The sequence below is a fragment of the Medicago sativa genome, chromosome 2 (assembly GCF_051527215.1).
Source record: "Medicago sativa cultivar Bolivia chromosome 2, Bolivia_mono, whole genome shotgun sequence".
Taxonomy (NCBI): Eukaryota; Viridiplantae; Streptophyta; class Magnoliopsida; order Fabales; family Fabaceae; genus Medicago; species Medicago sativa.
In genome coordinates this window covers 7491954-7636132 of record NC_140750.1, presented here as the reverse complement: position 1 = coordinate 7636132, position 144179 = coordinate 7491954, and the positions used below count along the sequence as shown (strand labels likewise).

The following is a 144179-nucleotide window of genomic DNA, read 5'->3' as shown; positions in this document are numbered from 1 at the left end:
ACAAAAAAGGTAACAAGCCAAACAAACACTTTAACACGTTCCATGAAACAAAAAAACTGATTCAAGTAGTGGGAAACAAAAAAGTTTGAAACTTTTTTAGTGGGATCTTCAGTTCTAAGCTTTTGGAAAAGCTAATAAATGCAATCAAGAAAACCCTTTTGATAAATCTAGCTTCTTGCCTTGAAAGAAGTGAGGTTGAAAAAGATAAAAGAAAATATTTATAAAAATTAAAAAAGGAAAATAATCATTTTTTTTTTATCGAGTTTCAACGAAGTGTCAAATATAACAATATCGACATTTATCAATTGAGTTAGATGCTACGGACAATGGGATAAAGAAAATGTATTAATAAGAAGATGGTGACTCGTGATATGGGAACATGGCAGTGTTGGTCTCATGGTTATGATCACGTGATTGTTATGTTGTGGAAGTGTCGTGTATGAGAGAGTTAAAACTGTTGGATTTAAGGTGGTGATTGGAAATGGACGGTGGAGAGATTTTTTTTTTTTCCTGACCCGGTTCCCAAAAAAATTTCCAAATCTGACCCCCTTTGACATTTAAATACAGAAATGACCCCCTTTCTGGTTTTTTTTTGTTTTTGTTTTGTCGTTTTCCTCATTACCGCAGTTTCAAATTGCGGTAATGAGCCGCTTTTCTGACACACGACCAGGTGAGAGCAGGTTTTGTCTTTTTTTTTTAAATTTTTTTATTCATTACCGCAGTTTGGAATTGCGGTAATGAATTTTTATTTATTTTTCGTTTTTTCTATTTTTGGCACAATAAAAGCAATATAAAATTCATCCAAATTCACAATCATTTTTTCATACATTTCTACCTCTTTTGCATAGTGAAAATAGACGTTAAAATCACAAAACTGCCTAATGTTTTTAAATGACGAAATTTAATTAAAGGTAAAAAAAAAGGTCATAAATAATTATAAAAGATTGGTTGAACACTGTGAAGCCCGGATACGAGATACGATACGGATACGATACTGCACCGATACGCCGATACGGAAAAATTTCAAAAATCATGATACGATACGGCTGGGATACGTTAATAAAAAAAATTATATAATTAAATGTACAATATAATTATAACCACTTTTTTAATATGCAAATATATTAAAAAACAAAAGAAATCACTCATAGGCTTGTAGCACATCAACATAAATATAAATAGGGAAATGTTAACGAGTGCCCCTGGGACACTCTTTAAGCACTTTAAATGGTAAGTTTTATATGAAAAGTTATGTAATGAATGCATTGAAAATTGTAATAGTTGACTTTTTAAAAGAATAATTTTCAAATTTGGGATGCTTAAAGAGTGCCCCGAGGGCACTCGTTAACAAGACCCATATAAATAATATTGACAATTAAGAGAGTGATGATTAGTCAATTACATACATAATATATCCCAAAAAGAGCACCATCAGTGCTATACTATATCTGTTAGTTTTATACCTTATCGATCCAATAAAGAAGCACCATATTCAAAAAAGAACACATCAGTACTCAACAGTTAAGTTATTTTAGTTAACGTTAATTGGGAAATATTGGGGCAGGTATCGGTGCATGATAATTATCGGATACTCTATCATATATAGTATAGCACTGATGGTGCTCTTTTTGGGATATATTATGTATGTAATTGACTAATCATCACTCTCTTAATTGTCAATATTATTTATATTTATGTTGATGTGCTACAAGCCTAGGAGTGATTTCTTTTGTTTGTTAATATATTTGCATATTAAAAAAAATGGTTATAATTATATTGTACATTTAATTATATAATTTTTTTATTAGCGTATCCCAGCCGTATCGTATCTTGATTTTTGAAATTTTTCCGTATCGGCGTATCGGTGCAGTATCGTATCCGTATCGTATCTCGTATCCGGGCTTCACAGTGTTCAACCAATCTTTTATAATTATTTATGACCTTTTTTTTACCTTTAATTAAATTTCGTCATTTAAAAACATTAAGCAGTTTTGTGATTTTAATGTCTATTTTTACTATGCAAAAGAGGTAGAAATGTATGAAAAAATGATTGTGAATTTGGATGAATTTTATATTGCTTTTATTGTGCCAAAAATAGAAAAAACGAAAAATAAATGAAAATTCATTACCGCAATTCCAAACTGCGGTAATGAATAAAAAAATTTAAAAAAAAAAAGACAAAACCTGCTCTCACCTGTTCGTGTGTCAGAAAAGCGGCTCATTACCGCAATTTGAAACTGCGGTAATGAGGAAAACGACAAAACAAAAACAAAAAAAAACCAGAAAGGGGTCATTTCTGTATTTAAATGTCAAAGGGGGTCAGATTTGGAAATTTTTTTGGGAACAGGGTCAGAAAAAAAAAAAATTCGTGATTGATATGGTTGTTGTAGTAAAACGAGGTGTGAGCGAGTTTGCGTATGGTAACGGACAGTCATGGCGCGAAAAATATAGTATTTTTATAGTTTTGTGATGTTTGGACATTTTGGGAATTGCATGTCTCGGAGCTCGAGGTTCTCTTGGTTTGTTTGACTGTGGAATGCCAGCATTATTACTAGGACTAATTTTCCCATTAATTTGCATAATGTTTTTTATTACTACGTTTGCACAAGGTGGTGCTGGAGTATTATGATTTGTTACACTACCAGTACTAGTGACATACACCCTCCGGTCACTATTATAAGCAAAAATCAACATTCTAGGTTCATTCATTAAATGATGTATGTAGTCTAATAAAGACTACATACATCATTTAATGAATGAACCTAGAATGTTGATTTTTGCTTATAATAGTGACCGGAGGGTGCACAGAAAAGAGCAACACCGAAAGGGAATTGACATTAATTTTCAATCTCTTCTATTTTTTCTTGGTAAATAGTTACAGAAGACTAGATAGCAATATTTTTGGTAATAAGATTCACTTTAAATCGTTATCCTTTCGTAATAGTATTATTGTACGTGTAATTGGAACTTGGAGGAAAAACAATCCTCTCTCATGTCTCAATTATTGGCAAAAGTTTAATTTCATTCAATAATTAATGCATTTGCTCTAATTACATACCAAACACATTAGTTTTTTTTAGGGTTAAATATGTTTTTGGTCCCTATATTTTACACGACTTTGAATAATAGTCCTTGCATTTCAATAAATGTTTTTAAAATCCCTACATTTTACTTCCGTTAGTACAATTGGTCCTTGCCGTTTATTTTTGCATAATAAGCTAACAGAATGCTGACGTGGCAAATTTTTTTATTTTATTTTATTTTTCTTATCAAAATTAAAACTGGGTTTGGACAAAACGGTTCTATTTGACCCAGTTCATATGAATTTAACCCATGTTCATCATTTTTCCACCATGCTCATTGTTGCTGCAAGTTCCATTCCAGAACCCATAACCCTAAAATCATTTTCCAGATGCTCTCTTCAGCTCTCTCACTGATATCTCTCTCTTGTAACCACCCATCCTCTCACACGACCCTTGTCCCTCCACCATCTAGCCACTGCACTATAACCATCTTCGTCACTCTCGCCGCCGTAAGCGTCGCCTTATCACAAATCGAAACTCCCATCCTCTTCGCGCTCCACCGTCTCACCACCACGCCTCCACGCTGTCCCCATTGCAGCCATCACGATCTTACCATACCCATACCACCACCATTGTTGTCGATGCTCAGATCTCAGAGGGAAGAAATTCGCTGAGATCTCAGATGGGTTACTGCAATATTTTTGTTGTTGGGGTATACAAGAGATGAAGAAATCCACTGAGATTAATGTTGTTGATGGATCAAAGATCATGAAACTATCAAGCAACGATGTTGTCTTTAGTATCCCGTTACCGAGGCTTAGGTTCTGTTTCTCTATTTTGATTATGTTTCATGAATTGCAAATGTTCAAGTTGCCTTTGATTCTGGATTTTGTTTGGTGAGTTTCAGGAAGAGAAAAAAAAATACTTTGGCCTAGTTTATTAACGTAGCTTTTGATATATTATTTATTATAGGATTAAAAAAAAAATATCCACCATTATGCCACGTCAGCATTCCGTTTGGTGATTGGGAAGAAATTGACGGCAGGGACTATTAATGATAACGGAGTAAAAATGTAAGGATTTTAAAAACATTTATTGAAATGTAGGGACTATTATTCAAAGTCGCGCAAAATGTAGGGACCAATAACATATTTAACCCTTTTTTTTAAGGGCTCAAATAAAAAGTAAACTCTTGTTTATGATAGAGCTCCGAGGGAGCAACATTTTAAATTAAATACTTCCACCGTCTATGTAAGCACCCTTTGCATCTAATAAAAAGATGCTTACATATAGGGACGAAGGGAGTATATACTAGAGCATTCTGTTATATTCAAGTCATTACCAATGGATGTTCTCGTGAGCTTAGCTCGGTTGATATAGACAATGCATGAAATATGCAAGGTCCAAAGTTCAAACCCCGGCCATACAAAAAAAAAAGGTCATTAACAATGGATACTTCTGTGTATAACTATTTTTTTGTGGGGGGTAAGGGGTACGAGTAAACTATTATTCTGAAGGACTTATGGAAATAACAATTTATGGACATATGTGGCTATACAGACCATTGCTATGACCAGGGTTTCCACTCCAAATTATCATGTGAAAACTCATTTTCATTCCAATTACACGTACAATATCTAAAAATCTTACCCAAAATTAGCTAATTTTAAGATTGTCAAGACCACATCATTCACACCCTTCACTTAGAAGTCTATCCATTTTAGAAAAATCAAAATGTTACGTTCAATATCTACTGGTTAGGCTTAAATCTTAAGATATGAAGTTTTGCACATCTTCAATGTATAGATAATGAAAGGCCAAAATAACATCCATAAAACCTGGCCAAAACGGATGTTTTATACAATCAATATGGAACAAAAACATAATATTGAGCTAACAGCTCGAATTTAAATAATTAGAACCTATTTGGATGAACAGTTTTATTTGCAACTTATAGCATAAGGGATTATGCACGAGTCATTTCTAAAACATGGAATAAAACACCATCAAACTGTTTTTGTATAATCTATAAGTTGTTTTCATAAACTATTATGAAGAACTTAGAAATAAGCCAAAAACAACTTGTGAATAAGTTCACACAATTAGTATCACAGGTGCTTATGCTAGTAAATAAGTTCCAACAAGTCAATTAAAACAAACATTTAACAAATAGTAAAAACAAATGTGAAACACTAGAAGGTAGCATATTTAAAAGGAACAGATATCATATTACATTTGATAAGGAAGGTAGCTCGTCTGGCAACATTGCAAAGAAATCAAGCACATATTAACATGATAAGAGTTAAGAAAACCAAACCCAACAACCAACATCAATACCATCATCAAAACTCCAAAGACCCATCTTGTTTATATGGGACCCACCATCCAGCTAAGGGTTTGGTTTTCCCCTCACAAAAGCATTTTCTGACCAATTTAGGCCAACTATACCATGACATCATGTAGACATTTTACAACAACATTGAAGGGAAAAAGCTATTCTTTTGGGGAAAAATATAGATTCCCCTGAAGCAAGATAGAGTCAAAAGGTATACACATATATTGAGGGATCAACTGCAGCCATCCAGTAACCTGTGTTTCGGTCCGGGTTCAGCGTGAAACTACACTGGCCAGGCCACAGAACATGATAACTTAGACAAAAATAATGGTGCCACTTTTGTTTTAACTTATCGACTAGTATACACTGTCCCTCCTATTGCTTATCATCATGATCCGACTGATTGGACAAATTGTAGCCCTATTTGCCGCTTTATGTGATCAGGTATCAACTTATTAACAAGCTCTGGAGATGCCCCTGATAACTGTAAATTAGAAGAGTTACATTATAGTTTACCATCATTTTTGTTTAAGTAGGGATGCTATTGCGATCACAAAATGATTAACAGTGCGTATCTTTTATTATCTCGATGCATAGTTGTGTAAGAAAAACCAAGATGAATCTTGTGTATACACATTGTCCAGAGAAAATTTCAGAACTTTGTAAAATAGTTACTATCAATTTTATTCTTGGTTTTGAAACTGTGCACATAAAGTTTACTTCTACAGAAAAAATCTGACCAAGAAAGTATTTTAAGGACTTACTTCCTGTTTGAAGTTGAAAAGAGGGGGAAAAGGACGGCCATTTGGCAGGCGAGCATTGGGTTCTCGAAGTTCATCAAAGAAAGGATGTGCACAAGCTTCAAGCTGCATAACAAAATAGTTTGATAAGCTAATTTTTCTAATAAAAAATTATCCACTGATTAATCGAATTCAGAAGAAACATAAACTAATGTAAGCAATGTGTTCTTGAATACAGGAAGAGAGAAAGGGCAGTCAACCACTCACCGCAGTGCAACGAAGACTTGGGGAGTACTGCAAAAGCCGGGAAGCAAGATCAATAGCTTCTGGAGGCATCTTTTTGTGGAAGATCTGCATAATTTAGGAAGAAATATTAGAATATGCAAGAATATTTTCAAAGCAACTCAAATTTTGATCATCTAAAAAATCAGCAGTCAGAAGAGAAAGATGCAGACCTTGTGCCATGGGTGTGCTTTTATTTGCGGAAACCTGAAGTCATTGTAATTGGGATTCATGCAGCGTACTTCCTCCCGGGTGGGTGTTCCAAGCACCTTTATAATATGTACGAGCTGGTCCACTGCATTTTCACCAGGGAATAACGGCTACAGAAGATAGTATTGTATTAGATGACACGTAGGTGGCAGATGCTAATAGAAATACATCATTTTGCAGTAGATGATGATGGTGACGACTGTGAGTATGAAAACAAAATAATGGCACAAACCTGGCCCAAAAGCAGTTCAGCAAGGACACATCCAGCTGACCAGATATCAATTGAAGTAGTATACTCTGTGGCGCCAAATATAAGTTCTGGAGCTCGATAGAAACGAGAACATATGTATGATATATTAGCTTCACCCTTGACCTGACCAAAAAATAAATAAATCCAAAGTCAGTACCACAAGAATTCCAATATACAATCTTGGATATAGTATGAAAAGACTTTGATAAGTTGGATACATAAAGAGCATGAAAAGACCGTCCTAAAAAACAATATATGCTGGTTTCCACAAAAGGTGAAAACCATATGAAAGTACTATGAATTCTTTGAAATAAAAAAAATAAATAAATAAAATCGAGTGTAAGGAGGCTCCAAAGCTTGTTGTTGAGCAGCGAAAGACGTCACCCAAAGAATGTAATAATTATACACACTTCATCTACAAGTGTCAAAACTTTAAGAAAATTTATTGATTATCGGTTGACATTCTAAGTTACTGAATACTCAAAATGAGAAAAGAAAATACAGGTACACACCGAAGAAAGAAAACTATGCATATTAAAATATGATGAGCAGGTCAACATACCAGCATTTTAGCACTTCCAAAATCACATAGCTTAACTTGATGTGAGAGAGGATCAACCTGGAGAACAAACATAATAAAATCAGGGCCAGAAGTAACTACTACATTTATGAAAGAGTTCTGACTTCCAATGTATATCCAGCAACAGAATATTAACATACCAATATATTTTGAGGTTTCAAATCCCTGTGGCAAACTCCGGGAACAGTGTGGATATAAGCCAACCCCCTGAAGATCTGCACGCCCACCACAAGTTTATATCAGCCAATGAATGAATGAATTAGAGAAGTTTTTGTTCACCAGAAAGTTAAAGGCATACCTGGTACATATAAAGTTTTACATAGATGATCGGTATTCTTTGATTAGCATTGTTATAGTGCTTTAAGACTCGGTACATGGATTCTGGAACATATTCCATCACCAAATTCAGAAAAAGTTCGTCCGTACTTGTAGTTGAAAAGAAACAATGCTTCAGAGTGACCACATTTGGATGGTCCATCACACGCATCAATTGTAGTTCACGGTTCTTATATCTTCGGTCTTGCAAAACCTTCTTGATGGCTACTGCCTCTCCAGTTTCCAAGCATTTTGCCTAAGAGGAAGAAAAAACTCAGCATGCGACAAAAAAAAATGGTGGAGACAACAACAATTAGGAATCTAGCTTTAGCATACCTGGAAAACAATTCCAAATGATCCAGTTCCTACGACACGCTCTGCCATGTAACTAATAGTCTACAAGAACCATTGAAGAAGATGTCAAACTTACAATCCAGGAAAAATTATCAAATGGAACTGTTAACAACTCAGCAAATCACTCAATCTCAAAATTGAAACATTATCAGCAAAAACTGGATTTACAGAATACAATACCTGTTTTGGTTCTCCATTTTTGCCTCCAATTGTTGTAGATATAATGTGACCAGTGAGGGAATCATTCCCATTGATAACAGAAGTAGACATCTCCTGTTGAAATTGATGGAACATAAGAATTTGGAATTGCTCACAAAATACTTATAAATGGTTTGATTTCAAAGTGAGGTTAAAAATAGAAAAAATATGATTAACTAATTGATAAACACATCAAAAATAGTAAGTAAAGACTATCATGAAGAACAAGATACACAATTAATTAAACCATCACATATCAACAACATACTCAATAACACAAAAGGTAAGTTTCTAAAAGATATAACATGAAGAAACAAATCTGGTACGCAACATATGATGATACCACACAAAGACGATGAAGGAAATAAGATGCTAAAAACTAAACACCAAGCAACCAAGAACTATAGCAGCACTCAATCCAGAGAACAAACAAACTTAGTTTTTGACAAACTTTTATTGAAAAAATTGATGTAAGAAACAAAAAAGCAACACAACAGAATATTTTGCTAAAATATCTTAAAATTTTAAAACAATACAACAGATAGCAACAGATAACAACAAATAGAACCAAAACATGTTCATCAGAATCGCAAATCAAAATAATAAACTACACATAAAGCAAAACTAACAACCAATCACAGATTCATGACAGACAAACAAAACCTTGAGAGTCCAACACCAACATAAGAACCATGATCTGATTATAACATAACTGTCGGCAACAAACAAATCTTAAAAAAAAAAAAAAAAAAAACACGCAAAACCCAGTTCAATAAAGAAAAAAAAATTAAAACTTCATAGAAACCCATAGATCAACTTCAAAATAAGCAAAATGAGTTTTATCTATTAACCTCAAACACCAAATTTTTAGCAACAAATCAAATTTCCCCCAAAATAACAAACCCTAACAATCCCTTCATAAACTAACAAAAAAAATAAACAAAAATCACACAACCCAGATGAATTTACACCTTCATAATCCAACAAAAACAATAAAAATCACAGCTTTTTCAATTTTAGCATTCATGGATCACAGCTTTTTCACCAACCAATCCAAAAAGCTAAAAAAAAAGGGGATTTTTATGCTACAAAAAAAGTACCTTATCCTCAGACATGGTTGAAGGAGGAGGGGGAGAAGAAAGAAGAGAAGAGAAGAATGAATCTAAGAAAGAGAGAAGAAGAGAATGGAAGAGAAAGTAAGAAGAAGAGAATGGAGGACCCAGCAAGGGAAAGACAAGTCCATGTGATTCCAGCTCTTCTTTTTCTTCTCTCTCTCTCTCCCCTTTCTTTTCTGTCTACCTTTTCTTTTTCTTTATTGTTATTATTTTTTTCCTAATTTTCTTTTTTGGACTTTTGCTATTTTCATTGACCAGCTTTGTTGATTATCAACAATTTGCTGTTAATACAATCATTAGACGTGCTTAATTTAATCTGTCGGTCAAAAAAATATGTCTTTTCTTTTTATTTAATACTATACTACTAGTACTTGATTGAAAGTTGAGTTCATATGAATATGTCATCATCTCTCGATAGATAATAACGTCAAAATTGTCAAGTTAAATGCGTGATCGAAGTTTGAACTTCAATTTTTCTATTTTTATGCATGAGTTTTTAAAACTATTGTTGTTTCGTTTATCAAAAAAAAATTGTATTCGTAGTATTCGTACTTAGTTGAGTTTTAATCGATAATACTACAAGTATGGATTGGATGTAACTTTTGTTGATTTTTTTTTTAATAAAGCTAGCGTATGTTTGGTTTTGCGATTACATAAAGTGATTTTGAATTAGTTGAGTTTGTAAAATATATTTTAGTTATAAGTAAGTTATGTTGGAGATTAGTGGTGATGTAGTTACACATAGAAGTTAGTTAGATTTGTGTATAACTTCATGCTTTTCAAAATAGAAATATTATTTGTACAATCATTTTTTGACAACTTTTGTAATAATTTTCTCTCTCGTATTTATATTATGTTTTTAATTTCTCTCTCTACTGTTTTGGTTTTTCTGTCAATACCTTTTTTTCTTTATAAATGTATAATTGTCTCAAAAGTTGTCATAGAAATAATTCTTCAAATAATACCACTCTTTCCAAAATGAGGTTTAGAACTGGTATAAATACATGTGTATTGGTATATTTTCTATAACAACAATCACCACAACCAATTTAATAATACAAAACTTATCTCTTCTATTTATTAAAAATACTCTAAGGCTTTGTTTGCGAGTTCGGAGGGGAGGGGAAAAGAAGGTTTTGAGGGGTGGAAAATATGAGGGAAAATGGATAAATCTTTTAAAAAATTTAAAAGAGTAGTTTTTTAGAGAATGATAAATTAATGCATATGATTACTATATTTTTAATTTTTAAAATAAGATAACAACATAGATTAAATTTGAAGAATTCATATAAACCCTCCAAAACCCCCCAAAACCCTCCTCCAATGCAATTTTTTAGTTCCCCCAAATGAGGAGGGTTTAGTATTATGAAGAAAAGTTAACCCCCCAAAGTCCTCCCCTCCCATTTTCCTCTATTTCTTCCACTTGCTCATTCCTTTTCCAAGCCTTCCCCTCCCTTCCCCTCCCTACCCCTCCAAACTCGCAAACAAAGCCTAAGGGTCTGTTTGGTTCACCGGGGAGGAGGAGAGATTTTAATGAAGGAAAAGGAGTAGAGATATATGTTTGGTTCAAAAGAGAGGAGATGATAGATTTAATTAAAAATGTGTTTGGTTCCTAACAACAAAGTGATACTCAACCATTCAAACTCATAGCTAAACGACACCATAAGATCTCATCCCATATCTAAGTCTAACTACTAACTACATGTGAACTTTTTATCTATGATTTTAACCACACAACTCTGAGCATCTTATTGTTGAAATGGTATAGTCAACCGGAGTTGATCATGACCATATATTTGCAAGTGCAACTCTGGTAACATAGCTTCCTTCTCCTTCTTATGTTAAAACTGTTGTTAGTATTTGTTATAGAACATTGTTCATAATCTAATGCAACATTTTCTCTTTAAAAAATAGAAGTTTAGAATAGAAGTAATATAGAGAAAAATATTCCCAGAAGAAGCAAAGAAGAATGCATCAAATGTAAGTTAAAGAAATAGTAGAAACTCATTAGTGATAATCATATGTAAGGGACATTTCATACAACTCAGAATAGTAGTAATTGTTAAAACTTACCTATTTCTCCGTTAATATAGTAGTACAAAGAAGAGGGAAAAAAATTGTGTGCAATATATGGTTGCCTTTGTGTAGGGGTGGAAATGGGCTAGGTCGGGCCGGGCTTTGTAAGGCCTAAGTCTGGCCTACTTCAAAAATTATAGGCCTGAGTCTGACCTATTACTCGTCATAGGCTCATTTTCGAGGCCTGACCTGGCCTTTTTAAAGGCCTGATGAAGCCTGAAAGCCTATTTTATGCTAAGGTCTGGCAACACATGTAAGCCTACTCCTAAATATGCCAAAACTTATTAAGGCCTAAAGCACACAAATATGTTTGCTACTAAATAATGAATTCTTACGAAGGTCTAATCACATCAATATATCAGCTACTAAATAACCAATCATATGAAGGCTTGTGTTTATGAAAAAAAAAACTTCAAAAATAACAATAATGGAAGATATATTATATATGAAAAGCTTAATAGGCCGGTCTGATGGGTTTAATAGGATTTTTTGCAAGCCTTAGCTTGACCTGTTTAATTAAATAGGTCTTATAAAAAGCTTGAGCCTGACCTTATTGATAAACGAGCTGGGCCGAGTTAAGCTTTAAATAGGTTAGGTCGTAGGCCCCTGTCGGACGGCCTGACCTGTTCCCACCCCTGCCGTTGTGAAATAGTTACACAGTTGGAACATATACACAATATGGTTGCCTTTGTGAAATAGTTACAGAGTTGGAACATAATTATAGATTAGATTCATTTAAAATTACATATAATTCATACATAATTATATCAATTAATGCACACAACTCTGTGTTTCATAACTTTATGTTTTCCTTAATCAATTGCTCAAATATAAAATGTGATAAAAAAATATAGGCTTAAATATGTGATTAGTCCCTGCACTTTCACCATATTTTGGTATTGGTCCCTGCATGTTTTTTTGTTTGGTTTTAGTCCCTGCATTTTGTAAATAAATTGCAATTGATCCCTACCGTGAATGAGCCGTTAAAAAAAGAGAGGAAGGTAACAGAGCCGTTAAATTAATTAATTAATTTAAAAAAAAAACATATTATTCATCTTGGAATCGTAGCTCCCTTTTCTTCCATTCCACTGTCCACTCTCCCTCTTCCTCCACAACAAGTTCACACACACCCCTATTACTTACCATCCTTACATCTCTGCTCCGATCTTTGAATTCGACGATGCCTTCATTAATTTCGTTGTCTCGGCGCTGCCTCTATAATTTTTGTCCAGCTCTTTGACATTCTTTTTCAGATTCCCTTATTCTCACAACCCAAATTTGTTGTTTGATTTTGATTCGTTTTTTCTTTTTGTCATCCCTGAACATTCAAATCCCTTTCGTGATTTCTTTTTTTATGAAAATTTTGGGGTTTTTTGTTGTTGTTTTTGTGCTATTGGTTTGTTGGAGGATTTTAAATGATGATTGGTTCATTGTTGTTGAACTTCTGAGTTTATTATTGTTTTTGTTTGTGTTTTTGGGTTGTTGAATTTCTAAAGAGATGAAGAAGATGGGTTGGATGGTGATGAAGCAAAACATGATGAAGGAGATGAGGTTGGATGGTGATGGTGGATTCACGCTATGAAAGAGAATAAGTTGGGTAGTAGTAATTTCTTAATTAATAAAATAATATTAAAACAAATTTAGAAAGCTTTTTTTATTTAATTTTTAATGAATTATCTTTCAAAAAAAATGAATTATGTAAAACTCCATTTGTCAAAAAAAAAATGTAAAGCTCCACGTGGGCCAATAATTACATGCCATGTGGCACTCTGTTAACCCTCATTCTTTTTTTAACGGCAGACTCACTAGGGACCAATTGCAATTTATTTTCAAAGTATAGGGACTAAAGTCAAACAAAAAAAAGTGCAGGGATCAATACTAAAATAGGGTGAAAGTGCAGGGACTAATCACATATTTAAGTCAAAAATATAAGTTATCCTCTTATAGACCTTTTTGAAAGAATCTTATAAGTGGTAATAAAAAAGATCGAACAAAATTGACATATAGCTTATATTAAAAGTGGATTGAGTTTTGTTTTTTAGACCAAGTTTTTTTATCTCAAATCTATCACCACTTAAGAAGAATTTTAATATGTTACGAAATGGTGTCATCATGATAGACATTGTATTAAGATACTCCGATCATATTTATAAGCAAAAATCAACTTTTTAGATACATTGAATAATTAATGTATTCGGTCATATTTAAGATCAGATACATTAATTATTCAATATACCTAAAAAACTGTTTTTTGCTTATAAATGTGGCCGGAAGGAGAAATTTCTTTTTGCTGTTGATTTCTCATAGCATGTTTTTGCAAGTCTTTCAAAAATAAAACAGTAAACGATATAATACCACGGGGACCAAAAGTAGAAAATGTTAGGTTATTGATCAATTATAGGGATTTCCTAAGCTTTTTATACTATGGGGTCAAAAAGTTTCTAGCACAGGGCAACCAATAGATCAAATGTTACTTGTACATGGTTGGGCCAAGACGGATGGAAATCCAACATTTACAAACACGTTTGATATAAACTACTCCCTCCGTTCTATTTTATATGTCATTCTAACAACAGGAATGATAACTAAACACAAAAAAAAAAACAAACACAATACAGACACCATGGGCAAAACAATAATTTTGGTGTGAACTAGAGGGGTAGTTTGGTAACTCCATTCCCTTATTCTCATTTTCCATGCCTTTCTCTTTCTTCTCTTCCCGTTAACCTCTTCTTCTCTCCCAGCAACAACATTTCACCACCACCACAACCACCACCAACACCGTCCTTGTCAGTCACAACCACCGCCGTCCCACCGCACCCACCATCCTTCTCATCTTTTCTTCCGTCCCATCCTCCTAAACACTAGCCACCATCAACCATCGACCCCTTCTTTTTCACCTCTTTTCTTCCACCATCCTCCTCTCCTCCGTCCAACACCAACAACCATTACTCTCTTCCCTCTCGGATCTAGAACTCACACAGCCAACGCATCCTTATCTCCCACTCGTCAACGGAGATCCGTTCACCGCCGTCTGAGACCCATCGTGGACCTCCAGCGCCGGCGACATTAACACCACCACCTCCTGCTTTCTTTCATTCATTCTAGATCTACTATTCATATGTGTTTCTTTGATTCCCTTTTTTTTAATCGGAGTTGTGTTCGATTTTGACGACGGTGAGTTTGGTGGAGACTGAGAAACGAGAGGGAGAGACTGAGTGAGAATGGGAGGCCACCGAGTTGCAGAGACGGTGATGGTGGTGCGAAAGAGATAAGCAGAGGAGTCACAGGGAAATGAAAAAGAAAACAAAACAAAAAAAATAGAAAAAAATGAAGTATAAAGTAACAGTGTCAAAAAGGAAAATACAGTATAATTATACTGTGGTGTCTGTATTGTGTCACAAAAAATGTGTCAAGTTATCATTTATGTTCTAACAAATACACATGGATTAAGAAATGTAATTAAAGTGTCAATATTATTTTTTTTTCATTTCAAAAGTACCTTTATTTAATCTTTTACTTCAAATTGCCATTACAAACGTCCATAAAATACTTATTAAAACACTTATGACTTAACCCACTTTCTCTTTCCATCCACCATATGCATTCCAAACTTATTTAAGATACTTCTCTATGTTCTGTCCCTTTTTATAGGAGTAGTTTATAACAAAGTTTTGTATCTAAATATAAGATCATATACAAATTTTATATGCATTTATTACTCTTTTTTCTAAATATACCCCTTATTAATACTAACAATTTATCTTGATATATGAACAGTTAACATTAAATATTTAATTAAGGGTAATCCAGTAACAATCAAACATATTTGAGACTACTTTATTACTCCAATAACTTTTCTTAATACCTGCGATTTTTGTAAACTACTCCTATAAAAAGGACGGAGGGAGTACATAAAAAAACTGGTTTTAAGGAAATATACATTGCATTCTAAAATCTTGCAGTGTAGCATTGTACTTATTCTTTAGATGCCATCTAAGATTTTTTCTTCCTATTTCATACATATGAAAACCGCTTTGTTTGTTCCACGACAATATTTCAATTTACATGACATATTCATACATTTCCTCAATACAGAAACTGTTAAGAGTCCCACATCGGTTAGGAGTTGGCCTGACAACTTGTTTATAAGTGGGGGCAATCCTCACCTCACAAGCCGGTTTTGTGGGGTTGTGTTAGGCCCAACCACGATTTCTAATATGGTATCAGAGCCTCTTCACGATTCTTTGGGCCACCTGTTATCAGGTTTCCGTTATCGGGCCACCCGTCATTTATCAGGTTTCCGTTATCGGGCCACCCGTCATTTATGTTCACGCTTCAGATGTCTAATCCTGAGCGCGAGGGGGTGTGTTAACAGTCCCACATCGGTTAGGAGTTGACCTAACAATTTGTTTATAAGTGGGGGCAATCCTCACCTCACAAGCCGGTTTTGTGAGGTTGTGTTAGGCCCAACCACAATTTCTAATAGAAACTATTAGATTACTGCTCTCCACCCAGCACTATTTGCTCGCACCCTGCAAGCGTACCAAAAATGCCCTTGCGCAAGTTAAGTCACGTAGCGTGACTTAACTAACGTACGTTGTATTTATGCGTGACTTAAGTCACGCATTACGCGAGTTAAGTCGCGCAAATAAGGTTGATTTTTTTACTTTTTTTTTAATGCCCTCTTGAGGTCAAAACTTATTTGATACCCTCTTCGGTATATGCCAAATAGCTCCTAGGGAAAATAGTGATCAGCCCTGGGGAAAACGACGTCAAGATGCCCTTTTTCCGACCGGACCGACCACTACTTCCCCCAGAAGCCACTGGTATATACCTAAAGCGGTATAACCACCCTAGAAACTAATAAGAAACAAAGAAGAAGAGCAAGAAGAAGAGAAAGAGTGGGATGAGAAAATGTGAGGAAAAGAGGAAGTATGTGAGGGTTTTTATAGGGGGTATTAGGTATATAGCAATTAATGAGTCAAAAATGTGGTCAAATGTGAAGGAAAACGTGCAAAAACCATTGAAGACTATTGACTACCGTCCAAGAAACATTTGTGTCTCAGTTTTTAGAACCAGCCAACTTACGCAAGTTAACTTGCGCAGAGATTATAACGTGCGTGACTTAAGTCACGCACATATTATATGGTGCGTTAGTTAAGTCACGCAGTGTGACTTAATTAACGCAATATATTTTTTAGGCTTAAATATGAATTTCGTCCCTGTAATATAGGCGTGTTTTGATTTTCGTCCCTGTAAAAAAAAAAGTTTGAATTACGTCCCTGTAAAATTTTTTTTGTTTGAAAATGGTCCCTGGGCCCACTGTAGCGCTGATGTGGCATGGCATTCGCCACGTGGCAGTTGCTGACTGTGCAACTTTTGCCACGTGGCACTGACGTGGCGTGCCACATAATATTAAATTTTAAAAAATATTTTAAAAATTCTGAAAATTGTTTTTAAAATTAAAAAATATGAAAATAATTTTAAAAGTCATAAAAAATTACCGAAAAAATTCTGAAAATTATAAAAAATTTCCGAAAAATATGAAAATAAATTTAAAAATCATAAAAAATTTCCGAAAAAATCTGAAAATAAATTTAAAAATCATAAAAAATTTCAAAAATTTTAAAATTTATAATTTTTAATTTCGAAAACTTAAAAATTTTAAAAAAATTAAAAAAATTTCGAAAATTTATAATTTTTAAAAAAAAATTGAAAATTTTCGGGATTTTTCAGATTTTTAAATTTTTGAAAATTTCGAAAATTAATTTTCGAAGAATGTGAAAAAAAAATTCCGAAAAATTTAAAAAAATGTGAAAATTTTCGAAGAATGTTGTAGCTAAGAATTAATTTTTTTCCGAAAAATTATTAAAAATTAAATATTCCGAAAAAAATAAATTATAAATTTTAGAAATTTTTTTAAATTTTCAAAAAAAAAATTAAAAATTATAATTTTTTTTCCTAAATATTAAAATAAATTTTTTCTAACATATTAAAATAAATTTTTTCATAAATTTTTATTTTCTGAAATATTAAAATAAATTTTTTCTAAAATTATGAAATATATTTTCTGATTTTTTTCTGTAATTAATATATATATTCTGAAATTTTTCGAAAAAACTGAATATAATATATTAATTTCAGAATATATATTATATTTTTCAGAAATTATGTTTTTCGAAAAAAATTTAAATATAATTTTCAAATTAAAAAATCTATTTTTCGAAATTTTTTTATGATTTTTAAATTTATTTTCAGATTTTTCGGAAATTTTTTATAATTTTCAGATTTTTTTCAAATTTTTTTATGATTTTTAAATTTATTTTGGGATTTTTCGGAATTTTTTTTTTATTATTTTTAGATTTTTTATGATTTTTAAATTTATTTTCGGATTTTTTTAAATTTAAATAAATTATTTTCAGAATTTTATTTTTATTTTTTATTTTTTAATTATGTGGCACGCCACGTCAGCGCCACGTGGCAAAAGTTGCACAGTCAGCAACTGCCACGTGGCCAAACCCTTGCCAACTCAGCTGAACAGTGGGCCCAGGGACCATTTTCAAACAAAAAAAATTTTACAGGGACGTAATTCAAACTTTTTTTTTTACAGGGACGAAAATCAAAACGCGCCTATATTACAGGGACGAAAATCATATTTAAGCCTATTTTTTATAATAAAGTCAAATAGCGTGAATTCAATAAAATAAATTAGAAGAATAAAGTCAATAAAATAAATTTGAATAAAATTCGAACAAATATTGCGACAGCTTGAATTCAAATAAATATTGCGATAGCGTGAATTCGAATAAATATTTGCGTTGGCGTTTTGAATAAATAAATTCGATAAGTACACAACATTAATTCTTAGACAATTTTATTTAGATATAATTTCATCTACGTTACATTACTTTGTGATATCATTACATTACATTACGTAAAAGACATGTACGTCAACTATCATTACATTAATTCGGAAATGTACCTTCCAACTACAACAATTATCTTACCACTGAATGAGGTCAATTCAAACTAGCTAAAAAGCAGGACTCCGACATTCGTCCAGAAGTGCTTCTGTTCCATTCCAAATGTTAATTTCTTGTTGGTCTTGGTTTTAAATGATAGTATCTAAGTGCCAACGGAATGAGGTCCAGACCTTGACACTTCGATACCATCATTTAAACGAAGCCAACAAGAAATTAACATTTAGAATGGAACAAAAACACTCCCGGGCGAATGCCGGTGTCCTGCCATTTAACTAGATTGAATTACCCCATCCAGTGGAAGACAATTGTTGTAGTTGGAAGGTGCATTTCAACTACAACAAATGTCTTACCTCTGAAATGGGGCAAATTCAAACTTGCCAAACAACAGGACTCAAGCATTTCGCCTCGCGTTCATGCTTTCCTTTGAAAAGAATAAATTTTTGTCAGGCTTGCTTTAGATGATGGTATTCAAGTGCCAATGAAATGAGGTCCATTCTTTGACACCTAATACCATCATCTAAATCAGTCTAACAAGAATTTAATCTTTTCAAAGGAAAAACATCAACGCGAGGCGAAATGCTTGAGTCCTGGCCGTTTGGCAAGTTTGAATCACCCCATTTCAGAGGTAAGACAAATGTTGTAGTTGAAATGCACATTACCCTAACTAATGACAATCTTCTGGCGGAATCAAGCTGTTGATGATATCTTCAGTTGATCTCAGCAACGTCACCCGCATATCGATCCACTGGAACTTGGTGTGCTCCCAAAACATACTCGTCACGTTTTCATCGTTCTTTAACTCCACCCAAGTGAATGATACGCTCCCCTCATCGAGCTTTGGACGTTTATACCGAACATTTTGCACCCTCCTTGTGTCTCTTGGGTTGACTCCTTGGTTGAATTCATTCAGTTGATCCTTGAGATCTCTTAACGATACATCAAGGCACCGAACCTTCAACCTCTGAGGTTCTCCGTCGTTGAATGTTGCATGAACGTCGATCCACCCGGCCATTGTTTCAAATCTACACACATAGAAATTAAAAATAATCAATGAAAAACTCATTCAAACATTTAATCAAACACTTGGTGTGCATATTATACATAAACCCTAAAAATGATAACTACAACATAAACATGCAAACATCTAAATAATTAAGCAATATTACTCATTTGCATGTAACATTGTATCATATTTTGCAAAAAAAATAAAAATTTAAACAAACCCTAATTCTAAAAAAATTTCTAAAAAAATCAACATAAACATGCAAACATCTAAACATTTTAAGCAACACAAGTCATTTACATCCTAACATTGTATGATTTCCTTCCAAAAATACCAAAATTTAAACAAACTCTAAATCTAAAAAATTTCTAATTTAAGAGAAAAAATCTAACATGCAAACATAAAAGGTCAATGGTGTTTGATCATGAGAACTTACTTGTTATTGGAGTGTTGTTTGATTTGAACTTGAAGGAATTTTGGAGTTGGGTGGTTTGAGATAGATTTTTGGGATTTTTTGAGATTTTAGATGAGAAATGAGGAAATGAGGTGCTCTGCCTTGTTTAAGAAAGCACGCAGCGTTAGTTAACTCACGCTGCGCATGTTAACTCACGCAGCGTTAGTTAACTTGCGCAACAATTAACACTTGCGCAAGGGTATTTTTGGTAGGCTTGCAGGGTGCGAGCAAAACGTGCTGGGTGGAGAGCAAAATTCAAACTATTAAGGCTTCTACCTTTTTTGCTCCTCAAGGAGTTTTTTTGGCAAAAATGATCTTGACCATTTTCTCTCTCGGTTTACCGAAAGTCAATTGAATAACTCTCTAAAAATAAAACACAAATCAATTACTCTCTCATTTTAATGAATTGCTCTTTTCACTATGCATTCTAAAAGGATTTGGCTGAAAATAATTGCCACCAAAATTTAAACGATATCACAAATACAATATACCCGTAATAATTATAGGGTGATGTTTTATCTTGGTTTTTGGGTGTCAAACATTGATTACGTTTGAACCTTTTAAACCGGTGATATCTTATTTTTTCTTGGGAAGGGAAAAAGTAAGCAAAACCCTTGAGAATCGAGGTCCGGGAGTTGTTTTCGCTATGGGAAGGTGTTAGGCACCCGTAACGACTATAGTAACCTATAGGAACCGTCTTTAATTTCTACGCGCGCGCTTTATTTTTAAATGCTATTTTGAAAGATGTTATTTAACCTAAGAATGTTCTAAGTGAAGAATTGGAGGGAGAAGGATGTTTTTGGATTTTTATTTTAGTTGAATTGAAGGAATTTTGTTCCTTGCCTACGTACCCGTTTAAGGGATCAAATCCACCGTAGTTCTTTCTCAAAAAATGCTTTTGTTTTTGTTGGTTGATTTTAAGTTTGAAAATGAAATTTTGAAGAATAGAAAGAGGCCTCAAGGGCATGAGATTGGAAAATAGTGAGGTTGAATTAGTGAATTGCAAAATATGGTCAAAGTAGGATTAGAGTTCATTGAAATTTGATTAAAAAAATGGAAAAGAAAAGACAATGGGATGTTGGATCCCAAGGTTTATTTGGAAAAGCTTTGAGTGAAGTTGTTCACATTTGTTTGGAAAATTGGTTTTTTCTAAGTAGAAGTCCTAGGCATTCATCTAAACATACAATCCTAAACATACATCTAAACATGCATATTCTAGCTATATAGTGATGTGTGTGCGTGTGTCGGTGCTTGTGTCGGTGTACATTATTAGAGTCCATTGTCCATTACATCATACCCTAGATACATTCTATGGCCTCTTTGCCAAGAAATTAAAAGTGCATAAAGGAAAATATTACAAAAAACTCCTAAATGTTTACATTCTAACTTTGGTACAAATTAAGTTGCAAGAAAGAAATAGAGATGAATATGGGATGAAATGAAGATGCTTATGAAATGATGAAACATGAAATGAAAGGAGTTAGTAGCACAAGATATAATATGGTAAAGATAAAGCAAGTAAGATACCATAACAAGTGCAATAGAAATCAACACAAGACAAAACCAAAACAATGCAAAATATAGCCAAAGTTCAAACAAACAAAATACAAGAATCATATGGCTTATAATTCTCACAATTCAACATATTTTCCAAAGGCACAAATTCAGGTTTTAGAAGGAGAATCGAAGCAATATGATAAGCTTTGCATTTTGAGGTGAATTTAGGCATATTTACACTATTTATTTACAAACATGACTTGTAAACCAAGCAATTAAGAAAAATTCCCACACATGCAGTCAAAACCAAATACTAACAGTAGCAATAAATGCATAAAAATTCAAGTGACATGTATCACCAACAATTATCAAGAACTTGAAGTAGAACTAAACAATTTTCCATGAATTTTGCATAAAAAAACAAGAAATGAAGCAAGAATATACACTAACATTTTTCATCAAGATTTTAAGTAAACAAAATGCATAAAAACATCACAAAAATTAACAAAAACATGTACAAAAACTTGTAGAATTTTTCAAGTAATTTGAGCATATACAGAGGTGCAGGGAGTGAAAAAAGGTATAGGAAATAGCAAAGATAAAAGAAAAAAACGAACTCTGCAAGGATACTAAGCCCAAGCCCAAACCCATGGATGTGTCTGGATCATCCAAGAGCCTCAGAGGCGTTGGATTGATCCAGGGTTTCCAAAACCTAGATCTAACGGTTAAAATGAAAAGGAACCAAACCAGAAACAAACCGGACCGGTTCAACGCCTTTATATAAGGTATGAGACCGGTCCAGTCTCATTTCCAACACACCTCTCTCTCTCTAAACTAATCCTAGTGAGAGAAACTCTCTCCTCTCTCTTCTCTCTTCTTCGTCTTCCTCCGCCGGCTTCTGGAATGAAACGGCTGGAGACGATGAAGATTCATCGGAATCTTCATAGTCACCGCCGTGAATTCCAGATTCCGGCAACACTCAAATCTTTCCGATCTATTTGAATCTAAACCCTAACTTATGTTATTTTTCATGCTGATCACGAATCTGGACTTAATCTTTCGAAATAAACGGTGAATCATCCTAGATCTATGCGTTAGGATTTCGACTTTGAAAATTTTTCAAATCTTTTGGACTTTTTCGAACAAACAAGTCTTAAAACTTGTCGATCTGTTCAGATTCACCGTTTATTTTCTACTTTGAACCTTCGATGATGATTAAAACTTGAAAACGAGAGGGTTCTTGAGTATACCTGTTGAAAATTGGAGATACGAACCAAAAGAAAGAGGAGAAAAGGCACTGAAGCTTCTTCTTCGTCTCTGAGGTATGTTTTGAACGAAACTTCGAAAATAAATCGAAGCTTCTCTGTCTTCTCACCCTTCGTCTCTGTGATTTCACTGGTTTTTTTTTGATTCCCTCTCTTCTCTTCTCAGACCTTCGTCTTGTGATCGCCTACGGGCTTGAATTGCAAGAGGAAGAAGAAAACGTTCGATGATGAGGTTTTTCGCAGAAAAACCACTGAGAACTAGATACGAAAAAAAACTTGAAAGAATCTTCGAATTGAATGGTTTTGATTATGTTCTTGTAATATTCATGCTGAATTTGTGTAATTGTTGATGAATCTGGCAAGAATCAGTGATGAATTTGTGGATTTGTGTGTGTTTTTGATGAATTGGAAACGGTTACGGTGGTTTTAGCGACGGAGAGAGTTTGTTAGGACTCTGGTATGGTGGCGCGTGAAAAGAGAATGGTGACTGTGTTTTTTGGATGAGTTGGCTTCGATTGTGTGGTGTATTCTGACACATTGCAGTAAATGCTCCTTTTATAGGGAGCCATGTGGCTTCTGGTCCAATAGAAAACTGCCATCTGGACTTGGACTATGGTTCGAACAAAATGACTGCATTTGGACTTGGGACCCTTTCTGCAATTTTTGAAAGTTGGAGGACTATTCTGCAAATTAAAAAAAACTAAAGGGACAAAACTGCAAAATGGAAAAGAGGACTTAATTGCAATTTAAAAACTTAAAGAAGAAAATTGAGGTAAAAAGGACCATTTATGCAAAAATGCGAAATTAAGGCCTAAAAAGAAAACTAAAAGGGACTTGAATGCAATTTTGGACACTTTGGACTTTAGAAAAAAAAACTAAAAATAAAATTGAAAATAAAAAATGATAATTTGACTAAACGTAAAGTGCAACGTCTAAAATTTGACAAAACGGACTAAAATGAACCAATGGCCTAAATGAGGTACTTTAAAGTACCTCTCTGCCGAAATTTCGTGTGAAATGACCAAAATGCCCCTGGGGCTAAAAATGACTCAGATGCGAATTTAAAATGAATTTTTAACAGGAAAATGAAGCAAGAGCCTATACAAACAAAGTTAAAAGACTCAGAGACAATCTTAGAATTAAAACAGTGATTTGACATTTGAAATGACTAAAATGCCCCTGGGGGCAAGACTGACTCAAAATGACTTCGAATGCAAATTTTGAACTGGATTTTGACATAGAATGAAACAGAGACTTATTCAAACTACTTGAAAGGACTTAAACAAATTTTTAAAAGATTGAAAGAAATTTTGACAAAGGAAATGACTAAAATGCCCTTCCAAGTGAATTCTGCAACTAACATTGAAATAAAATGCAGAGAGAGATGTAATTGATCAGAGACAGTTCAAATGACTTATAATGCAAGAAAAGAAAAATTGACTGGTATTTTTAGGTCCAAAATTAGGGTATAACAGCTGCCCCTATTTAAGTTTCTTTGTCCGGAGAGTCAAGAGACGAAGTCTTAGAGTTGACGGGACGAAGATACTTAAATATTAACATTTGCACTGCTTTTGGACATAAAAATACGCTTTCAGAGTTTCAAAGATATGAATGTTATGCAATACTTTGATTATGAATGCAAGACAAACAACTGGAGTCTATGGAACCTATCATGTCACTGGGGATTCAGGTGGACATTGACAGGGTAGACAAACCAGGGAGTAGAAAATAGGGTACAAGTTGTTCTTTGGGTCGAACTAGCCACTTGACCAAGGAATATAAAACAAGAGATAGGTGCAAGCTGTTCTTGGGATTGAACTCGTCACTTGACCGGAAACATGGACACATAGGCAGATACGAGTTGTTCTTTGGATCGAACTTGACACTTGGTTGAAGACACAAACAGATAGGCAGACACAAACTGTTCTTTTGGATTGAACTGGCTGTTTGGCTGGAGACATAGACAAGAGGGTTGATACAAGCTGTTTCTTTGGCTCGAACTTGCTTGTTGGATTATCACCATATCATGTGGGAGAGTGCAGACTGTTCTCTTAGAACGAACTTGTCGTTTGACCGATAACAAAGCATAAGCTGGGTACAAACTGTTCTTCAGATTGAACTTGTCGTCTGACTGATAACAAAGCATGAGCTGGGTACAAACTGTTCTTCAAATCGAACTTGCCGTTTGACCGGTAACAAAGCATAAGCTGGGTACAAACTGTTCTTTTAGATCGAACTTGCCGTTTGTCCGGAGGTATAGGTATATAAGCAGGTACAAGTGGTTCTTTTTTGGATCGAACCTGGCACTTGACCAGTAACAAGATACAAATTGAAAGTCTGGTTTAACAAGATACCAATTGAGGGTAAATTGTCATTGACCTGATTTGCAAATAGACATGACCATTTTTGTTGGCCCAAGAGTAAATTGAGAGTGAATTGACATTGGTTTGAATTGAAGATTGACATTGGAAGAGGGATTGAAAGTTGAGGTTGAACGGAGACATAGACATAGACATTGGATTGGAAAGTTGCAATTGACATTGGAATTGAATTGAAAATTGACATTGACATTGACACTGACATTTGACATTGACATTGGAGATTGTCATTGGAGATTGACCTTGAAATTGGAATTGAAATTGGAGATTGACATTGACATTGACATTGGAGATTGTCATTGAAATTGGAATTGAAATTGGAGATTGGAAATTTGGCATTGTCATTGGATACTGACATTGGAATTGGAAATGAGATTGCTTCGAATTTGACAGTTGAAATTGGAATTGAGATTGGAAATTGCTTCGAATTTGACAGTTTGACATTGAAATTGGAAATTGCTTCGAATTTGACAGGTTGAAATTGAATTGAATTTGGAATTGGAATTGAAATTGAAATTGAAATTGAATTTGACAGTTGGAATTTGGATTGAATTTGACAGTTGACAGTTGAAAGTTGGATATGCAACATGTATGTATGGTATAGCAAGATTATTGGATGTGTGAGCACATAGAATGTATGATTATGCATGTATGAATGCTTGAAATGCATGATTGGCTGGCAGTTGGACAGAGAAAGTTTCACAGAGATGGACAAGACATTGGAAGATTGGGCACGTAGTGGCTCGTGCTGCAACATATTCACAGGGGAAAACCTCTTTGGAGAGACCGTCATTGAGAGACGTATCAAAACCATGGCTGAGGGCAATAAAACTTGTAGAGGAGGGACCCTGGGAAAGTCCTTGGATACAGGTCGCCGCTGCTAGGCGTGTCAGTGCTGGGTAAACATTGGATGTTCGCATCTGTGGTCAATGCTTTTTCAATATTTCATTCTTTCATTTTTCATTTTCAAACCCATTTTTGCCTGAACCGCCTTTTCAGGTTTTCGATTCACCGGGGAATAAAATTCTTTTCATTGCCCCATTTTTGCCTGAATTGCCTTCATAGGTTGTCAATCAGCGGGGTGCTCATTTTTGCCTAAGCCGCCCTTTCGGGTTTTCAACTTAGCGAGCTTTTCATTTTCATTTTTTTCAATTTTCATCTTCATTCTGTTTTTTCATTCTTGCCATTGACCACAGATCATCCTGGGGAGTAACCTGCTTGTAACATGTATTGAAATAGACATTGACATTCATTCATTCATGCATGTTTCATTGAAATGTACCCTGTTGCTCAGGTTTGCTTTCAAAATAGACAGGAAAAGATTTTTCAATTTTCAAAAAATGTTTGTTTCAGTTATTGACATTATCAAATAGAAAGAAAAATGTTTTGTATATAGCTTTGAAAGTAGAAAGAAAAATAGAATTTCAAACAATAGAAAGGCTCGAATTGATGTAGAAGAGTGAGAGTCAGCCAAAGGCATGGCTTCACGGATTTACAAAGCTTGGAAAATGGTAATTTTATTGGTTGGTGATACATTGAACACGATGACCGCTACATTTCATAGAAATTTTGAATCCACAAGTACAGAAGCCTCCGATGAAGACGGTCATTGACAGTTGCAGATGCCCCAAGGGGTGATGGTGATTTGCCAGATATAGTTACTTGTCTTTTATTGACCTCATTTTTGCATGAACCGCCCTTTCGGGTTTTCGGCTCATCGAGGCGCTCATTCTTGCCTGAGTTGCGTACAATCTCAGCGAGCTTTTTCATATTCATTTTTTTTGTCCCTAACTTTTGCCTGGATCGCCCTTTCGGGTTTTCGATCCACCGGGAAGCGCATTTTTGCCTAGGCCGCCCTTTCGGGTTTTCGACCTACCACGCTGTTCTTTTCTTTTTAGACAAAGTATTTCTTGACTATATCGGCATTAACAGGATTCGGAAGTTCAACACCATCCATGTGGGTAAGAATCAAAGCACCACCAGAGAAAGCCTTCTTGACAACATAAGGACCCTCATAGTTAGGTGTCCACTTGCCCCTTGGGTCGGGTTGCTGACTTATCCTCCTTTTCAATACAAGTTCGCCTTCCTTGAATTCTCTAGGTCGGACTTTCTTGTCAAAAGCATTCTTCATTCGCACTTGATACAACTGTCCATGAGTGATGGCATCCATACGTTTCTCTTCAATCAGATTCAATTGATCATAACGACTTTGACACCATTCAGCCTCAGTCAATTTTGCTTCCATGATTACTCGAAGAGATGGAATCTCCACTTCCAGAGGGAGAACTGCTTCTATGCCATACACAAGAGAGAAGGGGGTTGCCCCGGTTGAACTGCGCACTGTAGTACGGTAACCATGCAAGGCAAACGGTAGCATTTCATGCCAGTCTTTGTAAGTAGTGACCATCTTCTGAACAATCTTCTTGATGTTCTTGTTAGCGGCCTCAACTGCACCATTCATCTGAGGTCTGTAAGGAGAAGAGTTGTGATGTTCAATCTTGAATTCTTCACATAAATCTTGCATCATGCTATTGTTCAGATTAGAACCATTGTCAGTGATAATTTTGTTGGGAACACCATATCGACAGATGATGTTATTCTTGATAAACTTGACAACCACTTGCTTGGTCACATTTGCATAGGAAGCAGCTTCAACCCACTTGGTGAAGTAGTCAATTGCCACTAGAATGAAACGATGTCCATTGGAAGCCTTTGGTTCAATTCTTCCGATTATGTCAATGCCCCACATAGAGAAAGGCCATGGGGAAGATATAACATTGAGAGCGTGTGGAGGCACATGAATCTTGTCAGCATAAATTTGACACTTGTGGCATCTTTTGGCATGTCTGTTGCAGTCACGTTCCATAGTTATCCAGTAATAGCCGGCTCTTAGCAGTTTTCTTGACATGGTGTGGCCCGAAGCATGGGTCCCGAAAGTACCATCATGTACATCATGCATCAATCTCTCAGCTTCTTGTTTGTCAACACATCTCAACAAGACCATGTCATAGTTCCTCTTGTATAGGATTTCTCCGTCCAGAAGGAATCTACTAGCCCATCGTCTCAAAGTCTTTTTATCCCTGTTGGAAGCACCGGATGGATATTCACGCTTTTTCAAGAATTGCTTGATGTTGTAGTACCAAGGCTTTTTGTCATTCACATCTTCATTAGCTTGATCTGGCATATTTTCAATAGTAAACACATGAGCGGGTCTATCAAGACGCTGCACTTTGATTACAGGCACATCATTCCAATGGTTCACCCGAAACATGGAAGACAGAGTAGCAAGAGCGTCAGCCATCTGGTTTTCATCCCGAGGGATGTGGTGCAGCTCAACCTTTGTAAAGTATGTCAACAGACGTCTTGCATAGTCACGGTAAGGGATCAGCTTCTCATGATGAGTCTCCCATTCACCCTTTATCTGATTAATAACAAGTGCAGAATCTCCATAGATGTCAAGGTGTTTGATTCTCAGGTCAAGGGCTTCTTCAATGCCCAAGATGCATGCTTCATATTCAGCTATGTTGTTCGTGCATTCAAAAGTTATTCGAGCAGTGAAAGGAATGTGGTGCCCCTGCGGAGTCACAATGATGGCTCCAATTCCTTTACCATAAGCATTAACAGCACCATCAAACACCAATCCCCACTTGCTATTGGGATCTGGCCCTTCATTGATCAGTGGCTCTTCACAGTCTTTTGCTTTCAGATACATAATCTCTTCATCAGGGAAATCAAACTTAATCGGCTGGTAATCATCAAGAGGTTGGCAAGCAAGATGCTCAGCAAGGACACTTCGTTTGATTGCTTTCTGAGCTTTGTATACAATGTCATATTCAGACAACAACATCTGCCAACGTGCGATCTTTCCAGTAACAGCAGGCTTTTCAAAGATGTACTTGATTGGATCCATTCGGGATATCAACCAAGTTGTATGATTCACCATATAATGACGCAGGCGTTTGGCAGCCCATGCTAGAGCACAACAAGTCTTTTCAAGCATTGTATACCGAGTCTCACAGTCGGTGAACTTCTTGCTCAGATAGTAGATAGCATGCTCTTTCTTACCAGTCTCATCTTGTTGACCGAGAACACAGCCCACTGAATCGTCTAACACTGACAGATACATAATCAAAGGCCTCCCTTCCACTGGCGGGACAAGGATAGGTGGTTCCAACAGGTATTCTTTAATGCTATCAAAAGCTTCCTGACATTCATCATTCCATACAACAGGCTGATTCTTTCTGAGCAATTTGAAAATTGGACCGCAAGTAGTAGTCATGTGAGATATGAATCTTGAAATATAATTCAGACGTCCGAGGAAACCTCTGACTTGCTTTTCAGTTTGAGGGGCCGGCATTTCTCTGATGGCTCGGACTTTGTCAGGATCAACTTCAATGCCTCTCTGGCTGACAATGAAGCCTAGCAACTTTCCGGATCGTACACCGAATGTGCACTTGTTAGGATTCAACCGCAGCTTGTACTTTCTCAGTCTTTCAAACATCTTTTTCAAATACACAACATGCTGCTCTTCATCACTGGACTTCACAATCATATCATCAACATATACTTCAATCTCTTTGTGAATCATATCATGAAACAGAGTGGTCATGCCTCTTTGATAGGTAGCGCCAGCATTTATCAAGCCGAATGGCATCACTTTATAACAGAATGTTCCCCACGGAGTAATGAAGGACGTCTTTTCTCTATCTTCAGGTGACATTCATATCTGATTATAACCAGAGAAACCATCCATGAAAGAGAACACTTTGGATTGAGCAGTACTGTCAACAAGCACATCAATATGAGGCAATGGGAAGTTATCTTTTGGACTGGCTTTATTCAGATCTCTGTAATCAACACACATTCGAACTTTCCCATCTTTCTTTGGTACTGGTACAATGTTGGCAATCCACTCAGGATATTCAGCTGTCATGAGGAAACCTGCATCAATTTGCTTCTGCACCTCAGCCTTGATCTTAAGAGCCATGTCTGGACGAGACCTTCTCAATTTCTGTTTGACAGGAGGACATTCAGGCCTTGTCGGTATCCGATGTTCTACGATCTGGGGATCTAGACCCGGCATATCTTCATAAGACCATGCAAAGACATCTGGATAATCATGAAGAAGCTGAATAATCTTCCTTTTCACTTCTGGCTCAAGTGCAGCACCAACCTTGATCTCTCGCTTGTTTTCTTCAGTACCCAGGTTGATGAGTTCAATCTCTTCCTGGTGAGGCTGAATGGCTCTTCTTTCCTGCTCAAGCAGTCGAGTGATCTCATACGGTATCTCTTCATCATCATCCTCATCTTCAGCTTCATATACAGGGAATTCAAAATTTGGAGGAACCATAGGGTCACTGTGTTCAACGGGTTTATTATGGTTCAATCTGCATAATATGATTGGGATGATTTTTAGAAAAAGTTTTTTCATGCAGATTTTTGAAATTAATAAGAAAATACAGATGTTTTGGTTTTTTCTAGCATTACCATTATTTCCAAGAAAAAGGCACTAAAAAAGTAAAAAACAAAGAGTCGCGGAAAAGACGACAACTTTTATTGATAACGGCAATGCCGAAACAAACACGCCCTTACAATGATATCACTTTCGCCTTGGGCAGAGCGAAAGGATTGTTATTTTGAAAACAAAAAACATGAGCAACAAAACACATTACATGGAAGCATGCATGACTAAAGGAATATCAATGGCTTCCCAATTTCTCACGGTGCCTCCTGGTATAACAAATGTAGGCACATGGCTTCTTTCAGCAGCATCTTCAGCAATAGCGTTGATGAACCCAGCACTGTAGAAAGTTCCCTTTGAAACAGCAGATGTTGGAGAGAATCCAAGGCCCTCTTTACGCTTGTTTTCCAAGATCTGAATCACTTTGCCCCAGCCAGCAGCTTGCCCTTCTTGAACAGCCTTCTGGGCGTCCTTCAGTGAAGCCATGCTAGTACCAGCCCTCCGGGGCTCTGCGCCCTCGACAGTCAAGCCTTGAAACGATGTCCCTTCAGCGGACCCTGCTTCAACACAAGAGAACGATGATACCTGGCTAACCAGATATGCTTCCTCACCATGCACAGTGACAATCTTACCATTCCTCATGAACTTGAGCTTCTGATGCAAAGTGGAAGTTACCGCTCCAGCGTCGTGGATCCACGGTCTTCCGAGGAGACAGCTGTAAGAGGCATTGATATCCATGACTTGGAAAGTTATTTGAAATGTCTCAGGACCAACGGTAATTGGCAGGTCCACTTCCCCGAGAACATCCTTGCGGGATCCATCAAAAGCTTTAACCAGATAGCTGCTACCCCTGAGAGAAATTCCATGATGGCTCAATTGCCTTAGTGTGGATTCAGGCATTACATTCAGAGACGATCCAGTGTCTACCAATACGTTGGATATCAGGTCAGATCCACAATGTACTGAGATATGTAGAGCCAAGTTGTGGCGTTTCCCTGCTTCGGGGAGCTCATCGTCACCGAACCCCAAGTTGTTGCAGGCAGTAATATTACTCACTATCCCATCAAACTGATCCACAGAGACCTCGTGGTCAACATAAGCTTGCTCGAGTATCTTCATTAACACTTTCCTATGAGCCTCAGAGCTCATGAGCAGAGACAGGATGGATATCTTTAAAGGAGTCTGTAGCAGCTGGTCAACAATCTTATAGTCACTTTTCTTGATAAGTCTCAGGATTTCGTCCAGATTGGACTCTTCAATAGATTGGCCTGCTGGGCCGGTGTTCTTGTCAACAGGGGGAGCAACTGGTGGAGTTACCGTGGCAATAGGTGTCACCAACTTCTTTTGAAAGAAGGGTGGACGGACTTTTCCACTTCTCAGAGTTGTAACTTCACTAGCAACATTATCAACTGTAGCTGGGGATACGAGAGGCACCTCCACTCCGTTCTCAATCATGGTTGCATTGTATTTGTAGGGAATTGCTTTGGTAGAGGTATATGATACCGGACCAGGTAGCCTGATCACCAAAGGCTCAACATTCTTTACCTGAGATACACTTTCAACAGGAGAGTCATGGAACACTGGCACAATCACACATACATCACTGGCAATCAGGTACTTGTCATCCATCAGGCTCTGGATATCATTTTGCACAACACAACAGCCCATAGGATTCTGCAGACATTCTGAACAAGAATCATGATCATGTTTGAACAGAGAAGCCTGGCAAAGCTTGACATGTAATGGCACCAAGGGAGTAACGACATTGCGGACATCCAACATGGGATCCTCTTGAGGAACGGGAACCCTTTCAAAGGCCTCAATCATATTGACAGCAGCATGGTTTGGAAGCGGGTTGTCAAGGACGTGAGGAACGCTATTCTCAAAAGTCAACCGTCCCTTTTCTATCAGATCTTTCACAATATATTTCAGAGCAAAGCAACCTTCGACATCATGGCCTTGAGCACCCTGATGGAATTCACATGTTAGGTCCTGACGGAACCTGGGAGGCAATGGATTAGGCGGAGGTTTGCCTGGTCTGGTGACGCAGTGTCCCTTGGCCAGTAGAGTTGGGAGCAGCTCACCATACCGCATTGGTATTGGTGGAAAGGAAGGTTTGGGTCGGGGACCCCGTTGTTGCTGCTGTTGAGCAGGAGGCTGTTGTTGCACTTGCTGAGCGATGGCATTGACGGGCACTGGTGGTTGGCCCGGTGGCAGAGGATATTGCTGGTAGAATGGCGGGAAGAAAGGATGCTGAGAGTACTGCATGTAATGATAAGGCATAGGTAATTGTGTAGCAGCTGCAGATGGGTTACCAGACACCATTCCTACGTCAGATTCTTTCCTCTTGTGGTGACCATTACCATACTTCTTTGGTGCACTGTTTGAAGATTCACCCTTCTCAAGGACAATAATACCATCTCGGACAGCCTATTCTAGACGGGTTCCCATTGTAACCATATCAGAGAAGTTGTTAGGAGCAGAGACTATCATTCTCTCCTTATATTCCTTCTTCAGAGTCTTCAGGAATGTCTGTGTTAACTCTTCCTCATCAAGTCGAGGAGAAACACGGGCAGCTGCCCCTCTCCACCTTTGAGCATATTCACGGAAGGTCTCATCTGATTTCTGAGATAGGGCTTTAAGAGAGTCCCTATTTGGCCTTAGACGGGTATTGAACTCATATTGACCTTCGAAAGCAGCAGCGAGTTCCTCAAAAGTATGGATGTTATCTTTGCTCAGACTAGTGTACCAATCTGCTGCATCATCTGTCAAGCTACTCTGAAAGCAGTGGATCATCAGTGCATCATTGTCGGCATAGTTAGCCATCTTTCGGACATACCAGATAACATGGTTATGTCGGCAAGAAGTCCCATTGTACTTGTCGAATTCTGGCTCTTTGAATTTCTTTGGAACCTCAAATCGGGATACCAAGCATAGATCACGAGCTTTAGCAGGAGCACTATTGTTTCCCCGGCTAGCCTTGACCTCACGGAGTTCTCCAGCCAACTCCCTCAACTGTCTCTTCATAGCTTCCATTGCGGGATCTTGTCCACGCGGAGTGTCAATATCAATCACCTGTTGCACAGTGTGTACAATAGGATCGGTAACAACAGTAGTTACTTGAGGCATAGCAGTAGACACAGGAATCTGTCCTTGACCAGCAAAACCAGAGACACCAGCAGCAGTATTAGGAGAGTAGTAAGCTGAGAGGCCATAAGGACGGCCGTTGGGCATAACAAAACGAGCATCAGTAGCCACAGTAGATAGTGGGATAGAGGGAATCACCTCAGCAGCGACTGGAATAGAAGTGGCTGGCTGTTCTTGTGAAGCCATCATAGCGGACATAGCGTCATGAGCCTTGGCCAAGTCTTCTTTCATAGCGGCCAATTCGGCACGGAGCTGAGCATTTTCTTCTTCAAAGTTAGCCATTATCCTTCTCTTGTGAAATCTTGTCTGATGAATTCTATCTGGTTGGTAGACTTTGCGAACACGAGCCACTTTTCAGACTGCGGCGGACAAAACCAGGAGGCAATGAGCACGAGAGAAGTTTTTTTGTGGTCAATGAATGCATATGATGCATGAAATGTGTTAATGTATATGCAAAAAAGACTCTTTTTAGGTTATCGAAGGGTTTTAGACAAATTATAAACTCGTAAACATTACTAAACAACAATTAACATAAGCGGGAAACAAACACCAACATGTAGTTTTACAAGACAATCTTAACATAAACAAAAGGAAATAACAACAGGAAATGGAAATCCTCAAGCATAGGAAGTGGAAGCGTCGTCCTCAGAGTCGGACTCATAGTCGCAGTATCGTGCGTAGAAGTCACGGGCACCCCTAGCTCTCTTGGAGTCCCTCATAAGCAGCCTATCTTTCTCCTCAATCTCTCTCTTAGCCTTAGCTAACTCTTTCGTCAGTGTCAAGACCTCATGAGTCTGCTGCTCATCTTTTCCATCCAAAGTCATGATCAAGTTCTCAGCCTCATAGTATCTAGCTCTCCACTGATGCTTCTCCCGACTCTCCATAGCTAGATGCTCCTGATACATCTCCTGGGTAGGTGGGAGTAGAGGCAAAGGCATGGTAGGAATAGAAGCAGACACATATCTCATAGAAGGGTAAGGCATACCAATCTCCTCAGCTTGGTTTATCACCCACTGTGTATAGGCCTCATGAGCAATACCAGACCTTACACCCATATGTTTCACCTCTTTCTTCCGAAGCTTAGTCCAAGCTTGCATGAAATCTTCTCTAATTCCGGTGGGAGCATTGGAGTAGTGAAAGAAGTAGGGAGCTGTAGCGAGATTGATGGGCTTATCTTTCATCGGAAAACCAAATTGTCGCAAAGCAAGCTCCGGGTTATAGTTGATTCCACCCCGAGTACCAAGAAGAGGTACATTAAGAAACTTTCCACCACCAAAGATAATTTCCTTAACCCTAGAAGCGGGAGTGAGCCAAACCACTTCATTAGGAGTGAGAGCCATAATCCTCTGTGAAATAGACCAATTCTCCGGATTGGCGTGGAAAGACTCCGGAAGGTGCGAAATAAACCACCTATAGAGGAGAGGCACGCAACAAAGAATGTATCCACGACCTTTGTTGGAACGATCGTGAATAGCATGGTATGTGTCAGCTAGCAAGGTAGGAACCGGATTCTTGGAGTGGAAGATCATAATAGCATTTATGTCCACGAAGCCATCAAGATTCGGAAAGAGAATAAGCCCATAGATGAGAAGTGCAAGAATAGCCTCGAGAGTGTCCTGACAAGTGGTGTTGAGGTTGGCTTTCCCAAGAAGATACTCTGAAGTGAACCCTCGGATGCGTGCCTTAGTGATAAGATTCTTGGAGACATCGGTGGTCTTGAGATAGAGATCCTTAGCAATAACCAATGGAAGAGGAGGGTTTTCAGGTCCTGAGAAGGGTATCCCCTTAGCAATAGATAAACCCATCAAGGAAGAATAAGCCTCTAGAGTAGGCACCAACTGAAAGTCTGGGAAAGTGAAGCACCGATACCCCGGATCATAGAATTGCACTAGAGTGTGCACAAGCTTCTCGTCCACATTAGTATGGAGAATAGGAAGTAAAGCCCCGTAACGGTGTCGGAAACCAGTCGGATCCTCAATCTTGAGTGCCAAATCTCTCAAACTAGCCAAATCCACTTCCTTGAACTTGTAGGACTTAGTCATCTTCATCCCTACAATGTTTACAAATTCAATTTGTCTAAGCCCTTCGGTAACAATGCATGGAAAAAGTTTATGCATGTATGCATGTATGCATGAATGCATGATTATGTTCAAGTTCGGAGAAAACATGGTGGGTTTGAAGTTGAGGAGTCATGGGTGGACACGGTGTCCGGTGAAACTAAGGCTTTAGGATAATAGCAACCGGGTTCTAAAAAGGTTCCCAAGTTGCAACCTCTCCGACGTATATCGTGGTGTCACGAGACAACACTCGCTCCATGATTATACGTGGAAGGTCTAACTTGAGTGTAGTATCGCGTGACGACTAAAACTCGAGACAACACTCGGTTTAGCCTCCGCACTACATCCTAGAAAATGGCCATGGATGGGTTCGGTTATCTACGGTTCATAGCGTCATAGAACAATTAGAAGTAAAGTGCCTAAACGCGACAACACGCGCCGACAACATCACCCCCAAAATGCCTCAGCTATGTGGGATTGATCGTATAATCCAAAACACGAGGCAACCCCCGGAATGAATTGTCGATTATATCCCTCCTAAATCCTAAGTTCACTCAGCCCGGGTGCAGGACTTTTGATATTCTCACCCCACACGTTTGCAAGAAATTAAACATTTATTCACATAAGAAAGCAAGTAAAAGAAGCAAGTAAAAATACAAGCGCAAGCGTGGAAATAAAAGACTAGGCGTAACTCTCGAATCTCCCCAGTGAAGTCGCCAGCTGTTTTATCTTGGTTTTTGGGTGTCAAACATTGATTACGTTTGAACCTTTTAAACCGGTGATATCTTATTTTTTCTTGGGAAGGGAAAAAGTAAGCAAAACCCTTGAGAATCGAGGTCCGGGAGTTGTTTTCGCTATGGGAAGGTGTTAGGCACCCGTAACGACTATAGTAACCTATAGGAACCGTCTTTAATTTCTACGCGCGCGCTTTATTTTTAAATGCTATTTTGAAAGATGTTATTTAACCTAAGAATGTTCTAAGTGAAGAATTGGAGGGAGAAGGATGTTTTTGGATTTTTATTTTAGTTGAATTGAAGGAATTTTGTTCCTTGCCTACGTACCCGTTTAAGGGATCAAATCCACCGTAGTTCTTTCTCAAAAAATGCTTTTGTTTTTGTTGGTTGATTTTAAGTTTGAAAATGAAATTTTGAAGAATAGAAAGAGGCCTCAAGGGCATGAGATTGGAAAATAGTGAGGTTGAATTAGTGAATTGCAAAATATGGTCAAAGTAGGATTAGAGTTCATTGAAATTTGATTAAGAAAATGGAAAAGAAAAGACAATGGGATGTTGGATCCCAAGGTTTATTTGGAAAAGCTTTGAGTGAAGTTGTTCACATTTGTTTGGAAAATTGGTTTTTTCTAAGTAGAAGTCCTAGGCATTCATCTAAACATACAATCCTAAACATACATCTAAACATGCATATTCTAGCTATATAGTGATGTGTGTGCGTGTGTCGGTGCTTGTGTCGGTGTACATTATTAGAGTCCATTGTCCATTACATCATACCCTAGATACATTCTATGGCCTCTTTGCCAAGAAATTAAAAGTGCATAAAGGAAAATATTACAAAAAACTCCTAAATGTTTACATTCTAACTTTGGTACAAATTAAGTTGCAAGAAAGAAATAGAGATGAATATGGGATGAAATGAAGATGCTTATGAAATGATGAAACATGAAATGAAAGGAGTTAGTAGCACAAGATATAATATGGTAAAGATAAAGCAAGTAAGATACCATAACAAGTGCAATAGAAATCAACACAAGACAAAACCAAAACAATGCAAAATATAGCCAAAGTTCAAACAAACAAAATACAAGAATCATATGGCTTATAATTCTCACAATTCAACATATTTTCCAAAGGCACAAATTCAGGTTTTAGAAGGAGAATCAAAGCAATATGATAAGCTTTGCATTTTGAGGTGAATTTAGGCATATTTACACTATTTATTTACAAACATGACTTGTAAACCAAGCAATTAAGAAAAATTCCCACACATGCAGTCAAAACCAAATACTAACAGTAGCAATAAATGCATAAAAATTCAAGTGACATGTATCACCAACAATTATCAAGAACTTGAAGTAGAACTAAACAATTTTCCATGAATTTTGCATAAAAAAACAAGAAATGAAGCAAGAATATACACTAACATTTTTCATCAAGATTTTAAGTAAACAAAATGCATAAAAACATCACAAAAATTAACAAAAACATGTACAAAAACTTGTAGAATTTTTCAAGTAATTTGAGCATATACAGAGGTGCAGGGAGTGAAAAAAGGTATAGGAAATAGCAAAGATAAAAGAAAAAAACGAACTCTGCAAGGATACTAAGCCCAAGCCCAAACCCATGGATGTGTCTGGATCATCCAAGAGCCTCAGAGGCGTTGGATTGATCCAGGGTTTCCAAAACCTAGATCTAACGGTTAAAATGAAAAGGAACCAAACCAGAAACAAACCGGACCGGTTCAACGCCTTTATATAAGGTATGAGACCGGTCCAGTCTCATTTCCAACACACCTCTCTCTCTCTAAACTAATCCTAGTGAGAGAAACTCTCTCCTCTCTCTTCTCTCTTCTTCGTCTTCCTCCGCCGGCTTCTGGAATGAAACGGCTGGAGACGATGAAGATTCATCGGAATCTTCATAGTCACCGCCGTGAATTCCAGATTCCGGCAACACTCAAATCTTTCCGATCTATTTGAATCTAAACCCTAACTTATGTTATTTTTCATGCTGATCACGAATCTGGACTTAATCTTTCGAAATAAACGGTGAATCATCCTAGATCTATGCGTTAGGATTTCGACTTTGAAAATTTTTCAAATCTTTTGGACTTTTTCGAACAAACAAGTCTTAAAACTTGTCGATCTGTTCAGATTCACCGTTTATTTTCTACTTTGAACCTTCGATGATGATTAAAACTTGAAAACGAGAGGGTTCTTGAGTATACCTGTTGAAAATTGGAGATACGAACCAAAAGAAAGAGGAGAAAAGGCACTGAAGCTTCTTCTTCGTCTCTGAGGTATGTTTTGAACGAAACTTCGAAAATAAATCGAAGCTTCTCTGTCTTCTCACCCTTCGTCTCTGTGATTTCACTGGTTTTTTTTTTTGATTCCCTCTCTTCTCTTCTCAGACCTTCGTCTTGTGATCGCCTACGGGCTTGAATTGCAAGAGGAAGAAGAAAGCGTTCGATGATGAGGTTTTTCGCAGAAAAACCACTGAGAACTAGATACGAAAAAAAACTTGAAAGAATCTTCGAATTGAATGGTTTTGATTATGTTCTTGTAATATTCATGCTGAATTTGTGTAATTGTTGATGAATCTGGCAAGAATCAGTGATGAATTTGTGGATTTGTGTGTGTTTTTGATGAATTGGAAACGGTTACGGTGGTTTTAGCGACGGAGAGAGTTTGTTAGGACTCTGGTATGGTGGCGCGTGAAAAGAGAATGGTGACTGTGTTTTTTGGATGAGTTGGCTTCGATTGTGTGGTGTATTCTGACACATTGCAGTAAATGCTCCTTTTATAGGGAGCCATGTGGCTTCTGGTCCAATAGAAAACTGCCATCTGGACTTGGACTATGGTTCGAACAAAATGATTGCATTTGGACTTGGGACCCTTTCTGCAATTTTTGAAAGTTGGAGGACTATTCTGCAAATTAAAAAAAACTAAAGGGACAAAACTGCAAAATGGAAAAGAGGACTTAATTGCAATTTAAAAACTTAAAGAAGAAAATTGAGGTAAAAAGGACCATTTATGCAAAAATGCGAAATTAAGGCCTAAAAAGAAAACTAAAAGGGACTTGAATGCAATTTTGGACACTTTGGACTTTAGAAAAAAAACTAAAAATAAAATTGAAAATAAAAAATGATAATTTGACTAAACGTAAAGTGCAACGTCTAAAATTTGACAAAACGGACTAAAATGAACCAATGGCCTAAATGAGGTACTTTAAAGTACCTCTCTGCCGAAATTTCGTGTGAAATGACCAAAATGCCCCTGGGGCTAAAAATGACTCAGATGCGAATTTAAAATGAATTTTTAACAGGAAAATGAAGCAAGAGCCTATACAAACAAAGTTAAAAGACTCAGAGACAATCTTAGAATTAAAACAGTGATTTGACATTTGAAATGACTAAAATGCCCCTGGGGGCAAAACTGACTCAAAATGACTTCGAATGCAAATTTTGAACTGGATTTTGACATAGAATGAAACAGAGACTTATTCAAACTACTTGAAAGGACTTAAACAAATTTTTAAAAGATTGAAAGAAATTTTGACAAAGGAAATGACTAAAATGCCCTTCCAAGTGAATTCTGCAACTAACATTGAAATAAAATGCAGAGAGAGATGTAATTGATCAGAGACAGTTCAAATGACTTATAATGCAAGAAAAGAAAAATTGACTGGTATTTTTAGGTCCAAAATTAGGGTATAACAGGTGATAACATTGGTCAAACAAAGAATATGTAGTAATAATTATGGAGGGATAAAATTGAAAAAATAGTACAGTTAAAACTCTATAAATTAATAATATCAGGACCAGAGAAATTTATTAATTTAGAGAGTTATTAATTTATCGATAAATTAATAATTATTAATTTAAAGAGTTTTTAAGTAATTATACTATACATACCAAACAAAAAGGCAAATTAGTTCATGCCTCTTAGAATTACGTTGCAGCGAACCTTGGGACTCAACGTAAATTAATAACTAATGTGTTCATATGCATTGGAAATCAATAATGACTTTTGAAGTACCGTAAATGTAAACAAGAGGAACAAATTTGTTCAATGTATTCTTAATATATTTTTTTCAGTTTCTATGAATTATTAATTTATGATTTTCTTGGGACCGAAAATTATAAAGGGATCTCCAAAAAAATTATTATCTTATTATTTTATCGCGTTTTTCAATTTTTTACATTGACCCAAGTCGGGACCGGACAAATTTATTATTTTAGAGAGTTTATTAATTTACCGAGTATTAAATTAAAGAGTTTCTACTGTATACAAAATTTTATTGATATCACAAAACCACATATGATTTGAAATAATTATTTTTGCTAGAATGACATATAAAGTGGAATGGAGGGAGTATCATCATATATTAATAGATGTTACACATAACCTTATAAAGCACGAATATGACACACACTAACACCTTTGATAGCGATAATAATTTTTAAAAAAGACATATTTTATTTATAGTAATAATTTGGAAATAATAACATGATAAATGTTTTTTTTTGTCAAGTAGCCTAGCAGCTAGAGAGATTCAAGTTAAAGATGAATCAGTGGGGTGTATAAGCTTTGAACGCAGACCCTTGCATATATTATGCATTTGTCTCTATCATGTGAGTCGAACTCACTGGAACATTTTGTCAAAAAAAAAAAAACTCACGGGAACATAACATGAGAAATGTTAAAAGGGCCCTAAAAGACACTTTGCCTTGTTAAAAGGTTTAAAATGAAAATGTTATCTTGAAAATTTAGCATTAAACACATTGAAATAATAAAAACTAACTCTTTCTACATAATTACTCCCTCTCCAACAAGCCGGCCCTAATTTTCTCTCTCTAGGTTTTGGTTTTGGGTCAATTTTTGACCTGAAATCACCCCCTCTTCATCATTTTCTAGTCCATTTCAATCCAAATAAGTGATTTTCACATAGATCTAGGTTTTTTTCTTCGTGATTTCGTCATCCGAGTGTGGTGGAGTGTTGTCCGTCGTCTTGTGCGGCGTTGTTTGATTTCTCGTCTTGGTGCAGTGTTCATTTGATTCATATTGAAAGATCGATATTCGATCAAAGATTTGGACGTCAACGTTGCAGATCCGGAAGTATGGGTATGTTATACCCTAATTTTGGACCTAAAAATACTAGCCAAATCCCTTTTTCTTGCATTATAAGTCATCTGATATGTCTCTGATCAATTGCATCTTTCTCTGCATTTTATTTCAATGTTATTTGCAAAATTTACATGCAAGGGCATTTTAGTCATTTCCTATGTCAAAATTTCTTTCAGTCTTTCAAAATTTTGTTTGAGTCCTTTCAAATGGTGTGAATAAGTCTTCATTTCAATTCTATGTCAAAATCCATTTTAAAATTGCATTTGAAGTCATTTTGAGTCAGTTTTGCCCCTAGGGGCATTTTAGTCTTTTCATGTGTTAAAGCTCTGTTTAAATTCTAAAAATTATCTCTGAGTCTTGTATAAGTTCTTGCTTTAATTTCCTGTTAAAAATCGTTTTTTAAATTTGCATCTGAGTCATTTTTGAGTCGATTTAGTCCCTAGGGGCGTTTTGGTCATTTCATATAATATTGCTGATTCATTTTAATCTGCTTTGTTGCTTCTAATTGTCTCGCTTTGCGTTAATTTTCAATTTACTTTTTCAATTCAATTTTAGTTTAATTTTCATTTTAGTCCTCGTATTTTTGTTATTTACATTTTAATCCCTTTTTGAGTTTGTTACAAGTCTAGTGCCACATGTCCTACTCCAATTGGTCCAAGCTTTACCACATCATCTATAAATAAGTCAAAGTCATGGTCAAAGGGACATTAACTAATTATTTTTCAACCATTCTTCACAAAAATCACAAACTTTTTCTCTCAATTTTTCCCTCCCATTTTCTCATCTCTAACCAACTTTCTCCACCTTCTCTCTCCACCATAACAACCTCCATAACCACCTTCAACCACCACTTCCACCACCCTAACAACCTCCAATCTTCATCCCTAACCTCCATAACCACCTCTAACCACCACAAAACCACCACAATTTCACCAAAAACCTCCATTACTAACACCTCAAAAACCATAAACCCTTTCTTTTCACTTTCGGTACAATCCATTCCTAACACCAACAATTTCTTTTGTGCCATATTCTGTTTGGATCGTACCACAATCACGATCATCGTCATCACTAACGTATCCATTTTCACACAAACATTCAAACGGAATCCGAGTTTCAACGTTGCAATTCACGGTACAGATTGGTCCATTACAAGCTTCTTCAAGTCCGAAACGAAGGGGACGCGCAAAAGAAACGGTGACGAGTTCGAGGTTGAATTGGAACGGAATCAACAGCTTTGAAACATAATCCAACAACGAATTCAAACGTGAGTTTGCAATTCGCCGTAAACAAAGCTGCAATCTGCGAAACAGAGGAAGAAGGGATTCGAGGTCGCAAGAAATGGCGTCAACACTGATTCAATTCATAACAGGAACGAATCAAAGCTGATTCAATTCAGGATTCAAAGAACAAGGACGGAATTGTAACTGTGATGAGGAAACGGAGCTGAACCAAACCGGTTTGTAACACAACGACGCAAGCTGCAATCGGATCGGAACAAACAGGAAGGAATACGGCTCCAGCTTCGTCAACACGCTGTTCCAACCAAATCGAAAAGAAGAAGAGGTAACCTTCTTCTTCGTTAAAACTTCATCATTGTTCAATTTCCTGAATTCGTTCATGCTGCATCTATTTGTTACGAAGATGATTAAGGTGCAAAAGTGGTTTGAATTCATCATTTAAAGTGTAGATTTAGGTTTTGTTTGGTTTGTTTCCAAAGTTTTGAGTTTGGATCGGTTGAGAAAGAAGGAAAGAATGGGTGATTACGTGTTTTACAACTTTGAAGAAGAAAGAACCCATTGACCCATGGATCTTGACCCTACCCGCTGCCTCTTGGGCTTGGGCCTAAGCTGTCTACAATTTTCGTTTGTTCCTCATTTTTTTACTATTTCGCCACTGTTTGCTTTATATTCACACCCCTGCGTGTTCAAAACCCTTAAAAATTTTCCAAATAATTAGCCGTTAGTTTTCTTGTGCTTTTTGATGCATCTTGATACTGTTTTGTGTTGAATATTGATTAGAGGTATAAGGAAAATATTTTTGTACTTGTTAGTCCAAATGCTTTAATTCTTGGTAAAATTTTTGTTAAAAATCTTAGGTGTTGGTGCATCGTTTCTTGTAGTAACTTTGGCACTTGAAACCTATCATTTAAGATGTGGTTTCATGCCAAAGTTCACTTCAAGATCATATGTAGCCTTTCTTACTTGTAGCTTATTTGTTTGTTAATATTCTTTGAGAAATTGCGATGTAGCTTTGAGCTAGGATTGTGGCACATAATTGTAGTCTTGGACATGTAATTTTTTGGAATGATTTTGGCCTTTATTTTTGGTATATACTTGTTGTTTTGTTTGAGTGAACCTTGTGGATCCTTTACATTGTGAAAAATGAAAAATCTCTTGCAAAATAAAATTGCATAAAAGGCTTGAAAATCTTGTAAATTTTTGGCATAGTTAAAACTCTAGATTCTCATGTTGGCCCTCTTGAAATAGGCCATCTCAAACTCCTCCAATATTATGAGAGCCTAAGTGTTGATTTTGCCTAAGCTTTACATTGAATTCCAAGCTCTTTTAACACCTTTTATCAAGTTTTGATTAGTTTACTTCTCTTGCAAGTTACAATAGCTTTACTATGCTTTTTAATACTAGTATCCCATATCATTTGTGCTACTAACCCTTTCATTTCATGTTTCATTCATCCATGAGCATTTCATCTCCTTCTTATATTTTTTCCCTCTTTATTTTCTTGCAATTTAATTTGTACCAAGACTTAGAATGTAGCACTTAGGAGTTTTGTAATATTTTCCTTTATGCAATTTAAATTTCTTGCAAGACCATAGAATGTAAACTAGGGCATGATGTAATAAGGACAATGGACTCTAATGATGTACACCGACACAAGCACCGACACACGCACACACATCACTATAGTATATAGTTAGAATATGCATGTTTAGATGTATGTTTAGGATTGTATGTTTAGATGTATGTTTAGGCTTTATACTTAGAAAAATCAATTTTCCAAAAACTTGAACAAACTTCACTCAAACTAATTTCATAATAAACCTTGGGGTCAAAACCCCATTGAATTTTCCTTTTATTTTCTTAATCAAACTTCAATGAAAAATAATCAAACTTTGACTTCTTTTGCAAATGACTAATTCAACCCCACTTTTTGCAATCTCATGCCCTTGAGGCCCCTCTCTTATTCTTCAAATTCCATTTTCAAACTTTAAAATCAACCAACAAAAACAAAAACATTTTTGGAAGAGAACTACGGTGGATTTGATCCCTTAAACGGGTACGTAGGCAAGGAATCAAAATTCCTTCAATTCAACTAAAATAAAAATCCAAAAACATTCTTCTCCCTCCAATTCTTCACTTAGAAACTTTTAGGTTTAATAAATCATCATTTTCAAAATAGCATTTAAAAATAAAGCGCGCGCGTAGAAATTAAAGACGGTTCCTATAGGTTACTATAGTCGTTATGGGTGCCTAACACCTTCCCGTAGCGAAAACAACTCCCGGACCTCGATTCTCAAGGGTTTTGCTTACTTTTTCCCTTCCCAAGAAAAAATAAGATATCACCGGTTTGAAAGGTCCAAACGTAATCAATGTTTGACACCCGAAAAACCAAGATAAAACAGGGTATTCCGGTCACTTTAATTTTATCATATATTTTTGTAGGCATTATGTCGTTATATACTATTAACTTGGATGTTGTGTGTTTGTTCGCAGATTCATCATTTACGTTTTTAGCGGTGTCGAATGATGTACTCTATCGATTTGAATGAATGAATATCTTTTATTTTTGTCAAAAAAAAAACTCTTTCTACATAAAATCAATCAATTATTTTCCTTTTTGAATCCTTAATAAATGCTGACAATTGTTAACATAACATGCTTTTGTGACAAATCTATTACTTCGTCTCTATTAAGTGTTCTCTTTCCTATTTTTTTGTCTCGTGTTTGTCTTTTTTACAATACAAATACAACATTTATTACTCTTTTCCACCAACATACATTTATTTATTAAATTTCAATAATTTTTAATTATTTCGCTGATTATAATTAATAAGAGTGTTTTACTAAATGATAAATGTTTTACTATAAAAATTAACATCATTAATCATTTCTTTAATACACGTGTAAAACTCAAATGAGACACCTATTGTTGGTTAGGGTTTTTCTTATATAAAAATGTTTTATATAATCCGAACAAAATATATTTTGAAAAAATAGGGCGCTTGAGAAGACATGAGATTAAGAAAAGAAAAGCCATATTCTCGTGGATATATAGTTCTACGTAACTCATTTAGGTTGACCTAGTGGTGTTACTTTGAGACTTTTGAGTATACTTCTCTTAATGTCTTATATTCCTCCGATGACAAATTTGGTGGGCTAGTTTATATAGAAGTTTGCTCTTTAGATGGAACCCCCATAAGTGAATGGTGGAATTTGACACATCAAATTAGTCGGTTATTGAGTCGGATATCGAGATAAAAAAAATATATAGTTTCATGTTGTATAATTTGGTGGGTCTTTAGTCTTGTCTTTCCACAGTCCACAATGTTATACCCTAATTTTGGACCTAAAAATACTAACTCAATTCTTCTTTTCTTGCATTTCAAGTCAGTTGATATGTCTCTGATCAATTACATCTTTCTCTGCATTTTATTTCAATATTACTTGCAAAATTCATATAAAAGGGTATTTTAGTCATTCCCTGTGTCTAAGCTCATTTTAGTCCTTGAAAATTGTTTGAGTCCTTTCAAATAGTTTGAATAAGTCTTCATTTCAATTCTATGTCCAAATCCATTTTAAAAATTTGCATGAGAAGTCACTTTGAGTCAGTTTAGCCCCCAGGGGTATTTTAGTCTTTTCACACGAAATTTCGACAGAGAGAGGTTACTTTAAAGTACCTCATTTAAGTAATTGGTTCCTTTTAGTCCGTTTTGTCATTTTTAATCGTTTCACTTTACGTTATTTTCCGTTTACCAATTTTAATTCATTTTATTTTAATTTTAATTTTCATTTTAAGTCATAAAATTCCTAAAATTGCATTTTAGTCCTTTTTTGTCTTGTCATTTGCATTTGGGTCCTTTTTGTTTGTTCATTTTGCAGATTTTTTGTCCAAGAGTTAGTTATGCCACGTGGCAGTGTCCTATTGGTCCAGGGCTACACATGGCAGCCTATAAATAGCCCAGTCATGGTCAAGGGTCAAGGGTCAAGGGGAGCAATCATTACAGTACACGTCACCAAAACAGAATTTTCCTTCTCTCTCCACCAAAAAACGGATCAAAGAAGCTAAAAACTCAAGAACAGTATGAATGTTGCATGAATCTCCATGAACATTCATACGAATTCTTCAAGTTCCAGAAGCTAATTCGCTTCAAATCAAGACAAATTCACCTCAAATCATCACAAATTGTTTCTTCCAAAATCGAAGTTCACCAAGAAGCGAATTCCTCAAACCCTAACATTCAAGATCCAGGCTCGTAACAACATCACAGCATGAACACAAGTGCAGATTCACACAACAACACACACATCAAGCCGAAAATGGATTGAAGAACACAAAGAAACCAGTAGCATAAAAAGAAAGAACACGAAGGTCAGAAGATACGAACGAAGGGAAATATTGATTCATACTTCACAAAGATTCGAAGAATCTCTGAAGCTTCTTCGTAATTCATCTCAAATCTCCAAATCGAACTCACCGGTAAGCTCGTTCCCCTTCTTACTTTGTTCAAATACAAATTTTGGTCCGATTATATCTTTGTAGATCTAGGATTATTAAGCCTTAATATGCAAAAATCAAGGCCAGAAGTAGAATGAGGAGGATGAGACGAACGTTTTGGTATAAAAAGATTTTTGAAACACAAAAAAAATGCTCTGGCACGGTGGCGCCGCCGGCGAACCACCGCACCGGAGCAAATTCCGTTCGTCTTCTCCGACCGTCTATTCTCAGAGCCTCTCTCTCTCGTCTTCTCCGCCGGCGAACCACCGCACCGAAACACAAAAAAAATATTGATTTTTGGTTCTATTTGCTTTGGTGTATAATAATTGTTGCTTGTTGAATGATCTTGGAATATTGTTTGTTGCATAATGTGTAGTGTTTGGTGCTGTTTTGAATGTGTGATAATTGGTTGCTTAGTTAGCAAGTTACTTGTTATTTTTAATGTGTAATTGGTGCAAAAATAGGCTTAATTTCATACCATGATTCATTGGCTTGTAATTCTCTTGTGACTCTCACATTGGGGCTGAACCCAAAAGCCCTTTGAAAATGCCAAAATGTGAGAATTATGGATCTCTTGCTTGCTTAGGAATTTTGGTGTTTCATTAAGTGCATTTTTGCCACTTTTTGTTGTTTTTTACCATGTTGATATGCTTTATTTTCTAGCCACTTTTTTTCTACTATCCAATGCCTATTATTACTAACCCCTTGTTCATTGTTTCCTAAGCATCTCACATCATATTTTCATCCCTTATTTCTTGCACTTCAATTTCTTGCATATTAATTTTTGCCAAGGCTTAGAATGTAAAGACTTAGGAATTTTGTACTATTTTTCTTATGCTTTTTAATTCCTTACAAGACCATAGAATGTATCTAGGCCAATGATGTAACGGACTATGGACTCTAATGATGTACACAGACACAAGCACCGACACATGCACACACCTCACTTTAGATGTATGGCTAGGATATGCATGTTTAGAGTATGTTTAGGATTGTATGTTTAGATGAATGCCTAGGGTTTACACTTAGACAAAAATCCTTTTCCAAAAAATATGAACAACATCACCCAAATCTTTTTCATAATAAACCTTTGGGATCCAAAATCCCATTGTATTCTCTTTTATTTTCTTAATCAAATGTTAATAAATTTTAATCACACTTTGACCTTCATTTTGCAAAATAACTAATTCCACCTCACTTTTTTCCAATCTTATGCCCTTGAGGCCTCTTTTCCTCATTCTTAAAAATTCCAATTTTCAAACTTAAAATCAACCAACAAAAACAAAAACATTTTTGGAAGAGAACTACGGTGGATTTGATCTCTTAAACGGGTACGTAGGCAAGGAATCAAAATTCCTTCAATTCAAATAAAATAAAAATTCAAACACATTCTTCTCCCTCCATTTCTTCACTTAGAAAACTCTTAGGCTTAATATCATTTTTCGAAATAGCATTTAAAAATAAAGCGCGCGCGTAGAAAGTAAAGACGGTTCCTATAGGTTACTATAGTCGTTATGGGTGCCTAACACCTTCCCGTAGCGAAAACAACTCCCGGACCTCGATTCTCAAGGGTTTTGCTTACTTTTTCCCTTCCCAAGAAAAAATGAGATATCACCGGTTAAAAAAGGTTCAAACGTAATCAATGTTTGACACCCGAAAACCAAGATAAAACAGCTGGCGACTTCACTGGGGATTTTCGAGAGTTACGCCTAGTCTTTATTTCCACGCTTGCGCTTTCGTTTTTACTTGCTTCTTTTTGTTTTCTTATGTGAATAAATGTTTAAATTCTTGCAAACGTGTGGGGTGAGAATATCAAAAGTCCTACACCCGGGCTGAGTGAACTTAGGATTTAGGGGGGATATAATCGACAATTCATTCCGGGGGTTGCCTCGTGTTTTGGATTATGCGATCAATCCCACATAGCTGAGGCATTTTGGGGGTGATGTTGTCGGCGCGTGTCGTCGCGTTTAGGCACTTTACTTCTAATTGTTCTATGACGCTATGAACCGTAGATAACCGAACCCATCCATGACCATTTTCTAGGATGTAGTGCGGAGACTAAACCGGGTGTTGTCTCGAGTTTTAGTCATCACGCGATACTACACTCAAGTTAGACCTTCTTACGCATAATCATGGAGCGAGTGTTGTCTCGTGACACCGTGATATACGTCGGAGAGGTTGCAACTTGGGAACCTTTTTTAGAACCCGGTTACTATTTCCTAAAGCCCTAGTTTCACCGGACACCGTGTCCACCCATGACTCCTCGACTTTGAACTTCAACCCACCATGTTTTCTCCGAACTTGAACATAATCATGCATTCATGCATACATGCATACATGCATAAACTTTTTCCATGCATTTTATCGAAGGGCTTAGACAAATTGAATTTGTAAACATTGTAGGAATGGGGAAGACTAAGTCCTACAAGTTCAAGGAAGTGGATTTGGCTAGTTTGAGAGATTTGGCACTCAAGATCGAGGATCCGACTGGTTTCCGACATTGTTACGTGGCTTTACTTACTATTCTCCAGATTAATGTGGATGAGAAGCTTGTGCACACTCTAGTGCAATTCTATGATCGGGACTATCGGTGCTTCACTTTTCCCGACTTTCAGTTGGTGCCCACTTTAGAGGCTTATTCTTGCTTGATGGGTCTATCTATTGCTAAGGGGGTACCTTTCTCAGGGCTTGAGCATCCTCCTACTCCATTGGTTATTGCTAAAGATCTTTATCTCAAGACCACCGATGTCTCCAAGAATCTTGTCACTAAGGCTCGTATCCGAGGGTTCACTTCGAAGTATCTACTTGAGAAAGCCAACCTCAAGACCACTTGTCAGGACACTCTTGAAGCTATTCTTGCACTCCTCATCTATGGGCTTATTCTCTTTCCAAATCTTGATGACTTCGTGGACATGAATGCTATTATGATCTTCCACTCCAAGAATCCGGTTCCTACCTTGCTAGCTGACACATACCATGCTATTCACGATCGATCCGGCAAGGGTCGTGGATACATTCTTAGTTGTGTGCCTCTCCTCTATAGGTGGTTTATTTCGCACCTTCCGGAGTCTTTCCACGATAATCTGGAGAATTGGTCTATTTCACAGAGAATTATGGCTCTCACTCCTAATGAAGTGGTTTGGCTCACTCCAGCTTCTAGAGTCAAGGAAATTATCTTTGGTGGTGGGAAGTTTCTTAATGTACCTCTTCTTGGTACCCGGGGTGGCATCAACTATAACCCGGAGCTCACCTTGCGACAATTTGGTTTCCCGATGAAAGAAAAACCCATCAATCTTGCTACATCTCCTTACTTCTTCCACTATTCCAATGCTCCCATAGGAATAAGAGAAGATTTCATGGAAGCTTGGTCTAAACTTCGGAAGAAAGAGGTGAAACATATGGGTGTAAGGTCTGGTATTGCTCATGAGGCCTATACACAGTGGGTGATAAACCAAGCCGAGGAGATTGGTATGCCTTACCCCTCTAGGAGATATGTGTCTGCATCTATTCCTACCATGCCTTTACCTCTACTCCCACCTACTCAGGAGATGTATCAGGAGCATCTAGCTATGGAGAGTCGGGAGAAGCATCAGTGGAAGACTAGATACTATAAGGCTGAGAACTTGATCATGACTTTGGATGGAAAGGATGAGCAGAAGACTCATGAGGTGATGACACTGAAGAAAGAGTTAACTAAGGCTAGGAGGGAGATTGAGGAAAAAGATAGGTTGCTTATGAGGGACTCCAAGAGGGCTAGGGGTGCCCGTGACTTCTATGCATAATACTGCAGCTATGAGTCTGAGTCTGAGGATGAAGCTTCCACTTCCTATGCTTGAGGATCTCCATTTCCTATCGTTATTTCCATTTGTTTATGTTGATTTACATTTCAAAGTCCATCCCTTGGCTTAACATTTCAAAGGGAATCGTCTTGTAAAACTATATGTTGGTTGTTTGTTTCCCGTTTATGTTGATTGTTGTTTAGTAATGTTTACAAGTTCCTAATTTGTCTAAAACCCTTCGATAACATAAAAAGAGTCTTTTTGCATATGCATTAACACATCTCATGCATCATATGCATTCATTGGTCACAAAAAACTTCTCTCGTGCTCATTGCCTCCTGGTTTTGTCCGCCATAGTCTGAAAAGTGGCTCGTGTTCGCAAGGTTTACCAACCAGATAGAATTCATCAAACAAGATTTCACAAGAGAAGAATCATGGCTAACTTTGAAGAAGAAAATGCTCAGCTCTGTGCCGAATTAGCTGCTATGAAAGAAGACTTGGCTAAGGCTCATGACGCTATGTCCACCATGATGGCTGCACAAGAACAACCAGCCACATCTGCTCCAGTTTCTACTGAAGGGATTCCCTCTATCCCACTATCTACTGTGATGTCTGATGCTCGGTTTGTTATGCCCAACGGGCATCCTTATGGGCTCTCAGCTTTCTACTCTCCTAATACTGCTGCTGGTGTCTCTGGTTTTGCTGGTCAAGGACAGAATCCTACGACAACTTTTGCTGGTGCAAGTACTTCTATGCCTCAAGTGACTACTGTTGTTACCGACCCTGTTGTACACACTGTGCAACAGGTGATTGATGTTGACACTCCGCGTGGACAAGATCCTATAATGGAAGCTATGAGAAGACAGTTAAGATAGTTAGCTGGAGAACTTCGTGAGGTTAAAGCCAACCGTGGGAACGGTGTTTCTGCTAAGGCTCGTGATCTATGCCTGGTATCCCGATTTGAGATTCCTAAGAAGTTCAAGGTGCCAGATTTTGACAAATACAATGGATCTTCTTGTCCACATAGCCATGTCATTCGGTACGTCTGAAAGATGGCCAATTATGCAGATAATGATGCACTGATGATACACTGCTTCCAAGACAGCCTAGCAGAAGATGCGGCAGATTGGTACACTGGTTTGAGCAAAGACAATATCCATACTTTTGAGGAACTCGCTGCTGCTTTTGAAAGTCATTATGAGTTCAATACCCACTTGAAGCCAAATAGGGACTCTCTTAAGTCCTTGTCTTAGAAGTCAGATGAAACCTTCCGTGAATATGCTCAGAGGTGGAGAGGGGCAGCTGCCCGTGTTTCTCCTCGACTCGATGAGGAAGAATTAACACAGACATTCCTGAAGACTCTGAAGAAATAATATAAGGAAAGAATGATAGTCTCTGCTCCAAACAATTTCTCTGACATGGTTACTATGGGAACTCGTCTAGAAGAGGCTGTCAGAGAGGGTATCATTGTTCTTGAAAAGGGTGAATCTTCAGCCAGTGCACCGAAGAAGTATGGTAATGGCCACCATAAGAGGAAAGAATCCGAAGTAGGGATGGTATCTGGTAATCAGTCTACACCTGTTAATGCTACTCAATTACCCTTGCCCTACCAATACATGCAGTACTCTCAACATCCTTTCTTCCCGCCATTCTATCAGCAATATCCTCTGCCACCGGGTCAACCACCAGTGCCCGTTAATGCCATTGCTCAACAAATACAACAACAGCCACCTGCTCAACAGCAACAGCAGCAACAACAGGGTTCTCGGCCCAAGACTTATTTTCCACCAATACCTATGCGGTATGCTGAGCTACTCCCAACTTTACTTGCTAAGGGACACTGTGTCACTAGACCAGGCAAGCCTCCGCCTAATCCTTCGCCTCCCAGGTTCCGACAGGATCTCACATGTGAATTCCATCAGGGCGCTCAAGGCCACGATGTTGAAGGTTGCTATGCTCTAAAGTATATTGTAAAAGACCTGATGGAAAAGGGACGGTTGACTTTTGAAAATAGCGTTCCTCATGTTCTTGACAACCCACTTCCAAACCACGCTGCTGTTAACATGATTGAAGCTTTTGAAAGGATCCCCGCTCCTCAAGAAGATCCCACATTGAATGTCCGTAATGTTGCTACTCCTTTGGTTCCACTACATGTCAAACTCTGCCAGGCTTCTTTCTTCAATCACGATAATGCTTCTTGTTCAGAATGTCTTCAAAAACCTATGGGTTGTTGTGTGGTGCAAGATGATATACAGAGCCTAATGGATGACAAACACTTGATTGTCAGTGATGTATGTGTGATTGTGCCAGTATTCCATGATTCTCCTGCTGGAGGTGCATCCCAGACAAGGAATGTTGAACCCTTAGTGATCAGATTACCTGGTCCTGTGCCTTATGCCTCTACAAAAGCAATCCCTTACAAGTACAATGCAACCATGATTGAGAATGGAGTGGAAGTGACTATGGTATCTCCAGCTACAGTTGATAATGTTGCCAGTGAAATTACAGCTCTGAGAAGCGGGAAAGTCCGTCCACCCTTGTTCCAAAAGAAGGTGGTTACACCTATTGCCACAATAACTCCACCAGTTGCTCCTCCTATTGACAAGAGCCCCGGCCCATCAGGCCAGTCTATTGAAGAGTCTAATCTGGACGAAATTCTGAGGCTTATTAAAAAGAGTGACTATAAAATTATTGACCAGCTGCTGCAAACTCCATCAAAAATATCCATCTTGTCTCTGCTCTTGAGCTCAGAGGCTCACAGGAAAGCGTTGATGAAAGTACTGGAACAGGCCTATGTTGATCATGAAGTCTCTGTGGATCAGTTTGATGGAATAGTGGGTAATATTACTGCTTGCAATAACTTGGGGTTTGGTGATGATGAGCTCCCCGAAGCAGGAAAACACCACAACTTGGCTTTGCATATCTCAGTACACTGCAAGTCTGACATGATATCCAATGTGCTGGTGGACACTGGATCATCCTTAAATGTAATGCCTGAGTCTACACTAAGACAGTTGAGTCATCATGAAATTTCTCTGAGGGGAAGTAGCTATCTGGTTAAGGCTTTCGATGGATCTCGCAAAGATGTTCTTGGGGAAGTAGATCTACCGATTACCATTGGTCCCGAGACATTTCAAATTACTTTTCAGGTCATGGACATCAATGCTTCTTACAGTTGTCTCCTCGGAAGACCGTGGATTCACGACGCTGGGGCAGTAACTTCTACTCTGCATCAAAAGCTCAAGTTTGTGAGGAACGGTAAGATTGTCACTGTACATGGTGAAGAAGCATATCTGGTTAGCCAAGTGTCATCTTTCTCTTGTGTTGAAGCAGGGTCCGCTGAAGGGACGTCATTTCAAGGTTTAACTGTTGAGGGTGCAGAACCCCGGAGGTCTAGTGCTAGCATGGCTTCACTGAAAGACGCCCAGAAAGCTGTTCAAGAAGGGCAAGCTGCTGGCTGGGGCAAAGTGATACAGATTTTGGAAAACAAGCGTAAAGAGGGCCTTGAATTCTCCCCGACCTCAGGCGTTTCAACTGGAACTTTCTACAGTGCTGGGTTTGTCAATGCTATTGCTGAAGATACTGCTGAAAGTAGTTATGTGCCTACATTTGTTGTACCAGGAGGCACTGTGAGAAATTGGGAGGCCATTGATGTTCCTTTAGTCATGTATGCTTCCCTGTAATGTGCCTTTTTGCTCATGTTTTCTGTTTTCAAAATAACAATCCTTTCGCTCTGCCCAAGGCGAAAGTGATACCATTGTAAGGGCATGTTTGTTTCGGCATTGCCGTTATCAATAAAAGTTGTCGTCTTTCTCACGACTCTTTGTTTTTATACTTTTTAGTGCCTTTTTTCTTGGAAATAATGGTAATGCCAGAAAAAACCAAAACGTTTGTTATTTTCTTATTAATTTCAAAAATCTGCATGAAAAAACTTTTTATAAAAAAAATCATTCCAATCATATTATGCAGATTGAACCACAATAAACCCGTTGAACACAGTGACCCTATGGTTACTCCAAATTTTGAATTCCCTGTGTATGAAGCTGAAGGTGAGGAGGATGATGAAGAGATACCGTATGAGATCACTCGACTGCTTGAGCAAGAAAGAAGAGCCATTCAGCCTCACCAGGAAGAGATTGAGCTTATCAACCTGGGTACTGAAGAGAACAAGCGAGAGATCAAGATCGGTGCTGCACTTGAGCCAGAAGTGAAAAAGAAGATTACTCAGCTTCTCCATGATTATCCAGATGTCTTTGCATGGTCCTATGAAGATATGCCGGGTCTAGATCCCAAGATTGTGGAACATCGGATACCGACAAGACCTGAATGTCCTCCTGTCAAACAGAAATTGAGAAGGTCTCGTCCAGACATGGCTATTAAAATCAAGGCTGAGGTACAGAAGCAAATTGATGCGGGTTTCCTCATGACGGCTGAATATCCTGAGTGGATTGCCAACATTGTACCAGTACCAAAGAAAGATGGGAAAGTTCGAATGTGTGTTGATTACAGAGATCTGAATAAAGCCAGTCCAAAGGATAATTTCCCATTGCCTCATATTGACGTGCTTGTTGACAGTACTGCTCAGTCTAAAGTGTTCTCTTTTATGGATGGTTTCTCCGGCTATAACCAGATACGGATGTCTCCTGAAGATAGAGAAAAGACGTCATTCATCACCCCATGGGGAACGTTCTGTTATAAAGTGATGCCGTTTGGCTTGATAAATGCTGGTGCTACCTATCAAAGAGGTATGACCACTCTGTTTCATGATATGATTCACAAAGAGATTGAAGTATATGTTGATGACATGATTGTGAAGTCAAGTGATGAGGAGCAGCATGTTGTGTATTTGAAGAAGATGTTTGAAAGATTGAGAAAGTACAAGCTGCGTTTGAATCCTAACAAATGCACATTTGGTGTAAGATCTGGAAAGCTACTAGGCTTCATTGTCAGTCAAAGAGGCATTGAAGTTGATCCTGATAAAGTCCGAGCCATCAGAGAGATGCCGGCCCCTCAAACTGAAAAGCAAGTCAGAGGTTTCCTCGAACGTCTGAATTATATTTCAAGATTTATATCTCACATGACTACTACCTGTGGACCAATTTTCAAATTGCTCAGAAAGAATCAGCCTGTTGTATGGAATGATGAATGTCAGGAAGCTTTTGATAGCATTAAAGAATACCTGTTGGAACCACCTATCCTTGTCCCACCAGTGGAAGGAAGGCCTTTGATTATGTATCTGTCAGTATTAGATGATTTTGTAGGTTGTGTCCTCGGTCAACAAGACGAGACTGGAAAGAAAGAACATGCTATCTACTATCTGAGCAAAAAGTTCACTGACTGTGAGACTCGGTATACAATGCTTGAAAAGACTTGTTGTGCTTTAGCTTGGGCTGCCAAACGCCTGCGTCATTATATGGTGAATCATACAACTTGGTTGATATCCCGAATGGATCCAATCAAGTACATCTTTGAAAAGCCTGCTGTTACTGGAAAAATTGCACGTTGGCAAATGGTGTTGTCTGAATATGATATTGTGTACAAATCTCAGAAAGCAATCAAAGGAAGTATCCTTGCTGACCATCTTGCTTGTCAACCTCTTGATGATTACCAGCCGATTAAGTTTGATTTTCCTAATGAAGAGATTATGTATCTGAAAGCGAAGGACTGTGAAAAGCCACTGATCAATGAAGGGCCAGATCCCAATAGCAAGTGGGGACTGGTGTTTGATGGTGCTGTTAACGCTTATGGTAAAGGAATTGGGGCCATCATTGTAACTCCACAGGGGCACCACATTCCTTTCACTGCTCGAATAACTTTTGAATGTACGAACAACATAGCTGAATATGAAGCATGCATTTTGGGCATTGAAGAAACCATTGATTTGAGAATTAAGCACCTTGACATCTATGGAGATTCTGCACTTGTTATTAATCAGATAAAGGGTGAATGGGAGACTCATCATGAGAAACTGATCCCTTACCGTGACTATGCAAGACGTCTGTTGACATACTTTACAAAGGTCGAGCTGCACCACATCCCTCGGGATGAAAACCAGATGGCTGATGCTCTTGCTACTTTGTCTTCCATGTTTCGTGTGAACCACTGGAATGACGTGCCCGTAATCAAAGTACAACGTCTTGATAGACCCGCTCATGTGTTTACTATTGAAAATATACCAGATCGGGCTGATGATAGAAAGCCTTGGTATTACAACATCAAACAATTCTTGCAGAATCATGAATATCCACCTGGTGCTTCCAACAGGGATAAAAAGACCTTGAGACGATGGGCTAGCAAATTCCTTCTGGACGGAGAAATCCTATACAAGAGGAACTATGACATGGTCTTGTTGAGGTGTGTTGACAAACAGGAAGCTGAGAAATTGATGCATGATGTACATGACAACACTTTTGGGACCCATGCTTCGGGTCACACCATGTCAAGGAAATTGTTAAGAGCCGGTTATTACTGGATAACTATGGAGCGTGACTGCAACAAACATGCCAAAAGATGCCACAAATGTCAAATTTATGCCGACAAGATTCATGTGCCTCCACACGCTCTCAATGTTATATCTTTCCCATGGCCTTTCTCTATGTGGGGCATTGACATGATCGGAAGAATTGAACCAAAAGCTTCCAACGAACATCGTTTCATTCTAGTGGCTATTGACTATTTCACCAAGTGGGTTGAAGCTGCTTCCTATGCAAATGTGACCAAGCAAGTGGTTGTCAAGTTTATCAAGAATAACATCATCTGTCGATATGGTGTTCCCAATAAAATTATCACTGACAATGGTTCCAATCTGAACAATAGCATGGTGCAAGCTTTATGTGAAGAATTCAAGATCGAACATCACAACTCTTCTCCTTATAGACCTCAGATGAATGGTGCAGTTGAGGCCGCTAACAAGAACATCAAGAAGATAGTTCAGAAGATGGTCACTACTCACAAGGACTGGCATGAGATGCTACCTTTTGCCTTGCATGGTTACCGTACTACAGTGCGCAGTTCAACCGGGGCAACTCCCTTCTCTCTTGTGTATGGCATGGAAGCAGTTCTCCCTCTGGAAGTGGAGATTCCATCTCTTCGGGTGATCATGGAAGCAAAATTAATTGAGGCTGAATGGTGTCAAAGTCGGTACGATCAATTGAATCTGATTGAAGAGAAACGTATGGATGCTATGGCTCATGGACAGTTGTATCAAGTACGAATGAAGAATGCTTTTGACAAGAAAGTCCGACCTCGGGAATTCAAGGAAGGCGAACTTGTATTGAAAAGAAGGATAAGCCAACAACCCGACCCAAGGGGCAAGTGGACGCCTAACTATGAAGGTCCTTATGTTGTCAAGAAGGCTTTCTCTGGTGGTGCTTTAATCCTTACATACATGGATGGTGTTGAACTCCCAAATCCTGTTAATGCCGATGTAGTCAAGAAATACTTTGTCTAGAAAGAAAAGAACAGCGTGGTAGGTCGAAAACCCGAAAGGGCGGCCTAGGCAAAAATGCGCTTCCCGGTGGATCGAAAACCCGAAAGGGCGATCCAGGCAAAAGTTAGGGACAAAAAATGAATATGACAAAGCTCGCTGAGATTGTACGCAACTCAGGCAAGAATGAGCGCCTCGATGAGCCGAAAACCCGAAAGGGCGGTTCATGCCAAAATGAGGTTGACAATAAAAGACAAGTAACTATATCTGGCAAATTACCATCACTCCTTGGGGCATCTGCAACTGTCAATGATCGTCTTCATCAGAAGCTTCTGTACTTGTGAATTCAAAATTTCTATGAAATGTAGCGGTCATCGTGTTCAATGTATCACCAACCAATAAAATTACCATTTTCCAAGCTTTGTAAATCCATGGAGTCATGCCTTTGGCTGACCCTCACTCTTCTACATCAATTCGAGCCTGTGCTATTGTTTGAAACTCCATTTTTCTTTCTATTTTTCAATACTATATACAAAATATTTTCTTTCTATCTGATAATGTCAATGTTTGAAACAAACATTTTTGAAAATTGAAAACTCTTTTCCTGTCTATTTTGAAAGCAAACCTGAGCAATAGGTTACATTTCAATGAAACATGCATGAATAAATGAATGTCAATGTCTATTCCAATACATGTTACAAGCAGGTTACTCCCTAGGATGATCTGTGGTCAATGGCAAGAATGAAAAAACAGAATGAAAATGAAAAAATTGAAAAAATGAAAATGAAAGGCTCGCTAAGTCGAAAACCCGAAAGGACGGCTTAGGCAAAAATGAGCACCCCGCTGATTGACAACCTATGAAGGCAATTCAGGCAAAAATGGGGCAATGAAAAGAATGTTATTCCCCGGTGAATCGAAAACCCGAAAGGGCGGTTCAGACAAAATGGGATTGAAAAATGAAAAATGAATGAACGAAATATTGAAAAGCATTGACCACAGATGCGAACACCTAAATGTTTACCCAGCACTGACACGCCTAACAACGGCGACTTGTATCCAAGAATCTTCCAAAGGTCTCTCCTCTACAAGTTTTATTGCCCTCAGCCATGGTTTTGATACATCTCTCAACGACGATCTCTCCAAAGAGGATTTCCATATGAATATGTTGCAGCACGAGCCACTACGTGCCCAATCTTCCAATGTTTCGTCTGCCCCTGTGAAACTTTCTTGTCAAACTACAAACCAATCATGCATTTCAAGCATTCATACATGCGTAGTCATGCATTTTATGTGTCCACACATTTAAATAATCTTGTTATACCATACATACATGTCGCATTCCCAATCTCAATTTTCAATACAATTTCAATTTCCACTTTCAATTTAACCCAATTTCAACTGCCAAATTCAACTCATTTCAATCCAATCTCAGTTCCAATTCAAATCCAAAATTCGACTGTCAAACTCAATTTCAATCTCCAACTTCAATCCAATCACAATTTCAATTCCAACTGTCAAATTCAATTCAATTTCAACCTTCAATCCAATTTCAATGCCAATCTAACTCAATTCAATTTCAATCTCCAATTCAATCCAATTTCAACTCTCAATTCAATGTCTATGTCTATGATCAATCTCCATTTTCAATCTCTCTTTCAATCTCAAACTTTCAATTCAATGTCTGTGTCAATGTTAATTCACTCTCAATTTGCTCTTGGGCCAACAATAATGGTCATGACTATTTTCAAATCAAATCAATATCAACTTACTCTCAATTTGTATTCTTCCAATTCATATCTTGTTATCGGTCAAGTGGCTAGTTCGATCCAAAGAACAGCTTGTACCCGCTTATACACCTATACTTCCGGACAAACAACAAGTTCGATCCAAAGAACAGTTTGTACCCAGCTTATGCCTTGTTATCAGTCAAACGACAAGTTCGATCCAAAGAACAGTTTGCACCTACTCACATGACGTGGTGATGATCCAGCGGCGAGTTCGATCCAAAGAACAGCTTGTATCTACCCTTTTGTCTATATCTCCAGCCAAACAGCCAGTTCGATCCAAAGAACAGTTTGTACCTGTCTATCTGTTGGTATCTTCAATCAAGTGTCAAGTTCGATCCAAAGAACAGCTTGTATCTGCCTATATGTCTGTGTTTCCGGTCAAGTGCCAAGTTCAATCCCAAGAACAGCTTGCACCTATCTCTTGTTTTGTATTCCTTGGTCAAGTGGCTAGTTCGATCCAAAGAACAGCTTGTACCCTATTTTCTATCCCCTGGTTTGTCTACCCTGTCAATGTCCACCTGGATCCCCAGTGACATGACATGCTCCATAGACTCCATTTGTTTGTCTTGCATTCATAATCAAAATATTGCATGGCATTCAAATCTTTGAAAATTTGGAAACGTATTTTTATGTCCAAAAGCAGTGCAAATGTTAATATTTAAGTATCTTTGTCCTGTCAACTCAAAGACTTCGTCTCTTGACTCTCCGGACAAAGAAACTTAAATAGGGGCAGCTGTTATACCCTAATTTTGGACCTAAAAATACTAACTCAATTCTTCTTTTCTTGCATTTCAAGTCATTTGATATGTCTCTGATCAATTACATCTTTCTCTGCATTTTATTTCAATATTACTTGCAAAATTCATATAAAAGGGTATTTTAGTCATTCCCTATGTCTAAGCTCATTTTAGTCCTTGAAAATTGTTTGAGTCCTTTCAAATAGTTTGAATAAGTCTTCATTTCAATTCTATGGCCAAATCCATTTTAAAAATTTGCATGAGAAGTCACTTTGAGTCAGTTTAGCCCCTAGGGGCATTTTAGTCTTTTCATATGTCAAGACTCTGTTTAATTTCTAAAAATTGTCTCTGAGTCTTGTAATTTGCTTGTATAAAGCTCTTGCTTTAATTCCCTGTCAAAAACCGTTTAAGATTGCATCTGAGTCATTTTTTTAGTCTTTTAGTCCCCAGGGGTATTTTGGTCTTTTCACACGAAATTTCGACAGAGAGAGATTACTTTAAAGTACCTCATTTAAGTAATTGGTTCCTTTTAGTCCGTTTTGTCATTTTTAATCGTTTCACTTTACGTTATTTTCCGTTTACCAATTTTAATTCATTTTATTTTAATTTTCATTTTAAGTCATAAAATTCCTAAAATTGCATTTTAGTCCTTTTTTGTCTTGTCATTTGCATTTGGGTCCTTTTTGTTTGTTCATTTTGCAGATTTTTTGTCCAAGAGTTAGTATGCCACGTGGCAGTGTCCTATTGGTCCAGGGCTACACATGGCAGCCTATAAATAGCCCAGTCATGGTCAAGGGTCAAGGGTCAAGGGGAGCAATCATTACAGTACACATCACCAAAACAGAATTTTCCTTCTCTCTCCACCAAAAAACGGATCAAAGAAGCTAAAAACTCAAGAACAGTATGAATGTTGCATGAATCTCCATGAACATTCATACGAATTCTTCAAGTTCCAGAAGCTAATTCGCTTCAAATCAAGACAAATTCACCTCAAATCATCACAAATTGTTTCTTCCAAAATCGAAATTCACCAAGAAGCGAATTCCTCAAACCCTAACATTCAAGATCCAGGCTCGTAACAACATCACAGCATGAACACAAGTACAGATTCACACAACAACACACACATCAAGCCGAAAATGGATTGAAGAACACAAAGAAACCAGTAGCATAAAAAGAAAGAACACGAAGGTCAGAAGATACGAACGAAGGGAAATATTGATTCATACTTCACAAAGATTCGAAGAATCTCTAAAGCTTCTTCGTAATTCATCTCAAATCTCCAAATCGAACTCACCGGTAAGCTCGTTCCCCTTCTTACTTTGTTCAAATACAAATTTTGGTCCGATTATGTCTTTGTAGATCTAGGATTATTAAGCCTTAATATGCAAAAATCAAGGCCAGAAGTAGAATAAGCAGGATGAGACGAACGTTTTGGTATAAAAAGATTTTTGAAACACAAAAAAAATGCTCCGGCACGGTGGCGCCGCCGGCGAACCACCGCACCGGAGCAAATTCCGTTCGTCTTCTCCGACCGTCTATTCTCAGAGCCTCTCTCTCTAGAAACGACTTAGAGAGAGAAAGAAGTGTGAATTGTGATGCTGTGTGTGGTAGCCTTGCTTTTATACCCTCTGTTCCCCCACGTGCGCGCGTACTGTGAGCTTATGGTGTTCCTGGTGTTCTTGACCGTTGGATCTGATCCTGCATGACGTGTATGCATATGATCATCTGTTTCTGTGCGCTCTAGTCCCATTATGGTGTGCCACGCGCCCTCAACCCTTGGATCTAGGGTTTGAGGTGGAGTTGGGTTGATCTGAGGGCTGTAAGGCAATTGGATCACCCAGATCCAACTCAAACCTTTGGGCTTGGGTCTGTGTTTGCTGAATTTCGTTTTCTTGCTAATTTATTGCTATTTTACACACTGCTTTCACTTTTTACACCTCTGCATGCTTCAAAGCTTTGTCAAAAAATTCTAAAAAAAATTGCTATTAATTTTCTTGCATTTTTTGATCAATCTTGGCATATTGCATGTAAATTTTGATCAGAGAAATGTTAGAAAAATTATTCTGCCTTGCTTACTTGTTTTCTTTTAATTTTTGTTGAAAAACCTTGTTAAAAACTTGTAAAAATTTGGTGAGTCCTTATTGCATTTTTGTTAAATGATTTAGGACTGTTTCTTGCTAATTTTGCATGCTGAAAATTGTTAGAGAAAACATGCATGTGGAGTTGCTTGAATTTTTGTATTGGCTTGTCCAATTTTATGGAATTCTTTACATGTTTTGGTTCTATTTGCTTTGGTGTATAATAATTGTTGCTTGTTGAATGATCTTGGAATATTGTTTGTTGCATAATGTGTAGTGTTTGGTGCTGTTTTGAATGTGTGATGATTGGTTGCTTAGTTAGCAAGTTACTTGTTATTTTTAATGTGTAATTGGTGCAAAAATAGGCTTAATTTCATACCATGATTCATTGGCTTGTAATTCTCTTGTGACTCTCACATTGGGGCTGAACCCAAAAGCCCTTTGAAAATGCCAAAATGTGAGAGTTATGGATCTCTTGCTTGCTTAGGAATTTTGGTGTTTCATTAAGTGCATTTTTGCCACTTTTTGTTGTTTTTTACCATGTTGTTATGCTTTATTTTCTTGCCACTTTTTTTCTACTATCCAATGCCTATTATTACTAACCCTTTGTTCATTGTTTCCTAAGCATCTCACATCATATTTTCATCCCTTATTTCTTGCACTTCAATTTCTTGCATATTAATTTTTGCCAAGGCTTAGAATGTAAAGACTTAGGAATTTTGTACTATTTTTCTTATGCTTTTTAATTCCTTACAAGACCATAGAATGTATCTAGGCCAATGATGTAACGGACTATGGACTCTAATGATGTACACCAACACAAGCACCGACACATGCACACACCTCACTTTAGATGTATGGCTAGGATATGCATGTTTAGATGTATGTTTAGGATTGTATGTTTAGATGAATGCCTAGGGTTTACACTTAGACAAAAATCCTTTTCCAAAAAATATGAACAACATCACCCAAATCTTTTTCATAATAAACCTTGGGATCCAAAATCCCATTGTATTCTCTTTTATTTTCTTAATCAAATGTTAATAAATTTTAATCACACTTTGACCTTCATTTTGCAAAATAACTAATTCCACCTCACTTTTTTCCAATCTTATGCCCTTGAGGCCTCTTTTCCTCATTCTTAAAAATTCCAATTTTCAAACTTAAAATCAACCAACAAAAACAAAAACATTTTTGGAAGAGAACTACGGTGGATTTGATCTCTTAAACGGGTACGTAGGCAAGGAATCAAAATTCCTTCAATTCAAATAAAATAAAAATTCAAACACATTCTTCTCCCTCCATTTCTTCACTTAGAAAACTCTTAGGCTTAATATCATTTTTCAAAATAGCATTTAAAAATAAAGCGCGCGCGTAGAAAGTAAAGACGGTTCCTATAGGTTACTATAGTCGTTATGGGTGCCTAACACCTTCCCGTAGCGAAAACAACTCCCGGACCTCGATTCTCAAGGGTTTTGCTTACTTTTTCCCTTCCCAAGAAAAAATAAGATATCACCGGTTAAAAAAGGTTCAAACGTAATCAATGTTTGACACCCAAAAACCAAGATAAAACACACACCCATATTCCCTCTACAGTACAGACGTTACACTTGGGTTCTCAATTTCTATACTATCCTTTTGAATGTCTATCATTTTTTAGTTTTTAAGGAATGTCTATCTTTTTTCTTTTTTCGGTATACTTTCTTCTTCTTCTTTTCAAACCATTTTAACTATATAAAAACATACTCTTTTCAAATTACTTTCTATTTTGTAAAAAAAAATCTTTACAAAAAGACACCGTCTAAACTTGTTTGAGTACGTAAAAATATATTTATTCTTCGAGATTGATAAGTAAAAATGGCAATGTATTTTAGTAAATTTAAAAGAAAATATTCTTATTTATCTACTTTAAAAATAAATGTAATTTCTGGATAGTAAATCATAATTACAATATTTTTTGAAATGTTATTTTTTTGAAAATTATATCTTTTTATCTTTATTACTTTTGTTTTGTTTTCTCAGTCCCATAATTGTTTTCTTCCTTCTTTTAGTATAAAGGTTATATTATACTAGTAGTTTTTTTTAGAGGATATATAGTTATACTAGTAATAATTCTTGAAAAAAAAAGTTATACTAGTAATAAAAATATTTTTTGCGAAATGATATATATTTGTGTCAAAATTCTTGTCTTTTGTACTAGGTTGCTGTTCTAACAATTGAAAACCTTGTTTTGTCCTTGACTACACACTCTTGTTTGGTGGGAAGTTGTTGTTGTTCAATATATCTAATTTGATGATTCTTGTTTCATAAGACAAGTTCCTAATACATAGGTTGAGTTTTCATTTTTCGCTTTGATTTCACTCATTCATTTCATCAACTTTCTTAGTCACATATCCCTATCACCTACTTCTTAGCTTCACTTCCAATTCATACAACAAAACTCTACTCTTTTTCTAAGTCCATATTGGTCCTTGCTCATATATTTGCATTCATCTTATGTAATAAAAAAAAATATGGATGATTGATGATAGTATAATGGGAAAACAAGGGTCTCCAAGAAGACCAACTCCTGAATTTAAGGGTGCTGCTAGAGGAATGTTAGGAATGAATAAAGATTACAAGATAACAAGCAATGATCCACCGTCGTGGAAGAGGATGACAGCGGTTGATTGTCGTTGGCATTCGAAAACTTTGTTGCTACATGGTCTGAAAAATGATTCTTCAAAGTACAATACTATTAAGGGATTTTATGTTGGAAAAAAGAATATAAGAACTATTGTTCTCATGTTTGGATTGTTGGGTTGTCTTTTCCTTCTTGATTCTATTTTCATCTCTTTTTTTGAGTTTGAAAATATTAAACCAAGTGCAGCTTCAAATCATTCAAGTGAGCTTCAGGTATAATTCAGTATTCCATATTATTGTAAGCTATAGGTGCATATTTCAAGCAGAGTATAATTTAAGTTACCAAATACTTATAAAATTCATGCCATATTTTTCATTGATTTTTGCAAATTGGTATGACATAATCATAACATACTTTTTAATGAGAAGGATACAGATTCCTACATCACTGAGAAACAATCGCCTGTACATATGTACGATCGGCTTCTAAACTTGGCGTCCAGTGCTCTTGCAGAGGTATGAACCAACTTTCAGATTGATGCATGCATGATTTTATATAATCTTTAGATACTTTTACTATATTTGATGTTAATTTCTTTCTAATCTGATTACTTAGCTTTTGTTACTATAGAAAGAGTTCAAGCAAGAGTCATCCAAATTATGGACGGAACCATATAAGCAGGCAACTTTATGGAAACCTTGTGCACAAAGAAAAGTTCAAACCAATCCAGGTATATAAACTTTTCTTATGCTTTTAGCTGGTATTATAAAACACATAAGTTATTTAAAATATGTATTCATTTCTTCTAATGTAAAATAATATTATTCCTTTAAAAAATGTAAAATAATACTATTATGGAAAATAGGCTAGTTTTATGGTTCACTAGTGAGATAAGTCTTGCATCATGTACATGTTAGTTTCTACCATTGGTACACGACTATTTTACTTGTGTGAAGTTTAACGCGTAACTTTTTATCATTACTTCTTTGCCTGTTTTACAATTTGTGACAGGGAAATCTAAGAAAAGTAATGGCTACATCTTAGTCAGTGCAAATGGTGGTCTTAATCAACAACGAGTTGCTGTAAGTATTGGCAATTAATTTACATCATTTCTCATATTAAGGTATCAAGTATCAACTTTTGAGCATTTAGTTAATTCTTTCAAGTATGATTCCTCATCCTATATGATCTTGACTGTATAATTTCTTTATGAAATTTCCAATAATGGAAGTGATAAGACTATTGTAGTGAATACAGATTTGCAATGCTGTGGCTGTGGCATCTGTCCTGAATGCAACTCTTGTTATTCCAAAATTTCTTTACAGCAATGTATGGAAGGATCCAAGGTATACTATGTTTAATATGTATGAGAATTAATTTTTCATTATCACATGGTTTTGTTTTACTTCATTGAAAAGTATGTGATATCATTTGTATCACACTATTTGATTTATATGCTTAATTAAAAAAAATTGCAGCCAGTTTGGTGACATATATCAGGAAGAGTATTTCATAAATATTCTGAAGGACGATATCGGTATTGTGAAGGAACTCCCGTCTGAAATAAAATCTCTGGATGCAGAAGCAATTGGTAGCCAGGTTTATGATCTTATACATCCAATCAATGTACTAGATAACAATGATTGCAGTTGTTATAACAATATCAGTAATTAAACACCTTGCATTTTAGATTACAGATGCAGTTCTTGCAAAGGAGGCCACCGTTGCTGACTATATCAAAATTGTGCTTCCTCTTCTTTTGAAAAATAGAGTTGTTCACTTCCTTGGATATGCAAATCGACTTGGTTTTGATCCTATGCCTTCTGATATTCAGGTCACAAGTTTACCTCATTTGTCTAGTTTTGAATATGTTACTAGTTTGTCAGAAGTTTGCCTTACATTCAATAGTCAATATCTATGAAGCACTACTCTAGACATCAAACACGATACTGACACATGAACGTCAATGAGAATTTAATAAAATAGAAATGACTGAATGTAACTACATATGCCGGTGTCTGACACTTGGCAACTTCCAATCTAAAGATTTGATGCTATATAGTACAATATGACTGCTACTTTACTATAGCTAGTTTCCTAGTCAATAAAGACACTTGGATAGTTAAGTACTTGGTTCTCATTTTTACTTTCAATTTTTTAATACTATAGTATTTTAGTGTACTGTAAGGTTTTAGGGATCTCACTTGCAATTAGGATACATTTATATTTATATATGTATTGAAATGATTGCAGAGGTTAAGATGCAAATGCAATTTCCATGCTTTGAAGTTTGTCCCAAAAATTCAACAAGCTGGCTCTCTATTGATCCAAAGGATTAGAAAATATAGGGTTTCACAAAGCATGTTAGACACTCAGTTGCTAGGGAAGTTCATCCACAACAAGAAAGATCATGAAGCTGCGAAAGGCTATACAAAATATCTTGCTTTGCACTTAAGATTTGAAATAGATATGGTGGCCTATTCCATGTGTGAGTTTGGAGGAGGTGAGAATGAGAGAAAGGAACTTCAAGCCTACCGAGAAAGGCATTTCCCTCTCTTTCTTGAGCGCTTGAAGAATTCAACGTATGCATATTTCTACTATTTGCTTATCAGCACAATGTTTTTGACTGATAAATATCCTCGTTAATTTTGTTGTTGATATTTATGTGGTATGTTCTATTGATTGTTTATAGCTCTATTTCTCCAATGGATTTGAGAAAAAGGGGAAGATGTCCATTGACACCAGAAGAAGCAGCACTTGTTCTAGCAGGTCTTGGTTTCAAACAAGAAACTTACATTTACTTGGCTGGTTCTCGTATTTATGGAGGAAACTCAAGAATGGAGGCCTTCAATAGACTCTATCCCAATGTAGTCACAAAGGAAAACCTTCTTACCACCACTGAACTTGCACCATTCAGGAATTTTTCATCTCAGGTATGGCAATTAGTTTTACTGCATCTTTGGATTCTCATTTGCATCTTAAAAGGGATCACTATTCAGTCATGTTCTTGACAGATTTGGATCTGATGCCGTCACAAATTCACGTAGTTAGCATATCGGTAATATTGCACTGTGCATAAAACAAGCAGATTTTTTATTTTTTTTAAACTCTAAAATACTGAGCTTAAATTATGGACCGTTTGATCCTAATTTAACAATCACCGATGTACTGACTGTGTGAATGTGTGGAACTTGAGACCGCAACATATACAAATATGTTCTTGACGATATCCTACTAGATTTCATCGAAGGACTACAAACTACACTCAAGTACCCTTGATTAATTTCCATATTACTTTTAATAATAATAATAATAATAATAATAATAATAATAATAATAATAATAATAATAATAATAATAATAATAATAATAATAATAATAATAATAATAATATAGAATTGATTTGAATGCAGATGGCTGCTTTGGATTTTATTGCATGTGCAAGTGCTGATGTATTTTCCATGACTGACTCTGGTAGCCAACTTTCATCATTGGTATCTGGGTTCAGAACCTACTATGGCGGCGGTCATGCTCCTACCTTGCGGCCGAACAAGACAAGGCTAGCCTCAATTTTTGCTGAGAATGACACCATAGGATGGAATGGTTTTGAAGTCAGAGTAAAAAAGATGATTCTGGAAGGTCAGAATGCTGGCATAAGGAGTTATGGAAGAAGCATATATAGATATCCTAGGTGTCCAGAATGCATGTGCAAACAACATTAGGCTATAACTAATGACATTTTGTTCATTAGCTAGCTAGTCCTTGCATTAACAAACTTGACCACTTTGTTCATAAATCACACATTTTGAGATTGAATTTCGTTAACTACTGATTTAAGTGCCTATAGCATAAGGTCTTACCATTTAAGTGTTTATGTATAAGCTATTTCTATAACAAAAGATAAAATAAAGTTAAACTGTTTGTTGTCATATAACCTATAAGCTGTTTACATAAGCTATCCTAGAGAGCTTATAGAAATAAGCCGAAAATAGCTTTTGGACATGCTATAAGTTGTTTCTATAAGCTCTCTCAAACAGTCTGTTGGAACTTGTGTTGGGGGTCTGCTGCAATAACTTGACCAAGAAGATGATGAAGATGAATACGATGAAGTGTGCACATAAATTCCAAAGATTGTTGTATATCTTGATTGTTGGGAAGATGCTGTTGCACTTGAAACCTGAAAAGTTTAATGGTTATGCATGTAAACTCAAAGCGTATGGGGTTGCCATACTAACCTTTAGGTTCGATTCGCCCCCACCAATAACTGTATATTGGATGCAATAAGGAATGACCGGCGAATCCCCTTCAGGATACTATGAGTTCCTTGACGTGTATTGCACAACCACACCAAGCGTATCTCCTAACAGTATTTTACAGATTTATGGTTCCAGCAATTCACTCATGCATTAGAGAATTGATGGATGATTTAGAGTAAGAGAATGATGGAGAATTATGTTGTTAATGTAACAAAATTCTGTCCAAAATTGTGTGTTGTTGTTATTGTTGTGTGTGTCCAACTAATGCCCAAATGCCAAACATTTATAGTGCATTATATGACTCTTCACATGAGAGAAAACACCCCTTTGACTTGAATCAATGCTATGATTCATTAAGCACCCATTTGCCAAAGATTATGATCATATACACTTGAATCAATGTTATGGTTCATTAAGCACCCTTTTGCCAAATGTTATAACCATATACATTTGAATCAATGCAAATGTTCATTAAGCATCTCTTTGCCAAAGGTTCCAATGTATATGAATGATTCCCATGAAGAGTTACAACTTTTGGTTCTAAAGTGATTCCATTATTTTGGAAATCACCAACAATCCCCCACCATTTTCAAAATACTAAATCACATAAATCTGGAAATTCCATGCCTTCAGATAATGGTATCTCGCGATTTGAACCATTACTTAGTAAGTTAAGTTTTCGCTTATTCCCAAATAGTATGGTAGGCAAGCTTTGAACCAACTATTCATTAGAACAAGTGTGCATAACTTACACATAGAATCTCGGTACCATTGATAAAGAGACTTGTAAGATGACACATTAAGAAGGCCTTGTGTCATATATCCCTTTTCATGAGAATTTAAGAGTCAAACCCTTGAACTCCGTGAAGCGGCCAAACTTCATTCTCACATAGGTAGACTATATCGGAAATGCCCCATAAGTATGCATTCCAGCAAATATATGCTATATGTCCATTAAGAGGAAAACCTCATCCTACCCTTTTTCTTCTTATGGTCCAAGTACTTTTGCCCCTTGGGATGTTATCTATTGTCAAGTACTTCAATTACTCTAATAGTGTACTTTCACCATTGAACCCAAGACTTGATGCTACTCAAGTGTGGGTTGAGTTTTGATAGAGCCAAACCGCAAGCGCACGGCCTATCGAAGTAATAGTAGTAAGTAGAGTATCGTTCCGCTAGGGAGTTGGTCAATTTAATTAACTTTCAATGAATGATTAGAGGAGAGAAAGTTGGTTAGAAAGGGTTTGATTGCTGAAGGTAAAAACAATAATAATAAAAGGGTCTTAGGATCATTGGTTCATCTTAATAACTAATCCTTCACTTGACAAAACCTAAACTTCTAATTTCATGGTTTACACACTAATTTCTAAAGACCGGTTTCCCTTAGCCCCTCACCTTTCCGATGAAAGTCCGGTGAGAGTTTACTTCTAGCAACCAAGCCTATTTCACTGACATGATTACTAGAAGATGCATAGAGGATTGAAACTACTCTTTGTCTCAATAGTTGCAAAGACTATTTCACTGTTTTGCAACTATTGTCTAGATTCACTTGTTCCAACATCAAAGCTCCGCTCTCGCTTTATGAATTGATGTTTGGGATGATGGATTAACGATTATCAAACCCTCCGCTTTCGCTTCCACAGTTTGATAATTGTTAATCCACGTTAAGACGGTGAATCTAGATTAGAAATTAGGGTTACATGGAAATTAGGGTTTAGACATGTTTTGTTTAGGATTGAGTCATTAGACTCCCCAATAATCCTAAGACTAAGAAGTCTACTCACTCATGTTCATCGTAGACATGGAGGAAGAAGAGAGAAATACGGTAAAATAAATTGCAAAGAAAGTAAAAGGAAAATAAAGACTTTTATTAAAATAGCAATTGAAATAAACAAAGGTAAAGATGATTGTTTATGGTGGAGAGCTACTCTATTTATAGCTTTACAATCGACTTAGAAACTAAGCAACTAAAAGGGTAAAACAGTAAAGCTGCAACAGGGTAACTTGGCCTTGAAGAAAAAGCAGCAAAAGTGGCTTCTGGAGGTGGCACGGCCGTGCCACATGTTGGCACTGGCCGTGCCAAGCTTCTGACTTGGTGGGAACATATTTTTGTCCCGTATCTTCGTATTCTTGTGCTGTATTTGCTCCAGTCCTCTTTCTTTTGCTCCAAGACACCTTCCACCATATATTTATTCCTAAAATAAAATAAAACATAATTTGAAGTAAAATATTCTAATATAAAATAAAATGCAATAAAACTAAATCAAATCTAAAATAAAACTAAACTAAATAAGGCAATAATTAATACTATCTATGACTCATCAAACTCCCCCACACTTGAATCTTTGCTTGTCCTCAAGCAAAAGGCAGCAAACATAGTAGCAACAAAAGATTTGATTATGGCAATATTAAGAACAAATGTCTCTAGAGAAGGGCCTTGCCTCAAGTACACTAATTACAATTTCAAATACTTCTCATGAACCTATTCTACCCAACATCAAGTCTCAAGTGAGTGTGTGTGTGCAGTCCAACCCTTTTCTTGCTCCTGTATAAGACAGATATTATGAGGAATAGGTTCTATCCTTAGTGCTAAAGTAACCGAGAAAAGTCCTTTCTTCATTTCATATAAGAGTGATGGGAATTTGAGTTAAACATTAAATTAGATATAACAATTAAGCACAAGGGGCTGCAGATGCTTAGGGGCTATCTATCCTCGTAGGGAGTCTTCTCGGATGTAATTGTCCTTTCCCCCTAGATTCAAAATCACCCTAAGTAGTGCTGCAAAATTATTGTTTGTTTCATCTCCGCGTAGGAAGTCTTTTTGGATGTAATTGTCCTTTCCCCCTAGCATTGATGAATTTGTTTCACTTTAGGTTCAAATTAGGGAGTCACCACCACAATTAGGAAGTTAGGGATTGTCCTTTCCCCCACATGTTGGTGCCATTCTCCCGCCCCATTTAACATTAACAAATTAATAAGAGTATAACAATTAAGAGCAATTTGATTAATTTTCCCACACAAACTTATACTACTTTTACTCTTAAGACTTTAAAGGGTCTAAGTTAACACTAAAGATAGAACGTGTTCCTTAAAATACCTATTCATACATTTACTCAAGGATTGCAACCGGGTGCTTTTCTCATTGGAGAATTTCACAATAAAACATGATATGGGTATAGCAAGAACACAAGAAACACAAGAAACTATTTTCATGTACAAGAGGCGACCTAAAGAAGAGATAAAACAAAAATTTTCATGCCATTTTTACATTAAAAAAAACAAGCTACTTAGTCATGCCTCTTGCTATAAAAACAAAACGAAAGAATAAAGTTCAAGGGAGTTTGGACACTACGACTCTAGACACTTTATTAGGCCCCCCCCCCCCCCCCACACTTAGGGGAAGCATTGTCCTCAATGATTCAAAAGAAAAAGAAATTAAAAGAAGAAGAAGAAGAAGAAGGAGTAGAAGAAGATGATAGAGATAGGGAGAAGAAGAAGGGAAGAGAGGAAGAGGAAAGCTCACATTTGTTTATTGAGGTCCGTAAGGAGGACCTTGAAGTTGGAGGTGTTGCATCATCCGACGGAGCATCTCATTATTTTCATCATTGACACGGTTGCCCCTTTGAACTTCATTGCGAAGGCCGGAGATCTCAACACCTTGCCTTTGTTGCTCGGTGCTCATCCTCTCGATTTCATTGTGAATCCATGTCCATTGTTGATTTTCATGAAGCTCACCGGTTTCATGGCCATGGTGCCCCTCTTCATGGTGCAAGTTAGCACCTTCTCCTTCATCATGGTGCAAGTTAGCACCTTCTCCCTCATCATCACCAAGAACCTGCACATCATTAACATACAACCAATTTTCTTCCACCTCGGTGGTAGTCCGAGATGGGTTAGGCAATAAAAACATGATTGGCACGTTTAGCTTAAGTTGGTAATGGAGGGGTGGACGATGTTTGATGAAATTCATAGCAATAAGGGTCTCTATGTTAAGCCTATTATTTCCCTCAATTGGTTTGATCCCCTCATCTTCACCCACTCCAAAACACCTAGCTATATATGTAATGATGCCACCCACCACTATGTCTCCTCTACCGGCCGGTCTAGTACCGACAAAGTCTAGGTGATCAATCAAATAAAAACAGGTATTGACGGGGTGGTTGTGGAGCATTGCCCATAGCATGAACAACTCATCGGTTCTAGTGTTTCCTAGCTCGGTTCTACCCCAAATAGTGCAAGCCATTACCCTCTGAAGGTACCTAAGTACGGGGTTGTGAATATTGCTAGCTTTGTTCGCCCTAGGGACGTATTTGTTAAGACCGGTGATTTGTTTCCAAAAGGCAGCTGGGTCATAGTTATCCGGTTTAAGACTGGGATCCCAATGATCATGAATATATCCCTCATTTGCAAAGCCTAAGGCATCACAAAAGTGCTGAAGTGACATGTCATAATCAATATTCATTAACCGGAAAACAACTCTATGGTTAGGGTTATCAAAATTCATCTTATCTTTAGTAAAATCTATTGAGCTCAAGAATTCATACGTGAAATTTTCATAACCCCTCATAGGTTTCAGCAATTCAGTCCAACCTAACTTTCCTATCAACCTAGAAACATCATCAAGCAGCTCTAGCATATCTAAAGTATGGGAATCAGGATAACGAGAAGGGTGCAGATGTTTAGAGATAAGATTTTTATACCTGTCCCTTTGCTTGTTGTTTTTGAACTGGATCCCATGATTCTTCACTTGGGCTTGCTTCTTTGGGGGAGGTCCTCCTTGAGAGCTTGCTGGTTCTTTACCACTTCTTCTTGAAGCCATTGACCTTTGGTAGAATTGGTTTTGAAGGTTTAGGGTTTGGGAAAATTTTTGGTGGAAAGGATTGGTTTAGGGTTGGGGTTGATGTTTAAGGAAGTTTTGTTGGTTTGGATATGGAGATTGGTTAAGGTTTTGTGGTGTTTGGGTTAGGTTTTGAAGGATTAGGGTTTTGGTGAATTGTGGGTTTGGATGGATGAAAGATGTTTTTGATTGGTGGTTTTTATTTTGGGTGAAGTTTGTGGTTGATTGGTGAAAGAATGGAGTGATTTGGTTAAGAATTGAGGGAGATATGAAGGTTTGAAGGTTTGAAGGTTATGGTGGTTTAGAGAGAAGTTTGAAAGATGAAAGAGGGTTGTGGTTTGTGAATGAGGAAGAAGGAAGAAAAATTTGAAGTTATAGGGTGCTAGAAGTCGGGCACGGCCGTGCCACCTATTGGCACGGGCCGTGCCATCATTCTGACTTCAATGGCCATTTTTTTTTGTTAAAAACTTGGCACGGCCGTGCCATACCTAGCACGGGCCGTGCCACCTTTCTGGTCCTGGGGGCTTCAGAATTTTTCAATTTCTTGGTTTTCTTCGAATCAAACTTGGACAATTACCTACAAAACAACTTAAAACAAAGAAAAACAAAAGAAAAGCAATTAAATGCGTGGGTTGCCTCCCACGAAGCGCTCTTTTAATGTCATTAGCTTGACGGTTAGAAAGAGTCCTTAGAATGGATCAAAGATATCATATTGTGTAGATGACGCTATAAAACGTTCTTTCACAACATGATCGTTAAGCATGCAACAAGAGTAAAGAGCGGGACCCTTCATAACATTTTCCAACTCGTATCCTACCATTTTATCACTCACTTGAAAGACTATCCTACCAAGTTTCACATCAATGAGAGCTCCCGCAGTTGCGAGGAAAGGTCTACCTAGGATTATAGGGACGTCGTCGTCCTCTTCAATGTCAACGACTACAAAATCAGTGGGGATGTATATCCCCTCTATCTTAATAGGTATGTCCTCGACAAATCCTACAAGTTTCATGGTAGAACGATCAGCTATCTTTAGTTCCATTTCGGTAGGTTTCAATTCTCCTATCCCTATCCTTTTAAGAAGAGACAAAGGCAGCAAACTAACACTAGCTCCTAAGTCACATAAGGCTTTGTTTATGGTTTCATTCCCAATTTCACATGGTATGGCAAAGCTACCTGGATCTCTAAGCTTAGGGGGTGCTTCTTGGATGATTGCACTAGTTTCCTTAGCCAAGGCTATTGTCTCATTATGCTCTATAGCCCTTTTCTTTGAAAAAATTTTCTTTAAAAACTTGGCATAAAGAGGCATCCTAGACAAAGCTTCAGCAAAGGGAAGTTTAATGCAAATTTTCCTAAGTATGTTAACAAATTTTTCAAATTTACCCTCTAATTTAAGCTTTTCGGGATTTAAGGGGGATGGAGTTTTGTTTTCTTCAAGTGGTTTAGCTTCTTCTATCACAACTTTATCACCTAAGGGCTTGACATTTTCTTTCCCAATGTTTTTAACCTTAGCAAAAGTTTCGCCTAACTTACTACCCCTAAAAGATATGACATTAACTTGGGCTTTGGGGTTGGCTTCGGTTTGACCAGGAAAGACTCCCGGTGTTCGGGAAGATGTAGCCACTTGTTGGGCTATTTGAGCGATTTGAGTTTCAAGCATTTTAGAGTGAGTAGCAATAGAATCAACCTTGGTATTGAGCTTGGAAAGAGAATCATTCAGAAATCCAGTTTGGTTTTTAAGTTCTTGAAGTTGTTTGTTTTGGTTGGCAATAGAATTTTCCAACAAAATTTCCAAATTGGATTTTTGAGTGAATCTTTGGTTGTTTGCATAACCGGGTGGTGCTACTTGTCCATAGGGATTTTGGTTTTTATAAAAATTTTGATTTTGTCGCATCCCTTGGTTGTATTGAGCATAATTCATTTGCTCAACACCATTAATAGCACTACCTAGTTGGCAATCAACACCAGCATGACCAGCTATACCACATATTTCACAAGAAGGAGTAGATGCAGAATTGATAGCACTAACATTGAATTTTTCAAGTTTTTCAGTTAGTGTATCAATTTTAGAAGCAAGGTGATCATAGTTAGAGACTTCGTGTATACCTGCCTCCTTTTTGGAGGGTGAAGAACTAGAGATGGCTCTCTCGTCGGTCCATTTGTAATGATTCTGAGCCATGTCTTCAATCAAGGCATACGCCTCCGTGTAATTCTTGTTCATGAGTGCTCCACCTGCAGCTGCATCAACAGACATCTTAGTGGTATAAGACAAGCCATTATAAAAAGTGTGGACTATAAGCCACTTCTCTAGGCCATGGTGGGGACAAAGTCTTAGCATTTCCTTGAAACGCTCCCACGCCTCATAGAGAGATTCCCCATCTTTTTGATTGAACCGCGTGATTTGGTCTCTAAGTTTAGCGGTTTTAGATGGTGGAAAGAAACGGGCAAGGAATGCTTGCCTCATCTGATCCCATGAAGTAATGGAACCGACTTCGAGGGAATGGAACCAAGCGCTAGCTCTATCCCTTAAGGAAAAGGGAAAGAGATGAAGTCTTACGGCTTCTTGGTTCTCCTTCATGGTTCCACTAATTCGTAGGAAAACAGAGATGTGAAGATTGGGATCCTCAGTGGGGGATCCCGAGAATTGGTTTTGCTGCACCAAGTTAAGTAGGGCAGGCTTGATTTCAAAGTTGTCATCCTCAACCGTTGGGTACACTATAACAGCTTGTGGCTCAGCCGTAGACGGCGTTGCATACTCTTTGAGAGTGCGATTGGCCATGGCGGTGTTATTTTGTGCTGCTCTCCTCCTTCTATGTAAGAACCTTTCGATCTCGGGTATGAATACCGCTTGATTTCTAGTTCTTCGCATACAAGGTTGAGAACCCAAGAAGTTAACGATAACAGAAAAAAAAATAAAAAAGGTTAAAAATAAAAAAAAAAAGAAAAGAGAAAGAAGAGAGAATTCTAATCACTAAGAAAAAGCTAATTAAATTAGTTAACTCCCCGGCAACGGCGCCAAAAACTTGATAGAGCCAAACCGCAAGCGCACGGCCTATCGAAGTAATAGTAGTAAGTAGAGTATCGTTCCGCTAGGGAGTTGGTCAATTTAATTAACTTTCAATGAATGATTAGAGGAGAGAAAGTTGGTTAGAAAGGGTTTGATTGCTGAAGGTAAAAACAATAATAATAAAAGGGTCTTAGGATCATTGGTTCATCTTAATAACTAATCCTTCACTTGACAAAACCTAAACTTCTAATTTCATGGTTTACACACTAATTTCTAAAGACCGGTTTCCCTTAGCCCCTCACCTTTCCGATGAAAGTCCGGTGAGAGTTTACTTCTAGCAACCAAGCCTATTTCACTGACATGATTACTAGAAGATGCATAGAGGATTGAAACTACTCTTTGTCTCAATAGTTGCAAAGACTATTTCACTGTTTTGCAACTATTGTCTAGATTCACTTGTTCCAACATCAAAGCTCCGCTCTCGCTTTATGAATTGATGTTTGGGATGATGGATTAACGATTATCAAACCCTCCGCTTTCGCTTCCACAGTTTGATAATTGTTAATCCACGTTAAGACGGTGAATCTAGATTAGAAATTAGGGTTACATGGAAATTAGGGTTTAGACATGTTTTGTTTAGGATTGAGTCATTAGACTCCCCAATAATCCTAAGACTAAGAAGTCTACTCACTCATGTTCATCGTAGACATGGAGGAAGAAGAGAGAAATACGGTAAAATAAATTGCAAAGAAAGTAAAAGGAAAATAAAGACTTTTATTAAAATAGCAATTGAAATAAACAAAGGTAAAGATGATTGTTTATGGTGGAGAGCTACTCTATTTATAGCTTTACAATCGACTTAGAAACTAAGCAACTAAAAGGGTAAAACAGTAAAGCTGCAACAGGGTAACTTGGCCTTGAAGAAAAAGCAGCAAAAGTGGCTTCTGGAGGTGGCACGGCCGTGCCACATGTTGGCACTGGCCGTGCCAAGCTTCTGACTTGGTGGGAACATATTTTTGTCCCGTATCTTCGTATTCTTGTGCTGTATTTGCTCCAGTCCTCTTTCTTTTGCTCCAAGACACCTTCCACCATATATTTATTCCTAAAATAAAATAAAACATAATTTGAAGTAAAATATTCTAATATAAAATAAAATGCAATAAAACTAAATCAAATCTAAAATAAAACTAAACTAAATAAGGCAATAATTAATACTATCTATGACTCATCAAGTTTCCACCATTGGTAATCAATTAGATTTGGGTTTGTACCACATCCCTAATAATGTCTTCAATGTATTCAACATCATTTCCAAAGACATCATTCCTTGTCAATCATTTCGTCAAATAATTGCAAGATTTTCTTTTAACTTTTATAAACTTTGAATATTCAATTCTTCACATAGATTTTGTATTCTCATAGCTATGTCTATGGATCAACTTATATACTCTTGATAGTATTTACCAACTATCATCAAACCATGACACACTTTTGTCAATTGAGTATATTGTAATAATGCACAAACTTTTATGTCATTACACCTTTGCTATAACAATATTTAACATGCATTTCAATTTGAACTTCAACTTTTCTTTTATATCTAGCCAAGATATATCATACATTGAATGCATTAAACATACATAGCAAACTAAAAATTGATCATAAAAGAATGTCATAACCAAACTTCATAAGATGGGATTAAACATGTAAGTCATATACTCCACATAAAATTAAATATAACACAATCATTTTGATTTTAGTTATCATATAACTAATACATATATCATAAATTCATTGTGTTAAATTCAAGTTTATGTTTAAATATGTTCAATACTAAATTTCAATAAACAATGACATAGAAGAATAAACAATGAACCAAAATCATTAATATTTTCTATGACTTTCTTCCATGAACATATATCAACTTACAATAATTCAAAACATACCCAAATTATTTTAACATCATGATAAACAAGAAATTAACCATTACTTTTCATATTATCATGTACATATAATATCAACACAATATTAATGATAATAATTTCTTACACAAAGTAAATAATATCATTAAAGCAACCACTTGATATTTTGACAATTTATCTACACTACTTTCATAAATAAAATAGTGTTTAAACATTCTTAACATATTACTATACTCATCAAAATTCATATACTTGAACAATTTCTAAATCATGTATATACATGTCACCACATGTTAAATCTAACATATTCATATTTACTTAGATACTATACACATGCATTTAGAACACCAAATATTTCATAATAGGTAATCATTTATATGCATATTATCTCATGTTCAAATTAACATCAAACAGATTTCAAACGATAAATTTCATACATATCAAAATTTATCATGCATATATTATCTACAACCACATGTAAACTTAACACAAGCACATCACATATGAAATATTTATCCATAAATTTCCATAACATATATTCATAAATGGAATTTGTTTACCGTTCACCGTAGTCATGGATGAATATGTAAGATTTCATCTCTCCCAAAAATTGCAGCCTTTAATCACAAGTAAATCATAATTCGAACCTAAAGATTGTTGGAACTTGTGTTGGGGGTCTGCTGCAATAACTTGACCAAGAAGATGATGAAGATGACTATGATGAAGTGTGCACATAAATTCCAAAGATTTGTTGTATATCTTGATTGTTGGGAAGATGCTGCTGTACTTGAAACCTGAAAAGATTAATGGTTATGCATGCAAACTCAAAGCGTATGGGGTTGCCATACTAACCTTTAGGTTCGATTCGCCCCCACCAATAACTGTATATTGGATGCAATAAGGAATAACCGGCGAATCCCCTTCAGGATACTATGAGTTCCTTGACGTGTATTGCACAACCACACCAAGCGTATCTCCTAACAGTATTTTACAGATTTATGGTTCCAGCAATTCACTCATGCATTAGAGAATTGATGGATGATTTAGAGTAAGTGAATGATGGAGAATTATGTTGTTGTTCTTTTTTGTGTGTTTTTGTTCTTTCTCTTGTCAAACTAATGCCCAAATGCCAAGCATTTATAATGCATTATATAACCCTTCATATGAGAGAAAACACCCCTTTGATTTGAAACAATGTTATGGTTCATTAAACATCCCTTTCTCAAAGGTTATAATCATATACACTTGAATCAATGCAAAGGTTCATTAAGCACCCCTTTGCCAAAGGTTATAATCATATACATTTGAATCAATGCAAATGTTCATTGAGCATCCCTTTGCCAATGGTTCCAATGTATATGAATGATTCCCATGAAGAGTTACAACTTTTGGTTATAAAGTGATTCCATTATTTTGGAAATCACCAACAATCCCCCACCATTTTCAAAATACTAAATCACATAAATCCGGAAATTCCATGCCTTCAGATAATGGTATCTCGCGATTTGAACCATTACTTAGTAAGTTAAGTTTTCGCTCATTCCCAAATAGTATGGTAGGCAAGCTTTGAACCAACTATTCATTAGAACAAGTGTGCATAACTTACACATAGAATCTCGGTACCATTGATAAAGAGACTTGTAAGATGACACATTAAGAAGGCCTTGTGTCATATATCCCTTTTCATGAGAATTTAAGAGTCAAACCCTTGAACTCCGTGAAGCGGCCAAACTTCATTCTCACATAGGTAGACTATATCGGAAATGCCCCATAAGTATGCATTCCAGCAAATATATGCTATATGTCCATTAAGAGGAAAACCTCATCCTACCCTTTTTCTTCTTATGGTCCAAGTACTTTTACCCTTTGGGATGTTATCTATCGTCAAGTACTTCAATCACTCTAATAGTGTATTTTCACCATTGAACCCAAGACTTGATGCTACTCAAGTGTGGGTTGAGTTTCCACCATTGGTGATCAATTAGATTTGGGTTTGTGCCACATCCCTAATAATGTCTTCAATGTATTCAACATCATTTCCAAAGACATCATTCCTTGTCAATCATTTCGTCAAATAATTGCAAGATTTTCTTTTAACTTTTATAAACTTTGAATATTCAATTCTTCACATAGATTTTTAATTCTCATAGCTATGTCTATGGATCAACTTATATACTCTTGATAGTATTCACCAACTATCATCAAACTATGACACACTTTTGTCAATTGAGTATATTGTAATAATGCACAAACTTTTATGTCATTACACCTTTGCTATAACAATATTTAACATGCATTTCAATTTGAACTTCAACTTTTCTTTTATATCTAGCCAAGATATATCATACATTGAATGCATTAAACATACATAGCAAAATAAAAATTGATCATAAAAGAATGTCATAACCAAACTTCATAAGATGGGATTAAACATGTAAGTCATATACTCCACATAAAATTAAATATAACACAATCATTTTGATTTTAGTTATCATATAACTAATACATATATCATAAATTCATTGTGTTAAATTCAAGTTTATGTTTAAATATGTTCAATACTAAATTTCAATAAACAATGACATAGAAGAATAAACAATGAACCAAAATCATTAATATTTTCTATGACTTTCTTCCATGAACATATATCAACTTACAATAATTCAAAACATACCCAAATTATTTTAATATCATGATAAACAAGAAATTAACCATTACTTTTCATATTATCATGTACATATAATATCAACACAATATTAATGATAATAATTTCTTACACAAAGTAAATAATATCATTAAAGCAACCACTTGATATTTTGACAATTTATCTACACTACTTTCATAAATAAAATAGTGTTTAAACATTCTTAACATATTACTATACTCATCAAAATTCATATACTTGAATAATTTCTAAATCATGTATATATATGTCACCACATGTTAAATCTAACATATTCATATTTACTTAGATACTATACACATGCATTTAGAACACCAAATATTTCATAATAGGTAATCACTTAAATGCACATTATCTCATGTTTAAATTAACATCAAACAAATTTCAAACGATAAATTTCATACATATCAAAATTTATCATGCATATATTATCTACAACCACATGTAAATTTAACATAAACACATCACATATGAAATATTTATCCATAAATTTCCATAACATATATTCATAAAAGGAATTTGTTTACCGTTCACCGTAGTCATGGAAGAAAATGTAAGCTTTCATCTCTCCTAAAAATTGCAGCCATTAGTCACAAGTAAATCATAAATCGAACCTAAAGATTGTTGGAACTTGTGTTGGGGGTCTGCTGCAATAACTTGACCAAGAAGATGATGAAGATGAATACGATGAAGTGTGCACATAAATTCCAAAGATTGTTGTATATCTTGATTGTTGGGAAGATGCTGTTGCACTTGAAACCTGAAAAGTTTAATGGTTATGCATGTAAACTCAAAGCGTATGGGGTTGCCATACTAACCTTTAGGTTCGATTCGCCCCCACCAATAACTGTATATTGGATGCAATAAGGAATGACCGGCGAATCCCCTTCAGGATACTATGAGTTCCTTGACGTGTATTGCACAACCACACCAAGCGTATCTCCTAACAGTATTTTACAGATTTATGGTTCCAGCAATTCACTCATGCATTAGAGAATTGATGGATGATTTAGAGTAAGAGAATGATGGAGAATTATGTTGTTAATGTAACAAAATTCTGTCCAAAATTGTGTGTTGTTGTTATTGTTGTGTGTGTCCAACTAATGCCCAAATGCCAAACATTTATAGTGCATTATATGACTCTTCACATGAGAGAAAACACCCCTTTGACTTGAATCAATGCTATGATTCATTAAGCACCCATTTGCCAAAGATTATGATCATATACACTTGAATCAATGTTATGGTTCATTAAGCACCCTTTTGCCAAATGTTATAACCATATACATTTGAATCAATGCAAATGTTCATTAAGCATCTCTTTGCCAAAGGTTCCAATGTATATGAATGATTCCCATGAAGAGTTACAACTTTTGGTTTTAAAGTGATTCCATTATTTTGGAAATCACCAACACAGTCTCTTAAGTGTTTTTGTCAGTAAATAAGTTCAAATATGCCAATTCAAACAGGCTTGTAGTCCAAAAAGAAAGGCCACGAAGAAGTCTATGTTAAATTACGAAAAATCTTTTCATTTAGAATTCACCAATATGATACACAATCATCACTCTTCCTAACTATCACACTAAGAAAATATAATCCTTATCTAGAAATCATACTTTTCCTCTCAACATATTTTCTTGACGAAACATAACTTTCTTCGTTAAGATGGAGGGAAAAACCGGTGGAGGTTGAAAGGAAGGGTGTAGAACTCTTCATTTCTGGTATCTCCATTAAATGTTCTAAACTTGGTCCACCATGGCATTCCCCTATCTTTGGAGCTATTCTTGTAATCAAGAGTGTTGTCCAAAAACACAGCAACAATGAATGCAACAGTTGAGGATGAGAAGAAGATAGTATTGAGAAAATCATTGAACTGAAAAACAAATCAAAAGGAAAGAAAATTAATATCTTCTTAAAGAGAATTACATGCTTTTCATGCAAATTGCATCAAATGCAAACCATCACAAATAGAAACCGATGGTGCATAACTGTTCCGTCACTTTCTGATGATAATTATGACATTATGAGTATGACATAAATGACCAGATGAAGAATTCACAACTATACAATACATAAATCAGTACATGCATTTTGAGATAGTGAGTAGTAGCCATTTGGTTTCAATAAAATATCATGTAATACATTAATATTATACATATAATATTCAAGCTCTATACTTTATGAATCTGAAATTCCACCTAAGGCATGTGCATGCATATGCAATTAAGTTGACTTCTCAAATAATTGAAACATAATAAAACAACAAACTCACCCATCTAGCCTTTGTATGAGCAGGGCCATGAAGGGCCTTGGAAGTGAATTCTCTGAAATACTCAGGAATAGATAATCCCAAGAAAAGGGAAACACCAGTAATAAAGAGGCTCCTCATTGAGTTCATGTTAGTAAACTGCAAAAATGATAGCCCCACAGAAGCTGAAAAACACAATTATTAGTCATAACAAAGAGATAGAAAATGCTCAAACAAAGTCAAAGGTGGATTTTTATTAATACTCACCAACAAGGCCAAACAGGACACAGTACATAGCAGCAAAAATAGGGAAGGGTATTGATGCAAAAAAAGCACCAAATTTTCCTGAAGAAAGACATGAATTATGCATCAATTATTGTTGCTTGAAAGTGAAAATTATGAAATAAAGATCTTGAGAAAGTACATTAATTTTGATAGGATTGATATACATAACTTATCACTCACCTAGCATTGAGAAGAATATCATAAAGCCTGCTGAAATTTGAATGACTCTTCGACTACCAACACGAGTACTTCCTAGAAGCCCTACATTCTCTCTGTCATGGTTCTATAAGAATCAATTTGTATTCCATTTAAAGTGAAAACTATGAACAATAATGAAGAGCAGCACTTACACAGAAACCGATGAACCAGTCAGTGTTCCAAATAGTCCATTCAACAAGATTCCAATTCCCTGCCAGCCAACACCGCGGCTCAGAACATGAGGAGGCGGCGGTGTTGCACTTGCTAGCCGGGACGCAGCTGTGTATGCTCCAGTTGACTGTCAGATAAACAACTAAATTAAGCGCTTATAGCATAATCACTTGTCATAAACTCGAGCTATTTCTATAAGAAAGATAAAATAAAGTCAAACTGTTTTCATATAAGCTAGAAGTTGTTTTCATAAGCTATCATGGAGAGCTAATGAAAGTTAGCTTAAAAAAACTTATAGACATGTCATAAACCGTCGCCATAAGCTATTTCAAACAGTCTAACAGGGGCTTATGCTAGTAGATAAGCTGAAATAAGTTAATCCAAAAAGGCTCATAGTACCTCAATTAAGGAGACCAAAACAGCAGCCATCATGCCAAAAGCATGACCAACATCAAATGTAGGAAAACCCCACTCAAAAGGGTATGGAATCTTCATCCTGTAAGGCAACATATTTAAGAGACATTTACAACAATATCTCAACAAGGTACAAACTCACTGGTGCTTCGAATATATATGTTTTCTATTTAAAAATATGCAGAAAAATATTCAACTACTTAAGAGATTATTTTGGTACTAACCATGGAGCAGAAGAAATGAGGTTGGATTTGTCTGTCCTGCAATTATATTGTGTTAATTCTGGTCTGAGTTTGTATGTTCCACTTGTTGTTAAGAGATGTGCATAGGCCCATATCATTGTGGTTGATACAAGCAAAGCAAATCTCTCTAGTATTGGTAGTTGTCTTGCATTAAAGTTTTTCAAATACTGCATACAAAACACGATTATAATATATTTTGTTAGAGCAAATACTTGTCATATAATATTTCAAATTCAAAGACATTTAGCTTACATGACATCGTAAAAGTGAAGTTGGTAGTACCTGAGAGAATGCTACAAACAGAATTAACATGGGAATTCCAATTTCAACACAATGTCCAACCTGAGAAAAAAAATTATGCCAAAATATGAGCCGAGGAAGAGATGAACTTAAGAACATGAAGTATTGACAAGTGAACTATTGTCGTACCACAGGGAACCCTCGGTTAAATAGGCCAAAACCAGATAATGCAATTACTGGAACCATTCCAAGTGGACTGAAAAACCTGGAAATTAATAGGAGGAAACAGAAATTATTTGATATTGATATCTAATTATCTATGCATTTTGTCACGTAGAATAAATTACCTAGAACAAATGGCCCATAATTGACTAAAGCCCAAAATAATCTGTATGCTTGATGCTGCTATCGTTGCACCTTGAACTGCTCTCATGGTTTTAACAAATCTCTGAATATAAATGGAAAAACATTAGTTCATTCTCTGAAAATAAACTTAAATGCTAAACTCACAAAAGAGTATAATTTAAACACAACTTGTACTCTGTAGTCCTAAGCATTGTATAATAGAAAAGCTACAATTAGCCAAACTCGGTTCTAACACTAATTGTTCACATTACTATACCAAAATCATGAGCTTAAAATTGAAATGTACTACTAAGAAAGGGAGACGATCGAGCATAGTATAACCGAGTAAATTGAGATGAAAAGAGCGTAATTTAAACACACCTTGTACGTTATAACCCTAAACATCGTAAAATAGAAAAACTAGCAGACACTCAGTTGTTAAAGACCAAGACACAATTGGCCGAACTCAGTAATCAATCATTGCAGTCTTGTGTGTCTACTTATCTGTTTACTTTAGGGCAGGGTTTGGTGTTCTAACAATAATTGTTCACAATCACAATACTATACTATAATCATGAGCTTAAATTTGAAACATAGAAAGCATAGATTATAAAAATGTACTAAGCATAGATTAGAGAAATGTACTAACCAAATGTGGGTCTTCTATGGAGGCCAATTTGGAGTCATGAATAATGGATATAATTGGGACCATAAATGCATAAGACCCTCCCATCACTGTTGGTAACCGAGTTCCAAAGAGTGTCTGAAAGAGTGTATTAATTCCTTGTACAAAAAGCAGAATCTGTACCACTCTCACTTTATCACCCTGAATCATTCATTGAATCATAAATATATTACCAATAATTAATAAATACCAACTCTCTTCTCTATCTAGGACAATGCAAAATAAAATTAATTGAATATCAAAGAAATTAAGGGCTTGAATTTTTATTTATTTTTTGATAATCTAGGGCTTGAAATTTAGAAAAACTTACATCAGTTCCACCCATCAAAGGCACAAGAAATGAAGGAATCATAACTGCAGTTCCTAAAGCCAAAATGTAATGCTGAAAACCCAGAATAATTGACTCCACTGTTCATAGTTCAAAACATAGATAACACTCTCAGTGAAACCAAAATGGTCATAGCTCATAATAAACTAAATATATAAACAGTAAAAACTACTCCTATATAGCATGAACCAAAGCACCATTATATAATGAAAAAAATAAGCAGAAAACTTTAGCTTAAGAATGAAAATGCAGATGAGGGAAGTGGATACTAACCCCAGGAAGGGTTTGCATCTATGCAGTACTCTATGCCATGAAGTTGGTCCATTGGTGGGTGGTATAATATTTCTTCTTGCTTTGGAGCTTCCATGATTTAAGCAACACTTTGTGTAACACTGCTGAAAAATTAATGGCTATGAAGGATGAAAAATAAAGAAAAGAAAAAGGGTTGAGAGAAAGGTGGATGAAAAGACAGACACAACTTTGGAGGGAAAGGGAAAGTAAGGTTGGAGTGAGTCAATGTTGAAAAGGAGAAGGTAAAGACCAATGAAATGATGGAAGCGAGAGAGAGAGAGAGAGAGAGAGAGAGAGAGTGAGAAATGGTGTGTGTGTGTGTGTGTCTGTGTGAACAGAGCAATTGAGTAAGACAAAATTGCACTTGCTTCAAGCCTTTCTTCTTCACTTTGCAGACTTGTACTAGAAAGTTGTTCCACACAATCTAAATTTATGTTTCTTTGCCTTTAATATATATTAAAAAAATTGATAAAAATATTATTTACTTTCTATATATTCATTGTATTGGTTCAAACTTGGATAACTACCCTTAAATCGACTTGAATATACTATATACATTTGATATATACGAGAGGTGATTAACATTTTTATTGTACTAAGATTTTGGGTGGAAATATGATGAGCGAACATGTATTTGTTTGTGAGTTTCAAAACCAAGACTACCCAAAAATCATGTCTCAATGTTTATTTTTTCTATGAAACGGAGAGGAGAATATAGGATTTCAAGCTTCACCTAAACGTGTGAAATCCGACTTCAGATATGGATTCAAACAAACTATCAATCTCTTAGTGGTCATGGATTATTAACTCGTTGTTGCTTTCGACGCTCATGCGAACTCTCTAACACATTAAGGTGTTGTTAACTTTTCCATATTTCCACAATGGTTTTTCTAGAAGGCTCTATTTAGCAACTTACGGCTATGTTTGATAATACCAATAAGTTAGTTTACAGCTTATTGAACTAGCTTATACGTTTGTTCGATCAAATTAGATGTATTTGGTAAAGAGGTTGTTCTCACTAACTTATAGTGTTTAAACATGCATATAAGAGATATTTATCTTAAGACTGCATCGTCTTAAGGAATTTTTAGAGATTGAAAAGTTAAAGAATATTGAACGATGCATGTTGATATATGTATGGATGCATAGATGGGAGAATCTTGCACTCAAGAGTCAAGATGGTTAATGCCTAATGGGGTCTTTGCTTTGGCTTCTATTTTTATCATTCTGTTGGAGTACTTTTTAATGTGATGTGTTAAAGAAAAATATTATTTTGACTTTGAACTAGTTCCATGTATCATGCATGTCAAACAGTGACAGTCCCTATCCCCACCCTAAATCAAGATGTTGGAAACTAATAAACGAATCTGAGGGTAGGATACGACACGAGGAACATTGTTTCTTCAATATTTGCAAAAGGTTTGATATAATATTATTAAAGACAAAAAACTTTTGGAAAATATTTCTTAAACATTCGATATCCTTTCCGCACTTTGAAAAAGAAACGAACAGAGATGGTATACTAGATGTCATATATTATGTAATTTCTCTACCAATTAAGCCAAACTTATGAGAACATATGTGCATTTATTTTATTGGTTGTATACAACGACATAATCCAATTAACGTTTATGTTCATGAAAATTTGATGTTCGTATATTTTATTTGGATTAAATAAGCTTGTGATCTCGATAAGTTTTTATTAGGGTACAATGAAATGACCACAATGAATAGATTATTTTATTGATTGAGAGCTAAAAAGCTCTTATAAAGTTATGTTGTTTACAATTTTCTTACAATAGGGATCTGTTATTCTAACTAACACTATTAGATTATACTAGTGTACGAACCCGTGCAACGCACGGCTGGAATATCCTGTTAATTTTTATTTAAGTTCGAAAACAACGTGAGCAGACCAAATATATTCGGTTAAGAATAAATATTATCACTCAGCAACAGCAGCAATAATACAAAAACCACCAAAGCACACATACATAATATTAACCATCAAGGGGAAATCCACAAAGAAGAATACAATCTCTCTTTCTGTACTCTGTTGTGCTAAAGATGCATTGATAAAGAGCACATCCTTTCACATACTGTTCAACTTCACAATGTAAAAAATACCCCTTTTTGTTCGAAACTGTTCACCTTGTTTCCCTTTTTCACCCATGCACTTTCAAAACACAAAGAAATATTAAACATATTGTAGAAAACACAATACAAAACGGACAAACTGTTTACACAATGTATTGTATAAACCATATGAATCTACATGCTTTCACAGACTAACAAAAAAGAAATCTAGATGCTCATCAAGTTCATTGTCCCCTCGAATAACATTCACAACCACCGATTGGAAAAAACTCAAAGTCAAACTTGGAATTCTGCACAGTAGAAGAAAGCTTTGCCTTAGTCTCAGGGTTGCAGATAAAACGAATTAAAAAAAATAAAAAAATTGCTTACGCAACACACTGTCAACCCCAATAAACATAGAGAGATTACACAAAGTCATTTTAAAAAAGTCTCTTAAAATCCCATAAAATCAATAGAATCACACAAAGTCTTTTAAAATCTGCAGGATTTTGTTTGCCAAAATAATCTTTTAAAATCTCAATCCAATACACCCCTAAGTCAAAATGTATCTCTAAAAATAGAGAGATTAGTTCGCAGAAATCTAAATTCCTATACAAACAAAAAACCATTGATTAAAAAAAAAGCAAGAACTCCAAACAAAAATAAAAAATTGAAAATACAAATAAGAATATGGATACAAGAACTTCTTAAAAAAAGGGACATATATCTTCAATAAGCTATCGATAGAAAAATGAACACCGCAACAAACTCTTCCCAACAGCTGGAGAATATTATCAGACCTCTATATATGAATTGCAGAATTAAAGTATCAAACATCTTGAACAAATCATCAGTACTTAAGATAAAAGCAAACTAAATCCGACAACAACTAAGTGTGAAACACACGGCTGGGAACACCTTGCATACACCACTCTAGTTTGATTACAAAGAGCAGAATAAATGCGCGAAACAAACAAAAATCCAGTCCACACGAACGATACTCTGGTTTGAGTTAGAGTTGCAGACAAAACGAAGTTAAAAAAAAAACGACAGAAAATAAATATGCATGAATAAATAATGCAAATGTTGTTGGAACAAAATGTGTTTAACAATAAACCTTAAAGAGTTTTGATGATAACAAGGTATTAAAAATTGTAAATTGGATTAGCTAATATTTGTTCAAGTGTACAGGACCATAATTAAAAAGTTACATCATCATTGGTTCTGAATGAGCAAATAAAGAGCTATGGAAACAACAAAAATTTGAAGCTTGGACGCTCCTGAAGGCAACTTGCTCCTGAAGAAAAAGCGCTCCTGAAGTCAAGCTGCTCCTGAAGAAATAGCGCTCCTGAAGTAAGCTGCTCCTGAAGAATAGTGCTCCTGAAGACAAGAGGTCCAGAAGTCACATCATCAGAAGCTGCATCATCAGAAGCTGCAGAAGTCATCTCATCAGAAGCTGCATCATCAGAAGCTGCATCATCAGAAGCTGCCTCATCAGAAGCCATTTCACCAGAAGCTGAATATCAACTGGATTTGCAAAGAATCAAGAATTGAAGAATCATCAATGCAAAAGCTGTCTATTGGATTCGAAAACACAAACAAAGGATTAGTGGAGCTTGCAACGGTCATTTCAAAGGTGTTTGAAGGTGTGTGTTTGCAATTTGGACGAAAGCGTTGACATTGTACTTTGTACGAATTGTACAACCACGTTCTCCACTACTCTGTTTTGTGTCTGCACTTCAAGACAAGAAAACAGCTCCAGAATACGGTCTCGCCTGCATAGATGTTCCTTTGGATAAGGAATGGATTTCAAATTTGTTCTTCATAGGACAACAACCAAATCAGGCAAAAGATCATTGGTGAAAGATCAAGCTTCAACAACGACTCTTTGGTGTGCTGGCAATTTCACAACGTCTCTTTCACACCTCTATATAAAGGAGTGAAGACCTAGAGAATTGGTAATGCAAGAACGCTGAACGAAAGACTCACAAGATTTTCACAAGTACCAAACCTCTGCTGAAATTGTTCTGCATTCACTTAGAATTTCTGTGTCTCAAAGTCATATCTTAGAAATTCTTAAGTCCATTGAGTCTGTATCTGATTTGTATTGTGAGCACCTCTGATTGTATATCAAGTGTTCAACCTTAAACAATTTTCTGTGTAATTTTGTTTAGTTAGGAAGTCTCTTGCAGTTGTGCTTGAGCAGGAAGTCTCTTGATTGTGTTCTTGAGCAAAGGAAGTCTCTTGCTTGTGTGCTTGAGCATTGGAAGTCTCTTGCTTGTGTGCTTGAGCATTTGTAATCAGATATTACTCATAGTGAAATCTCCTTGGAAGTGCAAGGGGGACTGGACTACTTCCGGATTGTGGAAGGAACCAGTATAATTGCTTTGTGTCGTTCTTCTTCTCTCTCTCTGTTTTATTCCGCTGCATTTAGATTCTGATCATCACTTCAGAAGCTGTCTCACTTAGCTTCTGATCAGTGTATTCAGTTGTTTAGAGAAACGAAGAATTTTTCAAAACACAATTCAACCCCCCTTCTTGTGTTTTTCTCACCTTCAATTGGTATCTAGAGCCTTGGTCTGTTGTGTATCACTTAACCGTGCAACAGTCAAAGATCTGAGAAAAACATGACTACTCCTCCTCCTGATGGTGATACTAGCTATAAAAATGTCTCACATGATTATAGTGATAGTAAGAAAACCAGTGTTGGAAAAGTTCCAAAGTTCAATGGAGATGCTGAAGAGTTCTCTTGGTGGAAGACCAATTTTTACAGTTACATCATGAGCCTAGATGAAGAATTGTGGGATATTCTGGAAGACGGCGTTGGTGGTTTAGTCCTTGATGAAGAAGGAGCTGCTGTGGATAGAAAGAAAATACTCCAGAACTGAGGAAACTTTACAAGAAGCATCATATTATCAGAGGAGCTCTTGTCACTGCCATACCCAAAGCAGAATACATGAAGATGAGTGACAAATCCACTGCTAAAGCTATGTTTGCTTCTCTCTGTTCAAATTATGAAGGGAGCAAGAAGGTCAAAGAAGCAAAGGCTCTCCTGCTTGTACATCAGTATGAGTTATTCAAAATGAAGGATGATGAAACTATTGAGGAGATGTACTCAAGGTTTCAAACCTTAGTTTCTGGTCTACAGATTCTAAAGAAGAGCTATGTTGCTTCTGATCATGTAAGCAAGATTCTCAGAAGCTTACCTGCCAGATGGAGACCGAAGGTGACTGCCATTGAGGAAGCTAAAGATTTAAACACTTTAAGTGTCGAAGATCTTGTTAGTTCTCTCAAAGTTCATGAGTTAAGTCTTAATGAACATGAGTCTACTAAGAAGAGTAAATCAATAGCTCTTCCATCCAAAGGCAAGTCATCAAAAGCTCTCAAAGTGGTTGAATCTGAAGAGGAAGAACAGTCAAGTTCAGATTCTGAACCAGATGCTGCAGAAATGGCCATGCTCTCAAACAGACTTCAATATCTGGCCAAGAAGAACAGAAAGTTTCTCTCCAGAAGGGGTAACTCCAGAAGCTCAAGGAAAGAAGATCAGAAGGGATGCTTCAACTGTAAGAAGCCAGGTCACTTCATTGCTGAATGCCCTGATCTTCAAAGAGAAAAGTCAAAGGACAAGTCAAAGAGGTCTACATTCAAACCAAGCAAATTCAAGAAGCAGATTAAGCAGAGTTTAATGGCAACCTGGGATGATTTGGGTAGTGAATCTGGATCTGATAAAGAGGAAGCTGATGAAGATGCAAAGGTAGCTGTTGGGTTGGTAGCAACAGCAACTTCAGAAGCTGGATCAGATTCAGACTCAGAAGATGAAAATGAGGTATATTCCAAAATTCCCAGAGATGAACTTGTTGAGTCACTTAAAGAACTTCTTACACATTTTGAAGTAAGAACCAATGAGTTGAAGGATTTAAAAGAAAAATATGCTGATTTGGTACAACAGCAAAAATCAACTCTATTGGATCTGAAAGCTTCTGAACAGGGACTTAGGGGCTTTGACTTCATGTGTAAAACATATGAAGACCAGCTCAGGTTCTTATGTCAGAAGCTACAAGAAAAGTGTAATGAAAAACCTTTAAGTAATCATGAAATTGCTCTTGAAGACTTCATTATATCTGGCATTGACAGAAGCAGAGTGGCTTCTATGATTTATAGCATTTACAAGAACAATGGCAGAGGAATTGGTTTTCCAGAAGTGAAACTGGAGAAAACCAATCTAAAGTCTTGTTGTGAATGCATCAAGGAAGGTCTGAAAACATTCTTTGTACCAGAAGGGGCTGAGTTGGAAACTGTTGTTCAATCAGAAGCTGAAGCTTCTAGTTCTAAGGCTAAGATTACTTCAAAGCCAAAGAACTCTAAGTCAAAGGCTATGATCAAATCTGATTCCAAAACTTCAAAGGTTAGGATCCTGAAAAGATCAGAACCTATTCCTCAGAGTCTGGTGAAACCAAAATCTGGGGTTCTGAAGTCTAAGTTTCAGAAGAAGACAGTTACTGCTTCTGAAGTACCAAAACCTAAGGTGATGGTTAATCAGAAGCAACCCAACTCACAGCACAAGGTACAAGAAGTGAAGAGTAAAGCCTTAAGTACTAACCTTCCAGGACCCATAGAACAATGGGTACCTAAATCTAAAAATGTCAATGATGCAGGTATGTCTAAGAGCAGTGCCAAAGCAAAGATCATGGTACCTAGACAGCGGTTGCTCAAGACACATGACAGGAGACAAGTCCATGTTCCTCAGCCTAACAATGAAAGAGGGAGGAAATGTGAAATTTGGAGGCAACCAGTCAGGCAGGATCATAGGTACAGGAACTATTGGTAATTCCTCTACCTCAATTAATAATGTATGGTTGGTAGATGGTCTTGAACAGAACCTTTTGAGCATTAGTCAATTTTGTGATAATGGTTATGATGTGCTTTTTGAAAAACCCAACTGTACAGTAATCAACAAGGAAGACAAATCCATTGTGTTCAAGGGAAAGAGAGTTGACAATGTCTATAAAATCAATTTTTCTGAACTGGCTGATCAGAAGGTGATTTGCCTACTATCAGTGAATGATAAGAAATGGATGTGGCACAGAAGGTTGGGACATGCTAACTGGAGGTTAATCTCTAAGCTTAGTAAGTTACAACTTGTGAAAGGGCTACCAGACATTGACTATCATTCAGATGCACTTTGTGGTGCATGTCAGAGAGGGAAAATTGTGAAATCATCTTTTAAAACCAAAGACATTGTCTCAACCTCAAGACCTTTAGAATTACTCCATATTGATTTATTTGGACCAGTGAGTACTGCATCCTTATATGGAAGTAGATATGGATTAGTCATTGTTGATGATTACAGCAGATGGACTTGGGTGAAATTCATAAAGAGTAAAGATGTTGCGTGTGATGTATTCAGTAGCTTCTGCACTCAAATTCAATCTGAAAAAGAATCAAAAATTTTGAAAGTCAGAAGTGATCATGGTGGAGAATTTGAAAATGAGCCATTTGAAGCTTTTTGTGAAAAACATGGAATTTTCCATGAATTCTCTTCTCCTAGAACACCACAACAAAATGGAGTTGTAGAGAGAAAGAATAGAACTTTACAAGAAATGGCCAGAACCATGATTCATGAAAACAATTTACCAAAACATTTTTGGGCAGAAGCAGTGAATACAGCATGCTATGTTCAAAACAGGATCTATATTAGACCTATTTTGGAGAAAACAGCATATGAACTCTTTAAAGGAAGAAAACCCAATATCTCTTACTTTCATCAATTTGGATGTACTTGTTACATTCTGAACAACAAGCTCTACCTAAAGAAATTTGATGCCAAGGCCCAAAGAGGAATCTTTTTAGGTTACTCTGAAAGGTCAAAGGCATACAGAGTGTATAATTCAGAAACACTCTGTGTTGAAGAATCTATGCACGTTAAATTTGATGACAAGGAGCTTGAAGATAAAACTTCAAAGCAGGGTGAAAGTTTTGCAGAGATACAGGTTCCTGAAGCTACTCTAGAACCTGATCAGATAGCTGAGTCTGAAGATAGTCCAGAAGCTGAACCCACATCAGAAGCGCAAGATGAAACTGCTTCTGATGAAGCACAAGATGGCTCACATCAAGAAGATCCTCCCAGAAACACATTCAAACACAAGTCTTCACATCCTGAGGAGCTAATCATTGGAAACAAAGATAGTCCAAGAAGAACAAGATCACATTTCAGACAAGAAGAGTCAATGATTGGACTAATCTCAATGATTGAACCTACAACAGTTGATGAAGCACTTTCAGATGATGGATGGATCCTAGCTATGCAAGAAGAGTTGAATCAATTTCAAAGAAATGATGTGTGGGATCTGGTACCCAAACCTCAGCACAAGAACATTATTGGAACAAAATGGGTATTCAGAAACAAGCTGAATGAGCAAGGTGAAGTAACAAGAAACAAAGCCAGACTTGTTGCACAAGGGTATAGTCAACAAGAAGGCATTGATTACACTGAAACGTTTGCTCCAGTTGCAAGATTGGAAGCAATCAGGTTACTTCTTTCCTATGCAGTTAATCATGGCATAATATTATATCAGATGGATGTCAAGAGTGCATTTCTCAATGGTGTCATAGAAGAAGAAGTGTATGTTAAGCAACCTCCTGGATTTGAGGATATTAAATATCCTGACCATGTTTTTAAATTGAAGAAATCACTATATGGCTTGAAACAAGCTCCCAGAGCTTGGTATGATAGACTAAGTAATTTCTTAATCAAAAATGATTTTAAGAGAGGACAGGTTGACACTACACTCTTCAGAAGGACCCTTGGGAAAGATATTCTTGTTGTGCAAATATATGTTGATGATATAATATTTGGTTCTACTAATGCATCTCTTTGCAAGGAATTTTCTGAGTTAATGCAGGATGAATTTGAAATGAGCATGATGGGAGAGCTGAAGTTCTTCCTTGGCATTCAAATCAATCAATGCAAAGATGGAGTCTATGTTCATCAATCAAAGTACACAAAGGAGCTTCTGAAGAAGTTCAAACTTGAAGATTGTAAAGTGATGAACACTCCAATGCATCCTACGTGCAACCTGAGCAAAGAAGATGAAGGAGCTAAAGTAGATCAGAAGCTGTATAGAGGTATGATTGGTTCTTTGTTATACCTCACTGCATCTAGGCCAGATATTTTATTCAGTGTATGCTTGTGTGCAAGATTCCAATCAGATCCTAGAGAATCTCATATGACTGCTGTCAAGAGAATCTTCAGGTATTTGAAAGGAACAACCAATCTTGGACTCCTTTATAGGAAATCCTTAGATTATAAGCTAATTGGATTCTGTGATGCTGATTATGCTGGTGATAGGATTGAAAGAAAGTCAACCAGTGGCAATTGTCAATTTCTGGACGATAATCTTATATCCTGGGCTAGCAAAAGACAAACAACTATTGCTATGTCTACAGCAGAAGCAGAATACATTTCAGCTGCAAGTTGTTGTACACAACTACTTTGGATGAAACATCAGTTGGAAGATTATCAGATAACTGCTAACAGTATTCCCATTTATTGTGATAATACTGCTGCTATTTGTTTGTCTAAAAATCCAATTTTGCATTCAAGAGCTAAGCACATTGAAATCAAACACCACTTTATCAGAGATTATGTTCAAAAAGGAATTTTAGATATACAATTCATTGATACTGAAAATCAATGGGCTGATATATTTACTAAGCCTTTAACTGTTGAAAGATTTGATTTTATAAAGAAAAATTTGAACATGCACTTCGTGTCTGATTAAATGTGTGCTTGCTCCTGAATAGGATTTTAGGTTCTGAAGTTAGTTCAGAAGCGGTAGTCCATCAGAAGCTCTTTATTGAGGTTCTGAGGAAAACTCGCTTCTGATGATGACATCAGCATCTGAAGTCCAGAAGCTGGATTTGTTGCTTCTGAATAGTTGAATTAGTGGAAACGTTGGGAGTTACTTGTTAAAGTAACTTCTGGCCCACTAACTTGGTAGTTACTCTGTGAACTTCTTACGTGGCCTGTATGTGTTGGTGTATAACTAAAAAGGGCAATGATGATTTAAAAGCTTTGAAAGTACTTTTCACGCGCCCCCAATTTTGTCATTAATGTTATGTTTGTTTGTCTCTTTTGAATTGCAATCGTTTTACTTTTAACACTTTGTCAATTCACACACTACTCACTCACAACAAACACATTTGCTCTCAAACTGCTTGCGAAGTAAGCGCATTCTCTCAACCTTAGAACCCTAAAAATCTTCATCTTCTTCAAATCTTCGTCAATCATCAAATGGCATCATCAAGCTCGCAACGAAAAGATTCAGTATCTACTTCAAGAATGGTCCCTGAATATGACTACAGAGGAAGAAGCATGAAATTGGAAGAATGGGATTTGCAAGTTCAGATAGAGAATCCAGTGGACTTTGATTCTCTGAATTTTCATAGGTGTTCTATCAGAAGCTACTATGAAGAGCAAGGACTCATGGATTATTTCAGAATGTTGAATGGACCAACATATGAAGCTCTGGTTAGACACTTCTGGGTAAGAGCAAAATTTTACAACAAAGCGGCATCCTTATCTGAGGAAAGTCAAATGGTGCTAATGTATCCTGAATTAGAAGGGAAAACAAGAGAAGAAATGGGTCTTGCGCCATTTGTTGAAGATGAAATCAGATCCAGCATCTGTGGTATTCCAATAAGAATTGCACAATGGCACATAGAGTATGTTCTCAAGGCTGCAGCCTCTGGATACTACTCTGGAATTGATCTTTCAGATGCTGCTGAAAAACGCATTTGGAAAAAGCAAGCCAACTTGGTGATTTACAATTCTGAGAAGGAGAAGAAATATGCTGAATTGAGCATGGAAACCAAGATGCTTCTGAAGATTCAGAATGAGACCCTGTTTCCAAGTGGTGACTGTGTTAAGCCAAATCTAGCTCAGAAGGTCCTTCTCCAGCACTTCATCAAGAAGGAAAAGGTGAATGTGCCCAAATACGTGTTCAAGTACTTGGTAGAGTGTTTGAAGCAGAGTCAGCTACTGGATAAACCCTGGGTTCCTTATGGAAGACTCCTCTCAGAGATATTCTATCAAGGAGGTATCTTGAACAGTCTCAGTCAATCTCAAGGCTTCACAGATCAGCTACTTGACACAAAAACTGGAAAATTCATTAATGCTCATACTCTATTGAATATGAAGCTAATCAGTGAAGTCACCAAACTTCAAACTGATTTAAGTGAATCACTTGTTATGTCTGATCTTATGAAGGACTTTCCACCCATCTGCAAGAAGGATCCCATTGAAGTGCAATTGTACTATATCAAGGAACATTTTGAGGCAACCAATGAGAGAATCAGATTGGAAGATATTCCAGAGGAAATGTATGGTGGTGCTCTGCCACGAGCCAGAGGCAGAAAGTCAAAAAGGAAGATGACTGCAGAGCAATATCTAGAGGTTGAACAAACTACTAAAAAGGCAAAAGTTGCTGCTGACAAGCTCAAAATTGGTAGTTCATCAGTACCTTCTATTGAAGAAGCCATTGAAGACATGGACTCCAGGATGATCATGGGTGTTGACATTTCTCTTGATCAACCTGCTATACCAAAGAGGAAGAGAAAGCCAGCCTTGAGGAGAACCAAGGATTTTCCTCATATCACCTTAAGAGCTCAAGCTGCTTCTGATTTGAAGTTAAAAGAGATACAAGAGAAGAAAGCAGCCGCTGAAAAAGTTCTGGAAATTGCTGCTGAGCTACGAGAGTCTGTAGTTTCAGAAGCCAAGCAACTGTTGCAGGTGTCCAGTGAATCTGCTAAAGAGGATTCTGATCCTGAACCAGAAAAGGTAATTAATATATCTTCAGATTCCGCATCCGCATCATTATCAGATTCTGATGATTCTGATGATGATGTACCCTTAGCTCAACTTTTTCAAAAACCAGTAAAAAGCCAATCAACATCAACCAAAACCAACGATAAGCCCTCTTCGTCAACTTCTTATGAACCAGTTGGCCACATAGTTAATGAGAAGTTAGCTGAACTGGCTGAGCAGAGAGAAAGAGTCATTGATTCTATCTTTCGCCTTAACCCTCAACCCCTTTGCATTCAACCTCTCAACATGATTCCTCCTGAAAATGTTGAGTCCACCTCAGAAAAAGCCTCTGAAACAACTCCAGAAGCAGCTGCTTCTGAAAATGTTGTTTCAGAAAACCCTCATCAACAAACACCTGAACCACAAAAACCCACAACACCCCCACAATCACCAATAGCCATCACTGACCCCCAACTCAACACTCAAACAACAACTTCACCACAACAACCACCATCTGAAACTGAATTTCAACCTTTACCTGAACACTCTCCTGAACCAACTCCCATGGATGTTGACATCTCTCTAGTCAATGTTCAAGCCTCAACCTCCACCACACACATTGATTCTGACCAGCCCTCATCTTCTAACACACAAACACACCTTACCATTCCAGTTCCTAACCCTATTCAAGACTTAGAAATCAGTGATTCTGATCTTGAAATCCTTGAACATCCACCCACAAACATCCTGGAATCTGGATATATCAATTCTGAGCTTCTGACAATCTTGAGTCAGATGCACAATCTGGTGGATCAAAGAAGGACGATTGATCTCACAGGTGCATATGAAGACTCCTGGGTATCTCTTCAGAACCGGGCAGCTGGGGTTATTGAAGAAATCAAGGCTAAATGCATCAGAGTCAAGCAAGCTTCAGTCAGAAGGCTAATGGAAAATCTGAATCAGAGTCTTAGAGTAAGAAGTTCTACACTGCTCTTGGCAAACCAGCCTTTCTTCTTTGAAACGGATTACTTGACCAGAGAAGCAAGGCTGTGTAAGCTTCTGAAGAAACAGATGGCACAGCAGCAGCAAGAAGCTAGAGAAAGGGAACAAGCTCTTCTTCAGAGGCAACAACAACTTGAAGAATTGTTGAAGAAGAAGATTGAAGAAATGGAAGAGATGAAGAAACAACAACAAACCAACCCTTAGTTGCACACCCTTGTGTTTTTCTTTGTTTGTTGTTTGTTTTATTTTCTTAGTCCTTGCTTCTGAAATCATCTTGTCTTATTTCTTTTGCTTCTGAATGCTTACTGATTCTGACTGTTTAGCTGCTTCTGACAATTGAATATACATGATTTTTGCTCTGATTTATTTAGTTCATTGCTTAGTATACTCTCTCACGTTTGAGTTTTTTTTTCTCATATCTTTTTGTCTTTTGTGCTTAGATTTATTTTAATTTTTTTTGATAATGACAAAAGGGGGAGTATATGTGACAAGTATTTAAAGGCTCTGAGCCCCATTAATGGCATTTGAAATTTTTGAAAAACTTCTATCTTTTTACCTTATTGGTATAAGCTATGAATGAACGAAGGAGTATCAAAATTCAAGTAAAGTTAATTGAACTATTCTTCTTATCTATAAGTAAATTCTTTCAATGATTCAATTTTGCTTTTAAGCTCTGATAATAATTATTGCGCAAAATGAATTTAATTAACCTGGATAGAACTTAGGGGGAGCTTACAAACCTCACCTTAAAGACTATCAGACTCAGGGGGAGTTTGAGCTTACAAACCTCAGATTCTGAGCTTACAAAGCTCAGAACCCCAAAGTCAACTTGTTAATTAGATTAACAACAATTGATCAATTTTAAATACTTTTGTTTGTCATCATCAAAAAGGGGGAGATTGTTGGAACAAAATGTGTTTAACAATAAACCTTAAAGAGTTTTGATGATAACAAGGTATTAAAAATTGTAAATTGGATTAGCTAATATTTGTTCAAGTGTACAGGACCATAATTAAAAAGTTACATCATCATTGGTTCTGAATGAGCAAATAAAGAGCTATGGAAACAACAAAAATTTGAAGCTTGGACGCTCCTGAAGGCAACTTGCTCCTGAAGAAAAAGCGCTCCTGAAGTCAAGCTGCTCCTGAAGAAATAGCGCTCCTGAAGTAAGCTGCTCCTGAAGAATAGTGCTCCTGAAGACAAGAGGTCCAGAAGTCACATCATCAGAAGCTGCATCATCAGAAGCTGCAGAAGTCATCTCATCAGAAGCTGCATCATCAGAAGCTGCATCATCAGAAGCTGCCTCATCAGAAGCCATTTCACCAGAAGCTGAATATCAACTGGATTTGCAAAGAATCAAGAATTGAAGAATCATCAATGCAAAAGCTGTCTATTGGATTCGAAAACACAAACAAAGGATTAGTGGAGCTTGCAACGGTCATTTCAAAGGTGTTTGAAGGTGTGTGTTTGCAATTTGGACGAAAGCGTTGACATTGTACTTTGTACGAATTGTACAACCACGTTCTCCACTACTCTGTTTTGTGTCTGCACTTCAAGACAAGAAAACAGCTCCAGAATACGGTCTCGCCTGCATAGATGTTCCTTTGGATAAGGAATGGATTTCAAATTTGTTCTTCATAGGACAACAACCAAATCAGGCAAAAGATCATTGGTGAAAGATCAAGCTTCAACAACGACTCTTTGGTGTGCTGGCAATTTCACAACGTCTCTTTCACACCTCTATATAAAGGAGTGAAGACCTAGAGAATTGGTAATGCAAGAACGCTGAACGAAAGACTCACAAGATTTTCACAAGTACCAAACCTCTGCTGAAATTGTTCTGCATTCACTTAGAATTTCTGTGTCTCAAAGTCATATCTTAGAAATTCTTAAGTCCATTGAGTCTGTATCTGATTTGTATTGTGAGCACCTCTGATTGTATATCAAGTGTTCAACCTTAAACAATTTTCTGTGTAATTTTGTTTAGTTAGGAAGTCTCTTGCAGTTGTGCTTGAGCAGGAAGTCTCTTGATTGTGTTCTTGAGCAAAGGAAGTCTCTTGCTTGTGTGCTTGAGCATTGGAAGTCTCTTGCTTGTGTGCTTGAGCATTTGTAATCAGATATTACTCATAGTGAAATCTCCTTGGAAGTGCAAGGGGGACTGGACTACTTCCGGATTGTGGAAGGAACCAGTATAATTGCTTTGTGTCGTTCTTCTTCTCTCTCTCTGTTTTATTCCGCTGCATTTAGATTCTGATCATCACTTCAGAAGCTGTCTCACTTAGCTTCTGATCAGTGTATTCAGTTGTTTAGAGAAACGAAGAATTTTTCAAAACACAATTCAACCCCCCTTCTTGTGTTTTTCTCACCTTCAAATGTTGAATAACAAATTTAAACTAATAAAAATGCATGAGGAAATGAAAGTTGCGAGAGAGAAATAAAATGCATGTAGAAGAAATAAAAATTAGATGCTGGGGGGTGCAGGCAGTGAATGGGGGGTGCAGTAATTAAAAAAAGACAGAATTGGGCTAAAAAAGAAAAGAGAGGCGCGTTGGGCCTTGTGGCTGGGTTTAGGCCGGTTCAGACCGGTTCAAGGGCTGAACCGGTTCGGCCTGGTAATATATATAGGTGGTGCTGGTTTTTTTCATCATTTTTTCTTTCCCTCTCTCTCTACCTTCTTTTAGAGAGAGAAGCTCTCTTCTCTCTCCTTCCTTCTTTATCTTCTCCGACGAGAAGAGTGGTGGCCGGAGGGATCCGGTGCGGTGGCCGGCGAGCCATCGTGGCGGCGCCGCCGCACCAGAATTAAAAATCGTTCCTTTTTTTAATTTTTTTTGTTCTTTCTCTTCTACTCTCCCTCCTCTATATGTTTTCAGACTCAAAATTCACAAAAACAAAATCAAACAACCTAGATCTAAAAAAAGAATTACTACCTTTTGTTTTTTCTTTGATGGCTGTGTTTGTGTTGCGGTTTGGCAGCGAGTTGGTTCTGCTTTCGTGGTTTGGCAGCGAGTTGGTTGCGGTTTATGTTGCTGTGTCTGTGTTGTTTGAAATCTGGACATATGAATTTGATTTTTGGAGGTTGTGGTGATGAACCTATGAACAGCTACGATTAGACCTTTACTAATTTTAAACTAACCTATAAACAGCTACCTTTCCTATTAATTTCATTGGGCCATCCCCTATTAAAATTATTTTCCCATCCAAAATAAATCAAAATTCTGAGAAAATACCATTTATGATGAACAGTTCTCCCCCATTAAGAGTAAAGGCACGTGTTTGGATTTGTTATAATCTCAAGTATCCCTCACTTAAATTATTTGCACACAAGGACATCAACTAGTTTACTTTAGGCACTTCCTGCTTTCCAAGTCGATCTCTTTGCTTCAAGAAACTTTCTCTACTTAGATGCTTTGTCAACAAGTTAACCACTTAATCTTTAGTTTCACAATGAGCCAGTTTGATAGCCCCAACTTTAACCAAATCTCTAATGTAATGAAATCTTACTTCAATATGCTTGCTTCCGGTGGCGTTGACAGAATCCTGGATAAGGAAGTTCAAACTTTCACACATGAGCGCACGCACGTGCACTCCCTGCCTAATTTCTTAATTAACTATTTTAAATAACACATGACGTGTTGAAGAGGAAACCAACTAATCCATTCTAATAAATAATTTGGTCCTTGTCTAGTTCCTAAAAAATAGATGGTACAATTTCTTTTTGAATTCAATTGTATTGTTTCAAATTGGATGTCAATGAATTGGTTCCTATATTCCCTCAAAAAAAAATGAATTGGTTCCTATAATTATGCAGCAATTGATCATTTTACTTTTAATAAACAATTAATATAAACAAATAATAGAACTCAACAAAAATAATATTAATAATAATAAGAAGAAGAAATGTTAAGTCATCATGCATTGTAAACTAGGCTTTACGCTAATTTAGGATCAATTTTGAGCTCTTAAATTACCATTTCATATCAGTTTATTGTCTGCTTTATTCATGCTATCATGTGTCTCTATTGGTTCTATAGTGGGCTTAGTAGGAGGCACACTATCAAATTTGACAATACACCCTGATAAGATAAATAAACAAATGAATATGCTAAGTTCAATGAATTAGTCCATATCATATTTATGCCAGAGAGCAAACATTTGTTAGTTTCATTTTTATTTTTATTTATTTTGCAGTCTACTTGATGTGGACTCTCATTGCGACCATTATATCTGCTTAGCTCTTGGATTTATTATTCACAATCCAATAATTTTGGTCACATTGGTACAAAAGCAATTAAATCCGGCTACAATATTAAACAAACATCAGAGAAATGGAACCCTGAGAATCTCAGGTGTAGCTTTGTTTGGACCCCTTGATGAGAAAGAGGCAACTACTGGTGCCAAATTATCTTTGAATTCATTGGTCTTAAATATGGTTGCAGTTGGAGACCTGCAAATTCATTAAATTCAATCAACTTTAGACAATGTGATTTTCTAAAAATTTTATTGAAAACAATGTGATTTTCTAAATTATTATTAATTTAAATGAAAGTTGCAGTAGATACCTTGTAGAGTGGATATATTTATGTATATTAGCGGCATCCTTTGATTTAAGGTAACTTACGGGTAAGGGATAAGAGTATGCAATATCTACAAACTTATGACCCTGAATCAAGGCACCAACAACCCCTGCTCTAAATGCCTCTACCGCTCCTATGTTTCCTTCACATAGAACGATTTTTCCCTTTACCAATTTATTATCCAATGAACCGGGTAAGCAATTTATGCAATTTTGGAACAATTTCATTAGCAAATTACAAATTTTTAGAAGTTTTCAGTGATTCAATAAAGTTCTTTTTTTTTGGTAGAATAATAAAGTTCATTTTATTAGCACATGTGATTATTCTAAAATATTATTGGGTCAAAATCGAGAGTCCCAATTTATTATGACCTTTTAACCTCATTTTGTTGGATAAAAATTGAATAAAAATATTATTGGGTTAAATAAATTCAGTGTTACATTATATATTGAGCACACTTGTATCTTTTTAGTCATTGCAGTGTTTAGGTAAATAAGAAAATAAATTGAATAAAAAACTTACGAGATTTTGTCAAAAAAAAAAACAAAATAAATTACAAGACTAAAGTTAAAGGGTGATGATTTACCGAGACTCGAGACATTTTTTTCTCCCTTTATTGTTTTTTATCATAATTTTAATGTTTACATCGTTTTTTTTATATCCTTAGTGACATGAAGTTTAGTTATCTGGATGAATCTACATCGAGGAATGCTTCCTTATTTTGTGCATCTCCACCATAGACAATAGGATACAATTTTCCCATAAGGTCAAATGTATTCAGGGAGGTGCCCTAAACATGAAGCAAAGATCATCAACTTACAAACCAAACTATCTTAGCTTATGTTTATGAAACGAGATCATTATGTGACTTTTTCTTTTGAAATCAAGAAGATGAAATAACGGTTTTTCTCGCATAAAATAGAGAAAAGGGTTTTACCTCATAAAGAAATTGTACCATCTATTTTTTAGGAACTGAATAGGGACCAAATTATTTACTAGAATGGATTAGTTGGTTTCCTCTTCAACACGTCATGTGTTGTGTAAACTAGTTAGTTAATTAAGAAATTAGGCAGTATGGAGCGTGCGTGCGTGCACGTGTGAAAGTTTGAACCCCCCTTATCCAGGATCCTGACAACGTCACTGATGAAGAATGAATTTTTTTTCTTCAGTTTAATGGCATAATTGTTATCAAATCAACTTTGAATTCATTGGTCATAAATATGGTTGCAGTCCACCTGCAAATTGATTAAATTCAATCAACTTTAGACAAGTTGATTTTCTAATTTTTTTTGAAAACAATGTGATTTTCTAAATTATTATTAGTTTATATGAAAGTTGCAGTAGATACCTTGTAGAGTGGATATATTTATGTATATTAGCGACATCCTTTGATTTAAGGTAATTTACGGGTAAGGGATAAGAGTATGCAATATCTACAAACTTATGACCCTAAATCAAGGCACCAACAGCCCCTGCTCTAAATGCCTCTACCGCTCCTATGTTTCCTTCACATAGAACGATTTTTCCCTTTACCAATTTATTATCCAATGAACCGGGTAAGCAATTTATGCAATTTTGGAACAATTTCATTAGCAAAATACAAATTTTTAGAAGTTTTTTGTGATTCAATAAAGTTCATTTTTTTTTGGTAAAGTAATAAAGTTCATTTTATTAGCACATGTGATTATTCTAAAATATTATTGGGTCAAAATTGAGAGTCCCAATTTATTATGACCTTTTAACCTCATTTTGTTGGATAAAAATTGAATAAAAATATTATTGGGTTAAATAAATTGAGTGTTACATCATATATTGAGCACCCTTGTATCTTTTTTGCAATGTTTAGGTAAATAAGAAAATAAATTGAATAAAAAACTTACGAGATTTTGTCAAAAAAATAAATTACAAGACTAAAGTTAAAGGGTGATGATTTACCGAGACTCGAGACATTTTTTCTCCCTTTATTGTTTTTTATCATAATTTTAATGTTTACATCGTTTTTTTTATATCCTTAATGACATGAAGTTTAGTTACCTGGATGAATCTACATCGAAGAATGCTTCCTTATTTTGTGCATCTCAACCATAGACAATTGGATACAATTTTCCCTTAAGGTCAAATGTATTCAGGGAGGTGCCCTAAACATGAAGCAAAGATCATCAACTTACAAACCAAACTATCTTAGTTTATATTTATGAAACGAGATCATTATGTGACTTTTTCTTTTGAAATCAAGAAGATGAAATAATGGTTTTTCTGGCATAAAATAGAGAAAAGGGTTTTACCTCATAAAGAAATTGTACCATCTATTTTTTAGCAACTGGATATGGACCAAATTATTTACTAGAATGGATTAGTTGGTTTCCTCTTCAACACGTCATGTGTTACGTAAATTAGTTATTTAAGAAATTAGGCAGTAGGGAGCGTGCGTGCGTGCACGCATGTGTGAAAGTTTGAACCCCCTTATTCAGGATCCTGGCAACGTCATTGATGAAGAATGAATTTTTTTCTTCAGTTTAATGTCATAATTTTTTTTTGAAGATGCTAAAATGAAATATCATTACCACAACAAAAAGGCCCTCCTAGCACAAGGTGGTTTAAATGTCATAATTGTTATCACGTAGAATCTCAATGTTGTTTTCATTAATTAATCTAAGCTCCTTGACGATTTTCTTCATCCACACAACACCTGAAAATATCTCAGAATGTGTTTGGAAGCTTATAGATGCAGCTGAGTTGAATTACATCATATATGACCTGCTTGTTATCATATAGATGAGGCATCCAACCAATTGTTTATAGTAGGTCTCATTGAACTCTTCTCCTTGTTCATCTTTACCAAGTTCAAATTTTGGAATTATTGAAACTTTTACTGGATTACAGTTGGACATATTGAATTTCTCTAGCAACTCCATATCATATTTCTGTTGGCTAATGTATACACCTTAAACTCCTTGAACAACTTCAATCCCAAGGAAAAACTTCATTTTTTTTTTTCAAGTACGTCATTTCAAACTCTTTCTTCAATGATTTTTTTAAGAACAAAACCAAATAACTCAAAGATCTAATCCAAACTATAATTTGGTTTGATTTTTCTACAATCAGATCTAAACTGAATCAAACTCTACTTCTATTGATATAGATATATGTTTCACATCATTCAAAACTGAAGATTTGAACCAAACTATTATATTTTATTATCATTTATTTTGTTTCACATTACATATATTTTTTGAAGAAGTTGATTTCACATATTAACAATGTTATCTTAAAAAATTTATTATATTAATGTTTTTTTTAATAATTATTATGTATTAATTTTTTCTTATCGTAGCTTATGTAATTATTTTTATAATATAAAAAGTTATGATGTTTGAAAAAAAAAATTAATTCATTTCAAATTATTAATGGTTAATTATGTTTCTAGTCCCTATAAAATAGCGACCTTGTAAGTTTAGTCCCTACTTAATTTTAATAGCATTTTTAGTCCCTAATTTTGTTTTTCTGCACTGAGTATTAGTCCCTACTCAATTCAAATTTGTTTAATTTATGCTTAAACTCTTAAATTTTTGAACAATTTTTTGCAAACATGTTTAGAACATTACTAAAAGTTCGTCTGCAAAAAATTATCGCAAAATTTGATTTCTACATCCAGATTTTATTACTTTTTATCTTTAACTTTTGTCGTTTTAAAAAATTCATATTTAATTCATTTCATGTCAGAAAATTCTAAATTTTAGTAAACGAACCTTTCATAGTGTTTTAATCTTGTCTCAAAAAAATCGTTCAAAAATTTAAGAGTTTAAGGATAATTAATCAAACTTTGTTTTAGCAGGGACTAAAATTATAAGTAAATTTTTTTTTTATAGGGACTAAAAATGCTATTAAAATTAAGTAGGGACTAAACTTACAAGGTCGCTATTTTATAGGGACTAGAAACATAATTAACCCAATTATTAAAGGTAATTAAATTCTAAAAAGGCTAACCAAATAACACAAAGCAAAACCACTCGTTTGTCATTGATTCAGCTCGAATAAAATTTTCGGTTTGAATAAAATTTTTGGAAAACTTATTATAATTTTTGACTGTTCCAAAAAAATACTCTTGAAAAATTTAGGCTAAAATATGGTATTGGTCCCTGCAAAATATGTCAGTTTTGGTTTTAGTCCCTGCAATTTTTTTTATAGTTTTTGGTCCCTGCAAAAATAGGCTAGTTTTGGTTTTAGTCCCTGCAAATTTTTTTTATAGTTTTTGGTCCCTGCAAAAATTTTTGTTTTTGGAAATAGTCCCTGACCCCAGTTATGTGATGATTTGTCACTTTTATAAATTAAAAAATAATTATTGTATCTGTTTTATTATTATTTTTTAATTAAAAAATAATTATTGTTATATAAATTATAAAAAATAATATTCTTTTTATTAAGTAAGCACATATGCCACATATGCACAAAAGTGACAAATCATCACATAATTGGGGTCAGGGACTATTTCAAAAAAAAAAAAAGTTTTAAAGGGATCAAAAACTATATAAAAAAAAAAATTGCAGGGACTAAAACCAAAACTGACCTATTTTTGCAGCGACCAAAAACTATAAAAAAAATTGCAGGGACTAAATCCAAAACTGGCCTATTTTTGCAGGGACCAAAAACTATAAAAAAAAAATTGCAGGGACTAAAACCAAAACTGGCCTATTTTGCAGGGACCAATACCATATTTTAGCCAAAAATTTATATAAGTTGTGAAAATCGGAAAAGTTAAAATAAGTTGGCTTAATTGCACTTTTGCCCCCTATATTTTGCCAATTGTGAGATTTTGCACCCCATTGTTCAAACGAGCGATTTTGCACCCTATATTTTGCCAATTGTGCGATTTTGCACCCCATTGTTTCAAACGAGCGATTTTGCACCCCATAGTTGTCCCCCTTTCTGATTTTGCACCCCAAAAATTCATAAAAATATTCAGTTTTTTTCCAAAAAATTTAAAAAATCGAAAAAATGTAAAAAATCAGAAAATATAATCAGATTTTTTTTTTAAAATTCTGGAATTTAATTTTCAAACTACAAAAAAAGTAAATTTTCAAAATTTTAAAAAAAGGTCAGATTTTTTTAAAAAATTCTGGAAAAAAATTTAATTTTAAAAATCTGGATACAAATTTTAAAAAAGGTCAGATTTTTTTAAAATTTACTTTTTTGTATCCAGATTTTTAAAAGGTCAGATTTTTTTCCAAATTTACAAAATTTACTTTTTGAAAATTTACAAATTTTAAATTTAATTTTTAAAAATCCAGATTTTTTTGTATTTTGAAAATTAAATTTTAAAAAAATCTGACCTTTTTTTAAAATTTGTATCCAGATTTTTAAAAATTAAAATTTTTTTCCAGAATATTTTTAAAAAAATCTGTCTTTTTTTTTTAAAATTTGTATCCAGATTTTTAAAGATTAAATTTTTTTCCAGATTTTTTTAAAAAAAATCTGACCTTTTTTTAAAATCTGGATATATGATTTTTTTTCTGATTTTAAAAGCAATTACTATATTTTCTGATTTTTTTCTAATTTTTTAAATTTTTTGGAAAAAAACTGAATATTTTTATGATTTTTTGGGGTGCAAAATCAGAAAGGGGGAAAACTATGGGGGTGCAAAATCGCTCGTTTGAAACAATGGGGTGCAAAATCGCACAATTGGCAAAATATAGGGTGCAAAATCGCTCGTTTGAAACAATGGGGTGCAAAATCGCACAATTGACAAAATATAGGGAGCAAAAGTGCAATTAAGCCAAATAAGTTTTCTGATAATAAGTGTGTACCGTAAACTTTTGAAAAAGTTTTATGGTTTGTATTTGAACACTTACTCTCTCTCTTTCCTTTCGTGAAAACTTTGAAAAATTTGGGGAAAAAGGTGAAAAAGTGAGGATTTTAGTTTATATATGAAAACAAAATGGACAATTCATGTAAATTGTAGGGATGATGGAAAATTTTCTAAGAATAATAATAACAATATGTGTCAATTCAAGGAAGGTCGAAAAATAAAAATTTGGAAGGCGCATGAGAAATAAGGATGGTGGAAAAAGAAATTCTGAAAATATTTTCAGAGTTGGTTTGGGCCCATAATTGTTACTAGTCCAGTTCTTCACAGCCAGAGGCCAAAGTCCAAACAGATTGGTCCATTGGCTCATTTTCTGAAGGAATTTTGTTTTTTGATAGCTTTTAAAATATGATGTTTTTATTCTGTAAAATAAAATGTTTTTTTTATTGTACCAAAAAAAAAAAAAAATTATTTGAGAAATTATAGGGTGATGTTTACAATGTAATGTTTATATACGAAACCTAAAATATAATAAATCACGTTATAAAATAATACTATTTAGTCCACTTAAAAAAATCAACTATTTAGTTTTTTTTTTTTGTGCTGCAACTATTTAGTCTTTAATTGCTACCCTCTCCAACTTAGTGTTTAAAATATATGCTAGATATAGTTAGAAACTTTTTAGAATTGGTTTAAAGTAGTTAGAAGTTAGCTATGCATAGGTGAAAGTTTATAATGTTAGTTACATTGGAATCAATAATATAAAAGTATATCCATCCTAATTGTATCAAATTTTTACTTTATTACTTCTAAATAATTCATCTTTATTCAATTTATTTTTCTTACTTGGGCTCAACCATGCTTCTACAGTATATAAAAAGAATCAGTAATTCTTTTTTTTTTTTACAAGGAGAATCAGTAATTCTTAAAGTATGTAAAATATCATGTAATTATAGTCGGTAAAGTATATAAAATATCATGCAATTCTAGTCGGTAAAATATCATATTAAGAGACATGATATGATTAGAAGATGAATAAGGATAAAATGTGATAGTCAGATGATAGACATTTATCCTCTCATACGTTTTGTATTCAGGCAATAAGAAATATAATAGCATTACTTTATCTTATTATATGTTTAGTACAAACTTGTTAATAACATGATATCGGTAAAAAAATATTATATGTTTAGTACAACAAACTTGTTAATAACATGATATCGATAAAAAAAATATTATATTTAAATGACAAAATTATCGTTGTTCAACAAAAACATATTATTGTTTTTAAGAAAAAAATAATTTTCATATTATTAATTGACAATATAAAAAAAATAATAAGGAACCAAAATAAATTTTCTAACATGTAAATCATCCAGACAATAATGAACCAAAATAAAAGACAAAAATTAATGAACAAAATTGAATCGATTGGGAACATGAAGCTATGCATGGCAAGAAAGTCAGCAATGAATAATAAACAACAACAAGAAAAGATAAAAGTTAAGAAGCATAAGAATCGTTGGAATTGATTGGGGAAAAAAATTGAAATTGATTGGCAAGAGAATCGGAAAAAAGATGATAAAAAAAGAAGAAGAAAAACTTGAAGAACGTAGGAGCGGTAAAAAATTAAGAGAAAAAAAGAATCTGAAACATGATTTTGGAATAGAATTGGTGGAGAGGGTGAGAGTCGAAGGAGATCTTTCGAGGAATTGAAGATACACATGTCGGTCAGCGGTGCAACTCATAAGAGGATCCAACCAATCAACTTTCATGCCCAGGGATACTCTCCCGTCGACTCGCACACATGCCACAGTCCTTGGTCTGTGTTTCAAGACGGGTCAAATGGGGAGCCCACATGCCGATCCCAGGAGTGCACAAGTGCCGAGGCATGTCGAATCAGTGCGCGCTACCATCCATTTTTCTCTTGATGCCGGGTCTCGAACCGAGTTCCTCGAGGTTGAAGAAAGTTTCTCTCAACCACGTGACTTCTCGGGAGACAGGCCGTGCGCTACCGTCCATAATTGTGATGATGATGTGCATTTGGGCCACCATCACAATCCGTGTCGATTGATATCCCGAGCCAATTGGAGGATCGACACAAACTGTTCATCATCCAACCGAGACACATTGCCGACCCCCATCCGCTTCCCTCCCAACAATTTCAAGAACTCTTTGACTATCTTTTCAAAGTCCTATTCATCTTTCCCTCGCGGTATTTGTTCGCTATTGGTCTCTCGCCAATATTTAGCCTTGGACTGAATTCACTGCCCAATTGGAGTGCATTCTTAAACAACCCGACTCGTCGACAGTGCCTTATGGTGCGACAGGGTTCGAGCACAACAGGGCTCTCACACTCTCCGACACCCATTCTAGGGGACTTGGGCCCGGTCTGCCGCTGAAGACGCTTCTCCAGACTACAATTCGAACGTCGAGGACGGCCGATTCTCATGGTGGGCTTATTTCGGTTCTCTCGCCTTTGCTAAGGGAATCCTTGTTACTTTCTTTTCATCCGCTTATTGATATGCTTAAATTCAGCGGGTAGATTTATGTTATCTGGTTGCTAACCGATAAAAAAAAAATAAGGATAAAAATAACAAAGGGTTAATAAGATAGGATTAGAAAAGAGTTTAATATGTCCTTTTCTATTGGTGCACCAATTGAATCAAGATATGATATCTATATCATGTGTATCATGATATCCTAGTATCTTAACAACAAAAAGACTAAAATAACAAATTTTATACCCTTTACATATTATATATCCCGTTTATACATTTTGAAAAATAAATTGAAGAGATATTTCAAAAACAAGTTTATTTGATAAATTCATTGCAACTTTTCACAGATCAATTTTCTAGATCAGTATTGCTGATGTGCTCATCACCTCATACTGTTTGTCCATAATAGATGCATAATTTAGGCTTTATGCTTCCTAATCAAAGAACCAAAAAAGAGAAGCATACCCTAGTAGTGTCTGCCTCAAACGTAAAGATAGTTACAACACACAGTACTGACTAGGACAGAATCGATCTTTTTATCTCACAATCATAGCTCAAAATTCATGAACCAGGCTTTAATCGAAACAAGTCACTGATTTTATTCTAAATTGCAAAGGTCAAAAGCAACTTTGCTTCATGAAAATCTTTCAGAAAAATAGTAAAGTAACAATAATGACTCAGATTAATTTGTAGCATATTTGGCAACAATATGTCCTTGCTAGTAGTAGTATGTATAAAGCAAAAAGTAAAAGAGTTTCCAAACATGAACATTCCACTTTGATATAAATTCAGATATGGGTGTCCTGTAAGAAATTTACAAGCTGGTTGTGGAGATTGCTTGAAGAAAGAATAATCAATGGTTTCCCACGTTGGAGATTATGAATATTTTAAAATTATATATGACTTTATATTAAACTATTAAGTTGGTTTCAATATTTAATCACATATCAATTAGATTTCTATATTCACCAAAAAAAATATCAATTAGATTTCTACATTATAACAACTTACAATCAATATAGTCCCTTTCCTTTAAAAAAATAAAAAATAATATGGACCTTATATTTTCCCCTAATCTACTATCAATTTAGTCATTGACATACACTTAGAGAAAATAATACGAATAAATTTTGATGGAGTAAAAACCTTTTTAAAATATTCATAATTTTAAGGGTCTATTTAAATGCGCTATATAAAACTGATGATGAATTTGATAATTTACTCATTGAAGAAAATATACCGACATATTTGGTATAGAGTGAATAGCTAAGGGGTGTTTAGGGGTAGTTTTGAGTTTTTAGTTCTAAAAGTTAAATTTGAAAACAAGTTGGAGTAAAATGATCCTTTCAAAAAAAAAAAAAAAAGTTGGAGTAAAATGATTTTTATTAAATTGAAAAACAGATTTTACTTAAATCTTAACTCCAAAAAAAATTTGATATAAAAATTATTTTTGTTTGGTCACAAGATCATTCTTAAAGACACTAGACAATATTAATTCTACATTTTACTTTTATTGAATATTCCCAAGACTTATGACTATTTCACATGAATCATTCTTTAAATATGTTTATATGAAATATACTCTTAAACTGGCTAACATATTATATTAGACTTTTTTCTTTAAAAAAAACATATTATATTAGACTTTTGAAAAATAAGACTCAAACCTAAAAATTAAACATATAATAAATTATATATCATGCTTATGGCTTGCGAATCCCGGCTTATTCTCACCCCTAGTGACCATGGAAACTTGCTACTTGACCAGTTGATACGATAGTTCAACAACCGCCACTGCTAAATTAATAATATCTCTTTAGAATATTGAAAGGCTAACACCTGAAAATGATTGCAACGTAATGTTTTCACATTCATGGAAGTTTCTTAATGGGTGCTTGGTGGACAAACTATTATTTTCTCATGTTCATACATACAGATAATAATGTCTGTATGATCCCTTAGTTAAATATTTCATTGATTAACACCATTTTAAAAATTGACCTCTAATCATGCTAAACAACTACTCAACTTTTGAAAGCTAATTATTTGTACATATCCCCCACATGACCATAATTATTTAGCGTACAATATTGACAAATCAATAATATTGGACTTACCCTCATTCGAAGAGTCACAACCTCATGAACACGGCACATATATGTGAATGTGACCCTCTTTTGTTTCATTTCAATAAATCAAGCAAGTTATCCTAGAGCAAAGGGAGACTTGAAAAAGACATAGGTCATAGGTGCATCTATCTCTTGAGTAAAAAAAAAGGTGTATCTATCTCATTCATACCTCTCTTTGTTTCTATTGAGAGAATATTCTTTACTAAAGATAAAATAAATTAACCCATATGAATAAAGTATAAAGTGTTATAAAACATTCTCCTCAAACAAAAAGTAATAGAAAACAAAGTGAAAGACCTAGTAAGACAAAATCAAAAGGATAAAAAAGATAAACAATGAAACAAAAATTATAAAAAAAAGGAAAGTAAAGTAAATAAAATGATGGAAGCCCTCTTAGAAGAGACAAGTAATAGTAAGTGGGAATCTATACTCTCTGCATGCTCACAAAAAAATATACTTCACAACACTCCCATAAGGCATTCATTGATATTTGATTTGATTATCCTATCCAACATTTCCCTTCCCTAGTTTCCTACCCCACTTCATTTTGTCCACCTTTCTTCCCTTTTTCTTTTTCTCCTAAACTTTTTCTTATATATACATTGCAATCATAATCATAAAAAATAAATATTTCAAAAACAAAACAAAAAACATGACCCAAGACTTCATCTAGGTTAAACCTCAAACGCTTAAATGCATGTTTGATATCACATTGTGATATCACAACACCAACATCAATGTGATACCAAACACGCACTAAAAATATCGTGGACCATAAAAGAGAACAAGTCAGTAATCGAGTCAACTCATTCGAGTTCAGCTCTCGGATGAATATCTTTGAGAAGACCCAAAACTTGCTGCATAGTGGGCCTCTTCCCGGGTGACTCAGCAGTACAAAGGTACGCAACTCGGAGACTCTCCACCATTTGACTCTGAGAGTCACCACCACTTAGTTTGAGTCTATCGTCAAGCGCCCTCACTCCATGACTCTCTCTTACAAGCTTCCTCACCCAAACAACTGTCTCCGCTGTACCGGGCTTCCCCGTTAGAAGCTCCATAAGCACTACACCGAAACAGTAAACGTCTGTTTCGGTGCTGCAGTTTGGAGGACATTGTTGCCCGAATTTTCGAAACCCAAAATCAGCAATTCGAGGCTCAAAGTCATCGGCTAGTAGGACGTTTGATGTTACTAGATGTCCATGAATGACGGGCCTTGATCCTGCATGGTGGAGAAATGCTAGACCACGTGCTACTCCTAGAGCGATACGGTGTCGTGTTGGCCACCCCATTTTTTCTGGTGATGATGCTCGTGAACCGGTGCCGTTTTGAATCTCCCATGTGTCGCTACTCCAGTCCTCCACATTAGTCTCACCCGTCGGTAGCTCGTGCAACCATCTGCCTAAATCTCCGTTTGACATAAACTCATACAACACTAGCTTTTCCTTCCCTGAAATATCAATTAAATTAACAAAACCGGTTAATAACCCAGCCAAATATATATAGAACATTTTCTGATTGGAAATATAAGTAGAACATACATGAATGTAACAATGTAAAGAAAGGATCTAATCTTATAAATTCAATTCATTAAGTCAGAGAAATTCAATTTCAATATGAATAATAGAGTACTGTTATTTTTCCTTAGTTAGAAAAAACACAACATGTTACTAGTATGTTACTACATTTCTTTCTATATAAGTTGAAACATAATGTTACTGATAATTAACTTTTACCAAAAAAATAATACATGTGAGTAAAAATTATGTACATTAATGCTCTTAAACAACCACTAGTACTGCTGCCAAAAAATCTCCAGTAGTACTTGTATAGCACTAGTATTTATTTTATTTTTTGTTACAGCTAGTATATATACTTCACTATAATACTATGTACTATAGGAAATAAAATTAAAAATAATGTCATTCGTCACTAGTTAAAAGACTGATGTTTTCAAATTTGTTGCAAATACACTGTAAAAAGCAGAAAAGTGGAAAGTACTTGCATAAATTTCCAAATGTAATTATAACCATTGCTAGATTTTAGGTAAGGAAATTGTTCCACATGAAGAGAGTGACATTACTAAATATAAAACCCGTGAAAGTCATTTATTGATATCAGTTTAATCCAAAAGAAAGGACACTGCCACAAAAAATTAAATCAGAACTTTGGAACCATTAGAAACTATGATGAATAAAGGCATAGACACTTACATACACTTGAGACAATACTAACACTAACACATTAGACACTGATAATACTTTGAAATCAATTTATGATTATATGTGTCAGTGTCGTGTCGATATCAAATATGTGTCGAATGCAAGATACATTTTTTATTAAAAGTGTCGATGCTACATAGATTAAAAAACGTAGAGAAAATGATTACCTGCAATGCAATAGCCAGAAAGTGGCAAGAGATTAGGATGTTTAAGCTTGGACAAGTCAACAAAAGTATCAACAGCATCATCATGATCAACCTCTCTAGCATTTTCAAGAACCTTAATTGCCACGTGTAACTCCCCAGGTAAAACAGCACGGTAAACGGGCCCACATCTACCTTCAGCTAGCTGAGAATCTTTCCCAAAATATGACGTGGCATTCATAAGATCCATGAAACTAATGTTCATCAAAGGTTTCTCAAACATGACAACTGATGCTGAAGTTGGTTCTTTTAGATCAGCTACCCATGATGTTCCAGATTCTGTCTCAAATGCAAACGGTCCAGATTTCTCCATCTTAACGGTTGTTGTTAATCCTGTCATTGGTTTTGATATTGAAATTGCCCATTTGTTTTTTTGAGCTAGTTTTCTTTTTCTTCTGTAACCAAAAAATGCACATAGACATAATACGACAAAAATAAGCGTTGACGCCGAGGTAACTGCTACAGTAATCATGGTTTTTGTTTTTGACTTTTGTTTGTGTTTTGGTTTTGTTTGAATGGGTTTTGTCTTTGTCACATGAAGTTGTTGGTGGTGGTGATGTTGTATAGTTGATATTGAATTTGAATGAATATTTGGTTTTTTGGTTGTATTGTAGTGGTTGAGATTGAAGTTATTATGAATGAACGATGATTTTCCAAATTTCTTGATGAAGTTGTTTAGAGAAGTTGAAGATTTGAAGTTGTTGTTTGAGATGTTGAGGAATTTAAGGTTGTTTAGAGAAGGAAAATCAGACGGAAAACTACCATTCAAAGAGTTGTTTGAAAGGTTTAAGAAAGAGAGTGAAGTAAGATAAGAAATGGGTTTGATGTTTCCTATGATGTTACAGTTTGATAGATCAAGGTAGTTAAGTTTGGTAAGGTTTTGAAAACCTGAAGGTAGAGTGTTAAGGTTGTTGTCTGAAAGGTCAAGGATTTCAAGGTTTTGAAACAATGAAAGATGAAGTTGATTAGTGAACCTGTTATGTGAAAGATTGAGATTTTGTAGTGAAGAAAACTTGAAAGTTGAACCATTTTGAGAAATGGGTTTTGTTTTGAATGCAATGGTTCCACCAAATCTGTTATTTGAGAGATTCACTGTTGATAATTTTGAACTGCTTGACCAAAACCAGTTTGGTACTTGACCTTGTAGATAATTACCTGAAAGATCAAGAAACTCTAAGTTTGTCATGTTTCTTAGATATCTCCATGAGATGTTTCCACTCAAGTTTTTTGATGGAAGTTCTATGATGTTAATTTGACCCTTTGAACAGTTGAAGAAGCCTCTTGTTTGGAATAAGGAAGTGTTGAATCCTGTGACAGATTGAAAAGCCTTTGATATAAGGTTCTTGTTTTCATTGTTGCATGAAGTTGATGATTGTGTGAGAGTAATAAGTGTTAGAAGAATCAAGAACCTACAAAAGGGTTTCATTTTTTTTCTTGTTCTTCTTCTTCTTCTTGGTTGCACAATCTCAATCTCATGTAGTATTATACTTGAGAGAAGGAAAAGACAGTGAAAAGAGACAGAGTTGGTGGTGTATTGTTGTGGTTGTGTTTGTGTTAGTGGGACTGTTTGGTGTTAGAATAGTGAAGTGGGAAGGAACGGTGTTATGTGGTTTAATAACGGAGGAGTTAACGGCACGTGAGTATGGTTATGACTTATGTGTGTGTATGTGTATGTGTATGGTGAATGAGAGAATTTAATGGAAATTGTACAATGGGAGTTGACTGCTTGAACATCATCATATCATAAACTTGGATATTTAAAAACTGATAGGTGAATTGTACTACGTATTCAATAGTGATGTCACTTAATGAGACTTTTGTTTTGTTTTTCCATTTCAAGTGTTCCTTCATATATTAGATTGTTCATTTTGAAATTTATTGTGGCAATTCTGCTGAAAATTAGAATGGTGAATGCTTTTTTAAGGGGAACGTTGGAATGGTGAATGCTGTTTTTTACTTTTGTAAAAGGTAAAATTGGTTTTAGAGGCCTTGAATTAATTATGATATGTTAAAGATGTATTTGAGATTTTTTCTTCAAAATTAATTTTGATTTTAAGTTAAAATTTGGAGTTTTTGTTTCAACGCTTCTCAATTTTATTTTATTTTTGTGTTAACCTTTTGATTTTCAGAAGAAAGAGTCATTGCTAATCTAGAATTTGACCGAAAGTTAAACAAAGTCTTATCAAAAATTGTTCAACTCAAAAATCAAATTTGGTTTCTCCCGAATAATTCGTCAATTTAATCGAGCTCGTCAATCTCTTAAGTCTAATTACTTTGTTACAATCCTCAAATTTATTGCTTAACTTATTTTAATGAATGATTCTAAACATAATAGAATCAAAATTTTAAAATAAGCGTTCAAAAATTTAGTTTTGTTTCTTACAGTTTAATCCAATGAATGAATATATTATATACTTGGCTATTGGTGGTAGAAGGAAAAAGTATACATATATTCTCCTAAAAAAAAAAGTTTACATATTATCCTGAACTCATCATCATCATGTACATTTTATTTTTGAGCAATGATATTTGAACAACCATTTGCTAACAACTTTTGTGACAACCTCTTTTTCCTCTCTTTTTATTAGTTAAAAACAATGGAGAGAGAAAAAAGAAGAGAAATTAAGAATATAATGTGAGTATGAGAGAGAAAATTGTTTAAAAGTTGTCAAAAAATAGTTGTACAAATATCATTTCTCTTTATTTTTATGGTGAATGAAAGTGATGGGGTCCCGGTTCTTTAATTTGGTGTTCAGATGGCTAGAGAGAGATCAAAAAGAGCATATGATGTAATGCTAAGTTAAAGTTGTTCAGATCAGCATGCAATAAATTCCTCAATCTCAAACCACACTTTGACAACACCTCGTGCTTCTACCAACTCTTCCAGAAACTGCTTCAAACACCATCACAAGATTTGGGGGCATTGTAGTAAACATCAACCTCAACAAGCCACTTGCTTATGTGTCTATTTCCCTATTGATTGTCTCCACGATATTATATTTGATGCGTGTTAGACACTGAGTGTACTTACTTCTTTTAATCGAAATTTAAATTTTAGTTCGTTAGAGTATAAAAGTCTAATCCTTTACATTAGACTTGAGACCTTGATTTTTTTATTTACACTTTACTATCTATATAAATAAATAAATACTGCTAGATTTTAATATAAAATTTACTACACATTATGTACATTAATCAATTCTTTAAACATTGTAACATTTGTAGATAAAAATTTTGAGTTTCTAGACACAAAATAGAAATACAGAAAAGGAGCTAGTACTTTAAGCTCAGGTCAAAACTAAGTTTGCAGTCATCAATTGTTGACATATATGAAGTCTTGAGAAGGATTTAAACGATTTTAGCTATTTCTGTGAATGCCTAGATGTTTGCAAAAAATAATATTTAATTCGGTTTGAGCTGTTTCCATAGTCTTTGCAATGTACTGCAAATTGACTACTCAAAATAGCAAAAGTTGAAGAGTGCTTCCTTCAAGGGATGGGCTAAAATCCTTTTCTGTGTTAGAAATGAAATTATTCTGATGACAGAGCCAAAAGAAATTGGCAATGTATTTATTTAATTTGTCACTGTTTTTCTTGACAAACACTCCTCTACCTAGCTCATTCAACAAGCAATGAATTATAGTATTCTAGTTTTATTTTTTTGGACTCAAATTATAGTATTCTAGTTTTATGTGCAAATTTGCAATGCAAACCTCTTTCTAGGCAGCATTCAATTCCCATAAATGAAAGGTTACTTTTTATGTAAGAAAATGTTGATAAAATGGATCTAGGATCAATTATGAAAAAATAATTAGACAAGTGCTTAATTTTCCTTTTGACTAAACAAGTTTTTGCTGGTTTAAACTATGCCTATTCAATTGATTGCTAGAGCTATTGGACAAAAACAAATAGAAACCGATTGATTGCTACATATAGCTAAGTAAACATTACAAAATTGAATAGGCAAATATGTGGAATAATCAACCTCTATTAAGTGGGACATTTCCTCTCTATCATCTAATTGCTTGGAGAAAAAACAAATCAATAGCAAATTACAAAGACCTTGACCCAATAATGCATGGCTAGCTAGTCTTTCACTTACTTCTCATCAGTCAACAATATGTCGTTTTTGGTCCCTACCTCAATTGGTAAAACTCACCTATACAGATAAGTGTATGCAAGTATGAAAAAAGCAAAAAACACCTACCCAAAATTAAATCCTAGTTCCACCCTACCCATTCAAGGAAAAATCCATACAAATGCAGTTTAACCTAGGCTTATATAGCTATTATTGCCAACTATAATTACATTTCTTTAACTGAAATAAATTATAGTGGTTATTAGTTATTACTAACAATGACATCTACAATGACCATAATATTTTAATCTAAATAAAATGTGTTTTTTCTTAACTCTCGATTTTCAGGAAAATGACACCGATAATATGTAGTTCACTCAAGATTTGAACTCAGGTTTTTTTCACATGTTCGTCTTTTTCTGAAGTTCATTAACCACTTGATTTACATAAACTTATTATATTTAAGAATCAAGTATAGGATAGTTTTTAATATTAATTACATTTAGATTATATGGTTTTTTCTTACAATCATTTACCATTTTCATCTCAAGAACATTAAACTATTTCATCAGTTTCATTCAACGTGTGATCTTCATCTTCTTGGTTTCAGAATCGAATCTTTACTTATCATTAGAGGTAATGTAGGTCTTACCTATATGGTTTATCCCTTTTCACAAAAGGACAAATTAGATGAAATGATGCATTGGTCAAGCTGGGACAAAGAAAAGAACAAATGCATGCCGAGAAATGGTTCAATCAAAATAAAATTTTGGTGGATTTGGAATTTGGCAAGTAGCTTGCTCCACAAATTCCAGATACCAGTGGCTATTTCACCTGCTCATCCACGTGGTTTTGGATTATCTCTTTTGCCATTTTATATATGTCTTATGAATTTTTGGTGAATAAATTATATGATATGGTATCGCCCTAATCCACTACAATCCGAACAAGAATTCCAAGAGAATGACAACTCAAATTTAGGATATTGTATTTAACTCAGAGACTGAGATTTAGGGTCTTTATAAAATAGTAGAACTACTTACATCTCTACCTTAAAGCTGGTTCACCATTATAGATTTTCACTGGTTGGAAAATGGGAATTAATAAGAAAACAATATATTTTATTGCATGTCTGTATCAGTGGAAGCAGTTATTGTTGAAGGTGCAAGGAGAACACAAGAAAGAAAGGGTTTGAATTGTATATTAATTGAAAAATAAAAATGTACAAAACCATTTTAAAATCTTTCTCTCCTCTAACAAGTACCTTCAAAAACAAAGTTTTAAAACATAGTAAAGGTAAAGAGTTAGAGATGAGAAAATTTACAATGTTCGTCAAAAAAAAAAAAACTTTACAAGGGTATCTTCAGTCAAACACCTCTCTCTCTCTCTCTCTCTCTCTCTCTCTCTCTCTCTCTCTCTCTCTCTCTCTCTCTCTCTCTCTCTCTCTCTCTCTCTCTCTCTCTCTCTCTCTCTCTCTCTCTCTCTCTCTCTCTCTCTCTCTCTCTATATATATATATATATATATATATATATATATATAATAGGATACACTTTTGTTTTAAGAGTCATGCTAGTAAGTACCCTTAAGGATATTAGTTCATAAAGCAAAAAATAGTAATTTTGTATTAAAAATTTTAATTTTGAAACTTTTTAAAAATTGAATGCATCATTTTACAACATAAAATTTCTATAATACTTCATTAACCAGTACCGCATAGGCATTCACTAGCATTTTCCTTGTTTTAGTAGTACAAAAGACATGTAGTGTTGAGAAGAAAATTTATAAGATTTTTTAAATAAGTTTCTTAATTTTTTTTTTTTTAAATAACAACCAAATAAAATTGAACCAAACCAACATGTTTTTCATCAATATTTCCCTCAAAAAAAAATGTTTTTTCATCAATTTCTCCTTATTCGCAATCCGTGAGAGTTATATCTAAGTCTAAGCCAAATTGAAAATATTTTTATTAGGTTATAATTTAGTAACATTGTTGTTATATTTTTTTCATTTATAACTTCTTGAAATGATCTCATGTGACAGTTTTTGTAGACAATTGGAGTAATATATTAATAAGTCCGAAAATAATTATAACGATAAAAAGTTTATTTTTTTTGAAGCATAACGATAAAAAGTTTATAGAATTTGTTTTCATGAAAAAGCAGATATGAAATGGTATGAACATAGATACAAATAAATGCAAACAAAAGAGAGTTATAAACGGATCAGAATTTAGTATAGACGTAAAAAACACACACTTTCACAATCACACAACTATGTAGCGTACCTCTCTATCTGGCTCTCTCACACATACACACACCTCTTTCATCACAACATAAAAACTTTACTCTCTCCCCTCCTAAACCACTCTCTCCACCACTCATGTTTTGAATTTTATTGAGCTAGGAGAAATAGTTAAAAGAAATAATTCATGGATAAAATGATAGAGAAGTCCCATGAAGTTTTTAGGTAAAATTTCGCAAATGGGAAGTGAAGTGAGGGGAAGTTGTTGAGCAGTGCATATATAATGATATGGTTTGGATTATAGTTGTTTTACCGTGTTTACTATGCTTCATATTGTATAATCCGAATGTGAGTGAATTTGGAGATGTGAAGGGCACACAAGATGGAAGGAGGTGGGAAAAGAATTTCTCTAAAGATTGATAAGCTAGCATAATAAAGCCCATCAAAGTAGCCTCAAATTTGGATCTAAACTCTTTTTTATTGTTTGGAATTTCTTTTCCCACTCTTCCTTCATACCACACACCCTATTCAGATTATAAAATCCAAAAAATTAGAGGTTTTTTGAGGGTGTTTTAACGTGCTTTTGAGGGCGTTTAAAGTTTTAAAATTATAAAATCCAAAATTTGTAGGGCACGTGAGAAATTTGTAGGGTAGAAAAAGAAACAATTTTTTTTTTTTTACTCATTTTGGATCTAAATTCTAAAAAACGGCGCAATTGTTTATTTTTTGTTAGGTAACTTATTGGCTACACTTAAACACCTTAAATGTCAAAAAATGAGAAATTATAAGTTCAAATGCATGCCTCAACGTGTCAATGACCTTGTAGTTACCAACTGAGTTGTTTTTTTAGCGAACTGAGTTTTTCCTAATGGCACCATTGCTTTTTTTTTAATTCTCATTATTATTTTCTTGGAAAAATGCACCAATCTCTTTAAGTATTTAAAATGCATTATTGGTTTGTCTAAAGATAATAAATTAGATAAGTACGATTTCAAACCTAATTTATCTAAAAAAAATAAAACAAAAAAATTATAAGTAATAAGTTTATTGTTGTCCAAATTTTATTACTTCTTTCTTGGTTTAACCATACGTTTTATCCAGTAAAACTTATATACTTTTGAAAAATGACTAGCTTATGTTCATAAATACTTTCTTGATTCAATGTTCATAAATACTTTTAAAGACATTAACTCTAACATAAGCATCTCATAGTTTTCCTTTTGTTTGTCCAGAAAAATGTAACACATACGTAAAAAAATTAAGCTTCTTTACACCAGCAGAGTATTAGAGTAGAGTAGAACAAACTAGACACTCAATAACATATCACATTCAATAATAAGGACAAATATGGTAGATAGACGACGATTCTTTGGATTTATGCCTCACAAGGGTCAATTACGATTAATCAAATGTGCAAGTTTTTCTTTCGAATGAACACATTTGTACAATATCATGCTTAATTTATTCAGCAAACAAACAAGAAGTAATAAGGGATAAATGAATCAAATATGCCACGTAACTAAGATATCAGAAATGCAACAAATGCTATTTAGGTATCCGCCAAGGCCAACTCCATGTGCTTTGAATTGCAAGGTTTATACACCAATTCTTTACCTTATTTTCCACTGTGTTTTGTTTTTTTTTCATATCGCTTGTGCTGAAGCATTAGAGGAAACATTAAGGTTTTGTTTGGGAGTTTGGAGAGGAAGGGAGGAAAAGGTTTTGACTTTTGAGGGGTGCAAAATATGAGGGAAAATGGAGAAATATTTCAAATTTTTTAAAAGAGTAGATTTTTAGAGAGATAAATTAATGCATATGATTATTATATTTTTTATTTTAAAAATATTACAACAACATAGATTAAATTTGAAGAATTTATATTAACCCTCCAAAACCCTTATCCAATACAATTTTTTAGTTCCCCAGATGAGAATGGTTTTGTATTACGAAGAAAAGTTAACCCCCAAAGCCATCCCCTCCCATTTTTCTCTATTCCTTTCACTTACTCATTCTTTTTTTCCCAAACATTCCCCTCTCTTCCCCTCCAAACTCGCAAACAAACCCTAAAAGTCACTTATAGCTAAAGGGATGTCCCCCAAGGCCCAAGTTGGAAATCTATCATGAAATCTGCTCTTCTCCCATCAAAAATTGCTTGCTCACAACCAAACTTCCAAAAATACCCTTGTGTGTGACTTAAGTCACGCAACCTACTTGAGTTAACTCACGCATGATTTATAACTAACGTGAGTTAACTCATGCAAGGATATTATAGTCTTTCCAGTTGGAAATGAACATTTTTGGTTGGGTAAAGAGCATAATTCATCTATCATATAGATAGAGGGAGCCTTATATGCAACGAAAGTCACTTGGATGATAATTTTTTTAACGATGAAATCTTCAAAATTAGTTTTTTTTTTTGACAAAAAAATCTTCAAAATTAGTTAATGACACTTTCAAATAATTACAAATAAGAGGAATTATTTTTTTTTTGAGGGAAAATAAGAGGAATAATGATTACCTTAAATAAGCACAAAGATATAGAATTTCAAAAAACCAGTACAAGTTAAATTAGTTTTCCCACGTAACGTTATTTTCACATGAGGTCAGAATTTGAAGTAAGGTTTTTGGTTTTACCACGTTTTTCTGTTGATCCTGTTTGAATGGATAACTACCAATGTTATTTTCACATGTCATACATATTTTGTTAGTTAATGTTGATTTTCTTCAATACAACCATTTATTTAAATTCTTGCATGATGTAAGGATACATTGACACAAAACCGATATCAAGTCCATAACCCTCATCTAATTCACATAAAATTGGAGATCAAATAAACTAAATAGAGGTATTTGATTTTTATTAGACTCTTGTATTATATTGTTTGCGTGTGACTTCATTATCACCGACCACAAATGAAGTTGACTTTCTAAAGTTGCGTTGCAATGCATTTTTCCTTCTTCTAATTGACTAAAGACCTTAATTAACAACAACACCGACTTTGCATTGTGATGGGTAGGATTAAAGTGTTTTGACCTTAATCATCGTTGATGATTTTGGTTTTGATTTGAGCATAATTGAGCTACTAAAGAAACAGATTTTACTAGGTCCAAGAGCAAAAAATTAGTCAAAGCTCGAGTAGGAAGAAAATATGAACTTCAATTTTCACCCTCATTGCAACAAAATAATATTAAACTTACCGTTTTTAAAAAAAACAATCATATGCACTTAGAAGTACACGTGCACATATATAGGTACGTACGAAAATAGTTTTTTGTTTTTTTTAAGAAGTTGATATATTTTCCTAAATGTCTTTTGAGAAGTGCACCTACCATATCCATTATCCACCCACCAATATTAATTAAGTCTAGGTGTCTTGTTACCTTTGAATAAAACTGATATCGTACAGAAAAATGAGGTATACCAAATCTTATTTACCCCGTACAGGAAACCATTAGCGTGCATTCACGTTGCACTTTCATGTCGGGTAAAGGACACAATTTTGGTTTGTGTAAATTAGTCATTTCCAAATTTATTTATATACCTTCTCTCAAATTTTTTTTATTTTATTTATATACCATATTATTAAAAAAATGAGATCCAAATACACATGCATTTGACTCGAATATTATTCAAGATTTAGTTTTTTTATTGGACTAACTAAATTTCAACTAGTAAACAGCTAAGTATAAGAGAGATCAAACTCTACATTCAAAGATGTGAGGAGACCCCAAATAGTAGGAGTTGGTTGCATTTGAAAATTTCAAACCGACTTCAATTGTTTACTTGATGCATTACACTACTACACGTTGGCACCATTTAATACACGTGTTGAGGCCATGTTCTCTATCTATCTTCCCAATCATAAACTACTAGGAAAGAAACAGTAGTTTTTTAGTTTGGAGATCTCAAACACGTGCTCCGTTGTCAAAACGGTTCAAATTTATTCATCTCAATCAAAATTAATTTAAATGATGAAACCTAACTCATTAATAGAATATTTAGTAATAAGATATTGTACTATGGTAGTACACTATAATTAAGCTGTATAATCTAGTAGTATGTTTCACTTTTGACAACATATCTTGATGAAGCTAAAGCAGACAATGATTCTACGAAAAACACACAATATTTAAGTTAATAATATAAAGAACCTTGCTATATAGTGCGAAACTTTTACGCACGACCTGGACACGATACAACCTCGGCAGTGCTTTTATATTTTTACAATAAATAAAAGTGAAACATAACTAAAATCCAATGGCTGTTGTGTTTAATCTAGCGGCTACAGTAGGTTCGTCGCTTTTCGTTGTTTTACAATCGCACCATTAAGCTTTTTCCTAATATAAAACGATAAAATATAAGCAACTGTGGCAAAATCTATTAAGTGTTAGTCTATAAATATAACTAGTTAGTTAAAGATCGATGTTACACATATTTGTTAGTTAGCTAAGTCGTTGATTACTTGACACTACAATTGTCATCGCGAGACCTTTAGGTTACGATTTTTGGGAACCATGAAAGATTTGTGAAGGGTTGAATCTCTAGGAAACATATATCAGTTAATGTGAGTAATTTTAGAAAGTTTCTTGCAAAGTAATCATGAATGTGTTAATGGCAGTTGTCCATCGAATCTTATGGTTCTTGATGGAAACAACTGGAAATGATGGAGTGCTTTGATGAAGGCATTATTTAGTGTTCAAGAAGTCTTTAAAGTGGTGTAAAATGGATATGAAAAAATGGGTACGAATTCAACTGATGCACAAAGCGCAACAATAAGAGAGTCAAAGAATTAAAGATTGTAAATGTTTGTTCTACATTTAACAAAATATGGATTTATATCATTTTGAAAAAATCTCAAAGGTGACAAGATCAAAAGAGGCATGATATATACTAGTGAAGTATCATGATGATGAAGACAAAGTTAAGAAGGTAAAACTTTAGTTTTTAAGAAGAAAGTATGGGTTGTTGCACATGAAAGAGGATTAAAAGATGGCATACCAGTTCTCATAATTTATTTATCACATTGGTCAATCAAATGAAAATGTGTGGAGAAGAAATCACATATCTACAAGTGGTGGAAAAGGTAATGAGAACCCTGCCACCTTAACTTGATTTTATAGTGGCTATTGAGGAATTAGAGGACATTAGTTCCATAATGATAGAAGAACCGCGGAGTTCATTAGAAGCTCATGGACTTTGTGTAATCGAAAGAGGTGCATTTCACCCCCCAATTAAATATTTAATAATGAACAAAATAAGTATTATAGTTTACGTGGGTAGTTTGGTTCAATTTTGAAAAATGAATGTAAAATTTGATCCGATTCGAATAATTCTCACAAAAGGGCTTCCAATAATATTCAATTTTGTGTGATTGTTTTTTCTTCAATTTTTTGGATCAATTTACAAAGACCGGCAAGACAAAAACAACATAGCAAAGCGCGTCATATATATATATAGCAGAACACCTAAAAGAAAATCTTTGCACCCCGTACATCAAAACACCAATAAATACACCATTCAACTGATGAGTACCACCAAAATCAATAAAAACTAATCACCAAAACCAAATCCATCACCAAAAATCAACACCAAATCCCCAAACAACTCTAGAAACCAAAGTTTAGCCAAATCCTCCAACTCGATTGCATATGACAAAAAAAAAGTTTCGAATACCTATCGTCCACAACTCGCACCAAAAGGCCTAAAAAAACCATCAAAACGACCAAAACTCCTTATAACAACAACTCACCTTCTCTTCCCACAACTGAACCCAAATAAACACCTGAAAATACTTATTCCAACACTCATTTGGATTCCTCCATCAATCGACCCCCGATCCGTGGAGAAGATATCATAACAAGCCCAGTTCACTTTAGTCTAGAAATTGCTTTTCGATTTTAAATATGAACACTCTGTTTTTTGAAGAGGCAATATGAACACTCTTCTATGCACCAACTGTCACATTATACTCTCTAATAGAAACATTAACAGAGGAAAGATTTTAATGGACACTCTTCAATTTCAAAAATATCTTTACTATTTATCAATTTCAAAAATTAAAATGACCAATCATTCCATTTCAACATTTTTAGTTATGGTTGATGATTTATTCTTAGTGCAATGTTAAAAGAGTCTCTCATTCGCAACATATTTCCAACTAGAGACAACTTGTTACGACGGGGTGATATTAATATTGATGCATCGACGTGTGCAGCATGGTGTGGTGCTTCAGAAACGACATTGCATCTATTTCTCAATTGCGACATTTTCAGCGGTCTTTGGACCGAAGTGCGGCTTTGGATAGGTATATATGCGGTTTCTCTAGGCGACCTTCGACATCATTTCCATCAGTTTACGAAAATGGCAGGTATGCCAAGGTGCTCTCACTTATTCCTAACAATCATTTGGGTTGCTGCTGTTTGGTTTATTTGGAAGGAGATGAACAACCATGTCTCCCAACATGCAATTGCTACTCCTTTTGTGCTTATTGAAAAAGTCAAGCTAAATTCGTTCTTATGGTTAAAATCAAAGCATGCTTCCTTCAGTTACAGTTACCATGACTGTGGAAACATCCGCTCCCTTGTATGGACATTATTGCGTAATTTAGTTTGTCTGTTTGGATGATGCTTTGTTTCTAGCAGCTTGACCTTGTAAATATTGCTGGTGTTTCTCCTTTTAATGCCTTGTGTGGGACGATTCACTGCTGTTTATAATATATATCATTTTGATTTGTTCAAAAAAAAAAAGTCTCTCGTTGAATAAAATATGACTTGAACTTAGCTATGGTTGATGATTTATTCTTAGTGCAATGTTAAAATCATTGAATAAAAGATGACTTGAACATATGCTTATAAGTGATGATAATTCCCACCTAACAAACCAATTTTGTGGAATTATGTAAGACCCAACGACGATATCTAAGATGGAAACTTTTTGATAAATTCATATCAAAATAAAAATAAACACGTAATTAACCAAACTAGGGAAACTTTTGGCTGCTCTTGTACAACACGTAATCAACCAACCTTGTTCTTTTTGTTTTTATAAGATTTTGAATGAAACTTTGCTTAGCTTTTTCCAACAAAAAAAGTGAAAGTATTTTGTTTCCATTTCTTGGTGGCTCACAATTAGCAAAGACTAAAGAGGTGCATGCGGGATATTTTACGAATCTTTTTTATAAAGAAAGTGAAAAGGGAAATAAACACAAACAATTGAGTATAGACAACTGTATGCGTAACATATGATTGGAGAATCTTATAATACAGGCAAATTCAATTCCATTTAAACCAACAATTACTTTTTTTTCCTCCACGCTAGCTATAGCTAAATGCCAGCTTGAAAATATTTCCTTCCTTTGTGTGAAAACGAAACAAACGTTGCAACACTTAGTTGCAACCAACTTTGAGTAAGAAAAGGAAAGAAGAGAAAAAATAGATCAAAATTAAAAAAATGAAAAAGGAATGTGATCAATACTTACGTGGCATCGACTCAGTGATTAATCAAATCTCAACAAATAAAATAATATTAAAACGACTAAGAATCTGAAATAATCAATGCTAAAAATTAGTTTTTTCTTTTTGGAATAAAATAAAACTAAAGATTAATTTACTTTTTACTTTTTTAATGACAAATGTAACATTGAGGTCAACTTTTGCTTTGATCATAGCAAACTCCGAATGTCCTCGTGAACTTAACTCATTGGTAGGAATAATACATAATATATGCAATATTGTGATTCAAACACTGATCACCAAAAAATAATTGTGAACTCCGAATCGAATTCAACAAGAATGTGGATTCAACTTTTACAGAACAACCTCTATAATTGATGACCCGTATGTATTTTTGTGTTCTTTGAGTCTTAAGGTCTATTTAAACTGGGGTGAGTTCTTAACCTAACCTACGTAAACTTTGTTCCATAACAAATAAACAAATAAAAAAAAGATAAAACTTTAAAGAGATTATGAATTTTAGAAAATCTTTTTGGATATAACAAAATTTGAGAAAATTATGGATGAATTTAGTCAAGAACATATACGAAAAACATGTATTTAAATTAACCTAAGTTTTTTAAATAAAAAAAAAAGGGTTAATGGTGGTATATACTCTCCCTTATATAAGCATCTCTCTCATTCTTTCTCTCTCTTAACTTGGCCCAAAAAAAACACACAAACACTCTCTCTTTCTCTTTTTCTCTCACATAGAAAACATCAAACAAATTAAAACCACATCCTCGTTCATTCATCCTCCATCCACCACTCCCCAAAAACATCATCGTACCGTAACCTTAGACCTAAATCAAATCAAAAACACACTTCAAACAAAAACAAAACAACCCCATTTTCGTTTCGTCATCATCTTTTCACAAAGAACCCATTTTTAACGTTGCCATCATCAATGGCTGACGTGCTTTTACACAAGGTGAAAACATCATCAAACAGCAAAGACAAAGACAAGAAGGAAACATCGACTCTCTTATTGGGTCGTTTCGAAGTTGGAAAACTTCTTGGCCATGGAACATTTGCAAAGGTTTACTATGCAAAAAACATCAAAACCGATGAAGGTGTTGCAATCAAAGTGATTGACAAAGAGAAGATTTTAAAGGGTGGTTTGGTTGCTCATATCAAACGTGAGATCTCAATTCTTCGCCGTGTTCGACACCCGAATATCGTTCAATTGTTTGAGGTAATGGCTACAAAAACAAAGATCTATTTTGTTATGGAATATGTTCGTGGGGGTGAGCTTTTTAACAAGGTTGCTAAGGGTAGGTTGAAAGAAGAAGTTGCTAGAAAGTATTTTCAACAATTGATTTCTGCTGTTGGATTTTGTCATGCTAGAGGTGTTTATCATAGGGATCTTAAGCCTGAAAATTTGTTGCTTGATGAGAATGGTAATTTGAAAGTGTCTGATTTTGGTTTGAGTGCTGTTTCTGATCAAATTAGACAAGATGGTTTGTTTCATACTTTTTGTGGTACACCTGCTTATGTTGCACCTGAGGTTTTGGCTAGGAAAGGTTATGATGGTGCAAAGGTTGATCTTTGGTCTTGTGGTGTTGTTTTGTTTGTTTTGATGGCTGGTTATTTACCTTTTCATGATCAAAATGTTATGGCAATGTATAAGAAGATTTACAAGGGCGAGTTTCGGTGTCCTAGGTGGTTTTCACCGGATTTATCGAAACTGCTTGTTCGTCTTCTTGATACTAAGCCTGAAACTAGGATTGCTATACCTGATATTATGGAGAATAGGTGGTTTAAAAAAGGGTTCAAACAGATTAAGTTTTATGTTGAGGATGATAGGCTTTGTAATGTGGATGATGGTTTTGGTGACAATGATGATGATACAGCTTCGATAACATCTGTAGCATCGATTTCTGATTACGCAGTTTCAGAATCTGATTCTGAGATTGAGACTAGAAGGAAAAATGCTCCTTTGCCTAGACCTGCTAGTTTGAATGCTTTTGACATTATTTCATTCTCACCTGGTTTTGATCTTTCTGGTTTGTTTGAGGAAAAAGGAGATGAGAATAGGATTGTGACTGCTGCACCGGTTTCAAAGATCATATCGAAATTGGAAGAGATTGCTCAATTGGTTAGTTTTACTGTGAGGAAGAAGGATTGCAGGGTTAGCTTGGAAGGTACAAGGGAAGGTGTGAAGGGACCATTGACTATTGCTGCTGAGATATTTGAACTAACACCTTCTTTGGTCGTTGTTGAGGTGAAGAAAAAAGGTGGGGACAGAGCTGAATATGAGAGATTTTGTAATGAAGAATTGAAACCTGGATTGCAGAATTTGACGGTGGAGGAATCAGCAGCAGCTTCAGATTTGTCACTGGAATCAGCAACTTCTTCAGCTTTGTCACTGCCAGAAGGGCCTTCCTTACTTCGCGTGCTTTCTGAACCAGTTCACAACTTTACTTCGGATATTGAATTGCCGATCTATACACCTGAAGAGTGAGATAGAGAAGAGAAAAAGGTTCTTTCTGTTTGTTTGTTCCTTGATAGATTGTGTATGATAAAATTGATAATTGATCATTTTTCCCCCGGATGGTCCCCCTTTTAGATTTGCTCCTTGAATTGAGCATTAGATTTTACAGTATTTTCTATGTCCAATTGCTATACAAAGAAGGCTAATTGAATTTTAGCTAATGGTGGATAATTTTCTATGTTTTTATTTTGGTACATTATTCCGTACCTGTACATTACTTTTGCTTCTTACAGGAAGTAGGGAGAAAATACCAAAAAAATTTAGTGGTAATTTATGAAGTACTACAAATGTCTTTGGTTTTGGTACTATATGTTAATTTGAGAAATTTGAGATTGATGGATGATTTTCTTTTAAAGGCTATAGAAACAACAAAGGTCTGTTTTTGTGTATGATCAGTTTAGTAGGTGATTCATGTCTCCCCACTTCAAATGTCTTTTGTAAATATTCTAGTTGATGATAGGTAAATACATTCATTATGATTCAAGAGTACCCCCAGCGTATATATCTTGGAGGAGGAAACCGTTCTAATAGGCATGAATATCTAGGCAAGTTTTGTGGTCCACCTTGGACCAGTACCTGGAAATTACCTAAAATATCAACGATGCTGACGCCTTTCTCTAGAAGTGTAAGTTTGCGGTTTTTATTTTGTCACCACGACTGAGATGGTGACCTAATCGGTGTTGTTTTAATAAAATCAAAGGGAAACAAATATGAGCTGAATTTTGAGGCACATATATATGTTTTCTCTTATTTTTGTCAAACTAACACCAATTTGGTCACTATCTCAAACCTTACAATATGGAGGACCTTGAACTTCTTCTTTTAGTGCCGGCGCCAATCATCGTTGGAGTTTCATACTATTTTCAAGTATTAGTTCACGGTGGAGTAGAAGGTTGCCAATATCTAATCATATACCCCATGTCACTAGTTTTCTTACTTTCTTTCGTGTCTGCTTGAAAATAAATCAGAACCTGGTTTTTGTGTGCAACCTGTCGTAGAAAATAGATCAGAACCTGGTTTGGTTATATACCAAGTTAGTTGGTTATGTTTGTGGATTGTTGTTTAGTTCTTACGAAGTTACTATTTTTTAGAATCGAGTCCAAGCTTTAAGGCTGTGAAATTGATGGTTATGCATCTCAAGTTGTCAACACTTTCATTGTGATTTGAATTTTGCCTTGGGAACCAATGTAGGTTAATCAAGGTTTGAGTTCATTGAATTAGAAGTATACCATATATAGTTTGATACTGCTAGCTCATCGCACTTAGCTTAGTCGTATCAAAAAATATATGGAATGTTGCATAGTTTTGTTTATCATCATTAGTTCCATATCTGAGCTATGATTGAATTTTTTGTTGTTGTATTGAATGAAATATTAACCGTTTTAGAGAGCCATTTTTGTTGTATCATAACGAATAGAAGTGTAGTCATTTTATTACAGTTTGATTTGATTGTTGTAATGTACATCATGCAATAGTTCACACTTTGGCATCCAATCTTTTGATCCATAATTCTATTTTGTATAGTTCACTATACAAGAAGTTAAGTAATGGTGATGCTCTAACTTCTAAGCATAAGAACAATCAAATATAAAGTTTATAACTATTGAAGCAACGATGAGAACAAAAATTAGGACTTTATAACACTATTGAAGCAACGTAACACCACGTGAAGTGAATGTAAATGAAAGTGGTCTCTTACCTTGAAATGCTTTCCATTCATTCTTTCATGTGAATAAAGGCCAAAACTGTTGCTTCTTCCATGAATGCCGCTAATTTGCAACTCCAAAAGTTATAGAAAAAAAATGGAAAATGCTAACAAATGCGTTCAAGACATTGATGTTTTAAAAATCAACATTTTCTGCATAAAACTTATCAATTATTTCTTCTAACAAAACCTTTATCTTTATTCAATGTGTGACTTGTGTGTTTTTTTTTTTTCAAATAGTTTTAGTTATGTTTTTGTGTAAACTTTAAAAAAATTATTTTGTTAAAAATGATTTATATGCTAAAAGTGAAAAGCTATTTTGATTATTTTTTTGAAGAAAATCATATCTGATAGTAGAGATAGAAAGTCATAGTTTATGATGTCTATGTTTTTTCAACCATAGTTATGAAATGCTATTTTGACATGCATATTGTTTAAAATTAGAGTTTTTAAATCATAGTTTATGTTTTTCTTAAAAATCTCTAATGAATAATCTCTAAGTTTATGTTTTACGCTAGAAAAATATTATAAATCTCTCACCAGACCTATCATCAACTTTTTAGTAGCCCCCCCTGAAAAGGAAAAAAAAGAGAGGCTTTTTTTAGTAGGAAATCAACATAATTAGGTGTTTGATACCTGGTGGCCCCACAAAGCATCCCCACAAACTTTGAACCCATAATGAGATTAATCTAAGTTGGAGTACCTAGAGCATCTCCAAAATGGGGTCCTTACTTAACAAGGATCACTCCCTGTTAAGGACCTTCCATTGAAGGAAGAAAAATTGAGTCACCGTTAAGGAACGTGCAACTATATAAGGACCCTCTTTCTTCTGGGTAACTAACGGGTCCCACGTTTAAAAAGTAATAAAAATGTGTACTACTTGGCCCCACTTGCATAAAGAAGTAATAAAATATGTACTACTTGGTCTCACTTGCATAAAGAAGTTATAAAATGTGTACTACTTGGTCCCACTTGTAAAAATGAGTAATAGATAAATTATTTTTGTTTAATATGTAAAGATAGTGAGACATATTTAAGTACTTTTCATTGGAGTCCTTATTAGTGTATTGCCATTGGAGTCATTGAGTCCTTAATAAGTACTTTTATTAAAAAATTATAAATAAGTGATGTGTCACGTGAGCAGGGGCGGAGCTACGTTCAGTAGTATGTGGGCTGGTGCCCCCACTATCTTTTCATTCGGTATACAAATATATAGTAGAGAAATGATATTTTGACAACCACTTTTTGACAACTTTTGGACAACTTTCTCTCTCATACTCACATGATGTTGTTATTCTCTCTCTTCCTTTTTCTCTCTCCATTGGTTTTGACCAATAAAAAGTGAGAAAAACAAGGTTGTCAACAAAGTTGTCATCAAATGGATGTCAAAATATCATTACTCTATATAGTATAATCATAACTCACACCTATACAAATAATTACTTATATTTAGGCCTTGCAGTTGCAGCCCTCGACATCTTAGTTGGTGTTGGTTTTTGATAAGGCCAAACCGCAAGTGCACGGCCTATCAAAGTAATAGTAGTAAGTAGAGTTATCGTTCCGCTAGGGAGTTGTTCAACTTAATTAACTTTTAGTGAATGATTAGAGGAGAGAAAGTTAATGAAAGAGAGTTTGATTGCTGAAGGTAAAAACAATAATAATAAAGGGCCTTAGGATCATTGGTTCATCATAATGACTAATCCTTCACTAGACAAAACCTAAACATCTAATTTCATGATTTACACACTAATTTCTAAAGACCGGTTTCCCTTAGCCCCTCACCTTTCCGATGAAAGTCCGGTGAGAGTTTACTTATAGCAACCAAGCCTATTTCACTGACATGATTACTAGAAGATGCATAGAGGATTGAAACTACTCTTTGTCTCAATAGTTGCAAAGACTATTTCACTGTTTTGCAACTATTGTCTAGATTCACTTGTTCCAACATCAAGACTCCGCTCTCGCTTTATGAATTGATGTTTGGGATGATGGATTAACGATTATCAAACCCTCCGCTTTCGCTTCCACAGTTTGATAATTGTTAATCCACGTTAAGACTGTGAATCTAGATTAGAAATTAGGGTTACATAGAAATTAGGGTTTAGACATTTTTTGTTTAGGATTGAGTCATTAGACTCCCCAATAATCCCAAGACGAAGAAGTCTACTCACTCATGTTCATCGTAGACATGGGGGAAGAAGAGAGAAAATAACAGTAAAGTAAATTACAAAGAAAGTAAAAGGGAAAATAAAGACTTTTATTAAAATAGCAATTGAAATAAACAAAGTAAAGCATGATTGTTTATGGTGGAGAGCTACTCTATTTATAGCTTTACATCTGACTTAGAAACTAAGCAACTAAAAGGATAAAACGGTAAAGCTGCAACAGGGTAACTTGGGCTTGAAGAAAAGCAGCAAAACAGGTCCTGGAGACGGGCACGGCCGTGCCACATGTTGGCACGGGCCGTGCCAAGCTTCTGACTTTGGGGGGACATATTTTTGTCCCGTATCTTCGTATTCTTGCGCTGTATTTGTTCCGGTCCTCTTTCTTTTGCTCCAAGGCACCTTCCACCATATATTTATTCCTAAAATAAAATAAAACATAATTTGAAGTAAAATATTCTAAACTAAAATAAAATGCAATAAAATCAAATCAAATCTAAAATAAAACTAAACTAAATAAGGCAATAAATAAGACTATCTATGACTCATCAGTTTTTATCCCCTTTAATTATATGATATGATGATTATTATACTATATATTATGGTAAGACTTAAAAGTTTAAATTAGAAGGGATTGACAATGTTTCTAATCAATCTGTAGCAATCAAAAAACATTGAATATTAATTTGTTATTTATTTTGTCTTAAAGTTCTTTCTTTTAACTAGGGAAAGAAGACCGTAGTAATTCAAAATTCAAGAAGATAATTCTTAAATTCATTTCACAAACTATAAAATTATAATAAGTAATTCTTAAACTATATAAAATCCATTTATGCCTAAAAAAATGAAATCAGTTTCTGTTTTTGTCAACAAATAAAACATGGAATCCATCAATTTAGTTCTTAAAATATATGAAATCAATCAATTTAATCGGATCCCTTATTATATTTACATATTAAAGATTAAATTTGAAAATAGTGTGATAGTTTAGAGATTAAATTGTTGCCCTCACTACTAAACGTTTCTGGCTCCGCCACTGCACGTGAGGTCCATTTAAGGAGTCCTTGTTAGAGAACTACCATTGTGGATGCTCTTAGGTCACAATTCAAAGCTTTTTACATCTCCTTAGATATGTGTTCAGCAGGGATGATGGAACCTTAATTCTATCTACAAACTCAATGTTGCTTATCCAACTAATAGTAGTCGTTTTTTAAACAGACGGTATATATTTCTATTTCTATTTTTTTTTAGAGATTTTCTATTTCTATTTTAAACACTGTACATGGATTTAAAAAATAATCAACAAAAATAAATTCCTTCAAAAAATAAATCAACAAAGATAAATGAATATCATATTTAACATAACATCTTACTTAGATTATATGAAGAAGGATTGAAATTTTGTTTTGAAACATACTCTTTGCGTAGGAAATGCTTGTGCGGATATTTTGTAAAGATGAGAGTTAATTGTGTAGACTCTTTGATTATGATAAATGAATTTTTTCTCAGACGTTCAAAGAGTATCATTTATTAAGACTTAGTTTTTTTTATTTTTTCTCTCTCATGTAACCAACCAAAAAAAGATGTTCAAACATTTTTTTCGTTCTTGAAGGAGTTAGATGTTCAAACATTTAGGAATGTTGGAGGGTGTTTTTAACATATTTTTATACTTATTGAAAGAGTGGAAAAAGAAAATCTCAAACCTTAGTCGTAATGCACATATGATTAATCCGAGAAGCAAACTAGGAAGAAATGATTATCTTATTCCATATATCCCTCATAAGCTTCCACATCTTAAACAAACATAGTTGGACGAACCACATGCTAAGACACTTACCCATCAATTTAAGACTTATCAAACACCTCCATTTTTATAATACAAATTATTTCTCTTCTCATTACCTCTTTTTTCTCTATAGGAATTTGTCACTTTCTCCATTTACTATAGTTTTGGCAACATAAAACATAATTGATGTGACATTAGGTGAGTTTAGTAATAGAGATAAGAAATGAAAGTGATATTACTTTTTAAATTGTTAATTAGGTACAAGCTTTGGCAAGATGTATATTTATCGTAAGATTGTTAACTAGGTCACATCATTCATTCAAGGCCGTATATATAAGGTATCATTGGAATATTAAAAGCAAAACAAAGTAATGTTAGGTAAGCAAGCTTGAATTATGGATGATAAGTGGTTATTATTGATAAAAAGGACGAATTAAAATAGAACTTTATAAGAAGATAAGCTAATCTTAATATCAAGCTTGTGGTTTTTTCTAGATTACCCTCTCTTATTTAGAGGGTATTTACCCCTTCATGATATCAACCAATCAAAATGTAATATACATTGGCAACATTAAATGTCAAATAAATGAGTAAATTTTTTCTATAAAAAAAAATCAATTTTAGGTAACTTTTAATACTTTTAATTTTTATTTAATTATAGACAAGATTACATTATAGATCCTTTATCTTATTTATTTGTAACACTTTAGTCCTTTATCTTTATTTTTTTCCGTTTAGGTCTTTTATCTCTCATAAAAGCACATATACATCCTTTTACTCATTTTTTTATTAAAAAAATACATAATTTTATTTTTTAAAATATATTTTTATTAAAAATGAAAAAAAATCCAGAAATATGATGAAGATGTTCATCATCTCCATCTTCTTTCTTTGAATCTTCATCATCTTCATTGAATCAGAAAAAATTCTACATAAATATATCTCAAAATATCATGAATTAATGTTATGTTCACCTCAAATCTTCTTTTAAACACAAAAATCAAAACCCTATAGAAAAGAGATTTAGTTTCATCACAAAAAAAAAAAAATTAGTTATATAAATTGGCACACCGTATATTATTATTATTATTTTCTAACTCAATATTCAAACTCGGCATAAAAATAACCCCAAAGTTGAGAGCAGCTTTGCACATCAATTTTGTTGTTTCCAGAACAATCTTAACTTTTGTAAAGCCTAACCCTTCCGCCAGTGACTAAGCCTCCACCATCCGCCTTGCAACATTTGTGAAATTAAGGTTTTGATTTTGTGTTTAAAAGAAGATTGAAGGTGAATATAACATTAATTCATGATATTTGGAGATATATTTTAGTAGAATTTTTTTTATTTAAAGAAGATGATGAAGATTCAAAGGAAGAAGATGAAGATAATGAACATCTTCATCATATTTCTGGATTTTTTTTTTCATTTTTAATAAAAATATATTTTTAGAAATAAAATTATGTATTTTTTAATAAAAAATGAGAAAAAAGATGTATATGTGCTTTTAAGAGAGATAAAGGACCTAAACGGGAAAAAATAAAGATAAATGACCAAATTGTTACAAAAAAAATAAGATAAAGGACCCCAAATGTAATCTTGCCTTAATTATATTTAGTTGTTCAATCTTAATTAGTTTACACGACAAGACTGGTTTAGAACAATTAAAATTTCACATCAAATTTCTTTCATCTGAATGTCCTTAAATTTATCCGTTACATTCATGAAATTTCTTCTTCCCATTTTGATTGTTCAATTTTGTCGTTCTAAACTGCCGCATTTTTCAATTTTCGTGAGAATCGTCGTCGTTCGTTTGATTCCAAATATCGTGAGAATTACCATTATTTCCAGAACCACGTCAAATATGGTGAGTTGACTTTTCTTTTTGATTTGATTTTTCTTGGTTGTGAGGTAGTTAATTATGAGTAAGTCATCCGTTATACTTTAAGGATTGCTAGCAGGTGTTGCTGCTGTGATGTTTTGGGAGTTTGCTAGCATTTTTTTCGGTTGCTGCTGAAATAGTTATGTCACGTGGCTTTTGTTCTTTTGTTTGGACTTAAAGGCTTTGGTTGATAGTGGGGCAGGTCTATGCGTGTTAGCAGATTTTATTAGGTTGGCTACTTAAATAAAAAAAGTCACGATACCTGACGCGGTTCTAGAAACAACGACAATTCTCACTATAATTTGAAACTGCAGCAGTTTGGAACGACAAAATTGAACAATCAAAATGGGAAGAAAACGAAAAAGAAACAAGAATTGATCAATAGGGAAGAATAAAGAAGAAATTTGAATGAAGGAGATGTTTTTGTTCTCACGTTCGGGCTTGTGGAATGGAAGAAATTTTATGAATGTAAGTGATGAATTTAAGGACATCCAGATGAAAGAAATTTGATATAAAAATTTTATTTGTTATAAGTCTTGTAGTGTAAATTAATTAAGATTGAACACCTTAATATAATTAAATAAAAGACTAAATTACACTCTTCTCCCCTCAAAGATTCTTGAATTACACTCCTCTCCCCTGTTATGTTAAAATATACACTTCCCTCCCCCCTTATTCCAAACATATTAGAAAACATTTCATTCCCCTCCGGCCTTAAGAGAAGCTTGAATTACATTCTTGTCTCTTCTTATGTTAAAATCTACACTTTACTTCCTCAATAATCTAGCAAAAATAAAATAAAATAATCTAACACACTTAAAAAAAAGTACCGCGGGTCTATTTTAACATAATCAAAATTTGAATACATATTTTTCGCTATTTTTTTATTCACAATTACATTAACATATAATTTTAAACCCTATTATAAAATATGAAACAACCAAAAAATAAAATTACAATAATTACTAAATACAATAAAATATGGTTATATAAAAATTAGTTTTATACTATAAATTATAAACTTAATAGCAAAATATTTAAGTTTAATTACCATTGATATTTAAATTATAAAGAAATGAATTTATTTTTCTTAAATGGTGGTTCAAAATTAGTATATATCATAAAAATATTTATTTATGTTAAAATAAATTAAAGTGTAGTACATATTTAATTATTAAGGGAGAGGGTTGTAATTTAAGCATCTTAGAGGGAGAGGAGTGTAGATTTTATTTTTAAAGGGAGGGAAGTGTATATTTTAACATAAGAGGGGAGGGGAGTGTAATTTACTCTAAATAAAAATTAAAAGTGTTAAAAGTTACCTTATGATTAAGATGAACTTTTTTATTTTTAGAAAAAATTGATTCATTTATTTGATATTTAATGTTTTCTATGCATATTACATTTTGATTGATTGATATCATGAGAGGGTAAATTACCCCCTAAACAAGAGAGGGTAACGTAGTTCTCACCTCCTTCCAGTATTTGCTGCACAATAATTTTTAAAGATACATTTAGTTTTCATAATTTGACTTGATTAATCTGCCTCAGCATAACAAACATAGGATGAATTTGACGCTAACGAGCATTCTTGTATAAATATAGTATCTAAAGATACGGATTAATAAACTAACATTTCTAGATAACATACCAAAAAAAATCTGCATCATCTTTCGTATCTTTTCATTAGTATTTTAATCTATAATGATCTTTTAGTTTTTTTTTTGTTATAATAATTATCTTTTAATAGAACTGCACTGATTTAAAAGTTGAGGAATGCTAGCAACACTCTCTTTTGAGCACTCTCTCTAGCACTCACTCTTTTATTGGGTGAAATCAATGTATGACCCACCACTTTATGTGGGTTCCATTTCCAAAGTGTAGGTCCCACATTGATTTCACCCAATAAAAGAGTGAATGCTAGAGAGAGTGCTCAAAAGAGAGTGTTGCTAGCATTTCTCAACTTTATTAAGTTTTTTTTAGAGGTACTCCCTCCATTCCTTTTCTTTTGATGTTTTAGAACTTAAACTTTATTCCAAAACTTTTGATGTTTTAGAATTTTTAATACTTTTTATCCAATTTTACCCTTGTTGAAAAACACACTATGAAAATTGGAAGTTTAAATAATAA

At 35.1% G+C, this 144179-nt stretch overlaps 6 protein-coding genes, 1 long non-coding RNA gene and 1 other non-coding gene across 8 annotated transcripts in view; 3 read left to right on the top strand and 5 right to left on the bottom strand.

Annotated features, from left to right (window-relative positions):
* LOC146944129 (Leucine-rich repeat protein kinase family protein) overlaps positions 1-435 on the bottom strand; it is a 4236-nt gene extending 3801 nt beyond the window's left edge. Inside the window, exon 1 of the mRNA XM_085742541.1 lies at positions 1-435. This exon is cut by the window's left edge and continues 74 nt beyond it. Within this exon, the coding sequence (XP_085598667.1) occupies positions 1-44 (44 nt within the window). The 5' untranslated portion in view covers positions 45-435.
* Positions 436-5208: 4773 nt separating this feature from the next.
* LOC146944128 (shaggy-related protein kinase eta) lies at positions 5209-9567 on the bottom strand. The gene is made up of 11 exons (XM_085742542.1): positions 9388-9567; positions 8270-8362; positions 8072-8131; positions 7719-7991; positions 7561-7635; positions 7403-7459; positions 6823-6963; positions 6554-6700; positions 6366-6449; positions 6123-6224; positions 5209-5842 (listed from the first exon to the last, which is right to left on the bottom strand). The coding sequence occupies exons 1-11, from the start codon at positions 9400-9402 to the stop codon at positions 5747-5749; spliced, it is 1143 nt and encodes a 380-aa protein (XP_085598668.1). The 5' UTR covers positions 9403-9567; the 3' UTR covers positions 5209-5746.
* A 56074-nt stretch (positions 9568-65641) lies between these two features.
* LOC146944127 (O-fucosyltransferase family protein) lies at positions 65642-69662 on the top strand. Its single transcript, XM_085742512.1, has 10 exons — positions 65642-66023; positions 66180-66266; positions 66382-66481; positions 66763-66833; positions 67009-67097; positions 67230-67350; positions 67442-67585; positions 68005-68333; positions 68444-68684; positions 69165-69662. The coding sequence occupies exons 1-10, from the start codon at positions 65646-65648 to the stop codon at positions 69471-69473; spliced, it is 1869 nt and encodes a 622-aa protein (XP_085598638.1). The 5' UTR covers positions 65642-65645; the 3' UTR covers positions 69474-69662.
* Positions 69663-77153: 7491 nt separating this feature from the next.
* Positions 77154-77260, top strand: LOC146944126 (small nucleolar RNA R71). Its single transcript, XR_015029394.1, has one exon. It is a non-coding gene; the product is annotated as a small nucleolar RNA R71 (small nucleolar RNA).
* Positions 77261-83951: 6691 nt separating this feature from the next.
* On the bottom strand, positions 83952-88917 carry LOC146944125 (nucleobase-ascorbate transporter 2-like). Its single transcript, XM_085742511.1, has 13 exons — positions 87886-88917; positions 87595-87692; positions 87249-87425; positions 86602-86702; positions 86444-86519; positions 86297-86356; positions 85997-86181; positions 85758-85854; positions 85340-85485; positions 85170-85261; positions 84972-85049; positions 84729-84889; positions 83952-84329 (listed from the first exon to the last, which is right to left on the bottom strand). Exons 1-13 carry the CDS (start codon positions 87977-87979, stop codon positions 84117-84119), a joined length of 1578 nt encoding a protein of 525 aa, XP_085598637.1. The 5' UTR covers positions 87980-88917; the 3' UTR covers positions 83952-84116.
* Positions 88918-89741: 824 nt separating this feature from the next.
* LOC146944124 (uncharacterized) lies at positions 89742-103888 on the bottom strand. The gene is made up of 2 exons (XR_015025852.1): positions 103714-103888; positions 89742-90290 (listed from the first exon to the last, which is right to left on the bottom strand). It is a non-coding gene; the product is annotated as an uncharacterized LOC146944124 (long non-coding RNA).
* A 12359-nt stretch (positions 103889-116247) lies between these two features.
* On the bottom strand, positions 116248-119682 carry LOC146944123 (calmodulin-binding receptor kinase CaMRLK-like). The gene is made up of 2 exons (XM_085742509.1): positions 118180-119682; positions 116248-117240 (listed from the first exon to the last, which is right to left on the bottom strand). The coding sequence occupies exons 1-2, from the start codon at positions 119639-119641 to the stop codon at positions 116600-116602; spliced, it is 2103 nt and encodes a 700-aa protein (XP_085598635.1). The 5' UTR covers positions 119642-119682; the 3' UTR covers positions 116248-116599.
* A 12953-nt stretch (positions 119683-132635) lies between these two features.
* On the top strand, positions 132636-134807 carry LOC146944122 (CBL-interacting serine/threonine-protein kinase 12-like). The gene has a single exon (XM_085742508.1). It carries the CDS (start codon positions 132933-132935, stop codon positions 134487-134489), a length of 1557 nt encoding a protein of 518 aa, XP_085598634.1. The 5' UTR covers positions 132636-132932; the 3' UTR covers positions 134490-134807.
* The last annotated feature ends 9372 nt before the right edge of the window (positions 134808-144179 follow it).

Excerpts from the sequence above, each read along its gene's own strand:
- LOC146944128 (XM_085742542.1), bottom strand. Across the intron at positions 7,992-8,071 it reads CATTTGGAATTGTTTTCCAG|GCAAAATGCTTGGAAACTGG; the intron begins GTATGCTAAAGC and ends TCTTCCTCTTAG. Across the intron at positions 7,636-7,718 it reads TAAAACTTTATATGTACCAG|ATCTTCAGGGGGTTGGCTTA; the intron begins GTATGCCTTTAA and ends GTGGGCGTGCAG.
- LOC146944127 (XM_085742512.1), top strand. The coding sequence starts at position 65,646 with ATGATTGATGATAGTATAATGGGAAAACAAGGGTCTCCAAGAAGACCA. Across the intron at positions 66,267-66,381 it reads CGTCCAGTGCTCTTGCAGAG|AAAGAGTTCAAGCAAGAGTC; the intron begins GTATGAACCAAC and ends TTGTTACTATAG. Across the intron at positions 68,685-69,164 it reads TCAGGAATTTTTCATCTCAG|ATGGCTGCTTTGGATTTTAT; the intron begins GTATGGCAATTA and ends ATTTGAATGCAG.
- LOC146944122 (XM_085742508.1), top strand. The coding sequence starts at position 132,933 with ATGGCTGACGTGCTTTTACACAAGGTGAAAACATCATCAAACAGCAAA.
- LOC146944125 (XM_085742511.1), bottom strand. The coding sequence starts at position 87,979 with ATGGAAGCTCCAAAGCAAGAAGAAATATTATACCACCCACCAATGGAC. Across the intron at positions 87,693-87,885 it reads AGATGCAAACCCTTCCTGGG|TGGAGTCAATTATTCTGGGT; the intron begins GTTAGTATCCAC and ends AACTATGAACAG. Across the intron at positions 86,357-86,443 it reads TTAACCGAGGGTTCCCTGTG|GTTGGACATTGTGTTGAAAT; the intron begins GTACGACAATAG and ends TTTTTTTCTCAG.
- LOC146944123 (XM_085742509.1), bottom strand. The coding sequence starts at position 119,641 with ATGAAACCCTTTTGTAGGTTCTTGATTCTTCTAACACTTATTACTCTC. Across the intron at positions 117,241-118,179 it reads TTCTGGCTATTGCATTGCAG|GGAAGGAAAAGCTAGTGTTG; the intron begins GTAATCATTTTC and ends TTGATATTTCAG.